This window comes from Zootoca vivipara, chromosome 5 (genome assembly GCF_963506605.1).
Source record: "Zootoca vivipara chromosome 5, rZooViv1.1, whole genome shotgun sequence".
Taxonomy (NCBI): domain Eukaryota; kingdom Metazoa; phylum Chordata; class Lepidosauria; order Squamata; family Lacertidae; genus Zootoca; species Zootoca vivipara.
The window spans coordinates 2,040,211-2,173,703 of record NC_083280.1 but is presented as its reverse complement, the minus strand read 5'-3'; the positions used below and the strand labels follow the sequence as shown (position 1 = coordinate 2,173,703).

At 47.7% G+C, this 133,493-nt stretch overlaps 1 protein-coding gene across 3 annotated transcripts; it reads right to left on the bottom strand.

Annotated features, from left to right (window-relative positions):
* Positions 1-30,182: 30,182 nt before the first annotated feature.
* Positions 30,183-111,545, bottom strand: IL1RAP (interleukin 1 receptor accessory protein). 3 transcript variants are annotated; one of them, XM_035133258.2, is made up of 12 exons: positions 111,393-111,545; positions 109,136-109,271; positions 82,214-82,281; positions 76,516-76,801; positions 74,716-74,908; positions 69,458-69,623; positions 66,531-66,602; positions 64,055-64,184; positions 60,986-61,134; positions 60,157-60,306; positions 57,081-57,224; positions 30,183-31,966 (listed from the first exon to the last, which is right to left on the bottom strand). In XM_035133258.2, the coding sequence occupies exons 3-12, from the start codon at positions 82,278-82,280 to the stop codon at positions 31,227-31,229; spliced, it is 2,097 nt and encodes a 698-aa protein (XP_034989149.2). In that variant the 5' UTR covers position 82,281; positions 109,136-109,271; positions 111,393-111,545; the 3' UTR covers positions 30,183-31,226. The 3 variants fall into 3 exon arrangements, with proteins under 3 accessions (XP_034989149.2, XP_060130243.1, XP_034989151.2); XM_035133260.2 differs by lacking the exon at positions 30,183-31,966 and adding an exon at positions 36,933-39,423; XM_060274260.1 differs by lacking the exon at positions 109,136-109,271.
* Positions 111,546-133,493: the final 21,948 nt, after the last annotated feature.

Genomic DNA, 133,493 nt, shown 5'->3' with positions numbered 1-133,493 from the left:
TGACATCCTTTTATATATTTGAACATGGCTATCATATCACCCCTTAACCTTCTCTTCTCCAGGCTAAACATACCCAGCTCCCTAAGCCGTTCCTCATAAGGCATCGTTTTCAGGCCTTTGACCATTTTGGTTGCCCTCTTCTGGACACGTTCCAGCTTGTCAGTATCCTTCTTGAACTGTGGTGCCCAGAACTGGACACAGTACTCCAGGTGAGGTCTGACCAGAACAGAATACAGTGGTACTATTACTTCCCTTGATCTAGATGCTATACTCCTATTGATGCAGCCCAGAATTGCATTGGCTTTTTAAGCTGCTGCATCACACTGCTGACTCATGTCAAGTTTGTGGTCTACCAAGACTCCTAGATCCTTTTCACGTGTACTGCTCTCAAGCCAGGTTTCACCCATCCTGTATTTGTGCCTTTCATTTTTTTTGCCCAAGTGTAGTACTTTACATTTCTCCTTGTTAAAATTCATCTTGTTTGCTTTGGCCCAGTTGTCTAATCTGTTAAGGTCATTTTGAAGTGTGATCCTGTCCTCTGGGGTATTAGCCACCCCTCCCAATTTGCTCAGGATGCCCTCAAGCCCATCATCCAAGTCATTGATAAAGATGTTGAATAAGATTGGGCCCAAGACAGAACCCTGTGGCACCCCACTAGTCACTACTCTCCAGGATGAGGAGGAGCCATTGATGAGCATTTTAGAATTAAATTAATAAGTTTCCAGCTCTCGGAGCAGCCCAGCGATAACAAAGACTCCTTTGGTTGACTGGACCCTGCTGGCAGAGACATGGGACGTGAGAGTTAATGTGCAACAGGGACATGCCAGGCAGGGAGAGGGCATGAGGGGCGCCCGTGGCCCCGCACCTTAATTGAGCCATCTCCTATTTGATCATTGACAGTAACAGGCTTTGATGAGCTGCTTCTGTGTTGACATTAGCATCGCCTGGCTGCTCACGGTGCCCACCTGAGGCCTCCTGGCGGCAGCTGCCTCCATCCTGGCTGGCACAGAGACATCTCCCTGCCCGTTCCCCTTCATGGCATGTGACCTGTCCCACGTCTCATGTAGACATAAAGGTTTTTGTTTCTTTAAAGGTGACATATTTGGGGGGCGGGGTTAATCTGCACTGCCATGCATTTCTGTGCTAATGAAGCAAAAAAAGAGAGAACTATGCAAAGAGAGCAAGTCTCCTTCATTGGAGGTTTTTAAAAAGGTTGCAGAACCACACGTCAGGGATTCTTTAGCTGTGATTCCTGCATTTCAGGGGGTTGGACTGGATGACCTTTGAGGGCCCCTCCCAACTCTACAGTTCTGTGATTCTATGGCTCTGAATCCACATTATGCTTGGAGTTTGGGGGAAGGTGTCCAAGTAGGGAAGGGTGCAAACAGATTGGCTAAGAAGAGAGAAGCGAGTCCTTCTTCTAACAGCGCATAGTTAAACTGCAGAACTCATTCCTGCAGGAGTCAGTGATGGCCAATTCATGGAGGAGGAGAGGGCTATTGATGGCTCCTAGCCAGGATGGCTCTCCTCTACCTCCACAGTTCGAGGTAGCAATGCTTCTGGGTTCCAGTTGCTGAAAAACCACGAGAGGGGGAGAGTGTTGCTCTTGTGTTCGAATCCTGCTTGTGGGCTTCCCACAGGTATCTGGTTGGTCTCTGTGAGAAGAGCAGGCTGGACTACATGGACCACTGGCCTGATCCAGCAGCCTCTCCTCATGCTCTTATGTTCCCAACTGTATGGGCGGAGATAAGTGCCTAAGGAGAGACAGAGAGATTTCAAGAGCAACAAATCTCAAGAGCTGTTCAGTGTTGAAAGCTCTGGCAAGCTCTTCCTCGGGCTGTGGAGCAGACTTCTCCATTTCATGGGGAACATCTTGCCTCCAGCATGAGCTGAATGAGCTCCAGCCCCGCCTCCTTCCCACAGAAACCATCAGTGGGCTGTGCTGCCTAGTAGGCAGAGGCCAGAGGGCAGCACCAGAGAAGGCCAAGGGCGAGGGCAGGAAATGCCACCTGAATTATCCTGGCAACACCAAGCGGAAGAGGGAAGCATGTGATTTCTGCTCCTGATTCCAGACTTGAATGATGCTTTTATTGTAAGACATGGCTAGCGCCCATAGGAAGCTGCCATAGGGCAAGGCTCACAGCCCCTCTGCTTAACCTAAGCCTACATGAGCCTACTCTGCAATTAGAAGGGCAGCCTCCACTGCAGAGGGTCAGACTAGGTGACTCTTGGGGGTCCCTTCCAGAGGCGGAGCTAGCTGTGTACCTGGGGCGGGGCTAGCCACCCATGGGGGCAGGGCTAGCATCCCAGGGGGTGGGCCAAGCTCCCCAGGGGGGCACCGCCCACGGCGAACGGCGAGTATCCCGGTGTGTGTGTGTGTGTGTGTGCAGCGATGTCACCCCCCCCCCCAGGGATGAGACCTGGGGCAGATGGCACCCCCACCACACCCCCTTCCTCCACCGTTGGTCCCTTCCAACACTTCTGCTCTGCGATTCTATTAGCACTGCTTCTTGAAATGGAACCTGGAATCTCCTGCAAGCAAACCACATGATGTTGAGGTTTCTCCCTGAGAAGCACATGACGTTGGCTTCTGCAGGATGAGAGCGCTGGGGCCTGCTCTCAGGTCCCTGGAAGATCCCTTTCTTTCTCCAGGTACTGGAGATCTTTTTACCTTGAGATCCCACGGGCATAGCATGTGCTCTGCCACTCAAGCATGACCAAACACCTGCTTCCCACCTGCTCATCTCCCTAAAAATAGAGGTCTGTAAGACCCTCAGAAGAACACAGACTCACACCACCCATAGAAAAAAGAACCCTGCAGCCTTGCAAACAGTGAGATTGCATGGAATACAGACCTAAGAAAACAAGCTTTCTCTTCTTGCAATTTCCTTGGCTTGGGAGTCAGCTTCTGGTCACATTCCAAGCCTGGTGTGGAAGTTGGAAAGAAAGACAGACTGCAAAAAGGCAACAAGTGGGACAGAATTTATTTATGGAGGCCATTGGAGCATGCTAAACTTGGCTGTATATTTATAGTTATTTTGAGTGATCCAGAGGTGACACCCCCCCCCCCACCAAGACATGACCTGCACTTCTGGCTTACTCATGTACAGCAAGTTGTGTCACTCACGGCTTGCTTACCTTGAAAATGTTCACCTGTAGAGCCCAGTAGCATTCAACCTCTGCCGGATTTTCCTTTGCAAAGCTCCTCCTCATTGCCATCTACTGGACGAATGGGGAACAGGTTGCCATCAATTTTCACGATTGCAAAGTCTGGTAACCCTGCTCAAATTTATTCCCCTGCAAGAGCTGGAGATGGAATCATAGAATCATAGAATCATAGAGTTGGAAGAGACCACAGGAAGTTCTTCCTAATGTTTAGGTGGAATTTTCTTTCTTGTAGTTTGAATCCATTGCTCCGTGTCCGCTTCTCTGGAGCAGCAGAAAACAACCTTTCTCCCTCCTTTGTGCCTTTCATTTTTTTTGCCCAAGTGTAGTACTTTACATTTCTCCTTGTTAAAATTCATCTTGTTTGCTTTGGCCCAGTTGTCTAATCTGTTAAGGTCATTCTGAAGTGTGATCCTGTCCTCTGGGGTGTTAGCCACCCCTCCCAATTTGGTGTCATCTGCAAACTTGCTCAGGATGCTCTCAAGCCCATCATCCAAGTCATTGATAAAGATGTTGAACAAGACTGGGCCCAAGACAGAAGTCTGTGTAGATAGTGGAGTCCAGAAATTAACTCACAGAACAATAAGGCTCTGAGGGAATAAAGGGTAGTTTATAGATTCATAGAATTGTAGAGTTGGAAGGGACCTTGAGGTACCATCCCCTTGCAGGTGGCGCTGTGGTCTAAACCACAGAGCCTCTAGAGCTTGCTGGTCGGAAGGTCGGCAGTTCGAATCCCCACGACAGGGTGAGCTCTCATTGCTCTGTCCCAGCTCCTGACTACCTCGCAGTTCGAAAGCACACTAGGAGATAAATAGGTATCGCTGTGGTGGGAAGGTAAACGGCATTTCTGTGCGCCCTGGTTTCCATCACGGTGTTCCATTGCGCCAGAAGCAGTTTAGTCCTGCTGGCCACATGACCCAGAAAGCTGTCTGTGGACAAACGCCAGCTCCCTTGGCCTGAAAGTGAGATGAGCGCTGCAACCCAAGTCGCCTTTGACTGGACTTAATGGTCCAGGGGTCCTTTACCTTTTTTCTTTTTTCTTTTTTTACTTTTTACATCACTCCATTATGCAAAGTAAGAGGGCTTTGGGGCTGTTCAGATGTTACACTGAACACATATAATCGGCATCTACCTGTGTCCAATGGCCCCTTGAGTCCAGCTTCCTGTTCTCACAGTAACCAACGAAATTCCTTTGGGAAGCTCGCAAGCAGGATTCAAACTCAAGAGCAACTCTCTCCCCTCCTGTATTTTTACAGCAGCTGCTAATCAGGAATATTGCTTCTTCTGACGGTGGGGACACAGCTAATAGCCCTCCATGAATTTGTCTAATCTTCTTTTTAAAAGCCAACCAGGTTGGTGGGCACCACTGTGTCCTGTGGCAGTGAGTTCCATAGTTTATCTATGCACTATGACTATGTCCTTCCTTTGATCTGTCCTGAATCTTCCAGTGTTCAACTTCATGGGATGCACATGAGCTCTGGTGTTAGGAAGGGGGGGGCTTTCCTCTGCCCACTTCCTCTCTGCCATGTGCAGTTGTACAAACTTCAATCGTGCCACCTCTGACTCACCTTTTCTTTAAACTAAGAAGTCCCAAATGCTGCGACTTTTCTTCCTGGAGGAGTCGCTCCGTCCAGCCCCTCAATCATTTTGGTTGCCCTTTTCTGAACCATTACCAACTCTGCAATATCCCTTTCTTTCTTTTTTTGGAGGCGACCCAAATTGACACTGACTTCACTTTGGCCCTCCCCCCCCCCGGCTCCTAACAATCAAGAAAGAGAGGGTTAAAAAAAGAAAAGTGAATTAAGCTCCAGCTTGTTTAACTAAAAGATAAGGGAACTGGGAATTGGCCAAACTTTGTCCAGAGTTGGAAGAAAAAGTGGAGGCAGCAATGTGTGTAAACACCAAAGGAGTTCCCCTTCCACATTCCGAGAATGAGGAGGTAGCAATGCCTCTGAATGCTATTTGCTGGAAACCGCAGGATGGGAGAGTTGCTCTTGTGTCCGAATCTTGATTATGAGTTTCCCTTTGGGGCATCTCTGTGGGAAATCTGCAAGCAGGATTCAAGCACAAGACCCCTCTCCCTTCCTGTATTTCCAAGCAACTGGTATTCAGAAGCATGGCTGCCTCTGGTCACAGAGACAGAGCACAGCCATCCTGGCCATCTAAGTTGGTGGCCAACACTGTGGCAGTGAGTTCCATGGTCTAACTGTGGACACTGGTGTGAGACCCTGGGGGGTCATTGCACCTGCTGCCTTTAAACTCATTGGTGGTTCTGTTCAGGAGTCGTGGCTAATAATCTTTCGCCTCCACCCACCTTTTCCAGACTTGTCTCTTCTCTTTTAAATCCATTGCACATGACATAGCTGGCAAGGACTCCCGTGATTCTTGTCCTGCTCACCTCCCCCAAGCAAATCTCCTTCGCGGTCAGGTTGGCCCTGAGCAGGAGAGCGATTGTTCTTCCGTGCCAGCCTTGCATCCATCGCTCACTTGCTCTCCCGGAGCCCAGAGGCGAAAGCAGAGGCGAAAGCAACTGTCAAACTGCGTGAGCCACAAAGGCCATTATTCACCCCTGCCAACCCAGGTTACAAAAGAACCAGGAAAAAAAAAACCATCATTATGAATGGCGTGGGGTGGAAACCGATGAATGGATTTGGGTTTTGTAAATGAGAAGCCTCTTTACCTGCAGTGGGTTAAGTAATAGCAAGGGCATCCAGGAAAGAGACCAAAGGGAGAAGCTCCCTCGGCCAACTTGCATTTAGCTGCCAATGCCTTGTAGATCTCTTTTCCCCCTTCCTTGACCTGCTCTAGTCTACTGGCACATGGACAGAGGAGAGCAACCAAGATGTTAAAGGGTAAACTCTCCTGTAAAGGAGAGTCCTCCGCCTTCCGAGGTTGTCCGTTCCACTATTGAACAGCTTTTACCATCAGAAAGTTCCTCCTAATGTTTAGCCCAAATCTCCTCCCTTGTCCTTTGAATCCATTGGATCAGGTACTGCCCTCGGAAGCAGCAGGAAAGAAAGCTTGCTCCATCTTCCATGGGACGGCCTTTCAGATATCTGAACATGGCTGCCAGGTCACCTCTCTGTCTTCTCCAGGCTAAACAGACCCAGATCCATCGACTGTTCCTCATCAGGCTTGGTTTCCAGATCCTTGATCATCTTGACTGCCCTCCTCTGCACACCTTCCAGCTTCTCAACATCCTTCTTAAATTGTGGTGCTCAGAACTGGAGAGAAGACAAGCTGGAACGTGTCCAGAAGAGGGCAACCAAAATGGTCAAAGGCCTGGAAACGATGCCTTATGAGGAACGGCTTAGGGAGCTGGGTATGTTTAGCCTGGAGAAGAGAAGGTTAAGGGGTGATATGATAGCCATGTTCAAATATATAAAAGGATGTCATATAGAGGAGGGAGAAACGTTGTTTTCTGCTGCTCCAGAGAAGCAGACACGGAGCAATGGATTCAAACTACAAGAAAGAAGATTCCACCTAAACATTAGGAAGAACTTCCTGACAGTAAGAGCTGTTAGGCAGTGGAATTTGCTGCCAAGGAGTGTGGTGGAGTCTCCTTCTTTGGAGATCTTTAAGCAGAGGCTTGACAGCCATATGCCAGGAATGCTTTGATGGTGTTTCCTGCTTGGCAGGGGGTTGGACTGGATGGCCCTTGTGGTCTCTTCCAACTCTATGATTCTAAGACGCCAGGCGTGGTCTGGCTAAGGTAGAAGGGAGAGGTACTATGACTTCCTTTGATCTGAATGCTGATGCAGCCTAGAAGAGCACTAGCTTTTTTTGCTGCTGTGGAGACTCCCTGCCTGAAATCCAGCAGGGCCAGTCAGCAAAGACAACACTAAACTAGATGGACCAGTGGTCTTATTTATGGCTTATCCACCCTTCTGCTGGTCCTGTACTTCGAATGCATGGGTCCGAGTGGATCTACACTTTCTAGGCAGTTCCAAGCAGTTTCCCCTTTGCCCTGATCTTTTCCAAGGGAAAGCCCACCCTTCAGAGGTAGATCAGGACAAATGACAATCGAAAGAGTGGCCTTCCCATGTTTCTAAACGGGCAACAGCTCTCGACTAACGTTTTATCCGGTTTTGATCTCCCCTTCCACTGCTGAATCAGCCCCTGGGTTTGGTGGCAACCTAGCTGGCAATGCCTCATCAAATTCATTTTTTTAAAAAAACCCAACAATCATGAAAACACTTATACCACCGGACCGAAACACAAACAGGAGTGGGCCCATCGTCTGTTTACATTTGGCTTAATTCTCCCTTTTAGACGCAGCCCCGGAACTAGCTCAGCTTACAGAAACAACCACCGGCTGTTAATTTACCAATCTGCGGCATATTCAACGGGTTGTGATGATGGGCTGGGCAGGTCCCTGGGAGTTTGGATGGAACAAAGGGAGAAGGAGAAAAGAAACGATCATTCGGAGACAGACTGCCCTTCCCTGCCCGTTTATTTGAGCTAATCAATCAGGGCGCAAGGCACTTACTTCCTCAACAACCAGGAGGCACAACCCTCTGGGAGAGTGGGCATTCGCCCCGCAGATCCCTGGAAAGGGGGTGGGGAGGTGGCGGGTGACTTACTTTGCAGGCCTCACAGGCTGAGTTTGATGCTTTGGGGATCATCTGGGGGAGGGAGAAGGGGGAACGGGTGCTGTTTTGCTATTTCCCTGCCTCTGCAGCTTTTGAACAACGTCACAGAATCCAGCGAGGCAGAAACGGATCAATGGAAGATCCATCTTCCAGGTCAGATAAAAAGAAGTCCTTCCTCGTGGAGTGCAGAGTTAAACTATGGAACTCACTCCCACAAGAGGCAGTGATGGCCACCAACCCAGTTGACTTTAAAATTCAAGGAGGAAAGGGGCTACTGATGATGGCTAGCCACAGTGGCTCTGTTCTGCTTATGTTGTTGCTTCTGAATACCAGTTGCTGGAAACCACAGGAGAGAAAAGGGTTCTTGTGCTTGGGTCTTGCTTGTGGGCTTCCCATTGGCTTGGCTATTTTGTTGTTGTTGTTTAGTCATTTAGTCGTGTCCGACTCTTCGTGACCCCATGGACCATAGCACGCCAGGCACTCCTGTCTTGCACTGCCTCCTGCAGTTTGGTCAAACTCATGTTGGTAGCTTCGAGAACACTGTCCAACCTTCTCGTCCTCTGTCGTCCCCTTCTCCTAGTGCCCTCAATCTTTCCCAACATCAGGGTCTTTTCCAGGGAGTCTTCTCTTCTCATGAGGTGGCCAAAGTATTGGAGCCTCAGCTTCAGGATCTATCCTTCCAGTGAGCACTCAGGGCTGATTTCCTTCAGAGTGAATAGGTTTGATCTTCTTGCAGTCCATGGGACTCTCAAGAGTCTCCTCCAGCACCATAATTCAAAAGCATCAATTCTTCGGCGATCAGCCTTCTTGATGGTCCAGCTCTCACTTCCATATATCACTACTGGGGAAACCATAGCTTTTTAACTATATGGACTTTTGTTGGCAAGGTGATGTCTCTGCTTTTTAAGATGCTGTCTAGGTTTGTCATTGCTTTTCTTCCAAGAAGCAGGCGTCTTTTAATTTCGTGACTGCTGTCACCATCTGCAGTGATCAAGGAGCCCAGGAAAGTAAAATCTCTCACTGCCTCCATTTCTTCCCCTTCAATTTGCCAGGAGGTGATGGGACAAGTGGCCATGATCTTAGTTTTTTTGATGTTGAGCTTCAGACCATATTTTGTGCTCTCCTCTTTCACCCTCATTAAAAGGTTCTTTAATTCCTCCTCACTTTCTGCCATCAAGGTTGTGTCATCTGCATATCTGAGGTTGTTGATATTTCTTCCAGCAATCTTAATTCCGGCTTGGGATTCATCTAGTCCAGCCTTTCGCATGATGAATTCTGCATATAAGTTAAATAAGCAGGGAGACAATATACAACCTTGTCGTACTCCTTTCCCAATTTTGAACCAATCAGTTGTTCCATAACCAGTTCTAACTGTAGCTTCTTGTCCCACATAGAGATTTCTCAGGAGACAGATGAGGTGATCAGGCACTCTTTAAGAACTTGCCATAGTTTGCTGTTGTTGACACAGTCAAAGGCTTTTGCATAGTCAATGAAGCAGAAGTAGACGTTTTTCTGGAACGCTCTAGCTTTCTCCATAATCCAGCACATGTTTGCTATTTGGTCTCTGGTTCTTCTGCCCCTTCGAAATCCAGCTTGCACTTGTACATTACACCAGTAAAAATGGCAAAAATGTACAAAACTGGGTCAAATATATGTTGGAGATGTAAGGAAAAAGAAGGTACTTTGTATCATATGTGGTGGGAATGTAGAGAAGTTAAAAAGCTTTGGGAGATGATCTACAATGAATTGAAAAAAAATGTTTAAAATTACATTTGTAAAAAAGAAGAAGCATTTTTGTTAGGGATTTTAGGACAAGACCTGCCAAGGAAAACAAAGAATTTATTCATGTATGCTACAACAGCGAGTCCCTGTGCAATGTAAAGTTTGAGTTTCATTCGCCTGCTTGATAATTTTCTCATGGACAACCTCTTTGCTGCCTCCTCACACACACACTCCAACCCTTATGGAAAGGGTGGCATTTGAAAGCAGTCCCCTTAAGAAAAGAGTCTGCTGGATGAGGCCAATGGCCCATCCAGTCCAGCCTCCTGTTCTCACAGGGGCTGACCAGATGCCTGGTGGGAACCCACAAGCAGGATCCGGGGGCAGGAGAAATTCTCCCCCTTCTTAGCAACCTGTTGGGCATCTCTGCCATATTTAGATCTGCTTCAAGACACAGCACACCAAGAGCGTCGCTCACGCCCCGCCGTGTTCAGGCTGCTTCCACGGAGATAGAGTTACCTCTTCCAGTTCCCACGAAGGGAAGATGCACCGGAGGCTGGCTGCGTGGAGAAACAAGGCTGGTTTCTTTTCTTTTGCCTAGTCCAAGGAATGCGTTTCTCTCTCCAGGGCGATCATTGAGGTACTTTACAGGGCCTTTGAAAAGTACACAGAGAAGTGATGGGCGATTTAATTATAAAGTCACTCAAGAAAGAACCCATTAAGGAGGGTGTTTAAGTGCCTTTGTCTGGCTGATCCCAGCTGTCACCAGAACACGATGGTTATCTGCTCTCTCTCCAGGCATCTGCGCTGCGAGGGAGAGCAAAAGTCCTCTGTGCTTGCCAAGTTCCTAGCCCACATGACGGCGGAAAAGGTTTTCGCTGCATATGCTTGCCAGACAGATCACACTTGCCAGACATTCAGGGGAGAATGCAGGGTCCCACAAGGGCACATGCAGCAAGTTAGGAGCGGGCGGAAATATCTATATTGATGAAGGGGCATTATATAAAGCCAACAATGTATCGATAAATTCACTAGTTTACACTAGGGATGGTTGGCTATTACTTTCTCTCACTTTCTCATTTGTTTTGCATTATTTTGCATTTTTTAAAAATAAAATAGCCTGCTTGAAATTTAATTGGCATTTCTCTCAATGTACCCATCTTTGTAGTCAAAACAAAATAAAAAAACCCTTCCAGTAGCACCTTAGAGACCAACTACATCTTTGTAGGAAATACATTTCTTCAAGCAACATTCCCTGATACGATGCATATTTCCATGTTATTCTCACTAATATATAGTTGTTGTTGTTTTTTTAAAAAAAGTGCACTTTCCCCTAATATATGCATTTTCAAACACACTATTGCGTTGGAGAATTGCACCGCAAAATTCAGAGAAGTGTGAATTTTGAATGGTAGCAGTCTATGGGTTTGTGGAGTGTAAATTGCTGGACCAAATTTCTCACCCATATGGTATGCATAGGAGACATTGTCATGTGCAAATGCAGAGCCCATTTTCATAAGTGATGCTTCATCTACCGAGAAATAACTCTAAGGGTGTATTTCAGTGTTGGTATACAGCTAAAGCATCCATGACAGATGGCCACCCAACCTCTACTTAAAGACCTCCAATGAAGGAGAGTCCACCACCTTCCGTGGGAGTCTGTTCCACTGCTGAACATAGAATCATAGAACCGTAGAGTTGGAAGAGACCACAAGGGCCATCCAGTCCAACCCCCTGCCAAGCAGGAAACACCATCAAAGCATTCTTGACATATGCCTGTCAAGCCTCTGCTTAAAGACCTCCAAAGAAGGAGATTCCACCACACTCCTTGGGAGCAAATTCCACTGCCAAACAGCTCTTACTGTCATGAAGTTCTTCCTAATGTTTAGGTGGAATCTTCTTTCTTGTAGCTTGAATCCATTGCTCCGTGTCCGCTTCTCTGGAGCAGCAGAAAACAATCTTTCTCCCTCCTCTATATGACATCCTTTTATATATTTGAACATGGCTATCATATCACCCCTTAACCTTCTCTTCTCCAGGCTAAACATACCCAGCTCCCTAAGCCGTTCCTCATAAGGCATCGTTTCCAGGCCTTTGACCATTTTGGTTGCCCTCTTCTGGACACGTTCCAGCTTGTCAGTATCCTTCTTGAACTGTGGTGCCCAGAACTGGACACAGTACTCCAGGTGAGGTCTGACCAGAGCAGAATACAGTGGTACTATTACGTCCCTTGATCTAGATGCTATACTCCTATTGATGCAGCCCAGAATTGCATTGGCTTTTTTAGCTGCTGCATCACACTGCTGACTCATGTCAAGTTTGTGGTCTACCAGGACTCCTAGATCAGTTCTTCCAAATGTTCACCTGGACCCTCCTTTCTTGTCATTTGACTCCCTTGCTTGGCAGCCTGTCCTCTGAAGCAACAGGGGGGAAGCCATCTCCATCTCCCATGGGACAGCCTTTCATATATTTCAGGATGACTCTCACATCACCTCTCAGGGAATATCCTGGGGAAACTCAACCTTTACCACTGATTTGGAGCAAACAGCAATTGGTTTTCCCCACAGACCTTTAAAGCCCTAAACAGCCTTGGCCCAGTATATCTGTAAGATATACTGTACTGTAAGAGCTGTTCGACAGTGGAATTTGCTGCCAAGGAGTGTGGTGGAGTCTGCTTTTTTGGAGGTCTTTAAGCGGAGGATTGACAGCCATCTGTCAGGTCCTTCTTAGCAGGGGGTTGGACTGGATGGCCCTTGTGGTCTCTTCCAACTCTATGATTCTATGATTCTATCTGAAGGAGCATCTCCACCCCCATCGTTCAACCCGGACACTGAGGTCCAGCTCCGAGGGCCTTCTGGCGGTTCCTTCCCTGTGAGAAGTGAGGTTACAGGGAACCAAGCAGAGGGCCTTCTTGGTAGTGGCGCCCGCCCTGTGGAATGCCCTCCCATCAGATGTCAAGGAAATAAGCAGCTATCCTATCTGACTTTTAGAAGACATCTGAAGGCAGCCCTGTTATGGAAGTTTTTAATGATTGATGAATTATTGTATTTTAATATTTTGCTGGAAGCTGCCCAGAGTGGCTGAGGAAATCCAGCCAGATGGGCAGGGTATAAACAACAACAACAACAACAACAACAACAAATTATTATTATTATTATTATTATTATTATTATTATTATTATTATTATTTGCTGCTCCGACCTGCACTTTTTTGGCATGGGACGAGCAAAAGTATGGATGAGCCCTGGATCTTGTCTTCTCCAGGCTAAACTTCCCCACTCCTGGACCATTCCTCATACACCCCAGAAATTAAATGCATATAAAAACTAGGTGGATGTTCCCCCCCCTTCCTATTTTTTCTGCAATTGCCTGTAGGGATTCCACCCTGTGATTCATCCAGTGTGAGTCAGGGGGTGTCGGAATCCCTCCATGTGTGAGAGATGAACTGGGGGGGGGGATAAATATCTCCCAGGCTGCCCCCCTGCTCCCCATACTATTTGGAGAGCCAGCTTCTTACAGATATGCTGTGTCATATTTTGCCTTTCCCACTGCAGAAGTTGCTTGCTGTGGCCTCTCCCTCCCTCCCTCCCCCCCTCCCTCTCCCTTGTTTGATTTGCCATCCTTTGTAAGGCAAATAATGTATGTTTCGGCTGAGCTTCGAGGTCACTGCGCTCAGAATTGGCCGGCGCTGCCCTCCAGGTGTCAAGGCAGGGAACAGTTAATCCTCTTCTTGACATTGGGTGGGACACCTCCTGCATCTCCCCAAACGCTGCCTTTTCCTGCAGATCTGCAGCTGTGGGGCGGGGGGGGGGCGGCGCAGGCCAGGCATGCAAATGGGGGAGGCATTTTAAAAATTCAGAGAAATGGGGATGGTTGAACCAGTCAACCTCCCTTTCTTTCAATTTCTCATTAGCCCAACGTTAATTTGCATTTCTCCACATTTCCATATCACTTTCCACTTTTACTTCTTTTTTTAAAAAAGTCCTCATGCAAGGATCATCAGAATCTTAGTGTACATTTCTCTTAATATCTCAATGTTTGTATCCAGTGCTGCCTACTATACACATTTTCCCAAATGCAATGAATTTTAGCATGCAATTTTCATAAATATTATCATCTGCATTGGCATTCCACCGGCTTTGACCTCTCGGCCTCTTTTAATTGCTGCATTGTTGAGTTTGTTTTGGAGCCTATTTTAATTGTGGATGTTTAGTTTAGCTCTTAGAGGCATCCAAATAAATAAATGCATAAATAAATATGATTTTAAATGCATCCTTATGCACACTTTCTCCTGATAGTATATTTTTGTACACACTGTTTCGTTGAAGACTTGATTGCATTGCAAAATTCAGAGGTTTCAGAGAATCCAGCGTCTTTGGGCTGGAAGGGACCCTGAGGCTCATCTAAAATGCCTCGGCCCTGTAGACCTGAAGGAGCATCTCCACCCCCACCAATCAGCCCAGACTCTGAGGTCCAGCTCCGAGGGCCTTCTGGCGGTTCCCTCCCTGCAAGAAGTGAGGTTACAGGGAACCAGGCAGAGGGCCTTCTCGGTAGTGGCGCCTGCCCTGTGGAACGCCCTCCCAGCAGATGTCAACTATCTGACTTTTAGAAGACATCTGAAGGCAGCCCTGTTTAGGCAACTTTTTAAATGTTTTATGTTCTATCGTGTTTTTAATGTTCTGCTGGGAGCTGCCCAGAATGACTTGGAAAACCCAGCCAGATGGGTCGGGCATGTATGTATGTATGTATGTATGTATGTATGTATGTATGTATAAATAAATAAATAAATAAATAAATAAAATTATTTATTAAGCCCAACTTTCTGCAATGCAGGGATTTCAAGGTGCAGCCCCCCCATCCAATTTGAAACCACCCCAGACCCTGCTTAGCATTGCAATTGTGCTAACAGTTTTATTTTTGCACTTTCTATGTTAATGTAACGCTTTTACATGGAACTGTGTACATTTTTGTAATATTTTGCTTAAGCTCCCTGTTGTTGCTTCAGTTTTCCCGTATGCTGCTTTGGTACATTTTTAATATATTAAGGGGTGTTGAAATGAAATAACCAAAATAATCAAGGCGCCTGTATCCTCAGGACAGCTGGGCAGGCACATCCAATAGAGGCATCCCATTCCTTAAGAGGGTCCGGGGACTCCGATATGACCCAGAGGCAGTGAGTTCCTCCTCCTCCCTCCCTCCATCTGCCTGACATGTTTTCATAGGCAGAATTGGGCAGGTGATAAGATCGGCGGCTCCAATTCACTCTGCCCAAGTATCCGTGCTGAAGCGCAGAATGGCGATCACTATCGCCGCCCTCCAAGGAGCCAAGGCACCCAGCAGAGAGGCAGTAGGAAATGCTCGGCCCACGGCCACCGAGAACAATATCCCGGGAGAGGCCGTGAGGCGATCAATCACGCGAGCTGGTTTCTCCACATTTCTGCCTTTTCATTCAGCTGTCGGGGAGGGAAATCTCCCGCAGCGAGAGTTGCGCCATGCTGGGGATTTGGGAAAACGAGGGGCAATTCGGTCGAGTCACCCACCGGCTCCTCCCTTTTGGAGGAAGTCCAAACTTGTGGCTCCAACGCCAGGCACAATGCCTTTTATTTTCTCTTACTCAGAACTCATAATTGCAGCTGTTTAAACATTTATCTTTTAGTGTATCTAAAAAGAAGAAGTGGGGGGAGCTCCTTGTAGCACAAAGATGTTACATGAGACTCCAGATTAGCTGAATATTTGCCCCTCGCCTCAAAGGGGAGACATGGGAGGCATGGAAGGACACCACAGAGCTGGAAAAGGTGCAGAAAAGGACAAGCAAAATGATCAAGGGGCTGGGACAACTCCCATAAGGACCTCAGAAGAACCTGCTGGAACAGGCCAGTGGCCCATCTAATCCAGCATCCTGTTCTTAGCATAGCTGCCAAGTACCCTGTTTTTCCTGGGAAACCCCCGTTTTTTCGCACCGTTTCCCGCCGGTCCCCCGTATCAGTTCGTCTCCCGTTATTCTCCCTTATTCCGCTCCTGCTGGCGGCCATTTTCCCCCCTGCTTTGCCCATCTATGGGCACTGAAAATGGCCGGCGCTGGCACCGGAAGTCGCGTCTACGCATGTCCGGAAGTGCGTAGATGCGACTTCTGGTGTCAGCGCCGGCCATTTTCGGTGCCCATAGATGGGCAAAGCGACACCGGAAGTTGTGTCTATGCACTTCCGGACATGCGTAGACGCGACTTCCATTGCCGGCACTGGCCATTTTTGGTGCCCATAGATGGGCAAAGCGACACCAGAAGTTGCGTCTATGCAACTTCCGGTGTCACACGGCTGCCGGTCCCGGATATTGCAGTCCAGGACTTGGCAGGTATGGTTCTCAGAGGTGCCAACTAGATGCCTGGGGGAAACCAGCTTCAGGATTCGAACACAAGACCAGCTCTCCTCTCTCTCCAGCAACTGGAATTCAGAAGCACCTCTGCCTCCAAGCACGAAGACAGAACATTGCCCCTGTGGCTATTGGCCATCAATAGCCCTTCTCCTCCTCCATGAATTTGCCTAGGGTCAAAACTGCACACAAAAATGTGTTTATTAGGAGAAAGTTGCCCAAGAAAATTGAAGAATCTTCATGAGAAGTTTTGAAAAAGAAAATCTTGTGTCAAAGTGTTGAGTACCTAATTTAAGACTGGGGAAAAAGAGAAATGGTGAGAGCCAAAATGGACAGGTTCTTACCCACCCCCCTCTCCTGAGCTACCAAAGGATGATAGGAGTTGTAGTCCTAACACAAGTTGGGGGGGGGCGATTTAGAATATTAATAGCTGCTCCTGGAAATTAGAGGCAGAAGATAAATTTGGCCTTGTTCACATTTTAACAGAAAGCCACCTAATTCAGATTGCCCGAAACAATATGTGAAACGAAACACAGCAGCCATTGAAAATTCACACTTCTCCAAATGTTCCGTGTGTGTGAAGTTCCGTGTGTGTGTGTGTGTGTGTGTAGAAAAATGTATCTATTAAAGGGAAGTGTGCATTAACAACACATCACATGCATGAAAGTAACGTACAAAATTTATTATATCGGGCCCAATATCTTGCGAAAATTCATACATTAGGCAACGCTACATGCCAAAATGTGTAGTTTATTAGAAATCTTCACTGAAAGGATGAAAATTTCCATCAGGCATCTCTCTTTTTTAATTGGAAACTAATGAGGAAATAAGGTGAACACACTCTAAAATGGGGGAAATGTTGAAGGGAGAGAAAGCAAAAGGAACAGCTTGCCCCCCCCCCCGCTTGGAACAGAAGAGATTGAACTTCAGGGCCTCTGATGCAAATAGCTCTTTCAGTTGATGTTAGCTGTGATTCCTGCATCGCAAGGGGTTGGACTAGAGGACCCTTGGGTGACCCTTCCAACTCTACAATTCTATAATAATTTATAATAGTAATTTATTATTTATACCCCAACCATTTGGCTGGGTACCCCCTGCCATTCTAGGATTCTATAGTTGTTTAGGTGTCTGCTTCAGGATCAAATCCCTCTTTATTTAAAAAGCATTGCAGTTGGAGGGTGGGGAGAGAGCGTCTGTCCTGGGGGAGCTGGCGGTGTCTGAGACGGGGAAGGAGTTTGGTTTGGGCCTCATCCCCAGTTCTTCCAAAGAAGCCTACCTACTGGGAATTACAGATCCAACTATCCCTAAAAAGGCAAAGGTAATTGGTCACGGCAAGAATACTTATTGCGACAAATTGGAAAAGTGATAAAATCCCTTCCAGACTAGAGTGGATTCAAAAAATGACTGAATATGCAGAATTGGATAATCTATCAGAAAGAATAAAGAGTAAGTCAAAAGGAAGTATATCAAAATGGGAAGTCTTTAAAATATATCTGAAAAATAGCAACGACAGTTTAAAGTTTGGAGCAGCATTCAAATAACTTCAGTAAGAATCTAAAGTTAGATGGAAAACCTCGGATAGAATACAAATTATGAAAACCAAAACATGTCATGATATGGCACTGATGGATGGATGAGAAGCAGAAGTAAGGAGTAGATGGGAAGTCAGGCATTTAATAATAATAATAATAATAATAATAATAATAATAATAATAATAATAACTTATTTATACCCCGCCCATCTGGCTGGGTTTCCCCAGCCACTCTGGGCGGCTTCCAACAGAAAAATAAAACACAGTAATCTATTAAACATTAAAAGCCTCCCTAAACAGGGCTGCCTTCAGATGTCTTCTAAAAGTCTGGTAGTTGTTTTCCTCTTTGACATCTGTTGGGAGGGCGTTCCACAGGTCGGGCGCCACCACCGAGAAAGCCCTCTGCCTAGTTCCCTGCAACTTGGCTTCTCGCAACGAGGGAACCGCCAGAAGGCCCTTGGTGCTGGACCTCAGTGTCTGGGCAGAATGATGGGGGTGGAGACGCTCCTTCAGGTATCCTGGACCGAGGCCATTTAGGGCTTTAAAGGTCAGCACCAACACTTTGAATTGTGCTCGGAAACGTACTGGGAGCCAATGTAGATCTTTCAAGACCGGTGTTATGTGGTCTCGGCGGCCGCTCCCAGTCACCAGTCCAGCTGCCACATTCTGGATTAATTGCAGTTTCTGGGTCACCTTCAAAGGAAGCCCCACGTAGAGCACGTTGCAGTAGTCCAAGCGAGAGATAACTAGAGCATGCACCACTCTGGCGAGACAGTCTGCGGGCAGGTAGGGCTATTCTTATGTGAAATTAAGGTAAATAATATTAATGTACTGTTGACATTGTGGTTGTTTGTTTGTTTGTGGGTCCTTTTAACTGTTAGGAGGTGATGGATATTTCTCTGTTTTTGTATAGTTTCTTTTCTGTGATATAAAGCCCTAAATGGCCTCGGTCCAGTACACCTGAAGGAGCGTCTCCACCCCCATCGTTCTGCCCGGACACTAAGGTCCAGCGCCGAGGGTCTTCTGGCGGTTCCCTCACTACGAGAAGCCAAGTTACAGGGAACCAGGCAGAGGGCCTTCTCGGTGGTGGCACTCACCCTGTGGAATGCCCTCCCACCAGAGGTCAAAGAGAACAACAATTACCAGACCTTTAGAAGGCATCTCAAGGCAGCCCTGTTTAGGGAAGCTTTTAATGTTTGATTTCTGTATTTTAATGTTTTGTTGGAAGCCGCCCAGAGTGGCTGGGGGAACCCGGCCAGATGGGCGGGGTATAAATAATAAATTATTATTATTATTATTATTATATTATTATTATTATTATTATTATAAAACAGTGGAAAATAATAATAAACAAATAAAACAAAAAACAAAGAGACTCCTCAGCTTGTGCCAGCTGACACGAGATCGAACCACGTTGCAAAAGAGTGACTCTTTTTTGGGTGGGTGGGTGTGAAGATTCTGCTTGGGCCCTTTCCCTGGCCTGACACTTTCTAGACGGGAACATTGCTGCACTCTCTTGGCGTTGGAACCCCACAGGTGGGTTGAGCAGAGCAGATGGGGTGAGGCCAGGGAGATAGGCCAGAGTCCCAAAGAATCTTTTCCCCCCACTTAGCAAAAGGAGCATGTGGGCTCGGCTCTGGATTATGTTGACACCTGGTGGCAGGATCTGAAACTGCGGTGACGTGTGAGGGGACGTTGCGCTAACAAGACAGAGATGCCACGGTAGCTGCAAGAATATTAATCCCTGCGAATTGGAAAGGAGAGAAAACACAGGCAAAGCTGGAGTGGCAAATAAACTGCTGGAATATGCCTCGTTGGCAAAATTGGCAGAAAAATCAAGAGGATGCACTGATCAAAATTTTATTAGGAAATGGGACACGTAGAAAAAAATATCTTAAGGTTTACTGGAATAACATGACGTCTGTGGCAGCCCTTGAATTATTTCTATGGTATGATGGATAACCGTAAGAGAATAGAATACTGATGAAACTTAACAAAAGAAAAAGGAAATAAATAGTGCGTCAGATAGATTAAGTGGTAGTTGCATGATGGGGTGGCGGGAGCCATTATAAATTTAAGAAGAATGTAATGTGATGTGATGTAACAAATATTGCCATCTCCCCCCCCCCTTTCTGGATAACCCTTTTGTTTGCTAGTTCTTTTTAATCTCAATAAAGCATTAAAAAATAAAAACAAAGGATAATAAGACAGAGAACTTTCTCTCTGTGTGTGTCTGTGATTTCAGATCATATCTTCTAGAACACTTTTTGGGAAGAGATTCTGCTTTGCATGCATAAGAACGCAAGAAGAAGCTGCTGGATCAGGCCCATGCCCCATCTAGACCAAAGCCCTGTTCTCACAGTGGCCAACCAGAACCCTGTGGGGAACCAGCGAGAAGAGCAACTTCCCCCCTTCTGTGGTTTCCAGCAACTTGGATTCAGATGCATTATTGCCTGTGGAGGCAGAGCACAGTCATGATGTCTAGTAGCCACCGATAGCCCTCTCCTCCTCTATGAATTTGTCTAATCCTCTTTTAAAGCCATCCAGGTTGGTGGCCATCACCGCCTCCTGTGGCAGGGAGTTCCACAGTTCACCTATGAACTTCACGAAGGACTTTTACCTCTCCCAAAGCTCCCAACATTCGGCTTCACTGGATGCCCACATTATGAGAGAGGGAGAAAACCTCTATCGGCTTTAGTAATTACACGTCATGCAAAACAGCCACAATCCTGAACACTCCAAGACGAATGCAATAATCCAGAGGGTTAATTTTTCATATATATACTAGTATCTTGAAGCCCGTTAAATTAACAGGTGCTAGAACATGCAATTCCCCCCGCCCATTCCCCCCTCTCCCCCTCCCTTCTTTTCTCCACCCACACATGCCAGGACTCTCCTGGGCTGCCACCGGCGCTGCTCCTCTGTCGCTGCTCCGCCTCCTCCTCCTCCTCCGCTGCTGCGGTCCATGCCTAGGCAGCGGAGGGGGGAAGGGAGGGGCGGCCAGGGCCCTCTTTCCTTCCTGCCCTCCCCCTGGGCTCGAGCCTGCTTTTGCGAAGGGTTAGCGGGGGAGAATGAGCAGCATCCCTCCGCTGCCACCGGCTTCTTGCTGAACGCAGCGGAGGCAAGGGGTAGCAGAGGAGATGCTTCACAGAGCAGGGAAAGAGGGGCGGGCGGCGGGCGGCTGCCACCCGCCCCTCCTTCCCTGCTCCCTGTCAAACATCTCCTCCCCCCCGGGCTGCTCTTCCTCCCCCCCCCATGCGCTGTCCCCGCTTCTGTCTGCCTCTGACCCTGCACCGCGAGGGAAACGGTAGGCAGAGGGGTGGGGGGGAGAGAGAGTGCGTGTGTGTGATGCCCGCTTGCTGCTGGTTGTCGGGGGGGAGCGTAGGAGAGAAAAAAAGGGAAAAGCAGCCTCCTTCTCCTCGCCTTTCCCAACCCACCCAGAGCTGAGCCCGCCACACGCCGGGTGGGGGGAGGGGTGGGGTGGGGGTGGGGAACGGCGGCGGGGAGGCGAGGCACGGAACGGCAGTTTGGAGGGGAAGCCGTTGAGGGAGAGAGAACCGCATTCCGCCCCCCCCCCCCGGCTCTGTGTGCATCCAGTCTCTGCGTCCAATCCCTGTGTCCGTGGGGCACATGCTCAGTAGCGCGGAAAACGGGGCACACGGAATCTGGATGCAGAAACACAGGGACTTTATTATATAGGATGAAAAACACAGGCATGATGCAACAAGTAGGTTCATAGCTTGGGGGGTCCTCCTGGATCCTTTGCTGTCGCTCGAGGCTCAAGTGCCTTATAATAATAATAATAATAATAATAATAATAATAATAATAATAATAATAATAATTTATTATTTATACCCCGCCCATCTGGCCGGGTTCCCCCAGCCACTCTGGGCGGCTTCCAACAAAAACACTAAAATACAGAAATCCATCAAACATTAAAAGCTTCCCTGAACAGGGCTGCCTTGAGATGCCTTCTAAAGGTCTGGTAATTGTTGTTCTCTTTGACCTCTGGTGGGAGGGCGTTCCACAAGGCGGGTGCCACTACTGAGAAGGCCCTCTGCCGGGTTCCATGTAACTTGGCTTCTCGCAGCGAGGGAACCGCCAAAAGGCCCTCGGTGCTGGACCTCAGTGTCCGGGCAGAACGATGGGGGTGGAGATGCTCCTTCAGGTATACCGGACCGAGGCCATCCATCAGCTTTGGCTGGTGGCCCAGCTGCGCCCCTATCTGGACAAGAATAATCTAACTCCTGTCGCCTGTGCTCTGGCAGCCTCAAGGCTAGATGACTGCAATGCATTATATGTGGGGCTGCCTCTGAAGACAGTTCGGAAACTTCAGCTGGTGCAGAATTTGGCAGCCAGGTTGCCCACCAGAGCAAGACAGTTTGAACATACTACACCTGTCCTGGTCCAACTGCACTGGCTACCAATTAGTTTCCGGGCCCAATTCAAAGTGCTGGTTTTGACCTATAAAGCCTTAAATGGATCAGGACTGCAATACCGCCTCTTTCCATAGGAACCTACCTGGACCCTGAGATCATCTTCTGCGGCCCCCCATTCGTGTGCCTCCTCCTTGAGAGGTCAAGAGGGTGGCAACATGAGAACGGGGCCTTCTCCGCAGTGGCTCCCCATTTGTGGAATGCTCTCCCCAGGGAAGTTCGCCTGGCGCATTCATTATACGCCTTTAGGCACCAGGCAAAAACATTCCTTTTTAACCAGGCCTTTTAACCAGATCCAATTTACATCCTATGCCCTTTTAAAATGTGGTTTGTGTGTGTGTGTGGGGGGGTATTGGGTTGTTTTTATTTTGATTATATACCATATTTTTCCATCTATAAGATGCCTCCATGTATAAGAAGACCCCTAATTTTTTGAGCCCAAAATTAATAAACATTGTAAACATTCTAATAATAAGACGACCCCCAATTTGGGGGAAAATATAGTCTTACACACGGAAAAATGTGGTATAGTGTGGTTTCATATTTTGATTTTGTTTTGTGAAATGCCCTGAGACCTCCAGGTAGAGGGTGGTATATAAATTCAACAAATAAATAAAAATAAATAAACATGATGTGCTCTCACACCCCAATCCAGTTGGAGGTGCTGTGCATTGTGCCCATGTTGCGTGCTCAATTCCCTTGCGCTCCAAAACCTTGAGCCAGGAATCGGGGCTCCATGGGTCAAAGTATTTTAACAGCAGCAGTCGAGATCCCATCAGGGCACAATCAGGAGGTCCCTGACGCAGCCCCCCCCCCCAGCTTGAATCGGCTGCCCCAGTCAGTGCTGAGATAGGGGGCAATTTGTAGGCCTGACCCTCAGGGTCTGTGATGGAGGAAAAGTGTGGCACAAATGCGAATAAGATAAATATGTGCTTATTTGGTAGGGAGGGAGCAGAGCTCAATAGCGATCCATGAGTCCCTCCCATCCTCAGTGTGGAGGTGGCAATGCAGGGCCCACAATCAAAGGCTTGTGCCCCATAGCCCAGTCCCCCTGCTTCTATATTACCCTGCTACATCTTTTACTTATCTCCCAAATGTTTGGAAAAAAATAGTGGGGTATTTAAAGATGATCTCTGCCTTGAAGTATGTTTTGTTTTCTTGCAAAAAATAATGACTCTAGCAAGCAGTTCTTTGGGCAAAGGGGAATCATGCTCTGATTTGAGTTCTAGCCACCCCCAAATATTTCTTTCTTTCTTTCTTTTTTAAAAAAGCGATTTTGATTTCTGTTGCTACAGAAGGAAGTGCCTTTTTATTGGGCCTCCCTTGGTTGCCCTCTAGTGGCCATTATAAAAAAACAACACCCACACGAAGCAGCCTTGAACATGAGAAGAGCTATGCTACATCAGCGAAGAATTATAGATTCCTAGAATTGTAGAATTGGAATGGACCCCAAGGGCCATCTAGTCCAACCCCCTGCAATGCAGGGATCTCAGCTAAAGCATCCATCCAACCTTTGTTTAGAAACCTCCAAGGAAGGAGAGTCCACCACCTCCCGAGGGAGACCATTCCACTGTTGAACGGCTCTTACCATCAAAAAGTTATTCCTGGTGTTTAGCTGGAATTTCCTTTCTTGTAACTTGATGTCATGGGTTCAAGTCCTACCCTCCAGAGCAGGAGAAAACAAGTTTGCTCCCTCTTCCATGAGGCAGCCCTTGGGATATTTGAAAAAGGTTCTATCTCATCTCAGCTTTCTCTTTTCCAGGCTAAACATACACAGCTCCTTCAAGCATTCTTCATAAGGCTTAGTTTCCAGAACGATGATAATCTTGGTTGCTTAATTAGTTCTTCCCAGTGCTTTTTTTCTTCTTCTAAAAAAAATGTTTAGGGGTATAGTACTCTCATTTTGACTCAAGAAAATCACCATTGTATAGTTCAAATCGGGGGAAATAAATACAGTAAATGGACAAAAGTAAAAAGATTCACAAAATGTTTAAATATGGTTTCTTTCATTTCTAGTGCAGGGAGCTCAGAAGATGGTCATTGCGAGAGAAGGCTAGTGTATCGGGGAAATGGGGCATGACCCCACCAACCTAATAATAATAATAATAATAATAATAATAATAATAATAATGCCTTTATTGTCAATGTACAACCTGTGCACAATGAAATTAACCAAGCCTCCTGCCCAAATACTCAATCTCATTGCACTCTGTGTGCTTGTCGCACAACACACCAACCCCGAAAGTCAGTTGCACTATATTATTTTCCATTCAGCAGCCTAACTGGGCCCCTACCTGCCTGCCTGCCTGATTTCCAGCCCAGTGAGTGGCCCTGCCTTCGAGCTTTCTCTTCCTCAGCCTCAGTGCTTCTCTTGCAGAACTCAGCTGGGAAGAGGAGCATGGGGACAAAGCAAGTTGGCTCACCCTCTCATTGGCTCTGGCGCCACCTACTGGTCACCTCCCCGCCTTCCGCCCAACCAGCCCCAATGGGGACCAATCGCCACAAATGCTCCTGAAATGTCGGCTCACAGGTCAGTTCTGCCAGCTTCTCTGCAAAAGCAACAGTCCCAGAAGGACAAGCACTGAAACTGGAGCTGAGGGAGGGAAGCCAGGACTGAGCTGGCGCTGCATAGAGCATTTGTCTCATGTCTACAAAGAAATCCCACCCTGCAACTCACAGGTCCTGGCTTTACCTCCACAAGTTGTGACCTGGCTATGGTGACCTGGTTGGGGACTCCTGGGGAGGGCACTCTGCACGCGCTCAGAGGCATCTTTAAGATGCCAGAGGGCATTACATCTCCTAGCGGTTTCTAATTCGAAAGAGATGTTTCAGCAACAAATTCCTGCAAAGGCATGTCAGTCCTTTCTTCCATCCAACTTGAATCTGCCAACATTCATCTCCAGTGGATGCCCACAAGTTCTAGTTTGTTCTTCCCTGGCACAAGCACCTAGAAAGAAACTCTGTGATCACTAAAAGTCAGCATGGGTTTCTGAAAAATAAGTCATGTCAGACTAATCTGATCTCATTTTTTGACAGAATTACAAGCCTGGTAGATGAAGGGAACGCTGTGGATGTAGCCTATCTTGATTTCAGCAAGGCCTTTGACAAGGTGCCCCATGATATTCTTGTAAAGAAGCTGGTAAAATGTGGGCTAGACAATGCTACCATTCAGTGGATTTGTAACTGGCTTACTGACCGAACCCAAAGGGTGCTCATCAATGGCTCCTCCTCATCCTGGAGAGTAGTGACTAGTGGGGTGCCACATGGTTCTGTCTTGGGCCCAGTCTTGTTCAACATCTTTATCAATGACTTGGATGATGGGCTTGAGGGCAACCTGAGCAACTTTGCAGATGACACCAAATTGGGAGGGGTGGCTAACACCCCAGAGGACAGGATCACACTTCAGAATGACCTTAACAGATTAGACAACTGGGCCAAAGCAAACAAGATGAATTTTAACAAGGAGAAATGTAAGGTACTACACTTGGGCAAAAAAAATGAAAGGCACAAATACAGGATGGTAGACACCTGGCTTGAGAGCAGTACATGTGAAAAGGATCTAGGAGTCTTGACATGAGTCAGCAGTGTGATGCAGCAGCTCAAAAAGCCAATGCAATTCTGGGCTGCATGAATAGGAGAATAACATCTAGATCAAGGGAAGTAATAGTACCACTGTATTCTGCTCTGGTCAGACCTCACCTGGAGTACTGGGTCCAGTTCTGGGCACCACAGTTCAAGAAGGTTACTGACAAGCTGGAACGTGTCCAGAAGAGGGCAACCAAAATGGTCAAAGGCCTGGAAACGATGCCTTATGAGGAACGGCTTAGGGAGCTGGGTATGTTTAGCCTGGAGAAGAAAAGGTTAAGGGGTGATATGATAGCCATGTTCAAATATATGAAAGGATGTCATATGGAGGAGGGAGAAAGATTGTTTTCTGCTGCTCCAGAGAAGCGGACACGGAGCAATGGATTCAAACTTCAAGAAAGAAGATTCCACCTAAACATTAGGAAGAACTTCCTGACAGTAAGAGCTGTTCGGCAGTGGAATTTGCTACCAAGGAGTGTGGTGGACTCTCCTTCTTTGGAGGTCTTTAAGCAGAGGCTTGACAGCCATATGTCAAGAATGCTTTGATGGTGTTTCCTGCTTGGCAGGGGGTTGGACTGGATGGCCATTGTGGTCTCTTCAAACTCTATGATTCTATGATTCTAAGCAAGCTGGCATGATTCACTTCTGAAATATTTGGGGCCACATTCCATAGGCATGAGACCCAGAGGTTTGCTGACCTTCTGCAGAGAAAATCCTGGAGAGGGGCACGATCTGGGGAGGGAAACAGCCAGCGGAGGAATAGCAGCTGCATCTCTGAAAAGGGCTTTTTTTAAACAAAAGATGGAGAAGGGTGCACTTAATGGATGCAATGTCTAAATCTTCCCCCCGGGGCAGGAGCAGGAGCTATTTCAAGCTCACACACATATGTCAGGACTGTGAAAATACTGTTTGTGGGGAGAGTATGGGATGAGCAATGGTGGCGGCCCGGGGGGGGGGGGGAGAGTAAATATAGCATTGCCACATTCCTGTCCAAAAATACATCTCTGGGGGAACGTTCAGAATCCATTGTCGATTCACTGGGAGACTGGCTCAGTCGGGAGGAAATTGTCCATCATGCGCTGAGCATGGAAAAAGAGATGGACTCAGCTCTAAGAAAGAGGCTCCCCCTCCTCTCCACAAACTGAGGTTGAGGAAGAAGAGAGGAGCCAGGGATGTGAAGGTCACCCCAGAGAGGCATCCCGGCTGGCGGGAAAGTGCGGCTGTTTCGCACACAGCTCTTTCCGAAGGGACACTTCCCTCCCCGCCCTCACTGTCCCATTTTAAAAACAATTTAGATCTTAATGATTTTCTCGACCCCGCCGCGCTTCCTTTTCAGTTTTAAGCTGCCTCTTTCTGGTCCTCCCAGATAGCCTTAATTATACGCTTCGGTGATGCTCATTTTCTAAGACTTTTAAAATTAATTATTTTTCGTCCAGTCCAGAATTATTGGGGGAGGGGAATCCTCCTGAAATCACAGCTTGTGTGTGTGTGTGTGTGTGAGGGGGTGTCTGTTCCTACAAACCATTTAACAAAACGCTCTGGGTTTATGGTGGCGGGTGGCCCTGTGGTCTAAACAACAGAGGCTAGGGCTTGCCGATCAGAAGGTTGGCGGTTCGAACCCCCTTGGTGGGGTGAGCTCCTGTTGCTTAGTCCCAGCTCCTGCCAACCTAGCAGTTTGAAAGCACGTCAAAGTGCAAGTAGATAAATAGGTACCACTCCAGCGGGAAGGTAAACGGCGTTTCCGTGTGCTGCTCTGGTTCACCAAAAGTGGCTTAGTCATGCTGGCCACATGACCTGGAAGCTGTACGCCGGCTACCTCAGCCAATAACACGAGATGAGTGCCACAACCCCAGAGTCGTTCGCAACTGGACCTAACGTTCAGGGGTCCCTTTACCTTTACCTTACAATTCCTTTATTCTTTAATTATTTTTTTATTTTAAAAAATCCCTCTGGAAAAATAGAATCAAGTCTGAGTAACTTCATTGAGGGTTGATTTGGAACAGGGCAGTGTCAGTTTAATTCAGTATTTGATTTATATTCCTCCTTTTTTTTCCAAAGAGCTCAATGTGGCATACACACTTCTCCCTCTCCCGTTTATCCTCAGAACAACCCTGCGCGGCTGGGCAAGACCGAGATACAGTGACTGGTGAAAGTCACCCAGTGGGCTCCAGGACTGAGCGGGCATTCGAACCCAGGTCTCCCAGGTCCTAATCCAGGGCTCTAAACACTGCACCACACAGTTGACATCTGTAAAGGAGAAAAACAGTCCTCCTCTCTGACACCTGTAAGGCAAACAGCAGTTTTGGGGGTGCAATTCAGATCAGGAAATATGCATGGTGTGAGCGTGTGTCCTGGAAATGCAGGAAGAAGAAGAAGAAGAAGAAGAAGAAGAAGAAGAAGAAGAAGAAGAAGAAGAAGAAGAAGAAGAAGAAGAAGAAGAAGAAGAAGAAGAAGAAGAAGAAGAGGAAGAAGAAGAAGAAGAAGAAGAAGAAGAAGAAGAAGAAGAAGAAGAAGAAGAAGAAGAAGAAGAAGAAGAAGAAGAAGAAGAAGAAGAAGAAGAAAAAGAAAAGAATCATAGAGTTGGAAGAGACCACAAGGAAACACCATCAAAGCATTCTTGACATATGCCTGTCAAGCCTCTGCTTAAAGACCTCCAAAGAAGGAGACTCCACCACACTCCTTGGCAGCAAATTCCACTGCCGAACAGCTCTTACTGTCAGGAAGTTCTTCCTAATGTTTAGGTGGAATCTTCTTTCTTGTAGTTTGAATCCATTGCTCCGTGTCCGCTTCTCTGGAGCAGCAGAAAACAACCTTTCACCCTCCTCTATATGACATCCTTTTATATATTTGAACATCACCCCTTAACCTTCTCTTCCCCAGGCTAAACATACCCAGCTCCCTAAGCCGTTCCTCATAAGGCATCGCTTCCAGGCCTTTGAACATTTTGGTTGCCCTCCTCTGGAAACATTCCAGTTTGTCAGTATCCTTCTTGAACTGTGGTGCCCACAACTGGACACAGTACTCCAGGTGAGGTCTGACCAGAGCAGAATACAGTGGTACTATTACTTCCCTTGATCTAGATGCTATACTCCTATTGATGCAGCCCAGAATTGCATTGGCTTTTTTAGCTGCTGCATCACACTGTTGACTTATGTCAAGAAGATTTATTATTTGTAGAATCATAGAATCATAGAATCATAGAGTTGGAAGAGACCACAAGGGCCATCCAGTCCAACCCCCTGTACTCCGCCCCCATCTGGCTGGGTAAAACGTAAAAAGAACAGACTGCAGATTCCTAGTCGGATTGGCTCTGATTTGGGGGCTGGTTGGAAAGTTGCTTCCAAAACTGTTACAGTGATCCCTTGGTTCTCAAACGCCCTCGTACCCAAACAACTTGGAATCCAAACACTGCAAACCCGGAAGTAAGTGTTCCAGTTTGCAAACTTTTTCCGGAAGCCGAACGTGCTCCGTTTTGAGTGTTAAGCTTCCGATTTGAGTGCCACACTTCCGTTTTGAGTGTTATGATGAGGTCTGTCTGTGACTGTTTTTGTGACTGTGTGGAACCCAGTTCAGCTATTGCAGTACATTGTTTATTGCTTTCATTTTATGGATCAATGGTCTTGTTAGATAGTAAAACTCACGTTAAATTGCTGTTTTATGGGTTGTTTTTAAAAGTTTGGAATGGATTAAACCATTGATCTTGAGGAGTGGCAAGGTCTGTAAAGACTTGCTCCCGAAACTGCGTGCAGAAACCTGGCCATTTAAAGCTTTTCTAGTAAGTAGCACAGGCATAGGCAAACTCGGCCCTCCAGATGTTTTGGGACTACAACTCCCATCATCCCCAGCTAACAGGACCAGTGGTCAGGGATGATGGGATTTGTAGTCCCCAAACATCTGGAAGGCCGAGTTTGCCTATGCCTGCACTTATCCATTTTGCATTACTTTCTATGGGAAAGCGTGCCTTGGTTTTGGAATGCTTTGGTTTTGGAACAGAAGTTCTGGAACAGATTATGTATGAGAACCAAGGTACCACTGTATTTGCAAAAAAGGAGCTGCTTTTCTTAAGACTTAGTAATCCTAAAGAACATAAGAAAAGCCTGCTGGATGAGGCCAATGGCCCATTTGGTCCAGCCTCCTGTTCTTGCCGTGGCTAAGCAGGTGCCCATTATGGAAACCCCCCAAGCAGGATTCAAGCACAAGAGGCCCCCCCCTGCTCCTGAGGCTTCCAGCAACTGGGATTCAGAAGTTTTGCTGCCTCCAACTTGTGGGTGCAGAGCACAGCCGTCCTGGCTAGGAGCCCCCGATTGCCCTCTCATCTCCCAGAAACCCACCCGTCTCTTGTCTCCAGGCTTTGCGTTCCACTCCTCACCCGCTTCCCAGACAGTGGGGTGCAGGGGAGCTTTCTGCGGGGACAGCGGGTGCCCCGGGGAGGAACAAGGGTGAGGACCCAGGAAATAATAGCACAGCTCTTCAGCTTCTATTTTTCAATCGTTTGCAGAAATGAACTCCTAATTTCCAACAATGGCCTTTTCGGCATCCTGCCTTCAGAAACCCACCCAAGTCTTCTTTTTATTTTCTTTTTTTTTAAAGGATTTTTTAAATAAAAAATATTATTATCTATCAAAGTGTTTATAGAGCAACAGTGCCAAAGGAAAGAATCTGAAAGTTCTCTCCAAGCCAAACAGCACAACTCTCCCCAAATCCATGCAACATGCCTTTAAAAAATAATAATTTAAGATCCCGAAAAGGTAGGGTTTTTATTTTATTTTAAAAAAAACCCAAAATATTTGTCACCAAAATAATCCTCTATTTTTTGCATTTCTGACCAAGCTCTTGCCTAATTTGAGATGACTCACTCCAGATCTAAGTTATAAGCAGTCTGCACCCACAAGTATGCAGAATGGGTGGGTGGGTGGGTTTGCTGTGGTTGGGCTCCATAGGGAAAACCACACATCAGCGGCTCTCTACTGCCCTTGGGATGCCAGCATTGCAACTAGAGTTAAAGAATGGTAGAGTTGGAAGGGGTCCTGAGGGTCATCTAGTCCAACCCCCCCATCTGCAATGCAGGAATTTCAGCTAAAGCATCCAACACTGCTTCAAATCTTCCAAAGAGGGAGAGCTCGCCACCTTCTTGAGGAGCCCATTCCAACTGCTCTTACCATCTAAAGTTTAGCTGGAATTGCCTTCCTCCTCATTTGAATCTGGGGGTTCTGGTTCTACCTCCTGAAGCAGCAGAAAACAAGCTTGCTCCCTCTTCCATGTGACGACCCTTCAGATATTGGCTTTCATATCACAGAATGGTGGGGTTGGAAGGGACCCCGAGGGACATCTAGTCCAACCCCCTGCAAAGCAGGAATCTCAACTAAAGCATCCATGACAAATGGCCATCTTTCGCTTCTCTGTCTCCTCTTGCTCAGGCTAAATGCACACAACTCCTTCAACCTCTGATCATCTTGGTCGCCCTCCTGTGCACACCTTCCGTCTTGTCAATGTCCTTCTAAAACTGGGGTGCCCAGAACGGGACGCATGACTCCACTGGTTTGGGTCTTCCCCTCTGGAGCAGCAGCTAGACACTTTTGAAGCACCTCCTAAAAGGAATACCCAAGAGCCTTCGGCCACCTCTAGGCTGATGACCTTCTCCAGTGTCAGGGAATGTACCTAATTTTGAGACATCTGAGCTGCCTGCTCTATGTGTGCATTTTGGGGGATCCCTAGCCCCATGAAACAGGCATGCCTGCCTCCTAACATGGCCCCAAACTCATCCCGCAGAGCACTGTGCCCTGATGCCGGCTCCCTCATCCCAATGCCCAGGGGGCGAGAGGGACACCTAGAGCACATAAAAGTCATTGTTGTTTGACAAGTCTGCGTAGTGGCGAAGGCTCAGCGCCGGCGCTGGCTGCTGTGGTGGCGGCTTCCCGCTCTTCTGCAGCCTCCGCCCCTTGGGCTCTCCTGCGGGCGTCCGGTGGCACTGTGGCCCTGGTTTGGGCTTGGCCACGCCTTGCCCGTGGCCCCCGAGTTTGTGGTTCTCGTTGCAGTATGCCACGCAGCAGCGGCAGGCCAGGAAGGGCTTAGTGTGGTCTTTGGCCTTTGACCTGGGCAGCGGGGCCAGGCCCCTTTGGACAGGGAGGCCTTTCGGCCGGGAGCCGGGCGCCTCGGCCGGACATTTCAAACGTCCCTTCTGCTTCTGGACGTGGTCCAGGCTGATGTCCGAGTGGGAAGAGCAGCTCTCGTTCCAGGAGCAGCTGCCGGCGGCGGCGGCGGCGCTGAGGCTCCTCAGGGGCAGCGCCAGGCGCAGGGCTTTCCAGAACTTGGAGCCGGGGCGCTTGGACCTCTCGCCCTTCCAGGCCACGAAGGCCACCGACTCCCTCAGCTGCTGGATGTTGGGGTGGGCGCGGAGCAGGGGGCGATATTCTACAACCACCAGCTTGGTGGCAATGTTGTTCTGGCACAAGAGACCCAGCTTGAACTCCAGCATGCTGATGCTCTTCTCCAGGAGGTAGTCGGGACTCAGCACCACGATCATCTTCCGGCTCCTCTGGATGAAGTCGAAAATGGCTTCTGTGATATCTGAGGGGGAGAGGAAAGGAGGGCAGTCAGGTCTCTGCACCGGTATCAGCTTTGGTAGCTCAGCTGGTTAGAGCCTGGTGCTGATAATGGCAAGGTTGCAGGTTCTCCCCCCCCCCAATTTTTAGAAATAACCTTCATTTTAAACAAAATCAAATTTATACATTACAGTGGTACCTTGGTTCTCAGACTTAATCCGTTCCGGAAGCCCGTTCCAAAACCAAAGCGTTCCAAAACCAAGGCGCACTGCTTTTCCATAGAAAGTAATGCAAAATGGATTAATCCGTTCCAGACTTTTGAAAACAACCCTTAAAGCAGCGATTTAACATGAATTTTACTATCTAATGAGACCACTGATCCATAAAGTGAAAGCAATAAACAGTGTACTGTAGTCGCACAATCAATCAATCAGTAGCTGAACTGGGTTCCACAGTCACTAAAACAAAAAATAAATAGGAAAAACAGACAGACCTAAGTGTAACTATCAAATCGTCTATGTAACACTCAGCTCGGAAGTGTAACACTCAAAACGGAGCATGTTTGGCTTCCGAAAAAGGTTTGCAAACCGGAACACTTACTTCTGGGTTTGCAGTGTTTGGGTTCCAAGTTGTTTGGGTACGAGGGCGTTTGAGAACCAAGGGATCACTGCAGTGGGATTCCCAGAATCCCATGACTTCCCTCCACCCCCCTCTTGGCTTCCAACATTTATCTTTTTGTTTTCAACCTTACTGCATCTAATTATACTTATCCACACTTATTTAAACCCACATTTAACCTTATCAAATTATATTACAAATGTTAAATCAACCCTGCTAGCCTCTTCAGATATTTACAGTGATCTTTAAGATACTCGATATCCCCCCCCCCCAATCCTTATTGAATTTCTTGTCATCTTGGTGTCTGATCCTCCCCGTCATTTTTGCCATTTTGGCACAGTCCATCATCTTGAGCAGGCATCCCCAAACTTTGGCCCTCCAGATGTTTTGGACTACGATTCCCATCATCCCTGACCACTGGTCCTGTTAGCTAGGGATCATGGGAGTTGTAGGCCAAAACATCTGGAGGGCCGCAGTTTGGGGATGCCTGATCTTGAGTATCCATTCTTCTTTGGTTGGAGTTTTCTCTTCTTTCCACCCCTGGGCAAAAAGCGTTCTTGCAGCTGTTGCCAAGGTTGCAGGTTCGATCCCCGTATGGAACAGCTGCAGATTCCTGCATTGCAGGGGGGTGGACTAGATGGTCCTTGGGGTCCCTTACAGCTCTACATATATATATATATATATATATATATATATATATATATATATATATATATATATATAGGCAATTTCTCCAGCACTTGGAGTAGTGGGTTCTAGTCAGAGAATCATAGCATGCTCTCCAAGTTCCCTGATTTTCCACTGACAGTCCTGGAATTACAGAGGCCATCCCCATTTCTGATCAGATCCCAGAATGTTCTGATTTTCCCTCCCCCGCCCCCTCTACCTCTCAGAAAACAATTGGTGGTGTATGTCTGTGTCTGTAGGTGGCAAAAAATAGAGCCCTGTTTATACTGATAATAAAATGCACCAAATGAAGGAAATTGTGGTGCTGGCATACGAAGCCCTTGGAAAATGTCACCAATCCACTTTAAATGCTTCTGCAAACAGCTATTTCTTAGGGAACATGGGGAGTATTGCTTGACACTACTGTCTACTTAGAAGTAAGTCCCGCTGTATTAAATACAGCTTACTCCCAGGTAAGCCTGACACTGCAAACTTCAGCATATTTACTCAGAAGTAAGGATTCACCCTTTGGTATGTTCCTGATCATTCTCCCAGTTTCTTCTTCTATTATTATTATTATTATTATTATTATTATTATTATTATTATTATTTCCAACCCTTTCCCCTGACAAAGATTCATGACAGGTTACAGCTGAAATTGTTGCAACGATCCCTTCCCTCATACATTTTTTCTTTACAACAACCCTGCGAGGTGGGTCAGGTGGAGAGGTTGTAATTGGATGAAGGTGACAGGTGAAGATGTTTATAGGACATCAATGTGTGTGGGAGATCAAATGCGGAAGAAGCCTCTTGATGTCCCTATTTTCATCGGAGAAATGTTTGTCCTAGAGCTGAATCTCTGCAAGCGAAAAGTGAAATGTCCCAAACCTTTCCTCCAAGGGGAGACCCTCCATCTGCCTGATAATTTTGGTTGCCCTTTGCTGAACCTTTGCTAACTCCACAGTGTCCTTTTTGAGGTGACCGGCTCTCTGGGATCCTGACAACAGGTGAAGGATCAGGACCTCCTCTTGTGGGATGTAATCATTGGTGCACTCAAACGCAACATTCCTTATTTCCCTAGCGTGGACACAGGCAGGGGGACATCCAGTTAGGGAAACTAAAATTGTCTATCAAAAACTTCACTCTTGTGGTTTATCCCCACAACAGCTACTCACGTTGGGTTTTAGTAAAGCAAACCGTCTAATTTGCCAGCACCTAAACGATATCGAGCGTCAGAACAACTTGGCCACAATAAGGACATTTTGCCCGTGGTGTGACTATTTTCCACCTTCCCATTTTGACTCTTTGGCACCCTATCTGCATAACCTAGCAATTCCAAAATATAGACCCACTTTTACTCTCACGAGATTGAATGTATTGACCTCGGCTGTACTTGAGGGACGATTCCAACAGGTTCCACACAAAAACGCTGTGGAAGATGGCAGTCCTGAGTCAGTGGCGCATGCCCTTCTGGCTTGCACTCTTTATAGAGACTTGAGGAATGAGATTATCCCCCCCTCTTTTATTGTCCATTGCCCGGTCAATGCCCCAGTGTCCTTTCTCCTGGCAGATCAAGATGAGCAGGGGACAGCAAAGGTTGCAAGGGTTTTAGCTGGGGCAAACAGAATAAGATCCACCATCTGACTATTGATTTAAAAACCCCAAATGTATTTTATATAATTAACTTTTTATTTCTATTCTTTGGATATCGTACTGTTGTTTTATTGCTATGGCCGGTGGCTGACGCAAATAAAAATTCATTCATTCATTCAGTGTAACTTCCTATTCCACTGGTCTGGAATATCTTCCCCTGCATGTGACCTGGGAGATGGGCATGGCTCTGGCTGACTCCATCAAAGAGCCAAGTCACGCATCCATTTTCTTGGTCACTTTTGTCTTTCTATTGTCTTGCTGCTCTTTAGCTGCCATGCTGCTTTCCTGCAGTCATTTTGTTGTATTAATGTAATTTTGCTGTCTGCTGGCTCTCAGCCAGCAGCACATGAGTTCAGTCTCCATATAAGATCAACTCATAGTTTCTTTGTGTAACTATTAAGTAAAACCTGCCTTTCAGGGATCAAATCATGAGCTGAAATGTGAGTAAACTTTTTGTTACTTTACTCAGGAAATAAAAAAAATCCTTCCAGTAGCACCTTAGAGACCAACTAAGTTTGTCATTGGTATGAGCTTTCGTGTGCATGCACACTTCTTCAGATACACTGAAACAGAAGTCAGCAGACCCTTATGTATAGTCAGAGGGTGGGGAGGGGTATTACTCAGAAGGGTGGTGGGAATGGGTGATTGGCTGATAGGAGTGGTAAACCTGTTGACGACTGTTAACGACTGCAATTGGTCTTGCAGGAAAAAGCAAGGGGTGAGATGACTAAAGAAAGCTTTATCATGTATAATGAAATAAAACCATGGAGAGACCTGGTCTGAATAAAGACATTGGATTCCACCGCCCTCTGAGAGCAGAAGGCTATCTTGGGAGGGGGGGGCAAGGACCAGGCAAGCGGCACCCAGTGCTCTGTCCTCTGACACCTTGTCTCTGTCCCCTTTGGCAGCTGCCTCATTGTATACAACACCAGGGCTGCTCCAGAGGGGCTTGAAGGAGAGCACTAGCCTTGCACAAAGAGAAGACTCACTGAAATCAATGGATAGAAGCTAGTCATGCCTATTAACTACAGCGGGTTTGCTCTTCATGGAAGTAGCATTGGCTACAACCCACATCAACGGTGCCTCTGAAAATTTTTACACATCACTTGGGAAGACAGGCGAACTAATACCAGTGTATTGGAAGAAGCAAAGATCACCAGTGTCGAAGCAATGATTCTTCAACATCAACTTCGTTGGACTGGTCATGTTGTGCGGATGCCTGATGATCGTCTTCCAAAGCAACTACAGTGGTACCTCTACTTACAAATAACTCTACTTACAAATTTTTCTACTTACAAATGGAGCTCCGTCCGCCATCTTGGATGCGGTTGAGGTAGGATTTTTTCTACTTACGAATTTTTAGATAGGGTTGCTTCGACTTACGAATTTTTTCTCCCAATGCATTCCTATGGGATTCGACTTGCAATTTTTTTCGACTTACAAATGTGTGTTCGGAACGCATTAAATTCGTAAGTAGAGGTACCACTGTACTCTATTCCAAACTTAAAAATGGAAAGCGTAATGCTAGTGGTCAACAAAAGAGGTTTAAAGACTCCCTCCAGGCAAATTTTTTAAAATGTAGTATAAGCACTGACAACTGGGAAACGCTGGCCTGCGAGTGCTCCAATTGGAGAACAGCCTTTACCAAAGGTGTCATGGGCTTTGAAGACGCTCGAACTCAGGACACAAGGGAGAAACATGCGAAGAGGAAGGCACGCTTGGCAAACCCTCACCGTAATCAACTCCTGCCCGGAAACCAATGTGGAAGGACTTGTGGATCCAGAATTGGCCTCCATAGTCGCTTAGGGAAGTTTTTAATGTTTGATGTTTTATTCTGTTTAATATTCTTTTGAGAGCCACCCAGAGTTGCTGGGGAAACCCAGCCAGATGGGTGGGATATAAATAATAAATCACCATCACCATCATTATCATATTATTATTATTATTATTATTATTATTATTATTATTATTATTATTATTATTATTATTAGCTCACTGTTAAAACCGTGTTCATGGAATCTTATTCAGCTATGAGTGATTGCCAAATAAGACAGCCCACTGCAAGGCATCTTACTATATTCCTAGTGGGTGGCATGAGGCCTTACTCAGAGTAGACTCATTGGGATGAATGGACCTGACTGAGAAATGCTGATTTATTTCAATGGGCAACCTTGAAGCGAGTCTTGGCTGAAGACCACCCAGTGTATCAGCTTCCTTGGGGAAGGGTTGTGAAGGTGCATTTTATTGCCTCCTGGACCCCACCTGAGCCCAGGGTGGTGCGACCTGACACAGCTCCTATTCTTTGTGACAAGACTCCTGCAAAGGAACTTCTGGGACCTGGCTAATGGCAGACCCCTCTCTTGAAGGCCAAATGGGGAGAAGGAGGAGTTGGGGTTGTGGAGGAGGAAGGAGCAGACATACACACAGGAGACATGGAGAATGAACTGAAGCACAATAAGGAAAACTATCAAAATAAGCGCTTTATTTCAATGCAAACTGAACGCAACAAAATTAAAACAAGGTCACTTTTCAAAGCAGATGATATAAGGAAAGGGAGGTGGGGAAATGGGTGTTGTGTTAACAAAAATGGCAACAAAAGGAGATGAATGGATGAATTCTCGACTGCAACTTCTGTATTGGCCTTTGTCAATCTTATTTTGCCCTCCAGCTGCTTTGGGATAGGTATGCATTGCAGCGGGTTGGACTAAATGACCATTGGGGGGCCCCTTCCAACTCCATGAGTACTATCAAAGTTCTTTATTGGGCAGAGCAGAGGGCAGGGCTTCTCTCCTCCAACAGGCAAAAGGAAGAGAGCTCTGGAGGACTCTACCCTATCTCTGCCAGCCCACTTGCTCGCCTGTGTGGAAGCCCTGGTTGCCTATGGTGTGCAGGCTAGTGCTTAACTGCAAGGGTGCTTGGAAGAGCGGATTCGTTCATTATAGCACCCACCTCAGAAGATGCATGGTCCAGGACAGGTGCATGTAATGGGTTTAGATTCTGTGCACCAAGTTTAAATCTTTGCTCCATCATGAAGTTTAAGAACACGTATCCCGAAAACAGCAGCCCAGAGGTCAAATGCCATTTGGGTGTTTCAGCCACAACATGCTCAACCGTACTTCTTTGGCTTGCCACCGAACATGCAACCTGCGGTCGGAGCGAGTTCAGGGATGGAGATCTCGGAGCTGTGCAAACGGGCTTTGGAATCCTACAGCCAGTTGCAGCGTGGTTTCTGTGTGTTTGTGTGTGAATTAAGTCGAGAGATGGAAAACTGCTTCCATCAAATCTGAGAACGAAAGGAAAATCCCTCCCTGTGGGGCTGTTCTCCCAGGCTCAACAGCAAAAACTATATGCAAACTTGTCTGTTTTACTCTCCTGGCAGATTAGAGGCAGATGGCATGAGAAATAATACTGAAAATGGGAGTTAAAATTAAAAAAAGGTAAAATTCCAAACATGGCTTTCCGTTCTAGAGGAGATGGGAGCAAAGGGAGGCTGATGGGAAATGGTGGAAGGAAAAGGAAACATACAGACTCTCCTAGGATGCAGGAAAGAGAACGGGGCTTTTGACCTGAAGGCACCCCCCACGTCCTTGCATTGCAGGGGGTTGGACTAGATGACCCTAGGGTCCCAATTCTGCAGTTCTATGATTCAACATTGCCTGCTTCAACAGGAGGGCGGGTAGGTGAGGAAATGCACCCCCCTGCCTTCACGGGGCAAGAAACTTCCTACCTGCTCTGCATTCTGGGTTCCGGGGGGTGGGGGCTTTCAACCAGTCCTGACAGAGTTTAAAAATATCACAGTGGGTCTCTAGGCCAAGGGATCGGTTGCAAGGTAGGGAGAATGGCCTTCAGAGGCCCTTGAGATCTCTTGCGCCAAACTGGGTGGTGGTGCCAGGTGGGCAAGACCTCATTGCTCCCACATCTCTTGGAAGGATACTGACTCGTTCCCATATCAAAACAATTTGGCCTTTGTGGGTGGGCTCACCAACAAGCAGGAGAAAACGGCTGGCATCTGAAGGGAAACAGAGGCGGGCGAGGTGAGCCGAGGTCAGGCGCTGGAAGGGAGAGGCAGCTGGGCCCTTGGGATTTGAGAGAGGGCGCCCTCCATCCCCAGAAACCCTTGCTCTCCAGCTACGCCTCTCCTCCACCCCAGCGGTGGGTGCTCCACCTCCCCTTGTCCTCAGACATTTCCCAGAGGAGGCTGGGCAGAGTCCTGCTCCTGCCCGGAGCTCTTGGTCCAGCCGCTCTTGACGGGCATCTCCACCAGCAGCTGCTTCCAGAACCTTCCCCGAGGGTAGCTGGACTTCTCCCCCTGCCACTTGATGACGGTGAGGGCGGCCTTTGCCCGCTTGAGCTCTTTCACTTTGCTCTTCTTGATGGCCTGGTATTGGACAAGGATCACCTTGATGGAGCCCCTGGCTGCCATGTTCTCCAGGCCCGCTTTCAGCTCCAGCAGAGCTTGCGTCCCCTGGAGGACATAGTTGGGGCTCAGCACCACCACCAGCCGGCGGCTCCTTTGGATGAAGCTCAGGGTCTCATCCGTGACAACTGGCAGAGGGTAAGGAGGGAAGAAAACACACCAAGAGGATTAGGTAAGGTTGGGGCACGCAGACTGCCCTCCGGCAGCTGAGCCCAGGAACCTGTGCATTCTCAACTTCCTCCGTGTGAAGTTTCTAGTCCCTAAGAAAGACTGGTGCCCTCCAGATGTTGGGGACGGCCATCTCTGTGGCTGATGGGAGCTGTAGTTCAAAACATTTGGGTCTTCTACCGTAATTACTAAACCATCTGCAAATGCTTTCAATTTAAATTCCTTATTGCCTTCCTTTACTCCTCTGATATTTTCACCTGCTCTTATATTACACATCAGGACTTCTAACACTAATATAAATAATAGTGGAGAAAGAGGACAGCTCAGCCCTGTTCCTTTCATAACATTGCATTCTTCAGTAATGGTATTATTAATAATCAACCTTGTTTTTTGCCTACAGTAAATAGTTTCTATTCCTCTTATAAATGTTGTTCCAAAGTTCATCTCCTCTAGGACCTTCAGTATGAAGGCCCATGAGACGTTATCAAAGGCTTTTTCAGCATCAATAAACATCATAAACACAGACAAATCAGTTTGCCTCTTCCTTGCCTGCTCTCTAAAAAAGTCCCAAGCTTTCTTCATATTGTTGCTCCATTCCCCTTGATCATTGTTGGTTGCCCTTTCCTGAACCTCTCGGTTGCCTGACAAAACTCTGCATTTGACCCCAGGGCAGGGATGGCCCTCTGGATATTTATTTAGACTCCAGCTGCCATCAGCCCTGACCATTGGGCAATACTGCCTGGGAGCTGGAGTTTAGCAACACCAGGAGGTTCACAGGGGCCTGACACTGGGCCAGTCCTACTATTCCTTGTCACCACTTCCACATACTCCACAGTTCACTTCTGGGATAGCTGAACTGGTAGAGCACAAGGCTCTTCCAGGGTCGTGGGTTGGAGCCCCATGTTGGGCCAAAAGATTCCTGCCTTACAGGGGGTTGAACTAGATGACCCTCACGGTCCCTTCCAGCTCTACAATTCCATGATCATATTCTATTATTGTACCACCTATTCTCTTCCCAAGAGACAGGTACCAGAACTCCTTCACCATCTCGTAGGAGACAAGGACCTCCCAGTCACTGGGGCATTCCAGTGTCGCATTTTGGTGCTTTTAGACTTAGTCATTTCAACTTAGTCATTTTCTATCCTGCTGTCTGTGTGCTCTGCGGAGGCTTTTAAACATTTATGGCCCTCAATTTTCTGCGTTCATTTCTATTTTAAACTGTCAACAGTTCCTCGCCATCCACCAGATACGCCTCTAGCTGAAGCTTCAGGGAACTAGCGGCAAAAGATCAACTGTTGGCCTCAGATGCAAACCCTCCTTTGGATCAAAAGATGCAGGCCCCCCCGCCCCCCCAATTCAGTAGGGCTCAGGTGGGCATGCAGGTATCTACCAGCAATGCCAATGGTGGGCTCTCTATGATGGAGTGGGGACCATAGAGTACGTTAAGGGGTATGTGGGGCCTGAGGTTTTTTTTCTGTCCTGTGTCCAGTTCTGGGCGCCACCATTTAAGGAGGAAATAGACAAGTTGGAAAACGTGCCGAGATGTTCAGGGGTCTGGAAACCAAGCCCTGTGAGGAATGGGTGAAGGAACTGGGTATGTTTAGCCTGGAGAAGAGAAGACTGGAAGGCTGATATGATAGCCACCTTAAAATACCTAATGGACTGCCCCATGGAAGAGGGAGCAAGGATCCAAACCAATGGATTCAAGTTGCAAGAAAGGAGATTCCGACTCAATATCAGGAATAACCTTCTGACAGTTAGAGCTGTTTGTGAGTGGAATGGACTTCCTCAGAAGGTGGTGGACTCTCCTTCCTTGGAGGTTGGATGGTCCTCTGTCAGGAGCTCTTTCCCTATGATTCCTGCAATGCAAGGGGGCTGGGCTAGATGACCCCGTGTGGTCCCTTCCAGCTCTACAATTCTCTGATTCTTAAGCTATCATCTACGATCATTCTTTTTGCACACAGTAGCTATACCAGAGGTGAAGATCTGGGTCCAGCGGATGGTCCTCCCACGCCCAGCATTGGCCAAGTTTGACAGGCAGATGGAGTTCCGCACCTGTCAATCATCTGGCACCACAAAGCAGGCAGGCGACCTGTTTTTGCCTGTGCAGTTTGAAATCAAACTGTGGAAACAAAAGCACAGCGCTCTGCCAGCTCCGAAGACTAGCAAAGCCCCACATCTAATGTCACCTATTGCGTAACCCATATACATAATTTCAGCTCGTTCCTATTTTTCTTTTCCTCTGATGGAAACATGCCATTCCGACTTACCACTTAATATTACGCACCAAGGCGTAATTTACTTGCATTCTCCAAAGATATGCATTTCACGTTTAATTAAATCCCTTCTGCTCGTAAAAAAAAAAGTTTCCCCTCCAATTAGATGGTGTGCAATTGATTATGCACCAGGATGCGGAATAAACTGAGATGAGGGAGGCAAAGCATTGCACAAACGGAGGCGAAGCAAAGAATGAATGCTATAGTTATGCTCTAAGACATGGGCAGGTAAACTAAGGCCTGGGGGCCGGATCCGGCCCAATCGCCTTCTAAATCCGGCCCGCGGACGGTCTGGGAATCAGCATGTTTTTACATGCGTAGAATGTGCCCTTTTATTTAAAACGCATCTGTGGCTTATTTGTGGGGCATAGGAATTCATTCATTATTTTTTCCCCAAAATATAGTCTGGCCCCCCCTCAAAGTCTGAGGGACAGTGGACCGGCCCCCTGCTGAAAAAGTTTGCTGACCCCTGCTCTAAGATCATTCTGAGGAGCAGATGAAGCTGATCTTTCCGGCTCAAGATTGCCTCCACTGACCCTTCCCTGGAGATTTTCAAGCCGAGGTTGGATGCTCGCCTGCCAGAGATTCTTTAGCTCTGATTGGACTTTAGCTCTGCGCAGGGTTGAACTGAATGACCTCCAGGGATCCCTTCCCACTCTATGATTCTACGAATCTTTCCCAGCCCTACGTGGAGATGCTTCCAGGGGTTAAACTTGAGACGTTCTGCGTGCAAAGGTGGCCCTCTGCCCCACTGAGCTATGGGACTTCCTCATTCTTGTGGCTTTCAGGACTCAAAAGATGACTAATAACTGCTAAAAATGAACGAGTGGATGAATCAATTCTTTCAATGTTCATAAACTTACTTCCTTCCCCCTTCCCCTCCAGTAGGCTGGGCTAAGAAATCCAGTAGAAGAAACATCTGGATTGGGAAGCAAATTACGCAATGCCAAAAACTTCCCCCTTATTTGCACAAATCCCTAATGTGAAATTTAAGTCGCCTGGAGGAGATCTGGGGGTTTGAGACCTGCCCCCCCCACCACTTTCAAAGTGGGGAAAGGGTGCATACCGGTAGGAACCTGATTGAAGCTTTCCTGCCCCCCAGTCACTGATCCCTAAGGAGCTTAGTTGCAAACTCCAGCCTGCAAGGGAGAAGATAGAAGAACACAGAGCTCTGCTACGTGTTGACATATGGGTGTCTCCTGGGTAACGCACAGTGGAGAACATAAAAAAAAAGAACAGGGAGAGGGCTGCAGGATCGGACCCAAGGCCGCTCTAACAGAGGACATGAAGGGAACAGCCCCTCTATTGCTATTGATCTCCAGCAACCGGTACTAAGAGACAAACTGCCCCCAAATTGGAGGTACTATTACTGTCACACCTTCTGTTTTAACTTTCAGGCACCTGCTGATTCCCCCCCCCCAAAAATTCCACATTCAGGCAATCGCTTCCACAATGGTTCGTTGACTTCTGCTTTCAGCTGTTTAAATATATGTTTTGACTGTATTGCTTTATGTATTTTTGTCACTTTGAATTTCTTTCTTTTTTTTTATGAAATAGCGGAGAAGATGAAAAGGGGGGAAAATAGAGGCTGGGCATCATTGGTTCAGCAGAAGGGATTTATTGGCCCGGCAGCCGGTCCTCACAGCGGCCGACCAGATCCCTGTTGGAAACTAGCAAGCAGGATCCGAGCACATGAGCAACTCTCCCCTCCTGTGGTTTCCAGCAACTGGCACTCAGGAGCATCGCTGCCTCCGACTGTGGAGGCAAGGAGATTCCACCCTGCACAGAACCGAGAACACAGTTGTCGTTTCCCTGTGGATAATGGGCTGTCAGGCCAGCTGTCTTTGGCTAGCTGCAATGCAGTTTCTTATTTTCTGCTGCTAATTTTAAATTTTCCAGGATTCGTTGCAGACACAGTGGGGCCAACCATGTTTGTTTAAACATCATCAGGGTGCAAGAAGCTGGTGTGGCAGCACCTACACTTTGGAACTCCCTGCCTCATGATATCAAGGAGGGCACCTTCACTGCATTCTTTTCGGCGCCCGCCCCAGGCGCATAGAAAATGCTGGTGCGAATTTTAATCTATTTTTGTATTCTTCATGTATGCTTCAGTGCATTGCAATTTGTTCCCTGATTTTATCTTTCCGTAAACTGCTTTGAGGGTTTCCCCCCTCTGCAATCAAGAAGAGTATAAATTTTATGAAATAAAAAATAAAAATAAATGAACATGAGAACGGAAGCGCCTTCTGGATCAGGCTAGGGGGGAGGGCATCTAGCCCAGCACCCTGTTCTCTCAAGGGCAGACCAGATGCACCAAACGGGAACCCACAAGCAGGATTCAAACACAAGAACCACTCTCTGTGATGCAGCAGCTAAAAAAGCCAATGCAATTCTGGGCTGCATCAATAGGAGAATAGCATCTAGATCAAGGGAAGTAATAGTACCACTGTATTCTGCTCTGGTCAGACCTCACCTGGAGTACTGTGTCCAGTTCTGGGCACCACAGTTCAAGAAGGATACAGACAAGCTGGAACGTGTCCAGAAGAGGGCAACCAAAATGGTCAAAGGCCTGGAAACGATGCCTTATGAGGAACGGCTTAGGGAGCTGGGTATGTTTAGCCTGGAGAAGAGAAGGTTAAGGGGTGATATGATAGCCATGTTCAAATATATAAAAGGATGTCATATAGAGGAAGGTGAAAGATTGTTTTCTGCTGCTCCAGAGAAGCGGACACAGAGCAATGGATTCAAACTACAAGAAAGAAGATTCCACCTAAACATTAGGAAGAACTTCCTGACAGTCAGAGCTGTTTGACAGTGGAATTTGCTGCCAAGGAGTGTGGTGGAGTCTCCTTCTTTGGAGGTCTTTAAGCAGAGGCTTGACAGCCATAGGTCAAGAATGCTTTGATGGTGTTTCCTGCTTGGCAGGGGGTTGGACTGGATGGCCCTTGTGGTCTCTTCCAACTCTATGATTCTCTCCCCTCCTGTGGTTTCCAGCAACTGGGATTCAGAAGCATCGGAGCCTCCAGTTTTGGAGGCAGAGCAATAGTCATCCTGGCTAGGAGCCATAATCAGTCCTAACTCTCACCTGCCAGACAGGCACCTTGCATCACAGTTTAAACAAAGCTTTTATGTTGCACTAAGGATATTTCTTCCACTGGCATGATTACATAGATGGGAGGGCGCATTTTTGGGGTGGGTGGGTGTCCTAAGACAGTTCTTCCCTGGCAGTCTCTTCCAGAATCTCATTTGGGACACAGCACCAGTTGTAGTGTGTGTTTCTCTCTCTCTGTGTGTGTGTTTGTGTGTGTGAATTAAGTCAAGAGATGGAAAACTGCTTCCATCAAATCTGAGAACGAAAAGAAAATCCCTCCCTGTGGGGTTGTTCTCCCAGGCTCACCAGCAAGAACTATATGCAAACTTGTCTGTTTTTACTCTCCTGGCAGATTAGAGGCAGATGGCATGAGAAATAATACTGAACATGAGGGTTAAAAAAAGAAGAAGGTACAATTCCAAACATGGCTTTCCATTCTAGAGGAGATGGGGAAATGGGGGAAGGAAAAGGAAACACACAGACTCTCCTAGGATGCAGGAAAGAGAATGGGGCTTTCAGCCTGAAGGCACCCCCCCCCAACACACACACACACATGTCCTTGCATTGCAGGGGGTTGGACTAGATGACCCTTGGATCCCAATTCTGCAGTTCTATGTTTCTACGTTGCCTGTTTCAACAGGAGGTAAGGAAATGCACCCCCCTGCCTTCACGGGGCAAGAAACATCCTATCTGCTCTGCATTCTGGGTTCCAGGGGGTGGTGGTGGTGGGGGCTTTCAAGCAACCCCAGCAGAGTTTAAAAATATCACAGTGGGTCTCTAGGCCAGGGGATCGGTTGCAAGGTAGGGAGAATGGCCTTCAGAGGCCCACCCCTATCAGCCAGGACTCGGGGATGAATCTTGTGCCAACCTGCACATGGGCTGCCCCAATAAATTAAAAAAATGCCCAGTAGCACCTTAGAGACCAACTAAGATTGTTCTGGGTATAAGCTTTCGTGTGCAAAGGTGCTACTGGACAATTATTTAACTTTTAAATTTATTTTGACTGCTTCAGACCAACACAGCTACCTACCTGAATTGACTAGGTTTCCCTAGTCAATTTAGAGGATGGAGAAGGGACACAGACAAAGGAGTTATGCCTGTGGATCAGCTTCCCCTATCAAAACGGGGGGGGGGGCATCCTGCTCAGGAGCTGGGAAACTCTGTATGCTCATACCAGAGCCCTGCAAGCAAGCACTAGGGGGGGGGGCAGAGATGCCCTACAAAGTGTCAAATCCCTTTGCAGGCGTCAAATTCTGCAGCTGCTTTTGGATAATGAATGCAAAGTCGGTGTGAAAGTGTCACTTCTAGACAGCATAGAGGGGGGGGGGAATCCCACTGCAGCTCTGATTTGGGGGGGGGGCCTCCTGGCTAACAGGAAGAGACCCCAAACCTGAATTTGCTGGGCAAGGGCTTAGCCAGGATTTTTTGTTAGGGGGATAGCCCTTTCATGGGGGGAGAGCAGAGCCCCAGTATTTTTATTGGGGGGGACTGCCCCTCCCTGCCTCTCTTGGCCACATCCATGCTGCTGAGTGGGTGTCCTTTGGGGTGGTCCTACCCCAAGGGAATGCCTGGACAGGGGCAAATGCCTAATTCATAGACACATAAAATTATAGAATTGGGAGGGACACCAAGGGTCATCCAGCTCAACCCCCGGCAATGCAGGAATCTCAACTGAAGCACCCATGACAGATGACCATCCAACCTCTGCTTAAAAACCTCCAAGGAGGGAGAGTCCACAACCTCCAGAGGGAGACCGTTCCACTGTCAAACAGCTCTTACTGTCAGAAAGTTCTTCCGGATGTTGAGTTAGAATCTCCTTCCTTGTAACTTGTAGCCATGGGTTCGAGTCCTGCCCTCCAGAGCAGGAGAAAACAAGCTGGTTCCCTCTTCCATGTGACAGCCCTTGATATATTTGAAGATGGCTCTCATTATCTCCTCTCAGTCTCCTCTTTCCCAGGCTAAACATACCCAACTCCTTCAACCACTCCTCATAAGGCTTAGTTTCCAGACCCTTGATCATCTTGATTGCCCTCCTCTGCACACTTTCCAGCTTGTCAACATCCTTCTTAAATTGTGGTGCCCAGAACTGGACACAGTGTTTAAAGTGTGGTCTGACCAAGGCAGAATAGTGTGGGACTATGATTTCCCTTGATCTGGACACTCGACTTCTGTTGATGCAGCCTAGAAGAGCCTTTGCTTTCCTTGCTGCTGTGACTCCAAAGGAATCCTTGGATAATTTCCTTCCTGCCAGTTCCTCAAAAGGACGGCATAATCTTCTACCTAAAACAGAGACAAAGAGCACAGGATGCTCTCTAAGAAGCCAGAGATGAGCTGACAGCGATTTCATGCGTTGCCAGGCTCCCTTAAGAATCAGATCCCCACTTAAGCTTCAAAGTGAAAAGGCAGAGTTCGGCTGCTTTGAAGTATGAGGGGCCGAGAAAACACAAGCAGGGAAAACAACTTTGCCACTCAGCACAGTAGGAGAGAAGATGCTCAAAGGGCCACTGGACCCCCCTGCAAAGATGCTTGTAAAGGGGTCAGGAAGAGGAGGAGGAGGGGCTCAAGATGCCGCTTGCAAGGCTGCACACACCAAGGAACTCAAAATGCCAAAATATTTGCAGTCCAGTCCTTTGCATGTCATCCTCATGTATATATTATTGTATTTTTAATATTTTGTTAGAAGCCATCCAGAGTGGCTGGGGAAACCCAGTCAGATGGGCAGGGTATAAATAGTAAATTATGCTTGTGAAACATGGACCACTTATAAAGGCCATCTCCAGCTCCTCGAAAGATTCCATCAATGGTGTCTCAGAATTTTTATTACACATCACTTGGGAAGACCAGTGTCCTGGAAGAAGCAAATATCACCAGTGTTGAAGCAATGATTCTTCAACATCAACTTCGTTGGACTGGTCATGTTGTGTGGATGCCTGTTGATCGTCTTCCGAAGCAACTACTCTATTCCAAACTTTAAAATGGAAAGCGTAATGCTGGTGGTCAACAAAACAGGTTTAAAGACCGTCTCAAGGCAAATCTAAAAAATGTAATATAAACACCAACGGTTGGGAAACACTGGCCTGCGAGCGCTCCAATTGGAGAACAGCCTTTACCAAAGGTGTCATGGGCTTTGAAGACACTCGAACTCAGGACGCAAGGGAGAAACGCGCGAAGAGGAAGGCACGCTTGGCAAACCCTCACCGTGATCAACTCCCGCCCGGAAACCCATGTCCTCACTGTGGAAGGACGTGTGGATCCAGAATTGGCCTCCACAGTCACTTACGGACCCATTGTTAAAATTGTGTTTATGGAAGACAATCTTACTCAACTACGAGGAAGAAGAAGAAGAAGAAGAAGAAGAAGAAGAAGAAGAAGAAGAAGAAGAAGAAGAAGAAGAAGAAGAAGAAGAAGAAGAAGAAATTATCACCATCAATAGGATCTGCTGCCAAGAGGCTGGGACTGCCTCTTAAGCATTTCTGTTTGGACGCAAATGCCATTCAATTCCATGGAGCCAACTCGAAGATAAATGTATATACAGTGGTACCTCGACTTACGAACGACTTGGCAATCGAATTTTTTGACTTACGAATGGGGGTAATGGCCGCGCGCTTACGAATGTCTCGACATCCGGAAAAAACCCGCGGTGGTTTTAGATAGGGATTTTTCGACTTACGAATTTTTAGATAGGGTTGCTTCGACTTACGATTTTTTCCGTTTCCAATGCATTCCTATGGGAAATCGTGTTTCCAATGGCGTTTTTCGACTCACGAATTTTTCGACTTACGAAGGTGCCTTCGGAACGGATTAAATTAGTAAGTCGAAGCACCACTGTACTACGCATCAGGAACAGTTGAGGAAGCTTGGGAGATAGGAGAGCCATCTTCAAATATCAAAAAGGCTCTTCCATGGAAGATGCAATGCTCTGCCCTTGCTTTTGGCTTCGGCTCCACCCAGCATTGGGGCGCAGTCTCTCTCTCCCCCCCCCCTCAAAAGTTGCAACCAGAGAATGCAGGCCTCAATCTGGTTCACACACCTGCTGTAAGTTGCCGTTAATTAATCAAAGAATGAAAACAAGCATAAACAGAGATTTAAAAAACCTCAAGAACAATTAAAGGAGGAGCAGAGCCTGCCAAACGATGAGCTAGCGGGTGAATGAGTGATAAATACGTCTGTCAAATGTGGTGTAGTCTGGGAGAAACACAGTGCACCTGCAGAGAGGCAATGGAGGTATAGTGGTTAGAGTGTCAGACTAGAGACCAGGGTTCGAATCCTCACTTGGCCACGAAGTTCAGAGGGTCAAAAGTTTCCCCACATCGGCCCCTAGTGAGTGGTGGAGGGAACAATTTGAGAATCACTGACTTGGGAGGGACTGCAAAAGTCATCGAGTCCAACCCCTGACAATTTGGAGAGCATAGCCAAACAAGAAAGAACAAGAAAGAAGATTCCACCTAAACATTAGGAAGAACTTCCTGACAGTAAGAGCTGTTCAACAGTGGAATTTGCTGCCAAGGAGTGTGGTGGAGTCTCCTTCTTTGGAGGTCTTTAAGCAGAGGCTTGACAGGCATATGTCAAGAATGCTTTGATGGTGTTTCCTGCTTGGCAGGGGGTTGGACTGGATGGCCCTTGTGGTCTCTTCCAACTCTATGATTCTATAGCCAGAGAGGATCTAGATCTAGTCTGGGATCAGGTTGTTTGAAGGACTGCCTGTCCCTGTATGAAGCCCACCACTAAGATTTAAAAGACTGGCGGGCAATAGAGTTGACCCCTTGGTCTTGGAAGTCCCTCCCAAGTGGTATCGAATGCACCTATTTTTTAATGTTATTTATTTTACGTAGGATAGTTTAGAAAATCATTTAAATCAAATAATCCCTGTGCAGCGTACATTAAAAGCATTATCGCTCTATAAATAAAAGCAGGAACATTTTAAAACGGGTGTACCTAATTGGTTTTTGCATCTGGGTTAAGCTTGCTGAAACAGATTTTTTTAATTAAAAAAAGCGCAGGAGTCTAAAACTGCCAAACTTTAATAGGCAGGTTGCTCTTGGGGTTGCTGTGCTGAAAGCTCAACTCTGCAAAGGCACAGAGTTTGGCCCTTGTGTGCAAGTCCTGCAAACCAATCTGGTCAAACAGGAACACGGGGAGCAGGCTTTCAAAAAGGCATGAAGACCTTTCTGCTTCCATCTTTTTTTTTAAACTAATATGCTTGGCCTGCTTTCTTTAAAAGGGCTATTTATGATGCTGTGGTGTTCCTTTTTTTAGCTTATTTCGTTTGAGATGCTGGGATGGGCCGCAGAGAGTTTTTAGACTGTTGGCTTTGCAACTGTAATGAAATCTTTATAAAGTATTTCAGGACAACTGAAACTAATATTGCGCAAGCTGCTTCATAGGAACAAAGGAAGCTTGCATGGAGTCAGAGCCTTGGTCGACCCAGCTCAGCCTTTCTACACTGACTGACCATCTGGGCTGGGAGTCTTGGAAGACCTGCGTCCCGACTTGAGTCCTTTTCCACTTGGCCTGGGAAGGCAAAGCCCAGAGTGATGGGTGGATGGATGGACTCCAGCTACAAAAGCTGAGACTCTCTTGGCTGTGAGTCCTGGAAGACTGCTCCCTGCCTTGCAGAATTTGGGGGCAGGGACTGGACTGACTCCAGCTACAAAAGCAGAGGTTGCTGAACACTCTCTTGGGCCAGGGGTTCTTGGGGTGTGTGTGTGCTGTTGTTGGCATTATTTTTCCCCCCATCTTTATTTTGTATCGTCTTTGTTCAGGCAGGTAGCCGTGTTGGTCTGATGCAGATGAAATGAATAAAATAAATAAAAAAATTGTCCAGCATCACCTTAGAGACCAACTAAGTTTGTTCTGAGTATAAGCATTTGTGTGCATGCACACTTTGTTTGTATTTGAAGAAGTGTGCATGCACAAGAAAGCTTTTACCCAGAACAAACTTAGTTGGTCTCTAAGGTCCTGCTGGACAATCTTATATTTATTTATTGAATCTTCTTCGTCCAATGTGTACATGTTGATGTTTTACTTATAGCTTATAACTACTTTCCCTACGTTTGTAATTAATCTTCACATGCTGCAAGCCTCCTTGAGCATGGTCTTAACTCTGGAAAGGCAGCATTCAAACAAAATGATATTGATTGATTGATTGGCAGCAGTAGCTCTCCAGGATTCAAGAACGGGAGCTTTCCCCTAGCCCTACCTGGAGATCCTGCCAGTGATTGAAACTAAGACTTTCTGCATGCAGAGGAGATCATAGAATCATAGAGTTGGAAGAGACCACAAGGGCCATCCAGTCCAACCCCCTGCCGAGCAGGAAACACCATCAAAGCATTCCTGACATATGCCTGTCAAGCCTCTGCTTAAAGACCTCCAAAGAAGGAGACTCCACCACACTCCTTGGCAGCAAATTCCACTGCCGAACAGCTCTTACTGTCAGGAAGTTCTTCCTAATGTTGAGGTGGAATCGTCTTTCTTGTAGCTTGAATCCATTGCTCCGTGCCCGCTTCTCTGGAACAGCAGAAAACAACCTTTCTCCCTCCTCTATATGACATCCTTTCATGGGCGTACCCAGGATCAAAACTAGGGGGGGGCAAGGGGAGGGGCCAAGGCACGGAAGGGGAGGGGCCACAAAGTGGGCGGGAACGGCGAACTCGCGCTCCGCCGGGCTGTGCCCCTCCCTAGAAGCAGGGCTGGTGGGCGGAGGTGGAGCCCAGCCCAGCGGAGCGCGAGTTCAGCGTTCCCGCCCGCCGCGCCGCGCTCTCTGGTTCCCCGCCGCGCTTGGCCTTGCCAGAGGGCGCGACGGGGAGCTGGAGGGAGGGCGCAGCGCGGCGGGCGGGAACGGCGAACTCGCGCTCCGCCGGGCTGTGCTCCGCCTCTGCCCACCAGCCCTGCTTCTAGAGTAGGGCAGCTGCCCTAACTTGCCCCGTGGTGGGTACGCCCTTGCATCCTTTTATATATTTGAACATGGCTATCCTATCACCCTGCCACTCAACCCCTGCCCTCCCTAGTTGCGCCAATTGATCCATCTCATTCAATGGCTAGCTACTAGCCACAATGGCTCTGCTCTGTCTCTGTGGCCACAGGCAGCAACACTCCTGAATATCAGTTGCTGGAAACCACAGGAGGGGAGAGTGGCTCTTGCGCTCGGGTCCTGCTGGTGGGTTTCCTAAAAGAGGCACCTGCCCATCCACTGCGAAAAGAGGATGCTGAGCTAGATGGCCCATGGGCCTGATCCAGAAGGGCTCTTCTTGTGTTCTAGTTCAAAACTGCCCACACTGACTGGCAGCCGCTGTTCAGGGCTCCAGGCAGGGAGTCCCCCCCCCCCCCGCTTAGTTGGAGATGCCCTTGGGGGTTGAATCTGGGAACCTGGGACCTTCTGAATGGAAGGCAGAGATCCAGTGTGGTGTAGTGGGTAAGAGCGGTGGACTCGTAATCTGGTGAACTGGGTTCGCTTCCCCGCTCCTCCACATGCAGCTGCTGGGTGACCTTGGGCTAGTCAGTCACACTTCTCTGAAGTCTCTCAGCCTCGCTCACCTCACAGAGGGTTTGTTGTGGGGGAGGAAGGGAAGCGGAGATTGATAAAGCGGGATATCAAATCCAAACCCTTCTTCTTCTTCTTCCCCCACCCCACCCCACCCCCAGGGCTTTGCCTCGAAAGGCAGCATATCATGAAACACCGGAAATTAAAAAGCACATCTTGAGACCCAGGGAGTGATCATCTCCATAAGCGAAACTGGGGAGAGGAAGGAGGCGAGGCTCTTCCAAGCTAGGAAGGAAAGAAGGGTGGCCGTCTGGGATCTGTAGGAGCATGGCAGCCTTCCCATCTCGTCTAAAATAGCAGGGGAACAGAAGGAGCAGAGCAAAAGCTTGAGGGCGTGGGGGGCGGATCCCATCTGTCAGAAGACATCTGTGACTAAGACCGGGAGGAAAGGAGAGATCATTGACGGCAGCCAACGGGCTCCGTTCCCTGAATCCCATGCCCACTTTTCCTCAGCCTCCCCTGTGCTCCGTTTTACGGAGGTCATGAAATGGCCACCCGTCAGCGATGCTTCAGCTGAGATTCCTGCATTGCAGGGGGTTGGACTGGATGACCTTTGGAGTCCCTTCCAACTCTACAATTCTATGATTCATAGGACAGCGATGGATGCAACAGGTAGCTCTTTCCAAAGGCCTTTTGGAACCCCAGGCTCATCCTGCCGGGATACTGTGGGGTTAGGAAAGGATCAGCCAAGAGCAGCCAAAATGATCAAGGGGATTCACATATGAAGAATGGTTGCTGCTTTGTGGAACGAGAAGTAAGAGGTGACATGACAGAAAGTGGATAAAGGAAAGGTTTTCTCCCTTTCTCAGAACAATAGTACTAGTGGACATCATATGAAGTGGACATCATATGTTGGAAGATTCAGGACAGATAAAAGACATAACTTCTTCATGCAGTGCATAGTTAAACCGTGGAACTCCCTGCCACTGGAGGGGGCCACCAACTTGGATGACTTTAAAAGAGGATTCAAGAAATTCATGGAGGAGAGAGGGCTATTGAGGGCTACTAGAAATATCAACAACCTCAGATATGCAGATGACACAACCTTGATGGCAGAAAGCGAGGAGGAATTAAAGAACCTTTTAATGAGGGTGAAAGAGGAGAGCGCAAAATGTGGTCTGAAGCTCAACATCAAAAAAACCAAGATCATGGCCACTGGTCCCATCACCTCCTGGCAAAGAGAAGGGGAAGAAATGGAGGCAGTAAGAGATTTTACTTTCTTGGGCTCCTTGATCACTGCAGATGGTGACAGCAGTCACGAAATTAAAAGACGCCTGCTTCTTGGGAGAAAAGCAATGACAAACCTAGACAGCATCTTAAAAAGCAGAGACATCACCTTGCCGACAAAGGTCCGTATAGTTAAAGCTATGGTTTTCCCAGTAGTGATGTATGGAAGTGAGAGCTGGACCACAAAGAAGGCTGATCGCCGAAGAATTGATGCTTTTGAATTATGGTGCTGGAGGAGACTCTTGAGAGTCCCGTGGACTGCAAGAAGATCAAACCTATCCATTCTGAAGGAAATCAGCCCTGAGTGCTCCCTGGAAGGACAGATCGTGAAGCTGAGGCTCCAATACTTTGGCCACCTCATGAGAAGAGAAGAATCCTTGGAAAAGACCCTGATGTTGGGAAAGATTGAGGGCACTAGGAGAAGGGGACGACAGAGGACGAGATGCCTGGACAGTGTTCTCGAAGCTACGAACATGAGTTTGACCAAACTGCGGGAGGCAGTGCAAGACAGGAGTGCCTGGCGTGCTCTGGTCCATGGGGTCACGAAGAGTCGGACACGACTAAACGACTAAACAACAACAACAACAAAGCCAGGATGGTAATGCTCTGTCAAGACCAACTTTAATTGGTCTTAAAGTATGCAAGTTTTCCAGTTTCACAGATCTCAACAGCAACGGCCCTAAAGCTTGCTGATGCTGTCATCAGCTTAGGCCAGTGTAATTAAAATAGATCTCTTTTTTGCAGCAGACGACAAAGGCTATTGCTGTTGCAGAAGAGAGAAGAGAAAGTTGCATTCCTTCTGCCAGAATTGGACCAGGTCTCGGCAAAAGGACGAGCGAGGGAGGAAGGAAGTTAAATTTGGATGCTCACGTCAGTGGCTCTGGATGCATACGGCAGGGAGACCTGCAGGGCAAACAGATGCTGTTTTTAACCACCGTCGCTCCTGGGCCCAAAAGCCGTATATGTGCACTTCTAGAGCATCTTAAGCCTGGAGGGGTTTCCAAAAAAGAATAAAAACACAGGGAGCTTTTAAGTAGATGGAAACCCGAGCCCAGAAATGGAATGGGAAGCGGGACCAGGTCTTATCTGAAAATATATGCAAGGACCAAGGTGGCCCTGCTCCAATGCTCAGTTTGCACACGCAGAGAGGGTGAGATGCAAAGGTGGTCTCTAGGCACCCCCTGGAAGCCACCTGCTCACAAATCGGCTCCTTGAGGTTTCTGCCTGAAGACAAGCACCAGGTCACGGTGGGGTGATGAGGACCCTTGCCTTCCCCACAGGAACCTCTGGACCACAGGGAGGGCTCCATCAGGATGGGAGGGGGCTGTTCCTTGTTTCCTTGTGCGGACCAAGATGAAAGGAGGAAAGAACCGGGCAGAGCAGCTTGCTTGGCCAAAACTGGACAGAAGGCCCCAGGCTGGCCAGCCCTCAAGCCTTGAGCTGGGAAAAATGGGAGCTTGCTCCCCACAACTCTTGAGCAGCCCCCCATCCTCTGCTGCTAGGCTGCTACAGGGAGGGCACAAAGCTATGCTAGCGGCTAAGTTTTGGATCATGCCTCAGTTCTGTAGCGCTCCAAAATACCACCCGAAAGCAGGGGAGCAACATGGGTAGGAACACCACAGGCCTAAGAGAGCACTTGGCATAGCATAGAGGCTGAGCTGCAAATCAGGAGGCCCCCAGTTCGAATGCTGCCTCTTGCATTCAATCACTGGGCAGCCTAAGGTAAGCTCACCTCCACCTCTCAGCACCATCTGCAATATGACCCACCTCACAGGGGGTGGGGCTAGATGTCCCTTGGGTGTCCCTTCCAACTCTACCATTCTGTTTTTCCATGATTGCAGCTGGCATAGCTCAGTCAGTACAGCAAGAGACTCAGTACAGTCAGTACAGCAAAAGACTCTTAATCTCAAGGTGATGGGTTGGGCAAAAGATTCCTGCGTTGCAGGGGGTTAGACTAGATGACCCTCATGGTCCCTTCCAACTCTACAATGCTATGAATCTAAGTACAGAAAGCTCAGCAGTATCACATTGCCCCTGGCTCCCCATCCCGCCCTCCTCTCTTTGGGTACCCAAACTGCCCTTTCCCACCCTCCGACTCTCCTCTGTGCCACTGGACTACTTTCAGCTAACACACCAGCAAGATAAGCAGGAAAATGCCAACTACAGAATAAAACAGGCAATCCTTCATGGAACAGGCCCACCGGGTTCGCATTCATTCTCATCATTTACCCTGCAGAATTTGATCTTCCGGCCCTTCATTTGGATTTCCCTTGGCAGGAACCGCGAAGGAACAAGGGCAGCTTTTTCTAAAAGGCCAGCGACTGCCCTCCTGACTTTGACTGTCGAGTCAGGGAGCTTGGGAGACAAGCAGAAACCGGAGGTCACTTCCCCAGATTCAGGAGCGGTTACCATTACTTGACAGACACAGACGTCTGCAAAGAAGAGGATTTCAAAGATGGGTGCCATCTCCATAACCTTTGGTCCCAACTGCTTGAACCCCCTCCCCAGCAACCAGGGATAATATTTCATTTCATTTCCGGTTTCTCAATATCCTTCTTGAAAGAATCTTGACAAGAAAGGCATTAGCAAGCAGGAAGGCGTGCAGAGGAGGGCGACCAAGAAGATCAAGGGGTCTGGAAACCAGGCCTTATGAGGAATGGTTGAAGGATCTGAGTAGGTTTAGCCCAGGCTTCCTGAACCTCGGCCCTCCAGATGTTTTTGGCCTACAACTCCCATGATTCCTAGCCAGCAGGACCAGTGGTCAGGGATGGTGGGAATTGTAGTCCCAAAACATCTGGAGGGCCGAGGTTGAGGAAGCCTGGTTTAGCCTCAAAAAGAGGAGACTGAGAGGAGATACGAGAGCCATCTTCAACTATATCAAGGGCTGTCACATGGAAGAGGGAACCAGCTTGTTTTCTCCTGCTCTGGAGGGTAGAACTCGAACCCAAGGCTTCAGGTTACAAGAAAGGAGATTCCGACTAAACACCAGGAAGAACTTTCTGACAGTAAGAGCTGTTTGGCAGCAAAATTGACTCCCTTGGAAGGTGGTGGTCCCTCCCTTCCTTAGAGGTTTTTAAGCAGAGGTTGGATGGTCATCTGTCACGGATGAGAATCCTGCATTGGAGGGGGTTGGACTAGATGACCGTTGGGGCCCCTTTCACCTCTACAAAGTCCACTCTCCATGGATCTTCCTCCTAGTGGCCTGAAGGTTCTGGGAATGCCCCCCTTAAAGAGGAAGACAAAAAAAAAATAACAGCGGGGACTTATTTAAGAAACTTGTGGCAAGCTGCTTTCAAACCAAACGTTAACCTCAAAGGCTTCCAGAGCTGCCTCTGCTAAGTGTGGTGGTTTGCTCTCTTTGCGGAGGGGCTGTGTGTGGTGTGTGTGTGTGTGTGTGTGTGTGTGTGTCTGTGGGTGTGCAGTTTGTGCGAAAGCAGAAAGCCTGCTGCTCTCGGCTGCTCTGAACGCTCCAGAGATACTCACTTCCCCCGGGGAGGCTGTCTCTGTCAAAAATGCACAGCTTGTAGCCAAACTCGTTCTCCAGAACCCCTCTCAACGTCAGCAGCACAAATTCTTCCTCCTCGGCGTTCCTCGCGTAGGACAAATAAATGTCATACTCTTTCCCGTCTGACAGCCCCAGTCGGAGAGGGAAGCGAGCAGACGAGAAAAAGAAGAAAAAAGGGGGGGAATAGGCTTTGGTTAGTTTGGAGTAGCTGTGGGTACATCGGCTTCTAGCTCCTCTGCCCCCGTGCCAGGAGCGAGGGGCAGAGAAGTCAGGAAAGAGGGGGGCTTTCTGCCTCTCGACACTCCTGCTCCCTTCCAACGCAGAACCTGAAAAAGCACTCGGCCTGCAGCTCATTAAAAGGAACCTCATAAGAAGAGCCTGCTGGATCAGGCCAAAGGGGCCCCATCTAAACCAGCAATCCTGTTCCCACAGGGGCCAAATGCCCCTAGGAACCTTGGAATCCAGATAGACTGCCTCTGGACCTGGAGGTTCCACAGCAACATCAGAAGAGCCTGGCTTCTGGATCAGGCCAGAGGGGGCCCTTCCTAGTCCACAATCCTGTTCTCACAACCAGATGTCCTGAAAGGAAACCCACAAGGAGGAGCTGAGAACAAGAGCCCTCTCCCCTCCCGTGGTTTCCAGCAACGGGGATTCAGAAGCATTGCTGCCTTCAACTATAGATACACTTGAAACAGAAGAGCCAGACCCTTATGGGTGGGGATGGGTGATGGGCTGATAGGAGTGGGAAACCTGTTGATGGCTGTTAACGACTGCTGATGACTGCAATTGGTCCTGCGGGGGGAAAGCAAGGGCTGAGGCGCTAAAGAAAGCTTGATCAGGACTATTTAATTGCTCATCTTCTAACATTGTGTATGCCATCAAATGCCAACGGTGCCCTTCAGCTCTCTATATTGGACAAACAGGCCAAACCCTACGCCAAAGGAAAAATGGACATAAATCTGACATCAGGAACCATAAGACTGAAAAACCAGTAGGAGAACACTTCAATCTCCCAGGACATTCTATACAAGATCTCAAAGCAGCTGTTTTATTACAGAAAAATTTAAGAAACAGACTGGAAAGAGAAGTTTCTGAATTGGAACTCATTACCAAGCTTAAAACCATGGAGACACCTGGGATGAACAAAGACATAGGATTCTTATCTCATTATGCATGATCAAGCTTTCTTTAGCGCCTCAGCCCTTGCTTTTCCCCCCGCAGGACCTATTGCAGTCATCAGCAGTCGTTAACAGCCATCAAAAGGTTTACCACACCTATCAGCCCATCACCCATTCCCACCCACCCCCACCACCCTCTGTATATACATAAGGGTCTGGCTCTTCTGTTTCAGTGTATCTGAAGAAGTGTGCATGCACACGAAAGCTCATACCAAAATAAAAACTTAGTTGGTCTTTAAGGTGCTACTGAAGGAATTTTTTTTATTTTGCTTCGACTCAGACCAACACGGCTACCTACCTGTAACTTCAGCTATAGAGGCAGGGCAGAGTCATTGCAGCTAGGAGCCACCAGTTGCCCTCTCCTCCCTCCATGAATTCGTCCAACCCTCTTTTGAAGCCATCCACGTCGGTCCTTTTCGAGCTCAAGCTCATTTTGTTCCAAAGGCCCTGGAGAATTTAGTGTCCTCGGCAAACCTGGCTGATGCTCAATACTAACTCCAGGTTGCTGATTCTTTGTCTGCCTGTTGGCTTATTGAATTTACAACCCGGTTTTCTCTCTCCAAGGAGTGTGAGTTGGTGATTCGAACCCTGGTCCCGCAGGGCCAAGTCGGGCACTCTAACCACAACATACGCTGCCTCTCTTTTTTATGAACCGTTTAAAAAGCACAGGCCCTGATCCTGATCCTTGGGGGACTGTGCTTTCTACATCTCTCCATTTGGAGAACTGTCCATTTATTCCTGCTCCCTGCAGCTTTACTTACTTACTTGCTATTATTATTATTATTATTATTCCCGATCTGCAAAAGGACCTCTCCAAAGAGGGACTGAAGCTTTCAGGCTGCCAAAGGAGGAAGGCTGGCTAGGTCAATGTGGTTGCTAGAGGCAACCCTGTGGCCTTTGATTCAAAAGTTCTACCCCAGAGATGCAAGAAATTGGGGGGGGGGAGGGATGCAGAGAGGCGGAAGGCGAAGGAGCAATTAGACTTTCTGCACTCTGACATTATCATAATCCACCACATTCAGCCGCGACTCTTAAGGCGAGTTTAAAATGTATTCATTTATTTAATCATACACGTATTTAATGTGCTTATTTGGCTCTATACAGATTGAAGGCTTTAATGTTGCAGCCGCATGTCGCCTTCTGAGGCGCCACTGGGGAAAAATTACCGCGATTCACGAAATGCTTCACAAAGTACACCAAGAGGCATAAAACAATGCTACAAAACAATGTAATGAAAATAACAATTCAATTTCCAATAAGCATTGCAAAATAATAATAATCATAAAAACCACCAGCAACGTTTAACCATTAAAAGACTTAGAAAATAAGATCTGGCATCTATGAAGCACTTCTGTGGTTCAGAGTTGTCAGGGACCATGCTGAGGAGGAATGGTGGGAGTCTCCCCTTCCCCTCCCATAATAATAATAATAATAATAATAATAATAATAATAATAATAATAATAATAATAATTTATTACTTATACCCCCACCCATCTGGCTGGGTTTCCCCAGCCACTCTGGGCGGCTTCCAACAAGAGATTAAAAATACATTAAAACATCAGTCATTAAAAACTTCCCCAAACAGGAATCGTGAATCTTCCCAGGAGCAATGGGACAGTATAGATTTGGAACAATGGTTTGCAGAGGGACATAGTTCAGAAGACAAAAGCTGGTAAGAACAGCTAGGAGAAGAAGCTGTAAATTTTTAAAAAAAAGTTGAGGGAAGTCACGGGGTGGGTGGGGGGAGTTTTGTTTTATTTTGTTTTCTTTCATATGGTAAATGTGTTGAATATTAAACTGTAAAATGTAAGAAAAATTTATTAAACCACCACAACAACAAATAAACAAACAAACGCCTCCAGGCACACCCCTTACCTAAGATGGTTTCATCCGTCCCAAAATGAGCCCGGTAGAACAGCACCATTTCCAGCCAGTAGAAGTGGTAGATGAGAGTCAGGAGGGCGACCAGGACGATGGTGGCCCCCAAGCCACACACCAGTTCCACTGTGTACCTGGGCACAGGGGCTGTGGGGGTCAAGGGAAGAGGAAAGTGGGGGGGGGGTATTTGCGGTGGATTATCACCATCATGAATTATCATTAGATTTACTTCTAGCCCGCCCTTTCCCCAGACCACCACTCACGGAGGCTCAACATAAAACAAAGTGGCAAAATAAATACAAAAGGGGGGGAAGGAGAGACCATTGGTAAAAGGTAGACTAGACTCTAAGAGAATTCTTTTTTTGCCGAGTAATTTTTATTGAATTTCAAGGGTGTTTTTTTTAGAAAACAAACAAACAAATGAACATCAAATTTAATACAGAATTTAAAAGATGACTTCCCTCCCTTCTTCCATGGTGCTGTTACCCCCCGTTTTAGCCCCCACCCCCATTCAATTGCTAGAAATAAGCAAATGCCCTTTTTTCAGATTTCACTCCTATTTTATTTTGTTTTGCATCCACTGCTCAAAATTTAAACAATTTTTATATAAACACACACACACACACCCCCAAAGCTATTAAAAATGCAGGTAATAAAAACAGCGCAGTGCTGTCAAAAGCCCTTTCCTTAAGGCAGTTCTGTTGGAATAAGAGAGTCTTCGCTGGAAGGGAAGGGGAAACAAGGAGGGAAACGGGGAAAGAGGCTGCCTGGCTCCTCTAGGGAGGGAGCGCCAATGTCTGGGAGCAGCCACCGAGAAGGCCCTTACCTTTAATCTTCACAATGGCCTCCTGGTGAACAGTCCCCTTCAGGTTGTGCGCATGGCAGGTGTAGTTTCGCTTCAGGTCCCTCTCCGTGACCTTGGGCACGACCAGGGTCTTCACAATGGTCATCTCGCCAAGGCTGGAGGGGATGTCCCTGGAAAAGGTCAAGGGGAAAGAAGAAGAGATGTTTGAGCTCAGCAGCTCTCTGAGATGCCAAGGGACCACCATCCCTAAGGGAGGAACCTCAGAAGAGCCTGTTGGATGTGGTCAAAGGGGTGTTAGCAATTTCACTCCCCCGGTGCTGCATTTTGTGATTGGTGCAAATCACATGCCTGTCTGAGAAGAGTGTGGGAAACGGAAGGCAGTCTGGTCTCTTCCGCTGTATGTACTTTTTTGGAATGCACTTTCACTTTTACTTGTGCCTGTTGTTCTCTCGGAGCTGGAGAGAACGGACGACATTATGCTTTTGTCTGTACCTAGTGTGTAAATATGTACAATATACCTGAAGGAGCGTCTCCACCCCCATCGTTCTGTCCAGTCACCGAGGTTCAGTTCCGAGGGCCTTCTGGTGGTTCCCTCGTTGCAAGAAGCCAAGTTAGAGGGAACCAGGCAGAGGGCCTTCTCGGTGGTGGCGCCCATCCTGTGGAACCCCCCTCCCACCAGATGTCAAAGAGAAAAACAACTACCAGACTTTTAGAAGACACCTGAAGGCAGCCCTGTTTAGGGAAGCTTTTAACGTTTAACAGACCATTGTATTTTAATATTTTGTTGGAAGCTGCCCAGAGTGGCTGAGGAAACCCAGCCAGATGGGTGGGGTATAAATAATAAATTATTATTATTATAATAATATATAAATAAATAGTAGATTAGCTCTACGATGTCTCAGACTTCAGAAGCTTAGTGTGCATATATCATTATGATGTATGTCGCTAAAAGCGCACTGGAAGAGAAGGGAGATGCCTTTTCCAGAGCTGCGCATACCGGAGGACGCTCAGAGTTCCGGGGGCTTGCAGGCACCCCCAGGGCGTTTTCCAACAAGGGGGACCATCTGGTCCAGCATCCTGTTCCCAGGGGGGGCCAAGAAGATGCCCCAGTGGGAAGCTGCAAGCAGGAAACCCGGCACAAGAGCCCTTTCCAGAGAAATGCCAGCCCTTCTCTGTACAGCGCATGGTTAATCTGTGGAACACCCTCCCGTAGGAGGAAGCGGTGGCCGCCAATTTGGATGGCTTTAAAAGAGGATTAGACAAATTCATGGAGAAGGAGGAGAGGGGTTATGGGTGGCGATAGACAAGATGGCTCTGCTCTGCCTTTAAAAGTCGCAAGCAGCAACGCTTCTGGATCCCAGTTGCTGGAAACCTCAGGAGGGCAGAGGACTCTGGGGCCTGAATCCTGCTTGGGGGGGGGGTTTCCCATTGGGGGTGTCTATTCAGGCACAGTGAGACCGGGACTCGATGGGCCATGGGCCTGATCCAGCAGGACTCTCTTTATGTTCTCATGCTTGCTGTGTTCTTTGCATACGCCGTAATTGTGATTTTCTGAGAATTTCTTTCCGCCTTTTGAAATGAGCAAGAGCAGGAAAAGGCACACGCTAAAATTAATCTGCAACTCCAAATGGGGATTCACCAGATGTGAGAATCACACGTGGGTTTTTCACTGCACATAGAGATGGACAGGAATCTATTTTCATTCCTCTTCTTCCAATCTTCAATTCTGTTCCTCACATCTTCATGTTGGCTTGCAATTCTTTTGCATTTTTTTTTAAAGACCTCACTAAAGTTTGACATATTTTAGTGGACATTGCTCCAAACATCATTATCATCATTATTATTAGCAGTACATTATTATTATTATTATTATTATTATTATTATTATTATTATTGGCAGTATTATTGGCATGGTACATTTGCTTACCTATACATTTTTTACACATGCCTTCCTTCCTAACAAACACATTTGTAGATCTATTTCTAGTTGGCGTACTGCATCACAAAATTCAGAGTAGTGTGAATTGCGAGGAAGGATTGCGGGCTGGGGGCTGAGAAAAGGGTGGGATATAAATGAAACAAACAAACAAACAAACAAACAAACAAACAGATGGACCTGTGATCAGACTCTGTCTACGGGAACTTCATATTCATCCTTGGGGATTTTTACTCCCCCATCCTGCAATCAATTTATTAGGATTTTCTCAAACGGGAACAAAAAGGTTGCTGCTGCTTTTATTTTGATAATGGTTTTGTCATAGGAGGCGCGTTGCGGCTACTCTAGAGTAACGACTCTCCAGAACGTTGCCTTTTCATGCTTTTATTGTGTGCAAACTATTTACAGTGCTGGAGCTGTACAAGATACATGTTCTCAGTCTGGGTCAGAACCCTGGAATGGTGATTCCCGCGTTTTTTTCCAACAAAGAAGTCTGGGAATCCCAAATCTCCTCCCCCGTTTCTTTTTGCGCAATTCCGGAACTGGAGGGAAAGGTCTTCTTGCCGTGTTTTCCTTCCTCCCCCTTTCCCTCTCCCTTCCTTCCTCTCCCAAGCGGAGCAGGGGCTCTGCAACCCTGCCAGAGCCATGCCCTCTACTTCCTGCTTCCCCGCTGGACTCTTCCCCCTCCCCGCTCCCGCTGGTGCTCGGGGAAGAACTGGTTCTCAAGATGGGAGGGGGTTGTCTGTAGCCCCTGTCCCTCACAGGTTTTATATTCTGATTTTATCCTGTGAACTGCCCTGAGACCTACAGGTATGGGGCAGTATATAAATACTAATACTAATACTAATACTACTACTAATAATAATAATAATAAATACAATTAAAAAGCAAGACACACACAAGTACTGAAAGGAATGAGGTCTCTAAGATGCAGCTGAGGGAAAGGGAGGGTCTTCTTACACAGCCCCTCTTTTATAGCAAGTCACTGGTATTTGCCCAAGCCTCCCCCTCTCCACCACCTCCTGTTGGGATGTTGCCGTACAGACGTCTCCATTGTGCTTCCTCCAGCCCCTGCTAAGGATTTCCATCTCCCACTTCGCCCTGGACTAAACCGTCTCCCCGTTTCAGACAACAGGGAAATCCTTTGCGCTTACGTCAGTGTGATGTTGAACTTCAGGTCAGCGACGTCCTCTGGGCTCTTCCCGTCCACCATCCACCAGACCTCTTGCGGAGAGTCCTTCAGGAATGTGAAGTGGACTTCGCAACGGATCTCGAGCGCTTCTCCTGGCATGCACAAGGTGAAGAACAACCACGTTCAGTGCAATAATATGAAGAGCATTCAATAGCAGCCATTAGGGCTGTGTGTACCCTGTCTGGACACACCCCAGGTCCCAAACTGAACTGGGTCAATGATCTGGGCAGATTTCTCTGCAGCAGGGGAGAGGCAGATCTGGGTTGCCCTGGATTCACAGTCTCAGAGTGAGTTGCAGCCGTCAAGGCAGAGAAAGGATGACAGACATGTGGTTGGGGGTCCGGGCTCTTCAACTGAATCATCGTATCTGAAGAAGTGTGCATGCACACAAAAGCTCATACCAATGGCAAACTTAGTTGGTCTCTAAGGCAGTGTTTCTCAACCTTTTTTTGGGCCACGGCACACTTGTTCTATGAAAAAAAATCCCGCGGCACACCAACTCTGTGCCGCCCTATATTTAGTTTAGTTTGGAGGGGAGACGTAAAGCATGCCACTGAAGTACTGCTGCACGGTAGCCAGGCGGACCCACCAGGCGCAGAGCCTGCGGAGCGAGCGGGGACACGTTAGACGGCACGCACAGACCCCAGGCGGGCAGACACGGGCGCGCAGCTGCCGCCGCCGCTCTGGCCCGGCGAAGGGAAGCCCTGCGCAGCCTTCCCCGTCTGCCTCCTCCTCCCCAGGCGGCGGCGGCGCCCTCTCTGGCCTCCGGCTGGATGCCGACTCTAAATTTTGCCGCGACGTGCGGCAAAGAGAAGAGCGATTTACATTGTCACGTGCCTGGCGGCCGCCAATGTCCAGCGCTGACCCGTGGGAAAGGAAGCCGGCCGGGTCACGACGCAGGCGCTCGCCTCGCGTCGTGACCCGGCCGGCTTCCTTTCCCGCGGGTCAGCAACGTGACAATGCAAATCGTCCTTCTCGTCGCAGCACACCAGCCAGCGTCTCGCGGCACAGTAGTGTGCTGCGGAACACCGGTTGAGAAACGCTGCTCTAAGGTGCTACTGGAAGGAATTTTTCTATTTTGTTTCAACCCCCTGCAATCCATCGTCTCCTTCTTCCATCACCCCTTGCCCTCTGAGCGTGGGGTTCTGCAAGGAGGCGGATTCAGTTGGGGGCCCAGAGTGACCCGGCCTGAATTGGGGCCCACTCACAGTCACTGAATCAGTGGTTGTTTGGCACAGCTCTAGAAGCTACGAGGTTAGACAGTTCAATATTAATATTTATTTCAACAAATTTATACACCGCTTCATTGGTTAAAAACAACAACAACAACCCTCAAAGTAGTTTGGAAAATAAAACAAGAAAACCAAGGGGAAAATACCATAATTTAAAGCATGGGTAGGCACACTAAGGACCGGGGGCCAGATGTGGCCCAATCGCCTTCTCAATCTGGCCTGCGGGCGGTCTGGGAATCAGCGTGTTTTTACATGAGTAGAATGTGTCCTTTTATTTAAAATGCATCTCTGGGTTGTGGTGCCTGCCTGGTGTTTTTACATGAGTAGAATGTGCGCTTTTATTTAAAATGCATCTCTGGGGTATTTGTGGGGCATAGGAATTCGTTCTCCCCCCCAAAAAAATGTATATAGTCCCCCCCAAAGTCTGAGGGACAGTGGACTGGCCCCCTGCTGAAAAAGTTTGCTGACCCCTAATTTAAAGAATACAAAAGTTAAAATACTAAAACAGAGTAACATAAACTCAACTTTCTAAGCGTCTGGGTAGGTTTGTCTAGACAGCAACATCGAAAAGACTACAATCAAGGTGCCTGCTTTGATCTCAATAGGCAGGGAGTTCCACAGTTTAGGCAGTGCCACAAAGAACGATGGAGTTCTGACAAATGCAGAATGAGTACATACATACATAATGTTATTACGGTCAAAGACCAGCTTGTAAAGCGCAACTGGGACAGCTTTCACAAGAATTAAAAAATACATTTAAAACATTGTACAACAACAGCTTAAAGATTAAAATCTGAGATAAATGCATACACACATAAAGACCTAAAATTTGGGCTACCATACAAATTGGCCCTGCCACCATCCACCACTACATGGCACCTGAAGTAGTGCCAATTCAGCTGATCAAAGAGATCGAGTGGTCCCAAGTTGCTAAGGGCTTGATATACAAGTAATAGTAACACCTTGAACTCAACCCCGTAGCAAATCGGCAACCAGGGCAGATCTCTGAGTGGAATCAACTGTAGAATCATTTTATGATCCTAATGCCCGACTCAGTCCAAGGCAGCTTCCTAATCTATGCAGTCAAGCCAGAAGTGATTTGAAAGCTTCTCCGCAGTCAATGCCTTCTTTTAAACCTGCAGAAGACACACATTTCAACTGGCAGATTTCGAACTGAGAGGACGGGCAGCTGCTGGCAGAGCTTACCTGGCGTGAGTTCATAACCAACTTGCTTATTTGGAGAGATGATCGTCGGAACCTTTGCCTTGTCTGGAGGCCCTGCCAACAGAATAGGATCATGATTATTTACTTGCCCTTCACCCCAGGGAAGGTTACTGCATCAAAACACAATATTAAAAATAAACCAAGCAAAAGGTGGGTTCTGAAAACATGCACCTCCCGTGCCGGAAGTCAGGTCTTCAGCATCTTCTGGAAGCCATGGAATGAAGGCGCCCCTGTGGAGAGGAAGTCCCACAGCATCGGGGCTGCCACAGAGAAAGCCCTCTCCTGGGGTCACCTTCACCCCAAACCTCTGAGGGCAGAGAAGCTACCAAGAGGGCCCCTTCCATCGATCTCAGCACCCAAGAGTAGGGAAGTAAGGAGCCTCTCAAGTGTTTGGGGCCTGAGTCGTAGAATGGGATGGAACGAAGGGGAAAGTTTGGCATAGGTTTCTCCGTGGAAAAATCAAAATGTACTTCTTGAGTTTCTGCAGACCCTGAAGAAGCCGCTCAAAGCAAAGGCTGGATTCTGTGCCCCAAGGGAACAATCGCTAGGCCCTCCAGCCTCTAGCCTCAGTGCTGTCTCTGAGATGCACTCAGGCATCAGCCCACCACGAACAGCTCTGGCAGGCAGCAACTCAGAAAACACGTGTGCTTTTAAGAACTGCCTGAGGCACGCTCACCTCTCCCAGCATCCTGCAACATCTGAATGAACTTCCTGAGGGCAAGAACTGCTCCACAGTGGAACGCGTTCCCTTGGACTCTCCTTCCATGGAGGTTGTGGAGCAAAGGTTGGATTCCACTGTTTGGCAGTGGAATTTGCTGCCAAGGAGTGTGGTGGAGTCTCCTTCTTTGGAGGTCTTTAAGCAGAGGCTTGACAGGCATATGTCAGGAATGCTTTGATGGTGTTTCCTGCTTGGCAGGGGGTTGGACTGGATGGCCCTTGTGGTCTCTTCCAACTCTATGATTCTATGATTCTTCAGCTGTGATTCCTGCACTGCAGGGGGTAGAACTAGGTGTTCCTTGGCAGGGGCATAGGAAGGGGGGGCGGGTCGTCCCAGGTGGCATCCAGGGGGGTGACAAAATCCGCCCTGGGCTCTGATCACTGTGCTAATTGCCCCTCTGGACACCGATTGTCACGCTAATCACCCCAATGGGTGCCAATCGCTGCGCCAATTGCCCCCCTGGGCGGCTCGCCCCGCCCCCTGGGTACACGGCATGTACGCTGCTCCGGGTGCCTGAGCGCCTGGCTCCACCGCTGTCCCTTGGCTTCCTTCCAACTCTACAATTCTATGAAATAGAGTGGCATCCGGCTATCTCATCAGTGCAAGGATTTGCGGTTCTGCAAGGGAACCTTCCCTCCCCTCCCCCCATGCACTCCCCCAATCTCTTCTGGGGGGTTCCCTGAACCCTCCATAACAGATCTGGGAAGCAGGAGGAAAGTGCTTAAATCCATGCAGCGGTGAAACAAGTTAGTGCCGCACCAGATATAGCCCATAATGCTTTTCCTCCACTATCATGGCAGTTTTCGAACCTCGCCCCAGCTCACTCTCCAAAAATTGCAACCTCTGCAAAGTGCAGGTGTTTCTAAGCATCCTGTCACCTTTCAGGGCTTGGATGAAGCAGACATTTGTAATGACGTGGTTTCGACAAGCCTGCTCTCCTCGTGACAGGCAGCTGGACAGAGCAAAGCGCTCTTGAGCTCAGGGGGCAGGTGAGGAGGCAGAAGGTGGTTCCAAGAAAGGACACCAGGACACAAATCCCACCCCAGCAGCTCAAACGGTGGGTTATTTTCTCAGGAAACTTTTTTTAAGTGATGCTTTCTGCTTTTGTGTTGTTTTTCCAAAGGCCATTTTTTAGGAGCCCTGAAAGAACCTCCCATGGCTCTTACAAGAAATCTCAGGACAGCCACAACACCTCTTATTTGTTCCTGCCACTGACAGTATTTATTCAGATAGTGGTATCACTGGGTCTCTTGCTTTAGAACAATAGAATTATAGAGCTGAAAGGAACCCCAAGTGTCATCTAGACCAACCCCCTGCAATGCAGGAATCATAACAAAAGAGTCCCTGACACAGGGCCACCCCACCTCTGCTTAAAAACCTCCAGTGAATGGGAGCCCACAACCTCCTGAGGGAGATTGTTCCATTGCCAAACAGCTCTTACCATCAGAAAATTCTTCCTGATGTTTAGTCTGAATCTCCTTTCTTGTAACCTGAAGCCATTGGTTCGAGGTCTCCCCTCCAGAGCAGGAGAAAACAAGCTTGCTGCATCTTCCATGGGACAGTCCTTTAGCTATATCTCCTGTGTGTCTCCTCTTCTCCAGGTGAAACATACCCAGCTCCTTCAACCATTCCTCATCCGGCTTGGTTTCCAGACCCTTAATCATCTTGGTTGCCCTCTTTTGCACTCGTTGCCAACATCCTTCTTACATTGTGGCACCCAGAACTGGACACTGGACTCCAGGAGTGGTCTGACCAAGGCAGAATAGAGCAGCACTATGACTTCCCTTGATCTGGGGGTCCCTACCCCGAGGAATTTACAATCTAGGTTTAGCTATGGGAGGGGTAGATGACAAAATGAGTCAGTTCCCAAAGGCCTGTCAGAAGGGAGAATGGCAAGGAGGGAACCAACCTAACTTCCCTAGGCAGGGAGTTCCAAAGTTGCCTGGGAGCAGCTACCCATGAGAAGGCCCTCTCATCATGTCCTCACCAAGCATCCCTGTGAGGGTGGCAGGGCTGAGAGAAGGGGCTCCCCCCGAAGATCTCAGAGCCCAGGCAGGTTCTTATGGGGAAATGGGATAGCCTGGGCCTCAGCCGTCCAGGGCTTTATGAGCTAGCAACCAGATGCACATCAATAATACCTCAATTGATGTTGTGGCTCACCTGCCTCCCCTTGTCCCTCGATTCTCCTTACCTACCACCTTGACCCTCAAAGTCCGTGTGAGGTTGAAATCCCGGCCGTTCTCCTTGTAGCTCACAACACAGGTGTAGTCGCCCTGGTACGCCTCACGGACGAACCCAAAGGTCAGGTTGGTGCCGCTGGGGTATCGCTCCAGGAAATTCTCCATGAGGCGGCAGTTCTGCAGGAAACAGGGAATAGCGCCCATTCACTCACATCCTCTGCATGCAGAAAAGGCACATCTGCTAAGCACACAAGATTGACATCCTCCGAGAAGAGGAAGGTTGGTATCCTGGACCCGGAAGCAGCACTCGCTCAACACTGGGCAGCCCCTAGCCGGAAACTCACAATTTCAGAAGCTGTCGTCCCCATTTGTAACATTTTGCCACCAAAACTACGGAAACTAAGAATATAAGAAGAGTGTGCTGGATCAGGCCAATGGTCCACCTAGTTCAGCATCCTGTTCGGATGTTACCCGACCAGATGCCCCAGTTGGAAACCAGCAAGCAGGATTCGGGCCCAACTGGTATTTGAAAGCATTGCTGTCTCTAACTCCAAAGCCCTCTCCTCCTCCATGAATTTATCCAATCCTTTTCTCAGGCCATCCAAGCTGGCAGCCATCACTGCTTCATGTGGCAGGGAGTTCCATAGTTTAACCCTGTGCTGCATGGCAAACCACTTTCTTTTTTCTCTGTCCTGACTCTCCCAAAATTCAGCTTCATTGGATTTTCAGCCAGGAATTAGCCTGAATAGGAAAGCTGCCTTCATACAGAGGAAAAAGATTCACTTTCCCAGAGTCCTTTGCAGAGGCCGTTTCAAGAGCCCAAAATAGCACGGACTGCATGTATCCACAGCAATGCACCCATCTCTAAAGCAGCCATGGAACAGAGTTCAAAAAAAAAAAAACATAGGAAACTGCTTTACATCCTGGGGTTCACCACGCTCAGTTGTGTCTACACTGACTGGTAGCAGCTCTCCAGAGTTTCAGGCAGAAGCCTCACTTAGTCCTACCTGGAGATGCTGGGGATTGAACCTGGGAGCTTCTGCTTGCAAGCCAGATGCTCTAACACTGAGTTAGGGCCCTTCCCCATCACAGGAGATAATCATACGGCTCTGAATTCCACTCTGCGTGTCTGTCTGCTGGAGTCCAGAGAGATGTCATGAAGAAAGCGGAGGGAGAAAAGTTCCCTCCCTCTCACACAGCTCTAGAACTCATTGACAGCTGAGGAAGCTGAATGCTGGGAAGACACAGAATCGTAGAATTGTAAAAAACCGCAAGGGTCATCTAGTCCAAACCCTGCATTGCAGGAATCCTTTGTCCAATGATGGGCTCAAACCAATGACTCTGAGATTAAGAGTCTCGTGCTCTACCGAGTGAAAAATGTCCTTCACGCAGCATATAGTTAATCTACGGAACTCCCTCCTGCAGGAGGCAGGGATGATCACCAACTTGGAGGGTTTTAAAAGAGGAGTAGACAAATTCATGGAGGAAGAGAGGGCTATGGATGTCTATTACCTCTGCCTTTACAGTTGGAGGCAGCAAGGCTTCTGAATCCCAGTTGCCAGAAACCTCAGGAGGGGAGAGGGCTCTGGGGCCCGAATCCTTCTGGGGGGGGGGGTCCCATTGGCGGTGTCTATTCAGACACAGCTCCAGGATCACTGCAGATGGTGACAGCAGTCACGAAATTAAAAGACGCCTACTTCTTGGGAGAAAAGCAATGACAAACCTAGACAGCATCTTAAAAATCAGAGACATCACCTTGCCAACAAAGGTCCGTATAGTTAAAGCTATGGTTTTCCCAGTAGTGATGTATGGAAGTGAGAGCTGGACCATAAAGAAGGCTGATCACCGAAGAATTGATGCTTTTGAATTATGGTGCTGGAGGAGACTCTTGAGAGTTCCATGGACTGCAAGAAGATCAAGCCTATCCATTCTGAAGGAAATCAGCCCTGAGTGCTCCCTGGAAGGACAGATCGTGAAGCTGAGGCTCCAAGACTTTGGCCACCTCATGAGAAGAGAAGACTCCCTGGAAAAGACCCTGATCTTCGGAAAGATGGAGGGCACTAGGAGAAGGGGATGACAGAGGACAAGATGGTTGGACAGTGTTCTCGAAGCTACCAACATGAGGGAGGCAGTGGAAGACAGGAGTGCCTGGCGTGCTCTGGTCCATGGGATCACGAAGAGTTGGACATGACTAAACAACAACAACAAACAATTCAGACACAGTGAGACCGGAACTAGATGGGCCATGGGCCTGATCCATCCGGACTCTCCTTATGTTCTCATCCTTGCTGTGTTCTTTGCATATGCCATAATTGTGATTTCCTGATAATTTCTCTCCGCCTTTTGAAATGAGCAAGAACAGGAAAAGGCACACACTAAAATAAATCTGCAACTCCAGATGGGAATCACCAGATGTGATGATCACACATGTGGGTTTTTCACTGCACATAGGGATGGACAGGAATCTATTTTCATTTCTCTTCTTCCAGTCTTAGATTCCATTCCTCACATCTTCACATTGCAATTTTTTTGCAATTAGAAAAAAATAAAAGACCTCACTAAAGTTTGAAGCATTTTAGTGGACATTGCTCTAAACATGTGTTGTTGTTGTTGTTTTGGCAAGTACAAATTTGTAAAATCCTCTTTCAAAGCCATTTATTTTGGTCATCAACACTGTGTCCTGCAGGAGGGAGTTCCACAGTTTAACTGCACTCTCTGTGAAGGATTTTCTTTCATCCGCCCTGAGTCTTCTGAGATTCAGCTTCATTGCATGTCCAGGAATTCTAGCGTCAGAGACTAGAGACAAGAAAGCCTCAATTGTCAAGGTGCCCAACATATTTTCAAATGGCACGATGGCAGGGAGGCAGACACAGAGTTGCTGTGCGGTAAAAAATCCGAGGCTTCTGCATTTGGCAGCTGAGCCAAGCCACTTCCTTCATGGGCCATGCCTCTTTTTATGGTTCCTTTGAAGGGGGTCAGGAAGGGGGTCGAAGGGAGGAAGGGAAACGCTCAGGTGAACCATCTTCCCAATCACAGAAAGTTGGCGATCCACAATTTTGCAGCGATTATTCCTCTGTGGCCCCGTTCCGGGTCACGTCCACCTCTACATGGCAAGGGGAGACAGTGGCAATGTACCACTTCTGACGAAGTTTTATTAGCTGGGACGAGCAATCTACCATCTGCCAAAAAAAATTATTTCCAGAGAGGGTTCGGTTTCATTTTGCTAATTGACGGTCGGGATCTGAATTTTAATGGAGCAGCTCCTGCAGCCAAATGAAGCCGATTCCTCTTCGCCCAGAAGAAAAGGGGTATTGATCAGAGGGACAGGAGTCTTCCAGCTCTGCTGCTGGAGCCATGAATTGCATTTCCACAGAGAGGGCATCTGAGTGTGAAGAGTACAATATTTGGTCTCAGGGTGGCAGCGGCAGTGGAGGGGGGAATGCCCTCCCATTGAAGGCTGACCCACAGAGCGAAGGATGGGCAAAGCCGTCAATTTGCTGGGATTCAAAGCTGTATCGAACAAAATTCCACATGCAGAATTCTGAAACATAAGTGGCTTCTGCACCTGATTCTCATTTAAGAATAGTTTTTCTCCTCTTCTTTTTTTCATAGAATCATAGAGTTGGAAGAGACCACAAGGGCCATCCAGTCCAACCCCCTGCCAAGCAGGAAACACCATCAAAGCATTCTTGACATATGCCTGTCAAGCCTCTGCTTAAAGACCTCCAAAGAAGGAGACTCCACCACACTCCTTGGCAGCAAATTCCACTTTGATCCACTTCTGCTTTAATCCACTTCTGCTACTCGATGAGCTACAGGCAAGGGCTATTTTGGAATAGATAGTGGAACTGCACAATTGCGTGCAGTTTTGAACCCCTCCCAAACTCCAGTGGATTGCAAAACCTGGAATGTATTTTGTGATCCACAAAGGTCATTAAATGGGATGGAAAGAGGAGGATCTCTAGAAGCAGCAGGGGGAGAAAAGCACATCACCTGCTTCTTGCCTTGCAGAACCACTGGGGGACAAAGGGGGTGTGGCCCCTTCCGAGAGAATGGGTGGCTTACTTGCAACTGACCAGGCTAGAGTCTGGAGCGAAACACATTCCTCGCTTTGCATTTGAAGTTTTACTGCTCTTATCACTTTCAAATCAATTTCCTTGGGCCACACATGTTTGTATCTATGATTCCGAGTTGTCACAATATATTCAATTATTGGTAAACGCCTGGGATCACAGAATCAAGTCCCTCAATTTTGTTCACTCAAATAGACGAAATAGTTTTCATTGGATTTTGAACAAATGTGCAATTAATTGTTACTACTTTGAGTTCTGTTGGGTTGCTGTCTTCCTTAGTGGGTCATGAAAGCCACTATTCTGAAAAATGCTCAATCCATAGAGCATGAGACTCTTAATCTCAGGGTTGTGGGTTCGAGTCCCGGAAGCCAGCTCCCCATAGAGAAGGATCTTGCCATCTTCCATTCTGTGGACGTGACCAAGTCAGTGTAGACGTCGCTGTGTAGAGACGTGGGTGGCGCTGTGGTCTAAACCACTGAGCCTCTTGGGCTTGCCAATCGGAAGGTCGGCGGTTCGAATCCCCGCAAAGAGGTGAGCTCCCGCTGCTCTGTCCCACCTCCTGCCAACCTAGCAGTTTGAAAGCACACCAGCGCAAGTAGATAAATAGGTACCGCTGCAGCAGGAAGGTAAATGGCATTTCCGTGCGCTCTGGTTTCCGTCATGGTATCCCGTTGCGCCAGAAGCAGTTTAGTCCAGCTGGCCACATGACCCGGAAAGCTGTCTGTGGACAAATGCCGGCTCCCTCAGCCTGAAAGTGAGATGAGCGCCACAACAACATAGTCGCCTTGGACTGGACTTAATCATCCAGGGGTCCTTTATCTTTACCTTACCTGGACGTTGCTGAGCATGCTGGGAATGTGGGCTTGGAAGAGCACATCTTTGTTTGGTTTTCTGCCCTGCCATTTGATTCCCCAAATCCTCGTGACGCGGCCCATGTGGATGGCACTGAGGCACCACTCCTGGAAGCTATGAGCTGCCCATGACTCACTTCCATGCTCAACATGCAGGCCTGATAGACCTTCATCTTGGTATTGGATGTTAGCATCACATTCTCCCAGACCCTTTTGCAGAAGCGAGCCATCGCTGTAGCTGCCTTGCCAATACACTTGTCCAGAGGCTCATAAACTTGCAAATGCATACAATTAAAACCCTCTGCAAAGCGAAGCCTCCAGCCCCACCCGGGCTTCAGAGCTTACCATATACCACCAGACCTTTGGCTTGGTCCCGGCTGGATAAAACCCTTCCACATCCGGGCAGGTGAGGTTCTTGTTTGTGTAGTCCAAATACATGAGGACTTCTTCCGGCCTGATGGCGTGGCTGACGCAGGAACCGGGGTCTTTGTCAATGACCTCTAGTGGGAAAGCGACTTTGCTGCAATAGGTGGTGTTTCTGCAAGGAAAGGGAAAAAAGAGATTTCAAGGTTTCGACCACAAGGTTAAGAGGGAAGGTTCACACTCAAAATACAAAAGCACTCACCGGTCACCCGAATATCTTTCTTGCATGTGACTGTCAGCTGTTGAACATTTTTATGTTTTACTGAAGTGAGGATGCAGTGATGAGATAGAATTTTAAAAAATTGTAGCATTGGAAGGTACCTAAAGGGTCATCTAGTCCAACCCGTGGGATGTGGTGGGTGCAAGGAGAGAAGGTGGCTGAAAGAATAATTCCTGAATTCCCAATTTGACTCATGAGAGCTTTCTTTCTTTGGGCCATTTTCTTTTTAGACCTATATTGCAATTATATTTTATCCTGGCATTCTACCTCAATGTACTTTTCTCTTGCATGCAATTTGCTTTCACTTATTTTATGTGCATTGTTTTCAGAGATTTATTGCTGCAATTAAGTTGCTAAAAATGTATAGTTATGATTATTCGCAGCAGCAGCGGCTGTACTGATCATGGAATTTGTACTTTTATCAGATACAGTGGAGAGAGAGAGAGAGAGATCTTTGCTGAGATATGTAAACAGCGTAGAGATTCCTTGAAATACAAAGTAATATGAAAGCTAAACAAACTAACTTGAAATACAAAGTAATATGCAAAAACAAACACACTTGAAATACAAAGTAATATGCAAGCTAAACAAACCAAGAAATATTTGTTTGCTTCTTCATATTTATATCTGCCACTATTCCTCCCACCTAGTCCCATCACCTCCTGACAAATAGGGGGGGGGGGAATGTAGGCAGTGAGAGATTTTACTTTCTTGGGCTCCTTGATCACTGCAGATGGTGACAGCAGTCACGAAATTAAAAGACGCCTGCTTCTTGGGAGAAAAGCAATGACAAACCTAGACAGCATCTTAAAAAACAGAGACATTACCTTGCCTACAAAGGTCCGTATAGTTAAAGCTATGGTTTTCCCAGTAGTGATGTATGGAAGTGAGAGCTGGACCATAAAGAAGGCTGATCGCCGAAGAATTGATGCTTTTGAATTATGGTGCTGGAGGAGACTCTTGAGAGTCCCATGGACTGCAAGAAGATCAAACCTATCCATTCTTAAGGAAATCAGCCCTGAGTGCTCCCTGGAAGGACAGATCGTGAAGCTGAGGCTCCAATACTTTGGCCACCTCATGAGAAGAGAAGAATCCTTGGGAAAGACCCTGATGTTGGGAAAGATTGAGGGCACTAGGAGAAGGGGATGACAGAAGACGAGATGGTTGGACAGTGTTCTCGAAGCTACGAACATGAGTTTGACCAAACTGCGGGAGGCAGTGGAAGACAGGAGTGCCTGGCGTGCTCTGGTCCATGGGGTCACGAAGAGTTGGACACGACTAAACGACTAAACAACAACAACAACAACAACAACAACAACAACAACAACAACAAAAAATTCCTCTCAAGCAGAACACAAAGCGGCTGTAACAATTTTCTAAACAATCGTGGAAAAAGGCAAGAAAGATGATTGGATGACCCAAACACCTTCATTCTTCCAACCTTAAAACCCCACCCTACACCAGGTTCAAGCATGACCCCCCCTCTCCCTCGGCTTCCTTACCTGAGCATGCAGGTGTAGTTCCCCGTGTCGTTGAGCAGAGCAGGGCGGAACCAGAGGGTGTCCTTCTCCTTGCTGATGTGGTTGTCGGGGAGGCGGAAATTGATGGGCTCCTCGATGTCCTGGCCTCGCCCAATCCAGTACCAGATCAGAGTGAGGCCCGCAGAGTGGGCAGTACTGTAGTTGTACTTCAGGAAGGCTTCGAAGAGAGGACACTTGATTTTGGCCGGCTCCCCATTGTAGACCGGCTTGTGCTTCATGGTGTCCACGCCCCAGTCGTCGCAGCGCTCTAGGGGGGCAGGGAGAGAAATTTGCAGTCACCGGCACTTGGCCTAACCTACCTTGCAGGGTTGTTGTGAAGGCAAATGGAGAAAGAACACTGTTTGCCAAACGGCTGGGATAAAAATGTAATTTTTTATTATGCAATATTCAGGACCATTCCATGAAGATGACTGGGTGTGGGGACCAAGAGTAGGTTCTTTCTTGCACCTTTACATGCTTAGAAAGCTGAGGTATAGAATCATAGAATTTTAGAGTTGGAAGGGACTGTGAGGGTCATCTAGTCCAACCCCCTGCAACGCAGGAATCTTTTGTCCAACGTGGGGCTCGAACCCATGACCTTGAGATTAAGAGTCTCATGCTCTACCAACTAATGTTACTTAGTTTTTGTATTTTAATTTCAGGATGTTTTAAAATACTGTTGTAATTTCCCCCCTTGATCTTATTGTTTTTGCTTACTGTAAGGTGCTTTGACAGTTTTTTCCTTAAGCAAGCCATCAGTGTGCAAATTGTATGAAACAAAATAATTTTATAAAAATGCATTTAATTTATGGACTATGTAAGTGCAGGAACGGCTCTGAGGCAGAGGGCTCAAACAGCATTCAACTGTTAGCTGAAAATCCTTACCCATTACAAAATCAAATTTAAGCCAAGTGGTACGGAGAATCGGCCACCTGCTGAGGGGTATAAAACGGCCATATGTCGGGAGGAGGGAACAAAATGATCGAAAAAGACGCAGGCCAAAAAAGATTCTGCACACTTTCCTGGGCAGAAGCCTTGCTGAATACTCTTCGAACGCAATTCTTTCTCCCTTCCGTTCTGATAACTGCCCCATCCTCAGATTTGCACTGCTAAACCGATCTTCCAATCTGCAAAATAATCTAGCACCCCCCAGATTGCTATATTCACGCAAGAGCCTTTCAGTGAACGACTCTGTCCAAACATCTCCCAGAAATCGGCAGAAGGTCGGATTGCGGGTTTGGGACCCTGTGGAACGGCAGGAATCGTTCCGAGATCCAGCAAAACGTCCAGCACATTGACTGGCAACTGGCACGCGTGTATATTTAATTCCATGTCTAATTTACCATGGCCGAATGTTGTCTGTCACACTCGGGGAGCATATTTATGCATTCGTCTGGCTTGTCTCTCCCTCCCGGGATTCTCAATTTACATGTTAATAAGTTTTATCTGGCTGAGGCATGGATCTGGGGGACAATGCCATTCATCGAGCTCCCCGTTCAGAGTAGCGCAGGGTCTAATCTTGTTACCAAATGGGAGAACTGAAGCAGGATTCAGAGAAGCACAGAATCATGCCCATTATGGAAAATAAAGTCTGTGCAGTTCTTCACTCTGTCCTGAACCTCCCAACTGTTGGGTGTTTCATTGTGGATGCCCACAAATTCTACAGTTATAAGGGGGGGGGGGGCGACGACACATTTTTCTGCCTGCTTTCTCCACACCATGTATAATCCTACACTTTTCTTTTTTCATTCACATCTAGATGGGATGGGCCCTTGGAAGTTCAATCCTTGCCTACTCAAGTCACAAAATAGAGATATGGTCAGCCTACAGCAACTTTTGCGTCAGGATTTTATTTATTTATTTTATTTATTTCTAAGAACAAAATGCACAAAGAGGGATAGCTCAGCTTAAAGACCTCCAAAGAAGGAGACTCCACCACACTCCTTGGGAGCAAATTCCACTGCCGAACAGCTCTTACTGTCAGGAAGTTCTTCCTAATGTTTAGGTGGAATCTTCTTTCTTGTAGCTTGAATCCATTGCTCCATGTCCGCTTCTCTGGAGCAGCAGAAAACAACCTTTCTCCCTCCTCTATATGACATCCTTTCATATATTTGAACATGGCTATCATATCACCCCTTAACCTTCTCTTCTCCAGGCTAAACATACCCAGCTCCCTAAGCCGTTCCTCATAAGGCATTGTTTCCAGGCCTTTGACCATTTTGTTTGCCCTCCTCTGGACACGTTCCAGCTTGTCAGTATCCTTCTTGAACTGTGGTGACCCTCGTGGTCCCCTCCATCTTTTATGATTCGGTGAAAATGTTTCTGTCAAGTTACAATCTTAACTTTTTCAGACTGAAAGGTGATCATAGATTTGTGGAGTTAGAAAGAAGCCCCAAGGGACATCTAGTCTGCAATCTCAGCTAAAGCATCCATGAGAGAAGGCCATTCAACCTCTCCTTCAAGACCTCCAAGGAAGGAGACTCCATCACTTTGTGAGAGAGCTCCTTGCTCCATCTACAGGGATTTTAAGATGGCTATCATATCAGACCACACCTGGAATACTGCATCCAGTTCTGGGTGCCACAATTTAAGAAGGATATTTACAAGCTGGAAGGTGTGCAGAAGGGCAACCAAGATGGTCAAGGGTCTGGAAACTGAGCCTGATGAGGAACAGTTGAAGGATCTGCGTATGTTTAGCTTGGAAAAGAGGAGATATGAGAGCCATCTTCAAATATATCCAGGACTGTCAAATGGAAGATGGGGAAAGCTTGTATTCTCCTGCTCTGGTGGGTAGGACTGTCAGGCCTCAGAATTGCATCCAGATAATGTGGCCATCTCATTTCAGCAGCATCTGTTCTTGGTGAAAGCATCATTGGGGAATTAAGCATTTCAACTGCTGAGATGCCTTAGGTGGGCTCCTCTCTACTGCCCTTATTAGTGTGAAATCTGCACAAGGTGGTGGTTACTGTTAGCCAACTTGGACGTGCAAAAGTTCTGGGGAAGGTGGGATCTGTCAGACTCAGTCATCTCTTTGAGGGCTGTGCGTCACCTCGATTTCATACATTGCTGAGTCATGAAGAGGAGCCCATTTCCTTCCTTCCTTCCTTCCTCCCTCCCTGGGCAGGCGGCCACAATGGTTCAACACCCGCTCTGTGTTAACAGAAAACTGAGCCGGATTTCTCCTTGGCACTGGGCCAAGGCCAGCTCCAAGCCAACGGGCACTTTCCTGCCTCTCTGCTCGAGATTAAAGAGGCTGCTAGATGCGGCCTCCTCACATCTGCAAAACTCCTTTCTTTTTAAATTGAGAGCGCTGGGATTCTTGTGAGGGTGAGCTCTAGGAATTTGGGGGAAGTCTAGCTTTTATGTATGTTTTATTGGGTTGTGGGAGTTGTGTAAGTGTTGTGATACTATACAAAAAGCTATGTTCTTCTTCTTTGGCGATCGCTCGTGGCTGAGTAAGATTGTCTTCTATGAACACGGTTTTAATAATAATAATAATAATAATAATAATAATAATAATAATAATAATATATTATTTATACCCCACCCATCAGGCTGGGTTTCCCCAGCCACTCTGGGCGGCTTCCAACAAAGATTAAAAACACATTAAAATGTCACATAATAATAATAATAATAATAATAATAATAATTTATTTATACCCCACCCATCAGGCCGGGTTCCCCCAGCCACTCTGGGCGGCTTCCAACAAAACACCAAAATACAGAAATCCATCAAACATTAAAAGCTTCCCTAAACAGGGCTGCCTTGAGATGCCTTCTAAGGTCTGGTAATTGTTGTTCTCTTTGACCTCTAGTGGGAGGGCATTCCACAGGGTGGGTGCCACTACCGAGAAGGCCCTTAAAACTTCCCTAAACATTAAAAACTTCCCTAAACAATGAGTCCGTAAGTGACTGTGGAGGCCAATTCTGGATCCACACGTCCTTCCACAGTGCGGACATTGGTTTCCAGGCGGGAGTTGATCACCGTGAGGGTTTGCAAAGCGTGCCTTCCTCTTAGCACGTTTCTCCCTTGCGTCCTGAGTTCGAGTGTCTTCAAAGCCCACAACACTTTTGGTAAAGGCTGTTCTCCAACTGGAGCACTCCCAGGCCAGTGTTTCCCAGTTGTCGGTGTTTATACTACAATTTTTTAGATTTGCCTTCAGATTTGCCTTTATTTATTCATTTCGAGTGTGTCAGACCAACACAGCTACCTACCTGAATCTTTCATTGCAGGACACTGAACCAGATGACCCTTGGGGTCCCTTCTAACTCTACAGCTTTAGAATTTCGCACTTACCTGGATTTTGCAATGCAGTTCCCCAAAGAAGCATTTTAATAATGCACATTTTGGGGGAAAGTGTGCATAGAAATGAAACAATTTTTTTAAAAATCCTTTTTTTTCTTCATTAGAATAGAAGATAATCATAGAAATAACATAACAGAAATTGCTTGCAAATACATTAGTCAAGACCACATGCGAATATATGTTTAAATAAGAAAAATTCACACTAAAACGCCAATGTGTTGTTGTTTTTTCAATTGCAAATTGTTGCAAAATGTGGAGAATGAATGGATTTAGGACCAGAAAATTGAGAAACAGAGAGACCCAAAACTGACAGGACCCGCCTTCCCTAATCCAAGGGGCAGCAAAACTCTCCCAAAGATTATCAGGCTATGAGGAGAGCAAAGAGTATTGTTGAGAGAGGATATGTCCACTTCTCTCGGACTCCCAGAGACCCATCCGTAGGGAGCTGGAATAACTCAGGGCCTGGGTAGCTTGGGAATCCCCAGAGCCGACTCTTCCTGACTGTGACAAATGGGCCTGTCAGCGGCTCTGGCTAATTGCATGCCAACGTGTTCAACGTGCTCTTTGCCCTTTGCCCGACGGAGCCCCGAACCACCGCCCCGCTTTGCAAAACAGGAGGGGGCAAACTCGCCTTGCGGGAAGGTAGCTGAGGGGGCTGCATTTCCCAGTTAGGCCCTCGGCTTCCATCCTGGGCTTCGCGTTTGCACACTCAGCGCCCTCCTGGCCTTCGGTAACAGGAGTGGGGGAACGCTTCTTTGCACCACTGTGGGACAGCCTGGGTCCTTTGCCTCTGTCCATGCTCAGAGGAGCAGCTCTTTGGATCCCAGATTCTCAGGAACAGTTTCTTCTCTAGAGCGATTTTGGCCTTAAATGGAAAGCCTGGACTTTGAAGTCATCTTATTTTATTTGTTATTTGTATTATATTTACTGTTTTTAATTAGGTTTTGTAATTTTGGATTATGCGGAATGCTTTATCTGAGTGGATGTAGAAACCGAGTAATTTTGTTGTTCCCGCAAGGGGACAATGACAATAAAGATATCTTATCTTATCTCAGATGCCAGGCACGTTCAGCTCCCAAGAGACTGTGATCTACTGACAGTATAAAAATACTGGCTGTGATCTACCCATTGTCAAAGTTGTGGAGCTTTTTCTTGGGGGGAGGGGGGGCGCAAAGCTGTTGAGCTTCTTTTTTTGGGGGGGTAGATCAATCAGGATCCCGTGATCAACCGGGATCAGCCATTGACGCCACACAATCAACCGGCAGATTGCGAACGACAGGTTGGACACGCTGACCAGATGCTTATTTTGCATTTTCCAGGGAAGCTCCACCTGTAGCTTCCTGCCCGAGGCCAAAGTGGGACGGAGTCACTCACCAGAGGCGCTGCCGAGGTCAAGGGCGCAGAGCCAGAGAGCTACCAGCAGGAGGCAGCGGACCTTCATCCTGCAGGGACAGAAAAACAACAGCAGGGGACAGAATGGTCATTTCGGCTGTTTTGTTGCCCGTGATGATGATGATGATGATGTTCTTATATTTATACCCCACCTTTTCATAGAATCATAGAATCATAGAGCCATAGCTGCCAAGTTATCCCTTTTTTAAAGGGATTTTCCCTTATGCTAAATAGGCTTCCTCGCGGGAAAAGGGAAAACTTGGCAGCTATGCATAGAGTTGGAAGAGACCACAAGGGCCATCCAGTCCACAAGGGCCATCCACCTAATGTTTAGGTGGAATCTTCTTTCTTGAAGTTTGAATCCATTGCTCCGTGTCCGCTTCTCTGGAGCAGCAGAGAACAACCTTTCTCCCTCCTCTATATGACATCCTTTTATATATTTGAACATGGCTATCATATCACCCCTTAACCTTCTCTTCTCCAGGCTAAACATACCCAGCTCCCTAAGCCGTTCCTCATAAGGCATCGTTTCCAAGCCTTTGACCATTTTGGTTGCCCTCTTCTGGACACGTTCAAGCTTGTCAGTATCCTTCTTGAACTGTGGTGCCCAGAACTGGACACAGTACTCCAGGTGAGGTCTGACCAGAGCGGAATACAGTGGTACTATTACTTCCCTTGATCTAGATGCTATACTCCTATTGATGCAGCCCAGAATTGCATTGGCTTTTTTAGCTGCTGCATCACACTGCTGACTCATTTCAAGTTTGTGGTCTACCTTGACCACAAACTTTTACCCTGACAGGACTCCAGGCAGCTGACACATCAAAACAAGAACCACTAAAAACATAGAAAAACCAATCATTAAAATACAAAAATTCCTTCCAGTAGCACCTTAGAGACCAACTAAGTTTGTTACATGTGCTTTCGTGTGCATGCAACACTTCTTCAGATTCAGTGTGCATGCACACAAAAGCTCATACCAATGACAAACTTAGTTTGCCTCTAAGGTGCTACTGGAAGGAATTTTTTAATTTTGTTTCGACTACGGCAGACCAACACGGCTACCTACCTAGCAATAATTGTAATAAAAACAACACTACAACAACCTCCATTGGCTTTTTAAAGTAGTGTATTTCTAAAGCAGCATCAATGCACCTGGTGTAGTCTGAAGGCAAGGCAGGCAGGTCCCTGACCAGGTGCCAACAATTTAAAAATCATGATTCAAAACAGTTAAAACAGAAAATCCCTACCCAGGAATGGCCACAGCTGAGACACCAGCCCGCCCAAGCTGGTAAAAGGCACTTTTAGTCACAGAGGAGGCCACCTGAGCCTCAAGCGATAATGATGGTTGCATAAGAACATCAGAAGAGCCAGCTGGATCAGGCCCATGGCCCACCTAGTCCAGCATCCTCTTCTCGCAGTGGCCAACCAGATGCCTGTGAGAAACCAGCAAGCAGGATTCGGGCGCAACAGCAACACTCTCCCCTCCTGTGGTTTCCACAAACTTTCATTTTTTTCCCATTTACTGTATTTCATTTATTGAATTTATATACTGCCCTAAACCCAGAGGTTATAGGTTACATGAGATTCAGAAGCATTGCTGCCTCCAAATGTGGCCAGTAGCCACTGACAGCCCTCTCCTTCTCCAAGCATTTGCCCAGTCGTCTTTTAAAGTCATCTAGTTTGCTGACCATCACCACCTCCTGAGGGAGGGAGTTCCACAGTTTAACTACCGGTATGTGGGTCCTAGTGGAGAGCGAGAAAAACCTCCATGCCATTAAAAGGCTTTCTGGGAAATGATATATAATGGGTTAAAGAAAATGTTTAAAAACTCTTTTGTTAAAAAAACCACACACCAGAAGCCTTTTTACTGGGTATAGTAGGCAAAGAGATCCCAAATAAAGATAAGAGACTGTTCATGTATGCAACAACTGTGGCAAGAATTCCTTTAGCCCCAAAATGGAAACAACAAGAAGTACCAATGAAAGAAGAGGGGCAGATGAAGATGAAGGACTTTGCGGAACTGGCGAAGTTGACAGGAAAATCTGAAACCAGCACAATCAAGTATTCCAAAAGGACTGGAGTAAATTTATACAATATTTGAAAGATCATTGTAAGCAATTAACAACACTAGTAGGACCTTAGAGACCAACTAAGTTTGGTCTCTAAGGTGCTACTGGAAGGATTTATTTTATTTTATTTTTTATTTTATTTTTGTTTTGACTACGTCAGACCAACACGGCTACCTACCTGTAACCAACACTAGTAGGGTTAGCTGAAGAATTGCAACGAGAAATTTTCTTACCTTTCTACATTTATTTAAATTTTGAGGTATTTGGTGATGAGTTTTATTAGAATTAGAAAAATATATAAAATGCTGTGATATAAAGGTTAACTTTGAAAGCCAAGAGGCGGGAGGGAAGGAAGTTGATAGGCCAAAGAGGTAAAGTGGATAATAATGATGCCATTATATATGTTTAAATGGAAAATTAAATAAAATTATTTAAGAAAAAGAAAAACCTCCATGCCATTCAAGTGGGGGGGGGACCTATACAGTATACAAGAGCTGGAATGTGCCACTTATTCCAGGACCCCTATCAGCTTGCTATTCTCAGTTGGTGAGTCTTCTCTGGGAATAATTGCAGAGAGAGAGAGACTGGGGTCCCTTTTCTGCAACCCCTCCCTGGCCCCCCAAAGGCTCAAGGGCCAGCCCCTCGACATCCTGCACCTCCTTCCCAGAATAAGCAGCTCTCTTGTGGTGGCTGCTGCTGGTTGGCATGCCCTGAGATGTTCTAATGAGCCTGGCTCTCCCCTGGGGCCTCCAGATCATTAAGGAAGGAAAACAATTAGAGCAGCGAAGGCAAACTTCGTCAGGCGCCTCCGCTGCTGTATGCACCTCTGCCTCCCAAAGGTGTTCAAAGACAAAGCGAAAAAGCAAAACCAGGGGCAGCGAGGCACACAGGTCAGCTGGCAGCTAGGAGGCCTAAAACCCCTTCATTAATTAGGACGAAACGACCCAAGACATCAATCCTGCCCAGAGCCCCTTCTTGGTACCAAACCAGAAGAGATGGGGCCAGCCACGTTTGTTTAAATATCGCCAGGGTGCATGGCGTGAACTTTGGAACTCCCTGCCTCTTCAGATCCTGCAATGCAGCAGAGGTTTAGGATCAGAGTTTTTCTTCTCCTAGTTGGGCCACCTTCGCAGGCTGATGAGCCCCACCTGCCTCTCCCTTCCCTCTAAAGCATGTGCAGAAACCGCCTTCTTGACCGCCGGACCCACTCTTGGTCTCGTCTACTCAGTCTTCCTGAGCCTGTCTTTGCATGCAGGGGAAGTCCATCACTCACCAAGGGTTTGAGATCCATTGGGTGCCCTCACCTGGTTTAGCCGGCCAGTCGAAGCCATTCCTGGGATGTGGCCGCTGTCACCTGCTGACGGCTTGTAGGAGTCACGGGTGAGAGCCGAGTGCAGGGTGGGAACCAAAGGTGGACAAACTACCCCAGAAGGAGCACAATGTGTCCTGTATCGAAGGTACTTCCCATTCCCTAACACCCCATACAACCCAGGTAGGAAGCAAATGCAGTAAATAAATTTTAATTTTTAATTAAAAAAGAAAAATTCTGTGGCAAAGCTATTGGCTCCATTTGGCCCTTGATTCATGAAGATGAAGCCCCCCTCAGCACCACCCACTTAGCACCTTGGACAGAGACCATGTCAATGTCCCAAGTTGGGCCCCTCTCCTGTCTCCATTTGCCGCTTTGGTGGTCTTTCCCAAAGTCCCCTGGGCAAAGCTGAACAGCAACCTGCCACTCAACCACCGTACCCTTAGCAACGAGAGGCAAATGCCGTGGCAACCAGACGTCACCCCCAATGAAGATGATCTGTTTTCATTTTGCTTTAAGCACCTACGACTGACCTGAAGGCTCCGAAGCAAACTGCAAATGTCAGACTGAAGGACCCAACCAAACAGACCAAACCTTTTTGCACCTTTGCTATTACTAATAATTGTTATACTTATTTATCTCCTGCAATTTTCCCCACACTATGACTCAAGGCAGCTCAGGCAAGTGAAAACAATGCAGATAAAATATGAAAAGCGAAAAACATACGAAAGAAAAAGGCTAAGAAAAGTAGTCAGACGCTGATAGAATTAAAAATAAATAACCAGTAGATTAAAATGCACAGCACTATCAAAAGCCATTTCCTTAAAAAACAAACAAACCACAGTCAGTTCCCAGAGGCCTGCCAAAATAAAACTGTCTTTGTTATCCCACTTTTCAACTACTATTACCCTTAATATCTGTATATTAGAGAACTGCAGCAGAATCCTAAACAGTGATGACACAGAAGCTTGCAATGGCTCTCCTTTTCCAACACATTCAGTTAAGAATTCTGTTTATGTCACAAATTTGTATCACCAACCAATTCTCAAAACCTGGTGGCGATGACCAGGGAGGGTTAAAAATCCTCAACAGATATTATAAGAGGCAGCCTCCCTAAGAGCATCATGCAGGATCCGGATCCTGTTCTCACAGTGGCCAGCCAGATGCTCCAGGGGGAAGTTCGGGAGTCACAGAGCCAGAATTGGACAGCCACCAAATTAATACCCATAAATGCCGGCTATTTGTATCCGTTCTTCCCAGCTATCTGGCATGGAGAAGTGGAGGGAGAGACTTTTTTCTCTTCCCTCTTTCATAACACTAGAACTCGTGGACATCCAAGGAAGCTGAATGTCGGAAGAATCGGGACGGATAAAAGGAAGGCAGCACACAATTGAACTGCGGAACTCCCTCCCACAGGAAGAATTGATGGCCACTAAGCTAGATAGCTTTAAAAGAGGATGAGACAAATTCATGGAGGAGCCAAGGATTATTGATGGCTACTAGCCAGGATAGGGATGTGGGTGGCGCTGTGGTCTAAACCAGTGGTCCTCAACCTTGGGCCTCCAGATGTTTTTGGCCTACAAGTCCCATGATCCCTAGCTAGCAGGACCAGTGGTCAGGGATGATGGGAACTGTAGTCTCAAAGCATCTGGAGGCCCAAGGTTGAGGACCACTGGTCTAAACCACCGAGCCACTTGGGCTTGCCGCTCAGATGGTCAGCGGTTCGAATCCCTGTGACAGGGTGAGCTCCTGTTGCTCTGTCCCAGCTCCTGCCAGCCTAGCAGTTCGAAAGCACACCAGTGCAAGTAGATAAGTAGCTACCGCTCCAGCGGGAAGGTAAACGGCATTTCCGTTCGCTCTGGTTTCTCTCATGCACCAGAAGCAGTTTAGTCCTGCTGGCCACATGACCCAGAATGCTGTCTGCGGAAAAACGCCGGCTCCCTCGGCCTGAAAGTGCACCACAACCCCACAGTCGCCTTTGACTGGACTTAACTGTCCCTGGGTCCTTTGCCTTTACCTTTTACCTTTACTAGCGAGGATGGCTCTGCTCCGCCTCCATAACTGGAGGCAACAATGCTTCTGAATACCATCTGCTGGAAACCGCAGGAGGGGCATCTGGTTGGCCACTGTGAGAACAGGAGGCTGGACCAGGTGCTTCCCCTTTGGCCTGATCCGGCAGGCTCTCCTTACATTCTTATCTGATTCAACCACACTCGCAAGAGCCTTCCGGAGATAGGAAGATAAGAACTCTGCAAAGTCAACTGGCCTGTTATTGCGGTGCAGACTGGCTGCTTGCCTCTATCTCTGGAGATTTCAGGCATGCCCACCTCAAGATACACCAAGACAAGGGAATTGACTTGCCCCCCACATTGCAGGGCCTCATCACATGATGTGTTATGCCACATGTCATGTGAGGCATCCTGCCCCCGGGCCAGTGCGCTGGGTGGGGAATGGGGAGTATGGATCTGGGCCCCACAATCCGCACTGGCGGAAGGTGGGTGTGTGGGGGGCGCACCGCCCTGGGTATCATCCGGGGGGGGGGTGACATTCGGTGTGCTGCCCACCCGCGTCTCCGACTCCCACGCCTGCCACTGTCGGTGTACTGGCGTGGTGGAGGAACGATCCCCCAGGCATAACACAGGATTCATTCCAGCCATCTCCCCGAGTTCTTCATGACCTGAGCCTGGTTGTTGACATTGGGCACATGTTCCATAAATCTTGCAGAGTAAAAACACAGTGGAGTGAGGCTGAGGTTTGTGCACTAAGCTACTTCATTGCTAAGAATTAAGCAGAACAAAAGAAAGCATGTCTCCTCTCTCTCAGAAAAGTCCGAAGAAGAAGTAAACAACAAACGGAAACAGAAGACGGGTACAGCAACATCCGCTCCCGTGATTCCCAACAGTTATTGCTGGAATGCATCAACACAGCCTTGTGACTGCATGGACTGCACAGTGGGAGGAAATAGAAACCTAACAACCACAAGCAAAGCGGCAAAGAGGCGTGAGCCGCCAGGGGAAGGGGGGAGCTGCTGTGCCGCTTTGCTCACGGTAGGCGTGGGAGTCACAGGAGGTCACTCTCCGCGCCCTGCGCCCCTCGAGATTGTGCCCCCCTACCTTGGGAGCCCGCCCGCCCTGGGCAGCGCGGGCGCTCAGCCCCCTCCTCCCCGCACATCAGGCAGGGGGCTGAAGGGTCTTCAGCCCCCCCCCACCTGGTGCCCCTGCACCAAGGCCAATGGAGAGTGCAAGTGGTAGATTGCAACATGGTTCAATGCTGTCTACAAAGCCTTTGGCATCCTTGGGAGGAGGAGGCCTGGACAAGTGCTTGGAGTGCAGATGCAATCAAGGAAAAAGACATGCATATAGTTCCCCAAACCACCTCCTCCTCTGCAGCCTCATCTATGTGGCTCAAGAGCACCGCTAATTATAGGTAAAGTCACACGCGAAACTCTGCACACTGGGCTACAGGTCATACCAGGGCTGGGCTGTTTTTGTTCTTATTTTTCTTGTGTATTTTGTGTTTCCCTATATCAGGGGTGTCATGGACTGCAAGAAGATCAAACCTATCCATTCTGAAGGAAATCAGCCCTGAGCGCTCCCTGGAAGGACAGATCCTGAAGCTGAGGCTCCAATACTTTGGCCACCTCATGAGAAGAGAAGACTCCCTGGAAAAGACCCTGATGTTGGGAAAGATGGAAGGCACAAGGAGACAGAGGGAACGACAGAGGACGAGATGGTTGGACAGTGTTCTCGAAGCTACCAACATGAGGGAGGCAGTGGAAGACAGGAGTGCCTGGCGTGCTATGGTCCATGGGGTCATGAAGAGTCGGACACGACTAAACGACTAAACAACAACAACATATCAGGGGTCAGCAAACATTTTCAGCAGGAAGCCGGTCCACTGTCCCTCAGACCTTGTGGGGGGCCGGACTATATTTTGAAGGAAAAAAATGAACAAATTCCTATGCCCAACAAATAACCCAGAAATGCATTTTAAATAAAAGGACACATTCTACTCATGTAAAAACACGCTGATTCCCGGACTGTATGTGGGCTGGATTGAGAAGGCGATTGGGCCGCATCCAGCCCCTGGGCTTTAGGTTGCCTACTCATGCCCTATATTGTAATTTTAGGCTGCAACTGCCCTGAGATCTATGGCTGAAGGGTGGTATACAAATAATGATAATAAAATAATAAAACCCAAGGAGCTGGGAGAAGGCAGGGTGGGGGGAAATGAAGAAAGCACGGAAGTGGAAGACAGGAGTGCCTGGCGTGCTATGGTCCATGGGGTCACGAAGAGTCGGACACGACTAAACGACTAAACAACAACAACATATCAGGGGTCAGCAAACATTTTCAGCAGGAAGCCGGTCCACTGTCCCTCAGACCTTGTGGGGGGCCGGACTATATTTTGAAGGAAAAAAATGAACAAATTCCTATGCCCAACAAATAACCCAGAAATGCATTTTAAATAAAAGGACACATTCTACTCATGTAAAAACACAGTGATTCCCGGACTGTATGCGGGCTGGATTGAGAAGGCGATTGGACCGCATCCAGCCCCCGGGCCTTAGGTTGCCTACCCATGCCCTATATTGTAATTTTAGGCTGCAACTGCCCTGAGATCTATGGCTGAAGGGTGGTATACAAATAATGATAATAAAATAATAAAACCCAAGGAGCTGGGAGAAGGCAGGGTGGGGGGAAATGAAGAAAGCACGGAAAGAGAAAACAATTTACTAAAACAGCTGACAAAAGGCAGGACAGTGGGAGGGAGGAGATTCGGGATTCAACGGATACTGGAAAAGGTCCTTCAGACCCTCCAGGAAATGTTTTTGCTTCTTACTATCGGGAACTGCAGAAAATAAGGCAATGGAGGGGGGGATTTGCGGAAATTGGACAATGGAGAAAATTACTGTAGCAGAAGCCATCTGGGCTCCATTGAGCGGGGAACAGAAAATGCATTCCAGGCAGCTAGATTGCTCTTCCGGGGGCGATTGGTGCCTCTGAACATCAGTTGCCGTTTTATCAGAGTTTATCGGGACCTCGGCAGGCAGATCAGTGGGGCAGAGCCTGCAGAACGACAAGGTCCACCAAACAGTCCTGACTGACAAGCAGCCAGCCTCCCCGACACAACAGGGCATGGCCTTTCAAGGTCGGGACGGGATAATAACATTTCTTTCTTATTTCTCTGGCTTAGCAGAGAGCAATGCTGACACAGCAGCCCCAGAAATACAGGTGAAACTCAGAAAATTAGAATCTTGTCAAAAAGTTCATTTCTTTCAGTAAGGAAACTTAAAAGGTGAAACCAATATATGAGATAGATGCATGACATGCAAAGCAAGATATGTCAAGCCTATATTTGTTGTAACTGTAATTATTTGTTGTTAGGCGGGTCAATTGTAAATGGAATTTAATTAATGAAATGTAATAGCGGTGTTTCTTTTTGTATTATTGTAACTATTTGTTTTATTACTGTGGAATTTCCTCGACGATATTCTAATTTTCCGAGTTTCACCTGTACAAAGTTGCTGCTTTCAACAGGATCTACTTCCTCCTTGCTTTTGTGCTATGCAAAACTTTCCAAGTCAATGGGAAGTGCTTCTGCAGGCCCCTGCAAAAGCTGTTGCAGCAATGGTGCCTGCTAGGTGGCAAATTCAATCCAGTTCACATTTAAAGGCAAAGCTACCTGATTTGCAAAGCCCCAAACACGGGAATCAGCCCAAATTAGCACTGCGTTGAATTTTGCAATGAAGCTCCTGAGCCAAGCCATGTGGTCGAAAACACACATACCAGGGGCAATGTGTATAGAAATGCTTTTTCATCAGTGGAAAGGGCTTGCAAAAATATGAATTACTGGGCAAAGGTGCATACAAAAAAATGCATTTTAGTAGAAAAATCACGGATTAATTTGATGTGAAAATATACAGAACTGAACTTGAGAATGATAAATACTAGAAACTGAAATTGACAGATTTACCCATCCCTCATATTGGTACAGGGACCCAGGTGGCGCTGTGGTTAAACCACAGAGCCTAGGGCTTGCTGATCAGAAGGTCGGTGGTTCGAATCCCTGTGACGGGGTGAGCTCCCGTTGCTCAGTCCCAGCTCCTGCCAACCTAGCAGTTCGAAAGCACGTCAAAATGCAAGTAGATAAATAGGAACCGCTACAGCGGGAAGGTAAACGGCGTTTCCATGTGCTGCTCTGGTTTGCCAGAAGCGGCTTTGTCATGCTGGCCACATGACCTGGAAGCTATACGCCGGCTCCCTCGGCCAATAATGCGAGATGAGCGCGCAACCCCAGAGTCAGTCACGACTGGACCTAATGGTCAGGGGTCCCTTTACCTTTACCATATTGGTACAAGTCAAGTTAACATCCTATTCCTACCTAGTATCTCAGAATCTGCTTAGGAATTATAAGAAACCTTCTGAAAAACAAAAAACAAAAAAGAATTCTAAAAAATCAGTTTTGGAATCAGCAGCTAAAATCAGTGCAGTTTTGAAAGGTTCAAGTGTGCCACCTCATATCAGAACAGTGCCAAAATGGACTCAAATGCAGGTGCAAGCCTGCAAAATTTGGTTACGATGAGGTTTTCAAATGCAAAGCAAAAAAAGGAGCATTATTTTCCAGCAAAAATTTTATTGGCCACAAAATGGAAACAACATAAAGTACTGACAAAGAAGAATGGCAGATGAAACTTAGGGACTTTGCAGAACTGACGAAACTGATGGGAAGAATACGGAACCAGCGAGGCATTCCAAAAAGACTGGAACAAATTCATATTATATGTGAAAGGCAACTGTAAGCAATTAACATCATTAGCAGGGTTAGCTGAAGATCTATAAGGTGAAATTCCTACCTATTCAGGTTGAGTCATATAATATTTTAGGTAATGATATAACAAGGATAGGAAACGAAGCGAAATGTAAAAATTTAAAGTTTAATTTTGTAAATCATCAGATGGGAGGGAGGGAAGTCGTTAGGCTCAGTTGAGCCAAAGAGATAAAATAAGAGGGTATGATGTTACGTAATGTGATTATATGTAAAACCAATAAAAATCATTTATAAAACAAAAGCAAAAAAGCATTTTTTTCCAAAACATATAGTTTATCTTTGAGGGCAAGAGGCAGCTCAGGAACTGCAATGTGAGAATAGATGTGCTGGGCCAGATCACGAGTCCATCAAAGCCAGCATTTATTTATTTCAAAAGCAGTCGGTGAGTGAGCCCTCTCCCACCAGACCATTCTCATGTTCTCAATTGCTGCCAGTCAGTGTAGGCAACATTGAGCTGGAGGGATGAATGACCTGACTCTGCATAAAGTGGCTTACGGCGTTCCTAGAATGCAATACCAAAGTAGTGCACATACTTATTTATTTTCAGTTTTCTTTCTGTACATACTCCCTCTCCCCACTTCAGATTTCAGGAACATAAATCTAAGCCATTTCCCTCTATTACATGTAGCTGAAATACATACGAATTCAAATGTTCATCAAATGAAATGACTAGCATTTTGAAAACTAAAATAATAATAAAAATATTATATGTTTTCTGTAGCTCACATTTCAGAACTGCCAATGGTGAATGACATAATGCCCAGTAATGTAACTGGATAAAAAAAAAAGCCATTCTTCTTTACTTACACTGGCAATATCACAGCTTGACTTATTCTTTCCTAGATTTTTTTTTAAATGTGGGTTGTCAAACTGGTTCTTACATTAGAATGTACAGTGTGTGGAGAATATTCTCTGGAGAATTTTCTAGCAGAGAATATTCTCAGCTCACCTCACTCCTCCCTGGCATGAGCTGCCTGGGTTGAAGGGAGCTGCAGGTCAAGAATCTTCCCAGGCTCTGGTGCGAATGATCCTGACACTTAACAGGGTACGGGATGCCTGCCCGGTGGCTCCTGAAAATCCACCTGCCCAGCCCCGTGTGTTGCAATCCTTTTCCCCACACCAGGAACAGACTGAGTACCGTCTCCTTTTTGTGATGGATTGCGCTTCCTGTGAGTTGCAGCCCTTCTCTAAACAGTCTATCTGAAAAGCTTTCTGTATGCAGAGCCTTGTGCCAATAAGGACACAGGAAGGCTGGCGTGAAGGTCCTTCATCAATATGTATTACCTGGAGGTAAGGAGCACACTACAATTGGTCCTCCAAGGCCAGAGCTCTTGAGTTTGGTGCCGAACGGCAGAGAACACAGTGCAGAGAAAGCAGCGGGGGTTGGGGAAACAGGGGGACGCGCTGCCTGGCAAGGGCACAGCCGTCTGGGGTCCTCTCAAGCTTTCCAACAAGAGGTTCCATCGCTTGGAACTTGGCATACCACTGCCATTTTTTCACAGAATCGTAGAGTTGGGAGGGAGCCCAAAAGTCATCTAGCCCCACCCCCGTAATGTAGAGAGCACAGCTAAGGAATTCCTGGCAGGTAACATGAAAGATGTCCTGGAAGGACAGATCGTGAAGCTGAGGCTCCAATACTTTGGCCACCTCATGAGAAGAGAAGAATCCTTGGAAAAGACCCTGATGTTGGGAAAGATTGAGGGCACTAGGAGAAGGGGACGTCAGAGGACGAGATGGTTGGACAGTGTTCTCGAAGCTACGAACATGAGTTTGACCAAACTGCGGGAGGCAGTGCAAGACAGGAGTGCCTGGCGTGCTCTGGTCCATGGGGTCACGAAGAGTCGGACACGACTAGATGACTAAACAACAACAACAACATGAAAGATGGAGCAGGCTTGTGGTTTTTTTTCCTGCTCTGGGGGGACCCAAAACAATGGCTTCGAGTTACAAGAAAGGAGATTCTAAACATTAGGAAGACTTCTGACAGTACAGTGGTACCTTAGTTCTCAAACTTAATTCGGTCCCCAAGTTCCTTCCAAAACCAAAGCATTCCAAAACCAAGGCACGCTTTCCCATAGAAAGCAATGCAAAATGGATTAATCCGTTCCAGACTTCTAAAAATAACCCCTAAAACAGCAGTTTAACATGAATTTTACTCTCTAATGAGACCAATGGTCCCATAAAATGAAAGCAATAAACAATGTACTGCAGTCACACAATAAATCTGTATCTGAACTGTCACAAAAAAGAGAGCCATAAAATCACAAAATAGCAAAAACAGACAGATCTCACTGTAACACTCAAAACGGAAGTGTGCCACTCAAATCAGAAGCATAACACTCAAAATAGAACATGTTCAGCTTCCAAAAAAAAGTCCACAAACCGGAACACTTACTGCCGAGTTTGCAGTGTTTGGGTTCCAAGTTGTTTGAGTACCAAGGCGTTTGAGAACCAAGGGATCACTGTACAAGCAGTTTGAAAGTGGAACGGTCTCCCTTGAGAGGTGGTGGACTCTCCTTCCTTGAAGGTTTTTAAGAAGAGGTGCGGTGGCCATCTGTCAGGGATGCTTGAGTTGAGATTCCTGCATTGCAGGGGGTTGGACTAGATCAGGGGTGTCAAACTCAAATTCATCGGGGGCCGCATCAGCAGTTTGGTCACCCTCAAAGGGCCGGTTGTATCTGTAGGACTATGTGTCCACTCTTTATTATCATAAATTATTGTCACTGCATTCAATTATTACTGTTTTTTGTAATAATGTAAGTAATAACTAGCTCTGAAAGCAGAAACATAGTCAGAATAATGGCAAGTAGATATTCAAATGTACAATTATTGTACAATTTATTGAAAAATGATTTTTGGTAACTGCACTGGGTGGTGGAGGCTCGCTAGGGTTTCATGCAGGACCTTTGCAGAGCTACTAGTACCTGGAGATGCTGGGGTCCTTCTGCATGCAGGACAGATGTTCTGCCAGTGAGCCACCACCCTTCACCAAAGGGACTAGCTGAGGTTGACTCACTGAAGCTGCTCTCCTGGTTCCAGGGTTTAAGGGCCAGAAGTATAAAGCAGCATCCTATGTTTCTGAGGAGAGGGAGAGGGAGAGGGAGGGGAGGGGAGGGGAGGAAGGAAGGAAGGAAGGAAGGAAGGAAGGAAGGAAGGAAGGAAGGAAGGAAGGAAGGAAGGAAGGAAGGAAGGAAGGAAAGAGGGAGTGGGAGGGAGAGAGGAAGGAAGGAAGGAAAGAGGGGAGAGAAAGTAGAGTAGGAAATAAGGAAGAGAATAAAGAAGGAAAGAAAAAGAAAGAGGGAGAGAAGACGGAAAGGGAGAAAGAAGGAAGGAAGTAGAGGGAAAGAAAGAATAAGAATGAGGGAGAGGAAGAAAGTTGGGAAGGACGGAAGGAAGAAAGGAAGGAAGTAAGGAAGGAAGGAAGAAAGAAAAGAGGGAGCAGGAGGGAGAGAGGAATGAAAGAGGTGAGAGAAAGAAGAGTAGGAAAGAAGGAATAAAGAAGGAAAGAAAAAGAAAGAGGGAGAGAAGACAGAGATAAAGAAGGAAGGAAGGAGAGGGAAAGAAAGAATAAGAACGAGAGAGAGGAAGAAAGAAAGGGGGGGCGCCGCCTTGATTCAGCGCCAGAAAAGAGCGCGAAGGGACCCAGGGGCAAAAAGCATTTCCCCGGCCCCAGCTGTTTGTCGGCGCTTTGTTGGCGCGGCGCTTCAGCAGCAAGGTCCCACTGCTGGGTTCCGCTGGCTGGGGCGCTCGGCGGGCCACATGACGAGGTCTGGCGGGCCGGATTTGGCCCCCGGGCCTTGTGTTTGACACCCGTGGACTAGATGACTCTTGGGGACCCTTCCCATTCTAGGATTCTATAATTCTCGTCTGATCTAGCAGAGCTCTTCTCATGTTCTCATGTCCAGAGGCAGCGCTAGCCTGCGCTGATTCACTCTGCCGTGTGTCATCTCCTCCACAGGGAGTTCAGAGTGTCTGCATCTCATAAGGTCAGATGTGATGGAACTGAGAGATGTTCTTTCCCACCAATTCACACCTGGCGCAGAAGAAGAGCAAAGCCTGGCAAAAGCTTTCATTAACACATTTAGCAAGACCATGGGCAGGTCTCAGAGGTCTGGAAAAATACCTTTAGCTCAGGGAAAAAATGCTGCAGGGGAGCAGTCTTGTGACAGCCAACATTCTCCTGGTTTAACAATATCACTCAAGCTTCCTCTGGATGATTTCATTAACTGTGGTTCATTAAATTCCACGTGATGAATATCCTCCCTAATTTCTTGCAAGCCATGGGGACAGAGAAAAGTCTGAGTGATCGCCCTTCTCTCGGAAAAGACTCTCAAAGTAATAAATCAGAGCCTATTTTGGGCAGATTCCAAAGCTTTTCACTTAGGAGAAACTGCTAATTTCCTCAAGGAGAGCAGGCAAGGACATGGGATAGCCTGGTCACATGGTAGCAGCGGCAGCCAATCAGAACCAATCCCCCGGTGCAATTACACCTGCCATTTTGGCCGGGGCGTTTGGCTCCTTTTCTGGGATGGTTGTCAGGGAGGAAAGACCAAGCAAAGGTTGCCAACTGACCAGAAGCCAGCCTGGCTTGCCTCTTGACCTTCTAACTTGAACTTCAGAAAGCGGGTGAAGCTTTTCACAGCAGGGAGGTAGAAACACAGAATTATGGTGTTGGAAGGGGTACCCCAGGGGTCATCTAGCCCAATCCCCAGCAATGCAGGAGTGACAGCTAAAGGATCACTGACAAATGACCATCCAAACTCTGTTTAAAAACTTCCAGTGCAGGAGAATTCACCACCTTCCAAGGGAGTCTGTTCTGCTGTCAAACAGTTCTTGCCATCAGAAAGCCCTTCTGAATGTTTAGCCGGAATCCTTTCTTGTCAGTTTAATCCATGGGTAGGCAAACTGAGGCCCAGGAGTGGGATCCGGCCCAATCGCCTTCTAAATCCAGCCCGTGGACAGTCCAGGAATCAGCGTGTTTTTACATGAGTAGAATGTGTCCTTTTATTTAAAATGCATCTCTGGGTTATTTGTGGGGCATAGGAATTTGTTCATATTTCCCCCAAAAAATATAGTCCAGCCCCCCACAAGGTCTGGGGGACAGTGGACTGGCCCCGGCTGAAAAAGTTTGCTGACCCCTGGTTTAATCCATTGGTCCTACCCTTTGAAGAAACATAAAACAAGTGGGCTCCTTCCTTTGGCGGGAGAACTTCCCAGTGGATTAAGATCACTTAGAGAGATCTGCTCAGCTTTTCATAGAATCATAGAATCATAGAGTTGGAAGAGACCACAAGGGCCATCCAGTCCAACCTCCTGCCAAGCAGGAAACACCATCAAAGCATTCCTGACATATGCCTGTCAAGCCTCTGCTTAAAGACCCCCAAAGAAGGAGACTCCACCACACTCCTTGGTAGTTCCACTGCCGAATAGCTCTTACTGTCAGGAAGCTCTTCCTAATGTTTAGGTGGAATCTTCCCTCTTGCAGTTTGAATCCATTGCTCCGTGTCCGCTTCTCTGGAGCAGCAGAAAACAACCTTTCTCCCTCCTCTATATGACATCCTTTCATATATTTGAACATGGCTATCATATCACCCCTTAACCTTCTCTTCTCCAGGCTAAACATACCCAGCTCCCTAAGCCGTTCCTCATAAGGCATCGTTTCCAGGCCTTTGACCATTTTGGTTGCCCTCTTCTGGACACGTTCCAGCTTGTCTGTATCCTTCTTGAACTGTGGTGCCCAGAACTGGACACAGTACTCCAGGTGAGGTCTGACCAGAGCAGAATACAGTGGTACTATTACTTCCCTTGATCTAGATGCTATACTCCTATTGATGCAGCCCAGAATTGCATTGGCTTTTTTAGCTGCTGCATCACACTGCTGACTTATGTCAAGTCTGTGGTCTACCAAGACTCCTAGGTCCTTTTCACATGCTCTCCAACCCTTAACATTGCCTCCCCTCCATTGCCGAAGCAGCCATGCCACCTTGCTTCATGACAGATCCGATCCTGGTTCTAAATTTAGCTGTGATTTCTGCATTGCAGGGGGTTAGAGTAGATGACCCTTGGGTCATCTACACAACTGTGCAATTCTGTGAATTTCCACCAGAGCTGCCAAACCATGGAACGAACTGTTGCAATGTCAATGTGCTCTTAAACTCTGCAATTTAAGCGAGTGTCTTGCAGAGTGGAAAACTCCTCTTTCCCCCTTGAAGGAGAGGGTTGAAATCCCAGTTGGTTTTAAGGTAATTGATTTAGCAGCTACCGTAGGACAAGCAACCTCCTCCGCTGCCAGCTAAAGAGGTGGGGAAAGCCTTGGCACGAGACAAAAATGCAGTTTATTGCTGTGCAGAAAATAGATACACTTGTGTTCAACCCCTGCCCTGTTTCTCCGTAGAAGACAACATGGAGGAGGACTGTGCTCCAAGATATTAAGTCAGCTGTGACTGGTCTTTGCAGCGATTCTACACACACACACACACACACACACACAATTTCGTTGGATTTGTAAATGATCAAACCCAGATTAAAAATTGCAGGAAGAGCCTTAATCAAAGTGCAGGACTTCAGGGCCCCTGTCTGAGTCACGAGGCAATTGTGCAAAATAATACTGCGGCCACTAGAGTGGATGGGATTCATTTCCTACCTTTCAGAAACGCAATGCCCTGTCCGATAATGGTCCCTCTAAGGATGCCATTCGGAATGGAAATACAGTGGGAAATTGATGGGATTCGTGGTACAAGCTTGCTGCATCATTGGTCCTGCAAAGGTTTACAGAAAGCCTTGACAAGTCCAGCCCTGAACAGTAACTTTTTACACATGAGTAAAACCAAAGAAAACTGGGTCTGTGCTCATCGTTCTTGGTTTGACAGAAACTCAAAAGTTACAGCTAGGTGCAAATTTCAACAGGATTTACTGACCCCCATTCCCACTGTACGTACCAGAACCCTCCTTGTACTTTGCATGGAGTTGTTTTCCACTTTAACGTTCAACTGTAAGGTTCCTCCTTAACTGGATCTTACCAGTTTTCCCAGTCCGGCCCCACTGATAATGTGTTTTGCAGAAATTCTACATCACTTCCCAAATCGAGACCCAGGCTGTGGGAGCGCATATGTCTGCACATGGCTCTGTTCTCTTGCTCACCCTTTGCATCTCCTCAATGCAGTAACTAAGTGACGCCTAGTGATGGAGGTGTATGATCATGGGAGAGGGTATTTCCAGGACCACAGGGAAACCATCAAACTCCCTTGCTATTTTTGCTATGGGAAAGCGTAATGCTGGTGTCAACAAAAGAGGTTTAAATACTCTCTCAAGACATTGTTTTTTTTTAAAAAAAGTATTATAAACACCAACAATTGGGAAACACTGGTCTGTGAGCGCTCCAATCGGAGAACAGCCTTTACCAAAGGTGTCATGGGCTTTGAAGACACTTGAACTCAGGGCACAAGGGAAAAATGTTCCAAGAGGAAGGCATGCTTGGCATATCCTCACTGTGATCAACTCCCGCCCGGAAACCAACGTCCCCACTGTATATCAGTGGCCTGACTCGGTAGGAGAGAGCTTCCTGTCTTCCTAGGAGTGCAGGCAGGCAGTTTGCAATACACACCTGCAATGAAACGTCTTCTCCTGGCTCAGCCTTCAAGGTAGCCTCCTGCTGCTGCCTGCCTGCCTGACCTCCCTGCCTACTTGCCATCTCCACAGGCCTGACGCAAAGCCGCAGCAAGACACAGGGGGGACAGTAAGAGGACAGTCAAGTGGAAGAGGCATGAGCTCATACGTTGGATTCGGTTTGGGGCACAGGGGCCAAAACAGACTGGCTGCACAAATCAGAGGGTGGAGAGCAGGGGCCGTTCTCCCCAGGCAACAGATGGCAGAACCAGCACCTGGACACGAAGAGAGCCAAAAATACACTTTGTACAAATGGGCACCCCACCGGTCTGGAAGACCACCGCCGGCCATTGCTTCTGGTCTGGCAAGCGCTCAGCAACCCCCCTGGTTTTCAGTCTCAGGTAATCAACCAAACCAGTGGGGTTAAGAAGCTCTAACCGGCTCTCAAATGTGGCCAAAAGGGGATGAGTTTGGCCTAAGGTGACCTGTTGGAAGGACCGACACTCACCAACTGGAGTGTGCAACGTCTTCTTTTCTGAGACAAGACTTGTTAATAAACAAACTCTCCCTGGGCTCTCAAAGATGCGGCGCTATAAATGGGTGTGACGAGGACCTGAGGATTGCCTTCAGCAAGGATGATAAATAATAACAGCACTGAGCCTTCGCAGCAAGACCTGGTGCAGGACCTAAATGGCACCTCCAGGCACAAGTCGGCTTAACAGAACCAGGACTGAGATTTAAAAACAGCAACAAGACGAAGGAATTAGGGCAAGAAAGAAAAGGTCATGAAAAGCAACGTCTGAAATCTCAGGTCTATTAACAAAACAGAACTTTCGAAGGAAGGAAGAATATTTGACGAAAAAACACATTGAAAGGGAGGAGCAGAAGAAAGAATGAAGTATCCCCCCCCCCTTCATTATCTGTGGCACTCTACTGAATTTATAGCCTCTTCCATGCCTGAATACCTATCATCCCAAAGAAGTTATGCTCCAAAACTCTAACCATATTTCTCTCCACAAGTTGGAATTCATCAGTTGTCTCGGGGTTCCAGTAAACGTAGCTGGGAGAGAGAGGGGAAATGAAAGAGTACTGTTCAGAGAGGCGTCCGTCGCCACTCGTTAACATCAAAACATCTCTGCTCGGCATAATAATTCCGCACATAAGGGTTGCTTCAGAGTCAGGGATGCTCAGACACACATGAAGTTTTGGGCTGCAGAATTGCAAAAAAAAATGCAGACAAAACAACCACCACCCACCCCAAAAATAAACCTCCACTTCTCCCCAAACAAATCAGAATGTGTGCAAGAGGCAGCAATGTTCAAACGTGCTTGTTTAAGTAGTGATCAACCATTCCGAGATGAAAGTATCGGGATTGCTTGTATTATTACATTCACTTTTTTCAAACTGCAACATAAGGGAAAATGTGGCTATTTAAACCTACCCTCCCACATCTCTCTCTCTCTCTCTCTCTCTCTCTCTCTCTCTCTCTCTCTCTCCCTCCCTATTAAATAAAATCACATATCCACATTAAGCAACAGACACACAAACCAGATAGGACAAAAGTGGGGAGGGAGTCCCCATAAGAACTTAAGAAGCGCCTGCTGTCTCAGACCCAAGGGGGCACCACATCAGCATCCTGTTCTCACAGTAGCCAAAGAGATGCCGTTATGGGAAGCCCACAAGAGCCCTCTGCCCTCCTGGGGTTTCCAAAAACTGGTGTTCAGAACCATGGCTGCCTCCAACTGTGGAGGCAGAGCCAAGCCATCCTGGCTAGGAGCCACTGATGAACCTCTTCTCCATTAATTTGTCCTCTTTTTGTTGTTGTTTAGTCGTTTAGTCGTGTCCGACTCTTCGTGACCCCATGGACCAGAGCACGCCAGGCACTCCTGTCTTCCACTGCCTCCCGCAGTTCGGTCAGACTCATGTTTGTAGCTTCGAGAACACTGTCCAACCATCTCGTCCTCTGTCATCCCCTTCTCCTTGTGCCCTCCATCTTTGCCAACATCAGGGTCTTTTCCAGGGAGTCTTCTCTTCTCATGAGGTGGCCAAAGTATTGGAGCCTCAGCTTCAGGATCTGTCCTTCCAGTGAGCACTCAGGGCTGATTTCCTTCAGAATGGATAGGTTTGATCTTCTTGCAGTCCATGGGACTCTCAAGAGTCTCCTCCAGCACCATAATTCAAAAGCATCAATTCTTTTAAAGCCCTCCAAAGTTGGTGGCTACCACTGACTCCTGTGGCAGGGAGTTCCATAGTTTAACAGTGCTGTGAGAAGAAGTTCGCTTCCTAGCATATGTGTCACGGTGGCTGGAGAAGGCTACTTCAGAGTAACGACTCTACACAGCTCTGCATTTTATGGTTTTATTGGTGCTGAGTATTTACAGTGCTAATGGCAGTGCTATTTACAAAGACACATCTGTTCAGCTTGAATCAGAACCTCCAAGTGGCTTTTGGCGCGTTTTGCGCCAGCATAATAATTGGGGAGACCCATCCTCTTCCCCCGACGCCTTTTGCGAAGTTCCGGAGTTGGGGGGACTGGCCTGCCCCCCTTCCTTTCCCCTTCCTGTCCCACCTGGGACGATGGCTCTCTTTCCCTGCCAGAGCCTTGGAACCCACTTCCTGTTTCCCCACTTGAGCTGGAGCTTTCCTTCTTTTCAGCCTCGCTCGGGTCTGGGCTGGAACTCAGGAGGGGAGGGGCTTCGCGATATCCCTTGCCCCTCACAATATGGAAATGAAAAATAAATCTAGGTAAAGGTAAAAGTAAAGGACCCCTGGACGGTTAAGTCCAGTCAAAGGCAACTATGAGGTTGTGGTGCTCATCTCGCTTTCAGGCCGAGGGAGCCGGTGTTTGTCCACAGACAGCTTTCCGGGTCATGTGGCCAGCAGGACTAAACCGCTACTGGCGCACGGAGGACCGTGAAGGAAACCAGAACGCACAGAAATGCCGTTCACCTTCCTGACACCTATTTATCTACTTGCACTTTGACATGCTTTCAAACTGCTAGGTTGGCAGGAGATGGGACCAGGCAACGGGAGCTCACCCCGTCGCAGGGATTCGAACCGCCGACCTTCTGATCAGCAAGCCCAAGAGGCTCAGTGGTTGAGACCACAGCGCCACCCTAATACAACCCTGAACCCAAAATAGAGGCAGAGACACTGCCAGGCCTGCTCAAAATGCAGCCCAGAATTTGCAGCTCTTGAATTTGTACACCTACCGGCGGCCCAATAGCAACAAACTCATCCTCTCGGGAGTCTTTTTTATGTGCATTGTGGATGAGTTCATTTCTCTCCCTCTGCCCTCTTTCAAAGAAGCAGGTATATTGCTTAGTAACGACAGTGTTTCTGAATGGGCTGCCTTTGTCAGGCTGGATATATGCTCAATGAGAGCCTGGAGCGGCTTCTCCTTCCGTACACAATCGCTTGTTACAGTTGCCTCTCTGCTGCCTGACCCACTCTAAATTTAGAATGAATGTTTCTGGAGGATGGGACTTGCCTTTCGCCTCTACTGTGCCAGAGTCTTGTCTTCCTGCCTCCTCCACTTGAGTGGCCCTCAGCCAGCAAAATTCCCCCAGTGCTTTGTTTTTTCCTGCATGAAACCTGCCCTTTCATTCATTCTTTAGTAACAATGAATGGATGTCGAGAGCAGATAGAGGAATGGATGCTGACTGCAAGGAAATATGAGGCAAGCACAGCAGTTCTTTTGAAGCTTTTAGCGGTGTATACTAACATAGGATGCATACATAAAATAAGCAGTGTATACTAACACCCGGGACACGGGTGGCGCTGCAGGTTAAACCACAGAGCCTAGGGTTTGTCAATCAGAAGGTCGGCGGTTCAAATCCCTGCAACGGGGTGAGCTCCCGTTGCTCGGTCCCAGCTCCTGCCAACCCAGCAGTTTGAAAGCACGTCAAAGTGCAAGTAGATAAATAGGGGGAAGGTAAACGGCGTTTCTGTGTGCTGCTCTGGTTCGCCAGAAGCGGTTTTGTCATGCTGGCCACATGACCTGGAAGCTGGCCAATAACGCGAGAGGAGCGCCGCAACCCCAGAGTCGGTCACAACTGGACCTAATGGTCAGGGGTCCCTTTACCTTTACTAACATAAGAACTTAAGATGAAACCTGATGGAGGCCTATGGTATCTGGTCCAGCATCTTGTTCTCACAGTGGCCAGCCAGATGCCCATTACGGGAAACTCACAAGCAGGATCTGAGCACAAGAGCCTTTTCCCCTCTTCCCCTCTGGAGAGCCCTCTGGAGGCAGAGCAGAGTCAGGCTGGCTAGGAACCATGGATAGCCCTCTTGTCCCTTGTGAATGTGTCTTTTATTATTACTATTTTTATTTACTTACTTACTTACTTACTTACTTACTTACTTACGCCTGGAAACTAATTGGTAGCCATTGCAGTTGGAGCAGGATTGGTGGAATAGGCTTGCTCCAGTAAGCAACCAGGTCACTGAATTCTGCGAGCCGTCTTCAAAGGCAGACCTAGGTATAATCTTAAAGCCTTCTGGGTTGGTGGCCATCACTGCCTCCTGTGGGAGGGAGTTCCACAGTTCAAGTACGCACTCCATGAAGGACTTCTCATTTATGTGAATCTTCAAGCATTCAGTTTCACTGCATCTCCCCCAGTTCGAGTTTATGCCATGCATAAAACTTACAAACTTACACAATATCTGTTTGTTTTAAAGAATTTATACACTGCTTTATTGATAAAATAAGCAAATGCCTTCAAAGTGGTTTACAAAGAGAACAATATAATTATCAGCAAAAAACCTTAAAAACTATTTAAATGATTCAAAACAGAACTTGACCAATAAACCAAAAACTGAATTAAAACGTACATCCACATTCTGCATGCCTAGGCAGGCACCCACACCGTAAGACCGTAGGTCAAGAGCTCTCCAGATATGTACAGTATTGCTAACTATAAATTCTTCAGAGGGTCTTAATCCAGTCACCTTTGCCTCAGTCCCCCAACTTGAAATGAGGAGGATAACATTGGCCCACCTCACAGGCTCGTTGTAAAGCAGGGGCCCCCAACTTACCCAGCTTCGGGTCGGTTCCTCCGGCGCCGATCGCGTGGTGGGCTGGAGGGTGGGGGAACGCGCTCCCATACGTGCACTCACTCGCTTTTTCTGGTGTGGGGCGCCACCAGAAATGACTTCTGTGCATGCGCAGGTGTCATTTCCGGTGCACTTCCGGGTCAGTGCGGCACCAAAAATAGCTTGTGCGCAACTTGATGGGCGACCGCACCGTGGCACGCCGGTAAGAGCGGGCAGCAGCAGGGGTCGTCGGGGGCCGCACAATTGGGTCGCACGGACGGGCCACATCCGGCCCCTGGGCCTTAGTTTGGGGACCCCTGTTGTAAAGGCTAATGAGATTATACATAATCCAAGAGAAAAAGTATATTGAGGCACATTAAAGATAAACTAATCTATTCCGGTAGTTCACTTTTCTAGGCCAGAGTCCTCTTCATCACATGGATCAAGTGGGAGACAGCACTGAGCAGACACTAAATATATACCATAAGTTTCCTTGTATAACACGCACCCCCATGTATAAGATGCCCCCTCTTTTTGGGGACTCAAATTTAAGAAAATGGGGGGGCAGATGGCACAGAGTTGTTGAGCTTTTTTGCGGAGGATTGCCCAGGGTTGTTGAGCTTTTGGGGGGGGGGTTACCAAGGGATGTTGAGCTTTTCTTAGGGGAGCTTGCTGGAAATCGCTCAACCGCACGTGTCACTAAATCTGCCTCTCGGCTGTCCCCTCATCAGAAGAAGCTGCACATCGCAAGCCCAATTGCCGCAGCGTCAGCTAATCAACACCACCCACTGGCGCTGTAACCAATAACACGCACAATAGCCGCTAGCAGCAACCAATCAAACGCCCACCCTATGCACTACCCATGTATAAGACGGCCCCCATTTTTAGCAGGACTCTTAATGGAAAAAACCTAGTCTCATGCACTGAAAAGTATGGTAGGTTGTGAATACCAAGAGACGGAAAATCTCACATGCAAAATGAGGACCAGCAAGAGAGAGCCACGGCCCGTTGGCAGAGCTAATGCAAGACCCAGCCAGGTCCACACAAATGAAATCTAATGGTAACACATTGGGAGAGTAACTTGGAATCCACTAAGAAGGAACGAGGTTCGTTTCCGGCTGCTTTCGCTCCAAACCAACCACCGTCCATCACTTTGGAATCTGGGGAGTTGTGCGCAGAGCACTTCAAGCACGCAAGCAGCATGGCAGAAATGCCAAAAATGCAGAACACTATTATTAAGTCATGCAAAGGTACGCAGCCACAGCAAGACCTGCTCCTTCTCTCATTACAAGGGGCACATAACTCTCCTGTTGCAAAAGCTTCACTGGCTACCTGTTTCCGGGCACAATTTGAAGCGCTGGCATTCATTTGTTTCAAAGAAAAATGAAAACCAAGAAGAAAAATCATTTTAAAACACACATATGTTAAAAAAGTAAACAGATTAAAATTGCCTCCACTTTCTAAGCCTTTGGGTTGTTGTTGTTTAGTCATTTAGTCGTGTCCGACTCTTCGTGACCCCATGGACCAGAGCACGCCAGGCACTCCTGTCTTGCACTGCCTCCCGCAGTTTGGTCAGACTCATGTTGGTAGCTTTGAGAACACTGCCCAACCATCTCGTCCTCTGTCGTCCCCTTCTCCTAGTGCCCTCCATCTTTCCCAACATCAGGGCCTTTTCCAAGGATTCTTCTCTTCTCATGAGGTGGCCAAAGTATTGGAGCCTCAGCTTCACAGACAGACAGATCGTGAAGCTGAAGCTGAAGGTAGGCTTGTCTAAACAAGAATGTTTTAAGCAGGTGGCAAAAAGAGTACAGCAAAGGTGCCTGATTGATATCAATTGGCAGGGAGTTCCAGAGTATAGTCAGGGGCTGCCAGACTAAAAGAACAAGTTCCTTACAGATGTGGAACAGGGTATTACGTGGCAGCTGTGGCAGTGCTAATTCCACCCATCCAAGCAGTGCGGTAGACACATGTGGGATATTGTCTTTATACCCCAATAGCAACACCTTGAACTCGGCCCGGGAGCAATTCGATGACCAGCGCAGGAGGACTCTGAGCGCAGGTGTCATTTGCTGATAAGGCCGCCCTCCTGTCAGCAATCGCGCTGCAGCATTCTGCACTAACTGCAAGCACAAGGGAAGCTCCACACAGAGCACATTGCAGTAGCGCAGTATTTTATTCGTGTTGCTTTAATTTGTGGAAGCTGCCTTGAGTTCCAGTCCGGGGTAAAGGCAGCATATAAATTTATAAAGTATATAAATACTCGAGTCACATTCAGCAGTGCCTAAACTCACCCTGAAAAGCTATAGATACAGTGAAGATGGTCTCCTTTCCTTGTGCCACACACACACACAAACACACACACACAAAATTGTCTGAGTTGCTCGGCTTCTGAAGCCCACAAGGCTACTTTTTTTTTTTTAAAGAAGTGAGCTTCCAGGTTTTAGAAAGGGAAATGACTTTGTTTCTGATTAGAGGGCTGATTAGGTTGGGAGATAGCAATCTACCTCCTTATCACATTCACTCCTCTTCAAAAGATCAAGTTCTGCATGATCCTAACCAGGCATTTTTTAATGTGTCTGAAATGGCTAGGTGCGAAAAATTGAAAGTCGGAACAGGCCTTGCCTGTAAGCTGTACAAATGAAGGTCAATCAAGAAAAGCTAGGAGAGAAAAGGTAGGTAGGAATGGGGGAGGGGGGAAGAGTCTGATTCTAGGGGACGGGACGTTATTTGTGATTATGCATTAAATTTCTATCCTACCGTTCTTCCGAAACGAACCCAGGACAACAAACATCGAATGATACAAAGTTTAAAACAACCCAGTGGTAAGGAGCCTGTGTTTGCTCAGAAGGAAAGTGCAAATTAATCCCAAGGAAGTCAGAAGCGACTCTACTCTCGGTCAGTTCTTAGGTTCATTGTTTATCTCAAGCCGCTACCCTGCAGGTACTTGGAAGGCTCTCCACAGGCAGCTGGAAAAACGTGCATGTTTGTTTGTTTTCAAAACTTAGGAATCACCTTTGCAATAACCAGGTACTCAAGGCAATCTGCACGAGGATCGGTGAGATAGTAAAAACATTGCCAGAGAAGACAAAAAACACAGAAGATCTACACCAGTGATGGGCAACCTTTTGAGCTTGGTGTGTCAAAATTCACCCCAAAAACGTGCATAACTTGGGTGGTGTGTCACTTCAAGAAAAAAACCATAATTTCACAATATTTATAGTTTAAACAACAAAAATGTATAATTGTAATATATAAGTGTATTTAATAAATCAAAAACTAATTATTTAATCAAACCAAACCAAAAAAACCCTTATTTATCACAAAGTGCCCAGAGTTGTTGAGCTTTTTGGGGGGAGCTACTGACCAAAGTTTTGGAGGTTTTTTGGGGGTGCAAAAGTTGTTTTGCCTTTTTGGGGGGGGGTGCCCCAAAGCTGCTGCACTTTTTTGGGGGGGGAAAGAGAACAGAAATAAATGACGAATAATACCTTCACTGGAACTAACATACAGCACCGACATAGTCTGCCAAAGCGCCAGAAAAAACAGCACAGAAAGGGTTAAAAAAACAATCTTTGGCAACCAGCAACAACAACAAGAAAAAAAGAATCCGGGTTTTAACAGCGGAGACAAGCTGTACGTGAGGAGGAGTGGGAGAACAAATGGGGACAACAACAACAGCCTGAAGGGGCTGAAGGGGCGCGTGCCAGCATCTCATAGGTTCGCCATCAGTGCGGAGAGGAAGGTTTTATTTGGGGTTATCCTTTTCGTCCCAAGCCGGACAGCTAAATTCAAGGGATGGTGAGAGTTGTGCTCCAGTAACACCTGGAGGACCACCTGCTCCTCATCCTTGCAGAGTTTTCCATTTTGGTACTCAGAAGCTGACGGGAGTCCAGCGGCTGGTGGCGCAGAGACACAGCTAAGAAAGGGGAGTTGGAATTAAGGTCCTCGGGACCAAATCTCTCTTGGGCAGCACCCTTAAGCAAGCCGCTGCCCTCTTGCCCCCAGAGCACCTGCCCCCCCACCTGTAACAGGACAATAATCACACTGGCCTACCTTGCAGTTGAAGAACCTCGTGGTCACAAACACCAAACCCTCCAAGTGCTTGAAAGCATGATATAAATGCTCCTCCACAGAGAGGGGGTCATCTGCAGCCTTGCTGTTGTTTCTGAACAGGCCTCCCGCTTCCACCCTGGAGCAAAGGCAAGCAACGGGCGTTAGTCTTCCCCATGTGGCATTATTCGGACGGCAAGAGCATTTGCCTGCCTTCAAAAGTGGAAACTCTGGAACTCGCTCCCGCAGAAGACAGTGATGGAAACTGCGCTAGAGGATGAGAGGAGGAGGAAGCTTTTGATGTCTACCAGCTACAATGGTTTTGCTCTGCCCCCATGGAAGGAGGGAGAAATGTTGCTCAGTCCCAGTTGCTGGAAAAGCCAGTAAGGGGGCGGGGTTTGCTGTGGTGCTCGGATCCTGCTTGTCATGGGCATCTGGCTGAGAACAGGATGCTGGGCCTCATCCTGCAAGCACTTAAAAAGGTAAAGGACCCCTGACAGTTAAGTCCAGTCGCAGACAACTCTGGGGTTGCGGCGCTCATCTCGCTTTACTGGCCAAGGGAGCCGGCGTTTGTCCACAGACAGTTTTTCCAGGTCATGCGGCCAGCATGACTAAGCTGCTTCTGGAGAACCAGAGCAGCACACGGAAACGCCGTTTACCTTCCCGCTGGAGCAGTACCTTCCTGCCGGAGTGGTACCTATTTATCTACATGCTTTTGAACTGCTAGGTGGGCAGGAGCTGGGACCCAGCAACAGGAGCTCACCCCATCGTGGGGATTCGAACCGCCGACCTTCTGATCAGCAAGCCCCAGGCTCAATGGTTTAGACCACAGCGCCACCGATGTCCCTAAGCGCCACCGACGTCCCTAAGTGCAAGCACTTAGGTTCTTACAAACATCGCACTGCTCCCAGGAAGCTGCTTGTCAGAATTACAGGCGAGATGACCCCCAGTTGCAGGAAATGAGAGCTGTTGTCCCGCTCGGATCCTGCTTGGGGGTTGCCCTGCCTGTGGGTGGGGAGGCATCTGGCTGTCCACTGTCAGACTAGGATGCTGGAAGAGCCAGGCATTAATAATAAAAATAATAATTAATAATATTTTATTATTTATACCCTGCTCATGTGGCTGAGTTTCCCCAGCCACTCTGGGCAGTTTCCAACAAAATATTAAAAATACAATAAAACACCAGACATTGCAAACTTCCCTAAACAGGGCTGCCTTCAGATGTCTTCTAAAAGTCAGATAGTTGTTTATTTCCTTGACATCTGATGGGAGGGCTCGGCGCCACTACCCAGAAGGCCCCCTTTGATCGGACCCTGCAGCCAGGCGTTCCTTCGGTTAACATTCATTCCCCTTCCTATCCGAGGCGATTTGGGAGAGAAGCGAAGACGGGCAGCTGTCCAAGCAGCAGGGATCGTCCGAGCGCAGCTGCCGACTCCATTCTCAAATCCTCCGGGTGTCTGTTCCAGCGCGCGGCGCTCAAGCTCCGAGCCGCCGACCAGGAAGAACCGGAGGCGGGGAAGGCTCTCGGCAAGTTGGCGCAGCAGGAGCCAGGCGCTCCGGTAGGGCTGCCCACCCGCCCCCAAACAGACAGAACTGCCAAAGTGCAGCTGAAAAGGGGGCCGGATCCCGATCTCGTGGGAAGGTAATGGGTTAAAGGCTCCCCCGCCGCGTTACCCTCTCCGGATCGGAGCCACTGCGCTCGCAATCTGGTTTTCTTGGAAAAAAATTAATGTGTTCTGAAGGGCGCAAGGACGGAACTGGAGCCTCGCGCGGTGTGGCGAGACGACAGCCCGGAAAGGTAGGACCACCACGCCGCGCCTGGAAGCCTCCGAGCGCCGCGCGACAGGGAGCCGTTTACACCACCGACCTTTGCTACGCCTTGTTCAGTAATGCCTGCACGGGGCGGCAGCGGCTTTCCGGGATCCCAGGCAGGGCGCCTCTCCCCCCACCCTTCCGGAGACACAACTGGGATTTGAACCCGGGACCTTGCAAGGCAGGCGCTTTGCCACGAAGCTACGACCCGGGGGACCCTGCTTCCTTCCCGTGTGAACCTCGGGGGCTACCCCGGATTAACTCCTCCGGGGTACCGCACGAAGGATCTGACAAACGCGGTCCGGATCCCCTTCGCCTGCCCGGAGTCCGCGCCGACTAGAGGCAGCGGGGCAAGGCGCCCCGGCAGGCACCCTGGCCCGGAGGCTAGCAAGGCTCTCTCGGCCAAGCGGGCGTCCGTCCCCCTCGCGCCCTTCCCGGCCTCGCTCACCTCGCCCTCCGGGGGCGCCGTCGCGGCTGCCGCGCTGCCGACAGAGGAAGGCTCCCTTGGCCGGTCCGCCTCGCTCGCTCCGCGGCGGCGGCGCCTCCTTCGGCCCCCCATTCTCCCCACGCCTCGCCCCGCCGGCGCGCTGATAGGCCGTGACGTGGAGGTATGCAAAGCAGCGGGCGGCTGGAGGGGCGGGGCGGAGCGGCGGCGCCGGGCCGGGCCGGGGTTGCGCTCTAGGCGGCCGGGGAGGCGGAGGCCGGGGCGGCGCCTTCCTCCAGATGCACGAGGGGAAGGGGAGGTGCGCGGCACGGCCCGCCTTTACCCCGGAGGGCGAGATCCTCCTCTCTGATGTGCCCAGCGCGGAGACTCTGATTGCGCGACCCACCTGCTAAGTGCATTCCTTTTAAAAACATGCAGATTTTATTGTATTTAAATAAAAAACAATTACTAAGTACAAAGCGTTTTCCCCTACAATATTTAAATTTTGCTGCTGTCAGCCTCCTCTGGAGTAAGTATATGGGATCTGCTGCTCCTCATCTGCCCCTGTCTTCTGAGCTTTATTTAAACCTGGCTCCTTGGCCCGCAGGAGCAGAAACTTATTGTCAGTGAACTCTAGATTTGCTTTTTATTTATGTACTTAAGCTTAGCTTGACCAAAAAAGTAGGGCCAGATTTAGGTTTGATGAGGCCCGCGGCCCCGCGCTGCAACCCCAGAGTCAGTCACGACTGGACCTAATGGCCAGGGGTCCCTTTACCCTTTACCTTTAAGCTCCTGAAGGTCATGGGTCCCTTTATATGTCCAGCTGTCCTTTGTCAACAACAAATTGTCACTGTTTTTTTCTGTTGAATTATGCTATAGTTAGTATATGGTGATTTATGGACCTAATAGGTATCTATTACTTACAGAATAGGAGCCTAGACAACACAACTCACTGTTGCTGTATGTAGGTTTTTTTTATTTGGTTTTTATATTTTGGAAATGTACATCCAGTATTTTTTTCTTTATTTTTTTTGGGGGGGGGCCCAAGAGAGTGGGTCCTAAGCTATAGCTTGCCCATGGGACAAACTTGGGTCAGAGTTTGGCCCACAAGGCCACTTCCCCCTGACGCCAGAAGTCCTCTAAGAGGCAGCTTCCAATGAACGCTCAACCAGGAGCCTTGAAGTAGAGTTTCTACCGGTACACTGAAAGCAGCAGAAAGAAATGTGTAAAGTTAGGTATAGCATGGAGAAAGTGCTTAGAGAGAAGTTTTCCTCCCTCCTAACACTAGAACATGTGGACATGCAAGGACACTGAAAAATGGAAAATTCAGGACAGGCAAAATAAAGTATGTTGTCATACAGATCGTAGTTAAACTATGGAACTCCCTCCTGTAGGAGGCAGTTGTGGACATAGCCAGAAAATTTGTTAGGGGGGCAGGCTTTTGTTTGGGGGGGGCAGAACCTCAGATTTGTATTGATTTGTGGGGAAGCTGCCCCCCTTGCCCCCCGCCAACGCCCAAGGAGGCAGTGATGGCCACCATCCTGAATCAAAAGAGGACTGGACAAATTTGTGAAGGAGGAGAGGACTATGAGTGGCTTCTAGCCAGGATGGCTCTCCTCTGCTTCCAGGCTTGGAAGCAGCAATGTTTCTGAATACTAGTTGCTGGAAACCACTGATGAGGAGAGGAGGGCTCTGGTGCTTGGATCCTGTCCGCAGGTTTTCCATTGGGGCATCTGGTTGGCCACTGTGAGAACAGGAAGCTGGACTTGATGGACTACTGGCCTGACCCAGAAGACGTTCTTCTAATGCTCATCTCACACCCCCATCGTTCTGCCCAGACACTGAGGTCCAGCACCGAGGGCCTTCTGGCGGTTCCCTCGTTGCGAGAAGCCAAGTTGCAGGGAACCAGGCAGAGGGCCTTCTCGGTGGTGGCACCCGCCCTGTGGAACGCCCTCCCATCAGATGTCAAAGAAAAAAACAGCTACCAGGTTTTTAGAAGACATCTGAAGGCAGCCCTGTTTAGGGAGGCTTTTAATGTTTAATAGATTATTTTATTTCATTTTCCTGTTGTAAGCCGCCCAGAGTGGCTGGGGAAACCTAGCCAGATGGGTGGGGTATAAATAATAAATTATCATTATTTTTATCTGGCTCTGCAGAGTTTCCAGTGGAGGTTTCTCCCAGCCCTACCGGGAGATGCCATTGAGGACTGAACTTGAGATGTTCTTCTACATGCAAAGCATAGGCTCTAGCTACTGGATCCAGAGGTGGGCAGATGTTTTTGCACACGCGCCCTTCCTGAAACAGCCAAAAGCAGTGAAGGCATCAATTAATCCCAGGCATCCAAAATGTGTCTCTGCCGGCACCATTAATGATCCGCTCACTCTTTCCCCCAAAGGACTGACAGCCGTTGCTTCTCCGCACTTTCCTCTACGTATAATAATATGCAATGCTTTTGATCATTTTGCAAGACTGCCGTCCCCCATTTCCCCTGTTATCTGGAACAGTGGAAGAGAAAGAGTTTCTTGTGGTGTGTCATAACTACAGCTCAAATGAGACTCAGAGGGATTTCCCCCCTCAAACTTCTGCTAACTTCCCATTGGTGGGCAGGGGGAGGCAAAGAGGCTGCATTTGGAAATGCTTATTTGTTTTAGGAAGCAGGATGTGAAGTATCAAAGTTTGGCAAGCTGTTACTTCACACTGTTGCCTTTAGAAACTAACCCCCTTATTCTCTACTTTTTTCACAAACACATGCCAATACCCTATTTGGGCAATTGAATTCAGAGGAAGAGAAACACTTATTTTTCAATTATCATTATTTCATAAAATTTACAAAGCATTTGATTGAAAACAACAACAGCATGCCAAAGTGGTTTACAAAAAAGATAATGCAATGAAATTGCTAGTAAGAAGAATTAAGCACAGTGGTTCAAAACTTTCAACAAGTGAAGATAACAGTAGACTAAAACATATTCAAACTTGAGTGAACTTTCTAAACATCTGAGCAGGCTTGTCAAAACAACTATCTTGTCATCGGGTGCCGAAAAGAGTACAGCGAAGGCACCTGCCTGATCTCAAGAGGCAGGGAGTCCCAAAGTTTCTGTGCTGCCACACTAGAAGCTACGCATATATGGGTGAGGCGATGTTGTAGGTAAAGTGATCCCACCTTGAACCTGGCCCAGTAGCCAATCGGAAACCGGTGCCATCTCTGAGTGCAGGTGTTATATGTTGACACAAGGCCTTGTTTTATTAAAATAGTTGCATCCTGCTGTTGTTTGGGAAACATTTATTTCAGGATGCTCTGTTGATGGAGAACCTTGCCTGCAGATCCATGTACCAAAAAATTAGCTTTGTATCGGGGCCACCTCCATGTTTTCTCTTAAAGTTTTATTCCCCCCCATTGAGAATCTCCTCCTCTTTTCAATGAAATGAAGTAGAAGGCTGAAATATAGAAAAATAATCCTGTTGATTATTTGCTTGCTTTCTCATTTCAGCTCCTTCTCTGGAGACAAAACACACTCGAGGTCCAAATTATTAAAAACAAACAGAACAGAGCGGGGAGGAAATGTGAAGGCCGGCCTCCTATCACTTCCCAGCCCTGGTTGTGAAATCGTGGAGGAACATCCAGAATTTTGCCATGTATTTGAGTCATGCTAACATGAGAGAGTTACATATCTGTTCTTTGCAACCACACGTAACTGCCCTCTTCTGAGACGGTTAAGTCTTTGGGGCCAAATCTCTTCCTGGGACAGGTCCATAACTCATACAAACTCATGGCACTTTTAACATACAGCATAAGAGAAGAAATCTCCAAACCTCATGAATCCCCCCCTCTGGATTCAAAACCCTCTCCTTGCAACTAGCATTCAGAGGCATTCTGCCTCCAACCATCCTACTGCTTAGGCTCAGACCATCTGAAGGACTGTTTCCTCCCATATGAACCTGCCCAGGTTTTGAGATCTTTAGGGAAGGTTCTTCTCTCAGTCCTGCCACCCTTGGAGGCACTATTTAACGGAGACATGAGACAGGGCCTTCTTGGTGGCTGCTCCCAAACTCCTTGTTGTTTTCTTTCCACCAACAGATGAAGACTGTCTTATTTCAACAGGCATTTTGGAACTGACTCTCTCTCTTTGTGTGTGTGTGTTTTCTTTTAAGGAAAGGGCTTTCAGTAGTGCTGTTTTTATTTTCTATTTTTTAATAGATTTGGGTTTTTTTAAAAACAACAACAACAACAACAACATTGCATTAATCCCCTTAGATTTTCTTTCATATGTTTGTAGCTTTTCCTATTTTACCAGTGTTGTTTTAATTCATGTGAGCCCCCTTCAGTCCCTGCCTGGGAAAAGGCAGGTTTTAAATACAGCCGTACCTCAGAAGTCAAACAGAATGCGTTCCGGAAGTCCGTTCGACTTACAAAACGTTCGACTTCCAAAGCGCAGCCAATCAGAAGCCCCATCGGACGTTCTGCTTCCAAAAGAACATCTGGAAGCTGGACACTCATTTCCGGTTTTCGATCATTCGTGAGGCAAAACGTTCGACTCCCAAGGCGTTCGGGAGTCAAGGTATGAGTGTAAATAGAATGAACAATAATAAAAATTAGTAAAACTTCACAGGAAAGTAGAGGCTCAGCATAGAATGGAACTGGGAGAACAGCAAAAATCAGCATCTGCGGCTGGAAATACTGAAGCCACAAAATGCAGCGAATGCCAGAGACCCGGTCACTTTGGCACCTGACGTACGGTGCCAGATTTATGTATAAGCTAAACAAGCTATAGCTTAGGGCCCCACTATCTTGGGGGCCCCAAAAAAAATTAAAGGAAAAGAAAACTGGATGTACATTTCCAAAATAGAAGATAAAAAACAAATAAAATAAGACAAGCATGCAGCAACAGTGTTTTGTGTTGTGTAGGCTCCTATGATGTAAACAATGGCCCCCGCCTGCTAGCCTTTTGTCATGTGCAAATGGCTTGAGATACCTATTAGGTCCATCAATGACCATATAGCATATAACGGTAAAGGGACCCCTGACCATTAAGTCCAGTCATGACCGACTCTGGGGTTGCGGCGCTCATCTCGCATTATTGGCCGAGGAAGCCGGCGTACAGCTTCTGGGTCATGTGGCCAGCATGACAAAGCCGCTTCTGGCGAACCAGAGCAGCACATGCCGTTTACCTTCCCGCTGTTTACCTTCCCGCTGTAGCGGTACCTATTTATCTACTTGCACTTTGACGTGCTTTCGAACTGCTAGGTTGGCAGGAGCTGGGACCAAGCAACGGGAGCTCACTCCGTCACAGGGATTCGAACCGCCGACCTTCTGATCAGCAAGCCCTAGGCTCAGTGGTTTAACCACAGCGCCACCTGGGTCCCCTATATTCAACTATATTCAACACAAAAAAACAGTGACAATTTGTTGCTGACAAAGGACAACTGGACATATAAAGGGCCCCATTACCAACAACCTCAGATATGCAGATGACACAACCTTAATGGCAGAAAGTGAGGAGGAATTAAAGAACCTTTTAATGAGGGTGAAAGAGGAGAGTGCAAAATATGGTCTGAAGCTCAACATCAAAAAAACCAAGATCATGGCCACTGGTCCCATCACCTCCTGGCAAATAGAAGGGGAAGAAATGGAGGCAGTGAGAGATTTTACTTTCTTGGGCTCCTTGATCACTGCAGATGGTGACAGCAGTCACGAAATTAAAAGACGCCTGCTTCTTGGGAGACAAGCAATGACAAACCTAGACAGCATCTTAAAAAGCAGAGACATCACCTTGCCGACAAAGGTCCGTATAGTTAAAGCTATGGTTTTCCCAGTAGTGATGTATGGAAGTGAGAGCTGGACCAAAAAAAGAAGGCTGATCGCCGAAGAATTGATGCTTTTGAATTATGGTGCTGGAGGAGACTCTTGAGAGTCCGATGGACTGGAAGACGATCAAGCCTATCCATTCTGAAGGAAATCAGCCCTGAGTGCTCACTGGAAGGACAGATTGTGAAGCTGAGGCTCCAATACTTTGGCCACCTCATGAGAAGAGAAGAATCCTTGGAAAAGACCCTGATGTTGGGAAAGATTGAGGGCATTAGGAGAAGGGGAAGACAGAGGACGAGATGGTTGGACAGTGTTCTCGAAGCTACGAACATGAGTTTGACCAAACTGCGGGAGGCAGTGCAAGACAGGAGTGCCTGGCGTGCTCTGGTCCATGGGGTCACGAAGAGTCGGACACGACTAAACGACTAAACAACAACAACACCTTCCGTAGCTAAAGGTGAAGGTAAAGGGACCCCTGACAGTTAAGTCCAGTCACAAACGACTCTGGGGTTGCGGTGCTCATCTCGCTTTATGGGCCGAGGGAACCGGTGTTTGCCCACTTTCACAGACAGCTTTTCCGGGTCATGTGGCCAGCATGACTACCGGTAAGCGGCTTCTGGCGAAACCAAAGCAGCTCACAGAAATGCCATTTACCTTCCCATCGGAGAGGTACCTATTTATCTACTTGCACTTTGACGTGCTTTCGAACTTCTAGGTTGGCAGGAGCAGGGACCGAGCAACGGGAGCTCACCCCGTCGCGGGGATTCGAACCGCCAACCTTCCAATCGTTAAGCCCAAGAGGTTCAGTGGTTTAGACCACAGCACCACCCGTGTCCCTCACTTAGGGCCTCATCAAACCTAAATCCGGCCTTCCTGATATATATGCAGTGATTAGCTTTGAGAGATCCCCTGCATATTCATAGCCCTCGAGATCCTTGACCCCTCTTGCTGCCGCTCTCTTAGGCATGATGAAGGACCTGACCTACCAGCTATAATATGAGGCCACCACCACAGATGATACGAGAGCCCCCTTCAGACACCTAAAGGGCTGTTGCACAGAAGATGGAGCCGGCTTGCTCTCTGGTGCTTCGGCGGGCAGGAACCGAACCGAAGGATTCCAGTTGCAAGAGAGGAGATTCCGACTAAACACCAGGAAGAACTTTCTGACAGTAAGAGCAGTTCAATAGTGGAGGGAGCAGACTTGCACGAGAAGGTGGTGGACTCTCTCCGTCACTGGAGGTTTCTCAGCAGAGGTTGGGTGGCCACCCATCAGTGATTCTTCAACTGAGATTCCTGCATTGCAGGGGGTTGGACTAGATGACCCTTGGGGGTTCCTTGCAACTCTGCAAGCCTAGAACTCTATGATCCTAAGCATAAGAAAAGCTCTCCCCTCATGACCCCCAGCAGTTGGGATTCTGAATTATTGCTGTGGAGGTAGAGCGTAACCATCCTGGCTAATAGCCCTCTTCTTTTAAAGCCTGATGTCTTTACTGCCTCCTGCTGGAGGGAGTTCCATCATTTATCTGCCGAGTGCATCTCTTTCTCTTTCTCAAATCTTCCACCATTTGGCTTCAAAGGAAGTCCACGAGGTCTAGTGCTTTGCGGGGGCGGGGGGGGGGGGGCGAGAAAGAAATTAATTTTTGAATGCCAAGTTTCTTTCAATTGCAGCCATTTACTATTAGAATGCATGTTTTAAGACATTACTGAAATAAATGTATGTTTAATTATTTAGAAGGAAGATTAAAAATCCCCCCCCCCGAGATTAAAGTGCTCCTTTGAGTAAATTCCTCCCTCCCCTGTCAAAATTACTTCTTAGAAAGCCCTGCCATGTCTTTGTGGGTGGCATAGCTGCTTTGCATAAAAAGGCCCCCCGGGTTGAGATCTTGGCAAGATCTCCACGTAAAAACTCCCTCTTTGAAACACTGCAGTGTTGCTGTGCTTCAGTGGAGGCCATACAGAACGAGGCTGGACTCATGCTCTGACTCTGTATAGCTCATTTCCCTTTTTCGCTGTTCCCCCAAAACCCTGCATCCACACAGCATACAGTTCACAGAGCTTTGAAACTACATTATCCATGGTGCAATGTGACTGTGATATCTATCTACATACTGTTCATAGAATGATAGAGTTGGAAGAGACCACAAGGGCCATCCAGTCCAACCCCCTGCCGAGCAGGAAACACCATCAAAGCATTCCTGACAGATGGCCGTCAAGCCTCTGCTTGAAGACCTCCAAAGAAGGAGAGTCCACCACACTCCTTGGCAGCAAATTCCACTGCCGAACAGCTCTTACTGTCAGGAAGTTCTTCCTAATGTTTAGGTGGAATCTTCTTTCTTGAAGTTTGAATCCATTGCTCTGTGTCCGCTTCTCTGGAGCAGCAGAAAACAACCTTTCTCCCTTTCTCCCCTCCTCTATCTGTTGCAAGAATTTATGTTTAGGTTGGGGGGGTTGCCCCCCAGCAGCGGCGGAGCTTCATGCTCCGCCACCGGGGACGGAGAGCAGGTGCGCTGCCCCCACTGCCTTGGCGCATGTTCTGGGGGCGGGGTGCACGTTTTGGGGGCGGAGCGCGCCACCGTGTGCAATGACCTGGCACGTGTTTTGGGGCAGGGCACACCGCATTTTGGGGGTGGGGCGGGCAGCGGCAATGGCACCCCTAGGATTGCGTCTCTCGGGGCGATCCGCCCCCACCGCCCTTATCTTCCTACGCTCCTGCCCTCCAGCAGATATCGTGCACATGCAGCCCACTACCAAAATCATCACAATCACTTTTGTGACTTGTCCCCACAAAACACTTGATCACAGTTTCTTCTATTCAAAGGCTGCACAATGCCAAATGTAAGAATTCACTGATCAATGTATCTATCTACTGGCTCACTGGGATAACTGCAGAAATTCATATCGCCTGAAGGATCGTGTTCTCACATGTTCTTCTGTTCACTGTGCACGCAAACAATTTACACCGAAAGTTTCTTTCTGCCCTAGAACTCTGGAAAAAACAAAGAAAATGTTCTGGGGTGTTCCAAGAGACAGATGGGGTTCATTCTGATGCAGATCCAATACCGCCCTCTGCTGCTCAGAGCTAGCTTTGTTTCAATCGCTGTTCTATCTCCTCTACGCTAGGACTAAAGTTTTTATCCTTGTAGAGATTCTGCTTCATATACCACAGCTGCACCTCGCCCTTCTTCCAAGCAGCTCGGAGAATGTGCACAAGATTATCCCATTTTATCTTGACAACATCCCTGCGAGGTAGATTAGGCCGAGAGAGGTTATGACTCTGGCTTGGCATCACCCAGTAGGTATCGTGTCTGAGGGAGGATTTGAATCCTGAGCTCCATGGTCCACATGCAGTATTCAGCCCACCACACCATATATCTAGATCAGAGGGCTTGCCTTGTGCGAGAGGCACAGTGGAATCATCAAATTGCAGTTGGAAAGTGCCACCAAGGGTCATCTAGTCCAGCCCCCTGCGATACAGGAAACAGCTAAAGATGTGGGTTCAAATCCCACCTTCTCACATACACATTGCTACGTTTTGCCAAGGTGCTTGCATCCATCTCATTTGCATGTGGGCAGGTTCTCAGTGGTGAGAGGATGGAAACACTCTGTACATGGTCCGTGGTCCTTGCTCATTTTCTTAGGACTTCATATCTCCCATGGCTGAACCCTGGCTTTGAAAATAGCACACACACGCCCTCCTGAATGGCAAACTAGAAAGCCACCTTTTTTGTGTCTCACCCCAATGCAACAAAGGTCACTGGGAGGAACCTCTGAATCTGGACGGGACCCATTTTTTCATGCATAGGACAAATAGGAAAAGAAACTGAGAAGGGGGGCAAGGAAATTGGGTGTGTTTATGTTTGCCCTTGGTTGGTGACCAAATACCCCTCCCATGTGATTTCAGCCCTGCAGAAAAATAATTGCAGGAAATATAAGAGTCCTCACGCTGTGAGCTGATTTGCTTGTTTGTGGGTGGGCGGGCACCAAGTCACTTCTAAAGATCCTGCAAAGCGGCAAAGGGGAGCGGGGGAGATGCAAAGGCTCCTCCCCCTTGAAATATCCTTGGTTCCATTTCAATTATATCCAGGCCCATTAATTTTTTGGCAGTGGGATTTCATTCCCCACAGAGGCTGCCTCGTTAGCAAAGTTTTCATGTCGGGGAAAAGGCCAGGGTGCTCGTGATTAAAAAGAAGGCCCGCCTCAACTCTGGCTCCCCACATGATAAATGGCGCCGCAGATTAACATTCGTTACGGCGACAAACAGAAACCTCCAAAATAGAACTCCGCAATTACCAAGGATGTGTTCTGTAATTACCTTTTCTGTTCCTCCCGAGCTGAAAGATGAAAGCAGCGCTGTGTGGAACGGGTGCATTTGTGTCACACACCATTTCTTATTAAGGGATATGATTTTATTCCCCCCCCCTCCCAAGAAAAAGAATCTTGCGGGATTGCTGGGAGCAAAGTTGTGAAGATCCCAGGACCTGCTTAAAATCAAGGTTGCATTGATTCTATTCCTGCATTGCAGGGGCTTGGACTAATGACCCTCGGGGTCCCTTCTAACTCTACAATTCTAGGATTCTGTCATCACAAAGGGGACACATGTCCTCCTTGGCATTGTGGCCTGGAAGATTTGCTTATTTCCTTCTTGTGCTCTGTCTCCAGAGTGTGTGGGTGTCTGGTTGCAGATGTCTGAGTGTGTGAAGTCTGAGTGTGCTGAAGTCTCAGTGTGTGGGTGTCTGAGTTTCTGACTTATGTGTCGATGTCCGAGTGTCTGAGTGTGTGAGCAGCCAAATATGTGCACGTTTGTGAATGCGTGGGTGTCTGTGAGTGTTGGGAGGAAAGTTTAAAAAACTATTTTCAAGCAAATTCGCCTATTCTGGAATTTCTTGTCCAAAATCATGTTGAACTAGGTTGGCATCCGCCTGTCTTGGGAGACAGTGGAGGAGTGCGCCTTGGGGGTGAAGTCAGGCTGTTGGAGAGTTGCAGCGCTTGCTGTGACTGTGGAGAACGATAGGAGAGAGACATGTTTTGTTGCAGCTGGGGCAGAGGAAGGCATTCGGTTGTGCTGCTGCAGATTCACCAGGCGTATCTTCTCTCTGTGCGCCTCCTGGCAGTCATACTCTTGAGCTTGCCAATTGGAAGGTTGGCGGTTCGAATCCACGCAACGGGGTGAGCTCCCGTTGCTCCGTCACAGCTTCTGCAAACCCAGCAGTTCGAAAGCCCACCAGTGTGAGCAGCAGGAAGGTAAACAACATTTCTGTGCGCTCTGGTTTCTGTCACAGTGTCCTGTTGAGCCAGAAGTGGTTTAGTCATGCTGGCCACAAGACCAGGAAAGCTGTCTGTGGATAAATGCCAGCTTCCTCGGCCTGAAAGCGAGATGAGCGCCACAACCTCTGACTGGACTTAACCGTCCAGGGGTCCTTTACCTTTTACCTTACCTCCTCTGGTTACTGCTATAGATGCACAACCTGTCTGTCTCCAGCCACCGTGGTCATCTGCAAGTGATTCCCACATGGTTGATGTTGCTTCAGGCCACGTTTGCACAGGGCCGGTGCGTCCATTTAGGCGAACTAGGCAGTTGCCTAGGGCACCAAAATGGAGGGGGCGCTGGCCAGCCTGCCGGGGGGGGGGGAGGAAACCTGCTCTTGCAAGAGGCGGAGGCAGGATGAGAGCCCCGAAAGGAGCGCTTTTGGGGCGCTGATCCTATCGCCACCTCTTGCAGGGGCGGGCGGCCACGTCTCCCTTCTCCCCGGCTCACTGTGGGATGGGGGGGGGAAGTGGCCCAGACGGAGCCCTCCCTCGCGGCTTCCTCCCCCCTCTTTTTCTCTCCCCCTTCTTTCTTTCTTTCTTTCTTTCTCTCTCTTTCTCTCTCTCTCTCTCTTACCCACCCACCCCTCCCTCCCTTTCTTCCTTCTCTCTCTCTTCCCTCCCTCCCTCCCTCCCTCTCTCTCGCTATTTCCCTCTCACTCACTCCCGCCCTTACTCTCTCTCTCCCACTCTCACCCCCGGGGGGCACCAGAAGGTGATCTCACCTAGGGCGCAAAAAACCCTAGCACTGGCCCTGCATTTGCACACATCTTTTTAGCGCAGAGTTGGTCTGCCAATGGTCCTGTTGCCAGAAGCCAGCTCCCCGTAGAGAAGGATCACAGTTTTTGAGGATTCGGTTAAGCTCATTCTGGATCCCAGGCTTGTTCTGCACTTCTGCACCTTGGCTGTGTTTCACAATTTATTTAAACGTAGTGGCGTTTTATCGATTATGTTGGAAGGAAATTTTGAGACCACATTGTGGGCGAATTCCACATTTGGGAGTGAGTTCCACTGCAAATTTCTGCACTGCATGAAGAATTCCTTTCTTTCATCTGTCCTGAACCTCCGAACATTCAGCATCCTTGGATGTCCACGAGCTCTAATGTTCCCCTGAGAAGCTTCTCTCTTCCCACTTTCTTCACGCCACAGATAATTCTGCAGACCTCTTGGGTCGCACCCTGATTACCCTTGAGATTCAAGCAAAGGAGCCTTCATCTCATGCAGCCAACACCTTGCGCAACAACATTTTCTGAGTCAGCCGGGTCGGCCCCTTTGCTGTTTCTCTCGCCCTGGTCCCCGATTACACACGTCACCTCATTGTTCTCCTGCAAAGTGGGACGCATCTCTGATGCTCTGATTATAATGTGTCGGGGAGGGGTGACCTCAACTCAGGTCTCCCAATAACTCTTCCAAATTAACATCTCTCCGCTTAAGCATCCCAATTGCCTTTGATGCAGGTTTCTTGCTGCAGTTAGTTTGCGGGAGCCAAAGGAATGCTAAAAACTGTGCTGATAAATGGTGCTTTCGGAAAAGAGGGGGGGGGCATCCAGCCGAGATTAATTTTTGGTGCCCTTTATTGAGGCGGGTTTGCAAGATGCGCTCAGCATCAGGGATGCCAAGGTGGCTGCTTCTTTTGAAGGGAAAGCGGTTTCTTGCATCGAGAATGGCCAGCTTTCAGGCAGCCAAGACCAGGGCATTCACACCTGCCAACTCCATCATTTTTGATCTCCTCTACCGCTTAGAAATGGGAGCAGGGCTGGCCCAGCTGCTCAAGCAACACAAGTTGCCCCCCCTTTAGCAATTCGTAGCAAGAGGTGCTGCCCCCTTTCAAAGTCACAACAACAGGAGACTAGGAGACAGAACTCAGACATATTGTGGGCGGCAGAGTTGGCGTGGTTGTGGTCCTTCGTTGGAGGTTTTTAAGCAGGAATTGGATGGCAGGGGAGAGCACTCTTGTGCACAAATCCTGCTTGCATAGTTCCCATTGGAGCATCTATCTGGCCATTGGGAGAACAGGATGCTGGGCAAGAGGAGCCATTGGCCTGGAAACGATGCCTTATGAGGAACAGCTTAGGGAGCTGGGTATGTTTAGCCTGGAGAAGAGAAGGTTAAGGGGTGATATGATAGCCATGTTCAAATATATACAAGGATGCCATATAGAGGAGGGAGAAAGATTGTTTTCTGCTGCTCCGGAGAAGTGGACACGGAGCAACGGATTCAAACTACAAGAAAGAAGATTCCACCTAAACATTAGGAAGAACTTCCTGACAGTAAGAGCTGTTCGGCAGTGGAATTTGCTACCAAGGAGTGTGGTGGAGTCTGCTTCTTTGGAGGTCTTTAAGCAGAGGCTTGACAGCCATATGTCAAGAATGCTTTGATGGTGTTTCCTGCTTGGCAGAGGGTTGGACTGGATGGCCCTTGTGGTCTCTTCCAACTCTATGAGTCTAAAATAAGACATACATACAGCAACAGTGTTTTGTGTTGTGTAGGCTCCTATGATGTAAACAATGGGCCCTGCCTGCTAGCCTTTTGTTATGTGCAAATGGCTTGAGATACCTATTAGGTCCATCAATGACCATATAGCATATATTCAACACAAAAAACAGCGACAATTTGTTGCTGACAAAGAACAACTGGACATATAAAGGGCCCCATTACCTTCCGTAGCTAAAGGTGAAGGTAAAGGGACCCCTGACAGTTAAGTCCAGTCACAAACGACTCTGGGGTTGCGGTGCTCATGAGTCTATGATTCTATGATGCAGCAAACTCTTCTTATGTTCTTATTTGTAATTCACCACTAGGGCCGGATTTAGGTTTGATGAGGCCCTAAGCTCCAGAAGGTAATGGGGCCCTTTCTATGTCTAGCTGTCCTTTGTCAACAACAAATTGTTGCTGTTTTTCGTGTTGAATATATGCTATATGCTCATTGATGGACCTCATAGGTATCTCAAGCCATTTGCCCAGGTTGCCGTGCAAACAGTCCATGCAGAATGTAGGCACCCTATATATAGAAAGGAGCAAACCAGGGATATTTGAGGGAGCAGGCTAGCAGACAGGGCCCATGACTTACATCCTAGGAGACTACACAGGGGCGTAGCCAGGATCAAAACTAGGGGGGGGTGCAAGCCATGGTTGTTCACGGGCGGGGCCAAGGCACGGGAGGGGCGGGGCCACGAAGTGGGAACGTGGGCGAAGCTACAGGGCCAGCGGGCCTGACGACATTGTGGCGGCGGCGGTAGCAGCCACCTTGTGCTTCTGGGGCTGGCAGCATTGGCGGCTATCCTTCTTGGCTGGAGAGGACGGGAGGGTCAGGCAGGCGAGAGGGGGTAGCAGGGCGGGCAAGGGCGAGGCAAGGCACGGCCGCAGTCACGACGGCTCTGAGGCATTGCTGCATATCAGCATAATATTTCAACCATGTCGTGGGTTCAAGCCCCACCTTGGGGAAAAAATCCTGCATTGCAGGGGTTGGACTAGATGACCCTTTGTGGTCCCTTCTGACTACAATTCTATGATTCCATTGATATATTTATTACCATAGCATATGCATCATTCTGCTTTCTTGAATTGTCCTAGGCATAGCAGCCAACTACTAGAGGCCTAGATGCCTCCCCCCCCCCATTTACCGGTAAATACTGTATTTGAAACAGTCATCCCCCCATGTTGATGGGCTTTCTATGTGGGGCTTATCTGCCCCCCCCCAGTATTTTATTAAGGATGGAAGAGGGAGGGAAGAAATAGAGAGAGCGATAACTCATATTTGTGGGTGCCTCTGGGTGACGCTGTGATGCTGGAACTCTGCAGCAAGAGGAAGGAGCCTTGTAAGCAGCTTTCTCTCTGCTTGATTTACAGCAGGCACGTCCAACAGGTAGATTGTGATCTACAGGTAGATCACTGGATGTCTGTGGTAGATCACTACTAGATCACTGGCACCCCTAAAAAATGCACCCCAAATTTTCCTCCTCCCTAAAAAAAGCTGAACTATGACCTGAAGCCTTAAACAAAAATGGGCCTCCCTCCCTCCTAAAAAAAGCTCAACAAGTTTGACCTAAACCCCCCAAAACAGGGTTTCCCTTCCTTAAAAAAACTCAACAGCTTTGACCTGAACCCCCCAAAAGGGGGTAGATCACTCCCAGTTTTTAACTCTGTGAGTAGATCAGAGTCTCTTGGGAGGTGGCCACCCCTGATTTACAGTATATAGATGCAGGAGGAGGGGCAGACTGGAACACCACTGCTTTTTATAAACATCACTGTGTCTATCAAAGCTACAGCCCCCCTTTCTTAATCACTTCCTATTAGTATTGCAGAGCCACCTTAGTCAAATTGAATCCTCTGCACCTCATTAAATCGCCAATAGAACTCTTAATGTGATCCCTGAATGCTCATTAACAACTCCCACTGAAGAACAATAGGGTGAAGTGGTCAGCTATTGAATCTTGCCTGGGGAAATCTGCTCCATTGTCTTAACTGCTTAAGTACTGGTAGCCACTTTGCTTTATTTATTTGATGTGTTCTTGTTACAGCTGTGTGCCCGCCTCCCCCCCCCCCAGCAAGCGGAGACCGAGCTGCTCTCGCTAAAGCAAAGCCCTTTCCACTTCAGTTTTTGGAGGTGAAAAGTGCTGGTTATGGTCTGTAAAATACATTAATTTTTTGCTTCTAGGAGGGGCTGCCCCCCCTTGCCTACGCCCATGAGACTACACAACACAAAATACGGTTGCTGGATGTAGGTTTTATTTTATTTGTTTTTTATTTTGGAAATGTACATCCAGGTTTTTTTCTTTATTTTTTTGGGGGGGGGGTGGGAGAGTGTATAGCTTGTTTAGCTTATATGTAAATCCGGCACTGTTCATCACCCTTGACAGTGACGGTAGGACCTAAAACAAAACGAATCATTATGCTTTCCAGTACGTACATGCCTATTTTCTTTGGAGGCTGCTACACGAATTGTAGCTTCTGCTTTAATTTAAACCATAAGAGCTAATATTTAGATAACAACCACCCCAGTGGGTTCAGCTCTGCCTGTGTTCTTTTTCCCAGGACCTTGAGACTTCCTGGCCACTGTCTGGTGAGGAGAGTCGTGAAACGGTGCTGAGGTTTACAGGCTTCTGTCCTCCCTCCAGGCCTCCTGTGGCTGCTCCTCATCACAGCCAAGGTCCCTCTGACATGAGCAATTAATCTGCTGGTTACAACAGGCGGGGAGGGAAGTGTCGAGAATCGATAAAGAGCCTCCGCTCTGGATCTGTCAGCAATTCCGGTTCGCTTTGACAGTGGCAGTTCAGATTGCTTCCTTGAGTGCTGTGGAAAGCGGACGATTTCTATATTGCCCAAGGCAATATATTCACAAAGCAAATTCAGATACCATATCAGATGCACATGTCCAGGCTCTGCTGCGGAGAATAACTTATGTGGAATGTACGGCAAACGGATGCCAAATTAGTCCACTGGCCCATCAAGCTCGATATTGTGAAAGCGAGATGGACAAGTGAGTAGTGGGGTATACACACCTGGGACAGGTGTGGACATGATGCTTAGTCCTAGAATCCTAGGATTCTACAATTGGAAGGTATCCCCAGGGGTCATCTAGTCCAACCCCCTGCAATGCAGGAACCACAGCTAAATAATCCCCGACAGGTGGCCATCCAACCTCTGCTTATACACCTCCCATGAAGTAGAGTTCACCACTATCTGAGAGACTCTGTTCCACTGTCAACCAGTTTTTGCCATCAGACATTTCTTTGTTAGGTTTAGTCAGCGTTTCCTTTCTTGTAACTTGAATCCGTTATTTTGGGCCTTCCCCTATGGAGCAGGCAAAAACATTATTGCTCCATCTTCCATGTGGCAGCCCTTGAGATATTTAAGGATGGCTTCCACATCATCAATTATCTTGGTCCCCCACCTCTCCACAGTTTCCAGCTTGTCAATATCCTTCTTAAATTGTGTTGCCCAGAACTGGACACGAGACTCCAGGTGTGGTTTGACCAAGGGAGAATAGAGTGGTATTATTACTTCCCCTGACCCGGTCACAAAACTTCTGCTGCTGAAGCCTAGAATAGCATAAGCTCTTTTTGCTGCCACATATCACACAGTGGACTCAGGTTAGGCTTGTGGTCCACTAAGACCCTGGGTCACTTCATGGTGGAATCTAGACACATATAAAAAAAGTTGTGAAAATGATTTTTAAAAAAAAGTTGTGAAAAATATATTGAATTTGCCATAGCTCACCATCGCCCTCTAGTGTCACATTTGTATAATGCACTTTGCAACTCACTTAAAACGTTTTACTTGCAGCTGTATAGTGAGTCCCATGTCTTTCCAAGCACAGGTGGATCACTCCTCCCATGAAGACCTTCCTGCCTACCCAAGCCATCCTCAGATCACAGTTCTGGAGGCACCCTTCTGGTCCTCAGAGGTTAAGCAGTTGAGGACCAGAGAGGGGACCTTCTCCCTCTGGGTGCTCCATCTATGGGATACTCCCCCCCCCCCAGCAAGGCTTGCCTGGTGTCTTTCCCCTTTACCTAGGATTTTAAACAATTGTTTAGTACACTGTTGAATTCCACCCACCCACCCACCCACCCCCCAAAAAACGCTGTTGCTTTTCTATTTTAATCACTGTAAATTGCTTTTAAATTGTCTGAGAGAGAGTTTATTAATTGTTTGTGTGCTAGCAGAAGCCTATCTAGAAGCAGCAACACTGGAGGAAATAACCAGACAGGAAATAGCAATGTATGAATGAGTGCAATCATGTCCTGTCCCCAATTGCCCTGTTAATGAGAACAGGGGAGGGGGATGACTCTGATTCAGGAATGATATGAGAAGCTGAGCGCAAGGCTCTCCCTCTTCCATTTTATTTCCGCAGCAGCAAGAGTGTTACTTACAAACACCATCATCACTCCCTAATCGCCAGCGGGTTGTGCGTTTTGCATTTTACGTTTTGCAAAGCAAGGCCTCACTTTTTCGGTGCTGGGATCAACCTCGCTACGGCGGTTTGCAGATTGCATTTTACATTTTGCAAAGCAAGGCCTCGCTTTCCGGTGCTGGGATCAACCTCGCCACGGCGGTTTGCAGAAGGATGGGATGAGTGTCAGCCCACTCCAAACTCCACTGCTGGTGCTTCCAACCTTCAGAAGCAGCTGGAGAAACGCCACCCCCCACCCCTAGCACCTGCCATTTCAAGCTCAATTTGGATGTGCATCCCACTGAACGCTTGTTTTCCCCGCAGGCTCCAAATTAGCTCAACTCATTAGAAGCCTAGAAGGCTTGATGTAAATAAGCAATTAGCACTTGAGAAGGAATGGGAAATGAAGAGGTGCTTCAGTGCCCTGGAGCGGCCCAATCTTGCTGCGATGAAACTCCTGTACCTTCTCTTCGACGGAATATGCGGCCGAACCCTGAAGTCACCTCTGCTTCCATTAGATCTAGAATGGAGGATGCAAGAGCATTGATCCCTTGTGGGATCGACTCAAGGTGGTCCATCAAGTCCAGCGTCTTATTTCCCACAGTGGCCAACAGGGGGCGCTGCTAGGTCAGCAAAAGACTTGGAGTATTGGCTCACAACAAAATATAGCATGCGTGAAGGTAAAGGGACCCCTGACCATTAGGTCCAATCGTGACCGACTCTGGGGTTGCGGCACTCATCTCTCGTTATTGGCCAAGGGAGCCGGCGTACAGGTCATGCGGCCAGCATGACAAAGCTGCTTCTGGCGAACCAGAGCAGCACACGGAAACACCATTTACCTTCCCGCTGTAGCGGTTCCTATTTATCTACTTGCATTTTGACGACCTTTCGAACTGCTAGGTTGGCAGGAGCTGGGACCAAGCAACGGGAGCTCACCCCGTCACAGGGATTCGAACCGCCGACCTTCTGATCAGCAAGCCCTAGGCTCAGTGGTTTAACTCACAGCGCCACCTGGGTCCCAGGCATAGAATCACATGCATAGAATCACATAATTGTAGAGGGTCACGCAGTCCAAGCCCCTGCAAATAAATTTTCATATTGTCCTATCATATACTCAACATGCTTAAGTCTAATTAATGCAGGAAGGGGTTAATATGATAGAGCAAGCTGTCCTATCTTCTTCTTCTTCTTTGGCAATCACTCGTGGCTGAGTAAGATTGTCTTCCATGAACACAGTTTTAACAGTGCATCTGTAAGTGACTCTGGAGGCCAATTCTGGATCCACGCTTCCTTCCACAGTGGGGACATTGGTTTCCGGGTGGGAGTTGATAACGGTGAGGGTTTGCCAAGCATGCCTTCCTCTTGGCACGTTTCTCCCTTGAGTCCTGAGTTTGAGTGTCTTCAAAGCCCAGGACACCTTTGGTAAAGGCTGTTCTCCAACTGGAGCGCTCGCAGGCAAGTGTAAGACGTCTGTGCATGAATTTGTTTTATGTGCGTAGATCAGTGTGCAGTCTGACTAACACACCGTCTTCACAGTAAGGCCCTGTTCCGATGGCATGAGTAGTCATGACGGTAGATTCCTATCTGCTGCAGCCTTCATCCGCCTTCACAGCCATTGTAATATGCCGCTTGTGACTTCCGGTCTGCCGCGCTGGCAAGAAGACGCAGAGACCTCGAGCTCCAAGGTCTGTGGCATCGCGGAGGGGGGGGGAATCCGCGGGGTGCACGGATTCCCCACAAGAACCCCGGGAAGAGCGTCCAGGGGGCTTAGCAGCCCAGCAGAGCTCTGAAATTTTGCGATTCCTCCGCTGCCCAGGAGGTTCAGTAGAGCCGGCCGTGAGCCAGCGGAGTGGAGTCGCGGGAGCCATTTTGGGCACCACCGTCACCTCCGAGAAGCGAAGCCCCGAGTCTTCTACCAGCAAGCGGCAGATTCTTCCAAAGAAACAAAAAGATCTAGACAAAATAAAAAAATTCCTTCAGTAGCACCTTAAAGACCAACTAAGTTTATATTTTGGTATGAGCTTTCGTGTGCATGCACACATTCTGAAGAAGTGTTGCTGAAGAAGTTGCTTCGACTCAGACCAACACGGCTACCTACCTGTAACTAGATCTAGACAAAGTAAGTGAAATCTCTAATTGGAATTATGGAAATTTAATTGGAACTATAGGAAGAGATTCCACCATGAAGTGAGCCAAGATGGAGGTAACCGTTTTTAAGGAAGGAAATTTCCAGTGTCTACTGTCTTCTAATCTTCATTCTGCTTGTGGTTAAGAAAGAATGTCAACACCCTATTTAGCAGCCTTCCGGCAGACTGTGTTGAACTACTTGGAAATTCTAGGAGATATGAGAGATCTCTTAAAGAGACAGGAACAATTTAGTTCACAGCTGGCGAGTACAGTGGACCATGGACAGGACCAAGAGGCTATTTATGAAAATGAAAGGGATCTCAAAAATCAAGAAGAGGATGATGCTCAAGAAAAGATGCAAGAAGAAGAAGATGAAGAGAAGAGTATTAACATCAGCAGTTCTGGGAACTTAATTGAGAAGGCAATCTCTGTGGAGTAGCATCACCCCCAATGGAAAATGATTTTTGAAAATGGGGAGACTGGGGAAAATGGAAAAGGGAGAATTGAGATTGAGGGGGGGAGAAGGCAGAGGGAGGGGAGGACAGAGACTGGAATTTTGAACTGGGATAGATTTGGTGTGGGATGAAAAACTGGTAAACGGGTTCATAGGCTGGTTGAAAAACGGTTCTGAAATTTTGGCTTGATAAAGGAAATGCTGGACCAAATGGGGGAAAGACTCCGGGGGGGAGGAGAGGGCGTTTAAGAGAATAATGTTAAGATGTTTGGTTAGAGATATTAATAATATGTAATAATTGACATTTCTTATGGGGGGTGGAGGAAGGGCTGGGGAAAGAAATCCTAGATTTGTGGAATAGTAATGCTATGTCTACCGGTAGTTAGGTAGTTGGGGGGATAGCCACCTATCTTCCTCTCTATCGACCTGAAGCCTCTGGTGGCAGGGGGGGCTCTGGGGGGGAGGGAGGGGTGGAAGGAAACCTAACTGCAAAATAGACCTCCCTTGGATGGCCGCACCACATAGGTGCCTCTTGTGGCAGGAGGGGGCCTGTGGGGAGGCGGCACGAAGAAGGAGGGAAATAATGTTGATTTTTAAGAATAAGAATTGGAATCATGAATAAGAAACCCGCCATAATTATATTAAGAACTATGAAAATCAGGAAGAAGGGATCTGAGGAAGTCACAAATACAATGTTTAACAAAGTAAGAAATTGATATTATTATTATTATTATTTTATTTTATTGTTTGTTTGTTTGTGTTATTATGCCAGAGGATATAAATGGTTGGGGGGGTTCCCTATCTCAATCTCTCCCTGTGTCTCGGGGCCTCCTGGTGGCAGGGGGGGGGGTCCAGGAGCTAAGGAGAAGGGGGTGAGGACAAACCCAGCTTTAAAATGGACTACCTTCGACTCGCAACACCCGCAGGATCCACTTGTGGCAGAAGGGGACTTGTGGGGGGAGGCAGGGAAGGTGGACAGAAATGTTTTTTCTTATGTCTTGTCTTTTTGTGTTATCATATAAAACTAATAAAAATTAATTTTTTTAAAAAAAAAATGTAATATACCGCTTGTTATCACCTGCCTGTTCTGCCATTGAGGTTTTTTTTTTATCATTCTTTGTCTAGCTCAGGCTTCCTCAACCTCGGCCCTCCATATGTTTTCCACCTCCAACTCCCATGATCCCTAGCTAGCAGGACCAGTGGTCAGGGATGAAGGGAATTGTAGTCTCAAAACATCTGGAGGGCCGAGGTTGAGGAAGCCTGGTCTAGCTCCTTCCCTTTGACCTTACTGCCTTGGGTGACCCTCATAGCTGCCAAGTTATCCCTTTTTTAAAGGGATTTCCCCTTATGCTGAATAGGCTTCCTCGCAAGAAAAGGGAAAACTTGGCAGCTATGGTGACCCTGCTGGAAGTACGAGATTCTCGACGGCTTCGCTCACAGGGGTCATAGGAATGTGCAAGCCCACTCACCAGGACAAAGTGAGGATCCAGTGAGTGAGTGTCCTTCCAGGTAATCAAGCCTGTTGTATTCAGTCTACCTGAG

Coding starts and splice junctions, on each gene's coding strand:
- IL1RAP (XM_035133258.2), bottom strand. CDS start 82,280: ATGAAGGTCCGCTGCCTCCTGCTGGTAGCTCTCTGGCTCTGCGCCCTT. Junction 64,185..66,530: donor TGGTTATGAACTCACGCCAG/GTAAGCTCTGCC, acceptor TGTGCATGCCAG/GAGAAGCGCTCGAGATCCGT. Junction 61,135..64,054: donor AAGTTCAACATCACACTGAC/GTAAGCGCAAAG, acceptor GACCTTTTCCAG/GGACATCCCCTCCAGCCTTG.